At 39.6% G+C, this 141557-nt stretch overlaps 7 protein-coding genes, 1 long non-coding RNA gene and 1 pseudogene across 8 annotated transcripts; 6 read left to right on the forward strand and 3 right to left on the reverse strand.

The window, feature by feature from the left end:
* The first annotated feature begins 17404 nt into the window (after nt 1–17404).
* LOC128472769 (uncharacterized) lies at nt 17405–17641 on the forward strand. The gene is made up of 2 exons (XR_008346211.1): nt 17405–17486; nt 17534–17641. It is a non-coding gene; the product is annotated as an uncharacterized LOC128472769 (long non-coding RNA).
* Nucleotides 17642–42133: 24492 nt separating this feature from the next.
* RSRP1 (arginine and serine rich protein 1) lies at nt 42134–46810 on the reverse strand. Its single transcript, XM_053454713.1, has 5 exons — nt 46682–46810; nt 45867–45928; nt 44846–45460; nt 44450–44553; nt 42134–42247 (listed from the first exon to the last, which is right to left on the reverse strand). The coding sequence occupies exons 1-5, from the start codon at nt 46738–46740 to the stop codon at nt 42152–42154; spliced, it is 936 nt and encodes a 311-aa protein (XP_053310688.1). The 5' UTR covers nt 46741–46810; the 3' UTR covers nt 42134–42151.
* An 8536-nt stretch (nt 46811–55346) lies between these two features.
* On the forward strand, nt 55347–55438 carry LOC128476075 (uncharacterized; annotated as a pseudogene).
* Nucleotides 55439–63750: 8312 nt separating this feature from the next.
* On the forward strand, nt 63751–68156 carry LOC128472768 (microsomal glutathione S-transferase 3-like). The gene is made up of 4 exons (XM_053454716.1): nt 63751–63957; nt 66430–66552; nt 67310–67382; nt 67946–68156. The coding sequence occupies exons 1-4, from the start codon at nt 63826–63828 to the stop codon at nt 68044–68046; spliced, it is 429 nt and encodes a 142-aa protein (XP_053310691.1). The 5' UTR covers nt 63751–63825; the 3' UTR covers nt 68047–68156.
* A 1691-nt stretch (nt 68157–69847) lies between these two features.
* TMEM50A (transmembrane protein 50A) lies at nt 69848–78583 on the forward strand. Its single transcript, XM_053454714.1, has 7 exons — nt 69848–69929; nt 71501–71604; nt 73657–73769; nt 75463–75530; nt 76214–76306; nt 77023–77083; nt 78301–78583. Exons 2-7 carry the CDS (start codon nt 71512–71514, stop codon nt 78344–78346), a joined length of 474 nt encoding a protein of 157 aa, XP_053310689.1. The 5' UTR covers nt 69848–69929; nt 71501–71511; the 3' UTR covers nt 78347–78583.
* A 2019-nt stretch (nt 78584–80602) lies between these two features.
* Nucleotides 80603–82803, reverse strand: TRIM32 (tripartite motif containing 32). The gene has a single exon (XM_053454711.1). It carries the CDS (start codon nt 82770–82772, stop codon nt 80826–80828), a length of 1947 nt encoding a protein of 648 aa, XP_053310686.1. The 5' UTR covers nt 82773–82803; the 3' UTR covers nt 80603–80825.
* Nucleotides 82804–84355: 1552 nt separating this feature from the next.
* LOC128472770 (blood group Rh(D) polypeptide-like) lies at nt 84356–94730 on the reverse strand. Its single transcript, XM_053454717.1, has 10 exons — nt 94546–94730; nt 91064–91250; nt 90321–90471; nt 89228–89381; nt 88488–88654; nt 86658–86795; nt 85971–86101; nt 85431–85510; nt 85109–85182; nt 84356–84864 (listed from the first exon to the last, which is right to left on the reverse strand). The coding sequence occupies exons 1-10, from the start codon at nt 94685–94687 to the stop codon at nt 84838–84840; spliced, it is 1251 nt and encodes a 416-aa protein (XP_053310692.1). The 5' UTR covers nt 94688–94730; the 3' UTR covers nt 84356–84837.
* Nucleotides 94731–97032: 2302 nt separating this feature from the next.
* On the forward strand, nt 97033–110201 carry MACO1 (macoilin 1). Its single transcript, XM_053454718.1, has 11 exons — nt 97033–97325; nt 100359–100500; nt 102012–102138; nt 103089–103212; nt 103556–103734; nt 104708–105194; nt 106880–107038; nt 107360–107542; nt 109055–109175; nt 109444–109618; nt 109983–110201. Exons 1-11 carry the CDS (start codon nt 97246–97248, stop codon nt 110183–110185), a joined length of 1980 nt encoding a protein of 659 aa, XP_053310693.1. The 5' UTR covers nt 97033–97245; the 3' UTR covers nt 110186–110201.
* A 15932-nt stretch (nt 110202–126133) lies between these two features.
* On the forward strand, nt 126134–137390 carry LDLRAP1 (low density lipoprotein receptor adaptor protein 1). Its single transcript, XM_053457223.1, has 9 exons — nt 126134–126343; nt 133954–134096; nt 134291–134403; nt 135197–135311; nt 135432–135504; nt 135852–135944; nt 136334–136458; nt 136721–136755; nt 137074–137390. Exons 1-9 carry the CDS (start codon nt 126259–126261, stop codon nt 137216–137218), a joined length of 927 nt encoding a protein of 308 aa, XP_053313198.1. The 5' UTR covers nt 126134–126258; the 3' UTR covers nt 137219–137390.
* Nucleotides 137391–141557: the final 4167 nt, after the last annotated feature.

Consider the following 141557-nt stretch of genomic DNA (forward strand, 5'->3'; position numbering starts at 1 on the left):
AAGCATAGTAGTATGGACCAAAACATAATCTGGGTTGACCCATCCAAAGTCAATAGAAAAAAATCATAGCACATGCCTCTTTATCAGTTTTTGAATCTTGTAATACTTTGAAAAAATATTATCCCAGCTATACTCACATCCTTAAACTATCACTTGTGGAACATTGACTAGCTAACTCTCCAAACCCAAAATATAAAAAAAAAACCTCTAAATAAAAAAACTTCCATAAATAAAGTAAAATTTAAAGCTAGAAGAGCAACTCGATTATTATTATATTATTATTATACATGATAGGCCATCTATGATCTACTCTCATAGATCTCCTAGAATACTACTACAATGTTCATACTATTAAAATGTATTTTGTTAAATCAGTAGATTATATCAGATGAAAATAGGAGTTTTATGCTGCAGATTTTCTGTTTATGGAAGGATTTATATGCACATTCTGAACAAATCATAACAGGACAACAAGCACAACCTTCCACAACCGTCTGTCAGCAGACCCAATCATTGGTTCCAAATCTGATTACAAGCTGTCAGAATAAAGTGAAATGCCTATGAGTGAGAATGCTTGTAGACAGCCAGATTACAAATCTAGTTGTGGCCCTGAATGCCTCTGGAGTTTGCCGATGGTCAAGCGTGGGGACACGGCAATAGTTACCGGTCCGGTCCAAAATGCTTAAAAAGTGCCAGTTCATGTTACATGACCCTGCTGTAATATCGCTCAACTAGTCATTTAATGAGTGGTTAATTCATAAAAAACAAATTAATATGAAACCACTTGTAATTGTTGTAATTGTTAGTAATTCATAAAAGAGGTTGTTTCAGCTATAAGGAACCGCTCCATGCAAGGTAAGGGTGTGATGTGTGACAGGCTTTTGATGTATGATAGAGTTGTGATGTGTAATGATGTGTGATTGATAGAGTGAGGTGTGATGGAGTGAGTATATTTTAGTGTGTGTATATGTGTGTTTTAGAATGAGTGTCTATATGTTTGTTAGTGTGAGTATGTTTGTACTGTAAATGTTGACAGGAGTATACTTACTACTTTTGTTGTTTTTTTATTGATACAAGGACATATTAAGGGTAAAAGACCAGAATTGCTGTGTCTCCTTGTCCAGAGCATGAAATAACATTTTCTTGGGAACAAAAAAGCTAACTTGCTGGGAAAAAGCTTCCCAGCACACATGCAGCAGTCAGTGATTGCGACAGGTGCCCCACTATAAAAATCCCCTTCCCGTTTTTAAAAAATAATTTAAAAAATAAGAAATAAGAAGGGCTCTAGAATTTTTTGAAGAACAAAAATATTCTGATGAATATTTTGTCAATGACAACTTCTGTTACCCTTAGCCAGAATTTTGGTAAGGATTATGATAACCCAGAAGAAAGTGCAACCCCTTCTCCTGTAAGCCTACCCTGGAAATTGTATGCTGGGTTACTCCCTTCACAGCTGGTACTTGAATGCTTGCACTTACATGATGTGTCCCAATTACAGTGATTGCCCTCATTCCCCCAAGAGACTCCCTTCAAGCACTGACCAATATGACCAGATAGAATAGCATCCACTATATTAAATAATACCTCCCGTCTTATCTTGACATACTATCCTTTCCAAAGCCTCTCTTGCATCTCTTAGCATTACATGGGCACCTAAAATTCCTGAAGTCATACATAAACCTCAAGTTTCCCCTCATTTGATGCCTGCTTAATCTTTATGAATATCACCAAACCCTTGAAGACTGTCCTCTTGGACACCAGTGGCTGCAGGCCTAGCTACCGGTAGTACCAGCTCCCATGTAAGCCTCAATAGTACATGAAGAGCAGCAGCTCCTGCACATTTCCCCTGGGTGCCCTTACCTTTTCTTGGAATTGCTGCACCGGGTCTTTAAAGTCTGCCTGCCCTCAAATGCAAGCTCAATTCTAACTAATATGGAAGTGCCCCTATGATTCTGGAGCCTGTAGCAGACTAGAACTAGCCTCTGGAATACTTTAGAATAATAAAGAGGCCGAAGAAAGAAGTGTTAAAAGTGTTAAAAGCAATGTGAAGTGCAGGTGTTGCAGGTGGAAAAATCCTCAGAGATTAACAAAACCAAGAACATCCGCTCATCCTCGATGATAGGATGAGAGGTCAGCAGGCCACCTGTCAAGTATGGCAATATACTGATTTCAGGCAGCGGTCCACGATGAGGCTGCTGTTTTCCTTAATGGCCTGATGAAAACATTAGATAGAAGTACGTCACCTTGTATTCCCATGCTTTTAATAACTACTATAACATGTAGGCTGAAACCTGCTGGTTTTAGCTATATCATTCTTTAAAGCCCATGAACAATACTGAAACAGAATATATCTTACCAAATATTCTATATTTTGCATCATGTAATAATACTCAGCAGACCTTGGAGTGTTTAAACATATTTTAATTGTTTGCCATCTGAGAAAAAAGAGCTTTGTATTATCTTAAAGTTGTGTTAACTTAAGTGAAATATTAGTGCAATAATGAAGTGCTAATACAGATCCATCGGTGCCTTTTTTTCACTTATCATTTGAGGAAGGAATGATTTTCTTTCCCAAAGGACTACGTTAAAAGGCTATCCTGTCTGTGAGGACGTTCAATTTGCTCTTATGAATGAACTGTTAGCTAATAATCAATATATATGTCAGTCAGGTCAAGCAGGCAAATGTGCATGTTTCTACAAAGTTTACTTACATGATATGGGCAAAAAAGAACAGAAATTTACGAGAAAATACCCAAGAAATTTAATCTGCCGGATTTAAGGGAAAGCCTTATGTTTTCTGGCATGAAATGTGCATGTAATAATATTATGCTATTGGATCTATTATAGATTATTTCTCTGAAATGTTACCAAACTTTTGTTTGATAATGTTATATCTGATTACATTATAGTGCATTTTTGACTGTAGCATGCTATGCAGCTGTCAACATCTGGAAACACTTTTTTCAAATGTCAATATTTTTATGTACAATGATTTCTTTCCATGACATGAAATAAAACACAAAATTACATAGACATTGTATAAATTGTAACATAGAATAAAGAAATTCTTAAAAGAAGATACATGCTTGATATAAAAAAAAGTGAATTGGCCCACATGATCTTTTTTAAACCACAATAATCCCAGTTTCTGCTGCCACGTGTGGGTCTGATCTGAAGCAGGAGCAGAATGCTAAATGCTACAATACTTACAGGTACATTTACAAAACAAAACCACACACATTTGGTAATAAACATACGATTTGTAACGTAATGGTGTCCAGATATCAACAATTTTCAAAATTATTTGTAATTATTAGTTGTATAGTATGCTCTGTGTCCCAACACTGCTTGTTATGCCTCAAGTGTATCTTCACATAAGGATAGGTAAAGGCACAAGACTATGCAGGAATGTTTCAACTATTGACTTTGCTGTAAATTGTGAAGGACAAACCCCAGTGAGTTTCTCCTGTATGAATAATTGTGCTTGCCATGTATAATGTATAGTTAAATCAGTGAGGTTTCTTGAAAGTCTTCTTGACCATTGAATTATACAGTCTCCAGGGCCAGCTCTTTTGCTGTTGAAACTTACTAATGTTGGACTCCATCCATCCAGTCGAATCCAACTCTGCCTGTAGTGAATAAACCCCTTTCTCTGTTTGGCTTTTCTTCAGCTCTCTGAGAGACCATGTACTTTGTCTAGAATCCAAAAGTGTGAGGATATGACATCATAATCTAGCACCCTCGCTCAAAGGTATGTAGACTGAGAGAGAAAGAGAAATATAAGTACCAATGATAGCACAGATCTATGATGCCCTTCTAGATAATCAAGTACAAGGATAACAGAGAGTGCTGCTGTACGAACCTTGTCTCTCTTCCTATACTACTCGATCCATTTTCATTACCTACTCTTAAAATAAACTTGTTTCTTGTTTGCTTTTTTTATCTTTGCAACATATTTTATAGCTTGTGTAAAAAGGGAATATTCTGTGTGTACTCAAGTAATATTATATTCAATAAAATACTGGATTAAATCACATTTTAAAAAATAATGAGAAAAAAATTAACATATACACAGTTATAATGCTCTACAAAATAGTAATTTTCTGCATTAATAAAAATAAATTATCCTTTTCTTGATTTTTCAACACAAAGCAGAATTAATATGGCTACTATGGCTAAAAAAATAATAAATTAGTCACTTTAACAGCTAATGCTTTAAAACGATGACATTTTAACCACTCAAGACTTATTAAAGTATTTTATTTGTAATATACACCAATTAAAATGGATTTTTACAGGAGCCCTTCAACTGTCTGGGTGCCATTGGAAAGCTCCAGGCAGCTAAGTCACAGAGACAAGATTCAACTGTAGGCATGCAGTTGATATCTAATCAATGATGTATAGATGTGCTACTCTTTAACAGTTTGTTGGGAAGCAATGATACTTGTCGTAAACATATATGGTGCAACAGATTTAAAGGAACACTTAATATCTGTCTCATGAAAAGTAGAAGAAAGAGATTCAGAGCTATCTTAGACTCTCCTGTCATCTGGCATTTTGATTTTTTCTTATCTTGTAGGTGAGTCTGGCTCAGCCAACACCACATACAGCTCATCCACTTCAATGGCGTTTATTACTGCACAAAGTCACAAGAAGCAGGACTACCTTGCGCTACTCGACCGGCTAACATTAGGATGCCCCTGTGGCTGCAGGTAGATGCGAACAGTGAAACAATCATTGTTTGCTTCACTTATATCTGGAAGCAACAGAAAAGGCAGTAGTATTTTATTTTTCCAATACATAAAATACTTAAATTGTTACTTTTTGTTACTTTCAATTCAGCTTGCATTTCCATTTTTATAACACAATAGGACAGTGCTGTATGGTTTTCTTTTTTTATTTAAGTTTCTGATTTGTGCTTTAGATGTGTGTGGAAAATGAAAAAATAGGATTTCCCTATTTTAACAACCCTACGTAATTTTACAAATCCACTTCTTTAACCATACGCACTCTCCATGTTGCAGCATATGGATCTGACCACAAGTGCTCAGCTGATATAGCTCTTTGTCCAGACAATGTTTTGGTAGACATCATGAGAAGAGAGACAAGGAGACACTGGTAGACACATCTCATCCAAGTATCTTTTATTATGTATGGTAAAGCAAAATGTTTATCTGGGGTAAACTTGAGAACTGAATTAATGGGTTTTACGAATGCAGGAGCATTGTTCTGAAATATTCCCAACAAGATGGGTTGATAGAATATGCCAGATTGAGCAGTGGTACAGTATATTCAGAGAGCTGATATTAAAGCTAATTCAGAGCCACAGGTGTATGCAGGAAAGTGTAAGGTAGAGATACTTGGTTCCACACCTGGAATTTTGCCCACAGGAACAATAATCTTATAAAATGCAATATAAAATAGTGAAACCCAGGACCATCAGACGGTATTAAATTAAATAAGGTTTTTTTTTATATTAAGTGATGGCTTTTTACATTCAAGATACATTCGATTCATGACAGAAGTATATATGACAAACTAAAGTGAACAGTTAATTTAGGTAAAGAGTTGTTAATGATTAAACTGTGATGAATAAAGCTTTGCTTTGTAAAAATGGTGGAATTTCTCAATTTGGTTGAAGGAAGGTAATTTCTAACCCAATACCCATTGGTTTCAATGTATAATATTTTTTGACATCTAGCATACTGGAAACACTCCCTCTTTTTTAAGTAGACAAGCAGAGAACATATATTTTCCCTTGTCTTTTTGTAGATGCAGCTATTGATTTTTTTCTGGCCAGTTCTTCTCAAATCCATTATTCTACCTGCATGGACTGAGTCAGTCAATTCCTGTTGGCATCTGAAGAATCCTTATTATTGTTTGTTATTTTATATAGTGCCATCATATTCAGCAGTGCTGTACAATGAGTAAACAGGACATTACAAGTAGTATATAATATAATAATTTGACTTACAGAAACAACAGGTGAGGAGGGCCCTGCTAAAACGAGTTAACGATCCTTGGTACATTAGCGTTCTGTGATGGGCAAACACAAACAAAGCTGAAACCCTCAAGATTGTAAGCTTGCGAACAGGGCTCTCTCCACCTAATGTATCGGTTTGTCTTAGTCTGTCAATTCTCTTCTTGTCATACCCTTCGACTATATGTATATTATTAAGCGATGCGTAGATTGCTGGTGCTATATAAATAAAAGATAATAATAAAAACAAAGGCCCATGGAGCCAAAGTACAAAGCAAGCAAAGTCTATGTAGAAGTCTACATAGAGGCCTCACCACACCTGATCAATCAGCAGTACTGTGAAGTCGCTTTTATTTTTACTTTTGATGCTTTCAAAACACTGCCAGTATTCTGTTTTATGACAGGCGCATAGTCGATCCGTGGGCCCTCCAGACAAACCAACCAGAATACCCAACCCCCCCAATAAGACACGAACACCAAAATTGCAGTGGAAAATTATTTATTTAAGTCCACAGCTGAAAAGATCATTTACAAAAGTCATTGCCAATAATTTACTTTGCCAACTCCTTAATAGGGAGACCAGCTCGAAACCTACCAAACATAACAACCAACAACCTTTCGTTACCACAAAAACACTTTTACCACAAAAACCCCCATTCAACTCTCCCAACTTGCCTCTCCACCCCGCCGCTGTGACAAAACGGGAGGGACAAAGCCTCAAATAGGGAGGGAGGGACAACAACAGTTCTGAAAAACTGATTAAAAATGTGTTAACCAAAATGGCTGCCCCATATTTATATAACCCAACCCCTAACCTAACAAACCAATTAGATTAAACCAAAACCCTTACCTAGGCCCACCTCCTAGCACTGTCAGGGGCCCCTCCAAAAAGCTGCGCTTGCTCCAGGGGCTTCATTCTGGGGAATCCGACGTTTACCTGCTTGAAAGTTCCATATTATGACCAAAGCTCTTACACAAATTTAGATTATCTGTATCATTATTTTTGTTGAGATTTGTCCATTTCACATGATTATACTGTACACCTGAAAGCAGGCATGTGAGATTCCTGACAGAAAATATAAAAAATGGAAAATGTTGTTTTTCAAGTATACCTTATTACAGCAATAAGTAAACTAGCCAGATAATAAAAGTATTTCATACCAAAAAAATCCTGATTGAAAACAGTAAATCATGTGACTTTTCTGAGGAATTACATATTCTTGACTTTTGAGGGTATCCGCGCTAAAAATATATTGTAATTCAATTCCTCTACATTAACAATTTAAATGCATGAAATTATTCCCACAGTACTTGTCATATTGTTACTACTTTTCTGTGTATTTTCATCAAGATGTGAAGCTGCCCTTGTGACCTGCCTACTAAATCATTAATGCAGAATTATGTTTCACACTTAAGCTATCCGAATTCTCATAAAACGTTAGGCTGTCAGTTTCAATATGTTTAGAGATACCGGATATTTGTTACGAGAATCTGGGAGAGATTCAGAGAGAGTGAAATTATCTGTTTTCAGTAGCTCTATATATGCTTTAAATCTGTCTATCTCTATCTGTGCATCAGTGTGTGTATGCTTGTGTGCGCATGTCATTTATTTGAGCTTAATTGCTAACTTCAGCCTGTTTCATAGCTCCATAGTGCTGAGACACATACATATTATAAATGTTTATTGTATTTGTATAATTACAAAACTATGCAAAAACTGAAATAATTTATTGCATACACAAACTGCTGAGGATCTACATTCTCCCCTTGGGACTGTTGATGTATTCATCACATAACCATGTTGTCATATTGTCAAGGACAACCAACCTCCATAGGTCCCATAAAGCAAATGCCTGGTGGTCTGCAGGGTTGTTAGAAAATGTGTCTATACAAGGAAACTCATTTCTGTGACAATGCTTGTAAAAGTCATTAGTGCCTGTGGGGACTTTACCAAAAAGTCCATCACAAAGTCTGTTTGTTGCAGCCTGCACCCGATGGTGTCACACACACATGCAGTCAAAATAATCGGCTGTAGACTATGCTGGTCACAGTAATTATATGCCCTCAGTTATATCAAAGAGTGCTCAAACTATGATAAGAATGCAATGTTTGAACGATAAATTACTTAATGTTAGAAATACAATGACCTCCCAACTACTACTGGTATACAACACCTTCTGAAGTCAGTGGAAGATGCAAAACAACAGCTTGTGAACCACAATGTGCACACTCATGCATTTAACCAAATACATTTTTTAAAGACATTATGGTTTCCAGGTCAAACTTAATGCCCAAAATGGCCACATAACTGATGACCATATTGTCTGCCCAACTAATAAATAAAAAATATGTGGTGTTCTGCCATAAGTGACAGGCGGTCACTGTCTTGAACGTTTTGGCTCCATTCTGGGGAACAAAGCTATAGTTAGCCTAATTATAATACGTATAATCTCTATACTACTGTTTCTGCATTCTTCCTTTATAGGAGAACCGGATCTCTTCAGTACTAATGTACTGCAAAGTTCCCTCTTCCTCCACTGAAACACCCAGCATATTAATTCTTAAAATGCATTAAGATTCCTCACATCCCATCCTGAGTATTTTGTGGTTTTTTATGATGTCAAGGGGGAAGAAAACATCATAAATAAGATAGCATGAGAATAAAAGGCTTGAGTTAACTAGCATGCTACTGGAATGTCAGAAAGAAAGTGCTAAGATCATTCTCCTATATGTAAAAAGGAACAATAGAAACATTAAGAAATTCACATACATGTGCAGAGAGAATGATACACATAGTTCAAATGAACATAAATATGAGAGTAAGAGAGTAGTACGGCCTTAGCATACATACACCTACTAGAGAAGATGTCCATTTATATAATGAAAAACACAGAAAACTATACCAGGGTTTCTCTGCTGGCAAATTTACATATAATACATAATGCAGCTTGCACCTGTCCAATTTGCAAACAAATTGATTGAAGGACAAATACATTCCAATGAGTGTGCATGATGTACTGGAGTAGAGGCTGCCAAAATAGATTTTGATGTCAGTTTTTATGTGTGCCTACTCAGTGCCTAGTCACTGCAGACACACTGGGGCTGGAGCAGTGTTCTCATTCTACTTGAGAGTCTGGTCTAAGTAGCACATGAAGACCTGGACATAACCTATTAGCTTGTGGCATGAAATTGTGCCCTCTATAGAAATGCAAACCCAAAAAAGAAATATATAAAGCTAGCTGCTCACAATCGGTTTGGAGATTGTGAGGGTATTTGTAAAGCTGTCTTCAATTATTAAATCCTGTTAAGTCTTACCTAAAACCCAGGCAACATTTCAGTTTAGCTAAAACTTGTAGGAATATTACTTAGAATAAAACTCCCAAGGATAACTTTAGGTGGACGTAATTAACCCAGTGGAGTACACTTATCACAAAACAGCCTTCCTTCTCATTCGTAATTATGTATTTGTTATCATTGCTTATGATGATATGATTCTTATTGTCATAGAACACAGTGCTAAAGATCCTTGGAAGTGATGTTTATTTTGTCTATATATACATATATATATACATGAAGGAAGATAATTGGTAATCCAGTATTAGTTTCATTTGGGTAACCCTCTGACCCACAGATCTATATAAAGATACCAAAGACTATAACAGATCTGACCATGACTACAGAGCGCAGCATTTGTCTAGACTATAAAGCACAATTAGTGTACAATAAATCCATATAATAAATTACCAATCTCCTAGCTATTTATTTGTAAGACTATTTTGATACCATGTCTTCAAAAACTGATTTAGACTCATACTGGGGGGAAGTCTATTTGTAATGTTACACACCTCTTCTTGGTGTGTAGTTTGTCACACGCAGTTGATTTTTTTGGTCATTTAAACTTTTGGTCATCTTTTGGCCCATCATCTTTATTATAAGTTGTGTTAGGGGCAATTGGCCAGGAATGGAGAGGAGGAGAACATAGTGATATTGCGAGAAAGTCTGTACGAAGTGCATAAACCTACGTATCAGGTAGGTCTAGAAGAGGGCAAACGAAGAAACATATGGTTAGAAAAAACATATATTTATTGACAGTAGCTCAAATAGTAAAACCCATCATCAGCATCCAAGACTGCTACTGGACACCATTGGTTGGGAAACTTAAATATGAGAATTTGGTCAATTTGACTAGTTAAAGCATGAGCAAGGAACAGAACCTAATGATCAGATACATAGCATAAATCAGAAATGTAAGGAGCGCTGCAGAATTAGATGTAGTAGTCTGCTCTCTAGGTTTCATAAAACCATAAAAACTAAACACATTCTTGATAACGATATTTGTGCTGCATACAACCTATGATAACCACGAACATAGCTTTGCAATAGAGAGGGAGTACGACACAGGGGGCAGCCTAGCTAAAAGCTCAAAGGGGCAACCACTGTTAGTTTGAGTGACATAAATTCAGATGAGGAAAGAAAATAGAGAATATAAAGAGTGAGAAAAGAAAGAAAGGTAAAAGGAAAGAGGAAGGAAGGAAAAAAAGAAAGGAGACAGAGAAAGAGGAGAAGAATGAAAGAGAGAAGAAAAAAGGGACTATTTGATGGGGGCCGAGAAAAACGGGAGTGAGAAACCAAGAGAGATGAAGAGACAGAAGAAAGATGTAAAAACAGAACTAAAACAGGGGAGAGTAAAAGAAAGGGAAATAAAAGATGGGTGTGAGGTGTGATGGTTAGGTGTGATGGCTGGTAGGGTTGCCATCCTATCTGGCTGGTGCCAACCCTAAAGAAAGAAGATAGAAACCCTAAAAAAGACAGATGAAGAAAAGGCAACAAAAGAAGAATATCTTTGGGAAAGGAGACAGGATGTGGAGTTGTTGGCAGAGAAAGTAGGGCGTGAGAGAACATGAGAGTGTGAGAGAGCGTGAGTAATAGTAAGTGAAATAGCATTAGAGAGATAGAGTGAGAGAGTGAGAACATGAATAAGAGCGGGTGAGAGTGTGAGTAATAGTGAGAGTGGAAAAGCAACAGTATGCAAACAAAGTTATGTGGGAAATGGAAGTTATGCTGTACTACCGTCAATGTCTGGCTCGGTATAAAGTGATGGGAGTTATGTTGTACTTCCATCAATGTCTGGCTCAGTATATAGTGGTTGGAGTTTATAGTGGTGGGAGTTATGCTGTACCACTAGATCACTATATAATGATAAGGGTTATTCTGTACCACCGTCTGTGTCTGGATCACTATATAATGATAGAAAGTATACTGTACCACCTTCAGTGTCTGGATCTCTATATAGTAATAGAAGTCATGCTGCACCACCATCTGTGTCTGGATCACTATATAATGATAGGAGTTATACTGTACCTCTGTTTGTGTCTAGATCACTATATAATGATAGGAGTTATATGTACCACACACAGTGTCTCGATAACTACCACTGTCAGGAAGTACCTGTTGCGAGGAGCCTGAAGTGAAATCTCCTAAGGTCCTGCAACATTAGGTGGCTCCACAGGATAGTAGGCATGGAGGAACATAAGCAAAAAAAAGGGAGAAAACAGAATGCAGGCATGGAGGAATATAAGAGTGTCTTATATTCCTTCATGCCTATCATCTCGTTCACTCTTTTTTGTCCTATATTCCTCTGTTCTTGCTATCTCTTTCAGACCTTTATGTTTTATATCGGCCTCCACCCCCATGATCTCTTTTTCTTGTTATATATTTCCCTCCTCCATCTATTTTTCATATATTATTCACATCATTCTGTTACCTTTTTGTGGCTGCGGATTAGGCCAGTAAGGGCAGCGGATCCTTATTTCTCTCATTAGTGCAGGGATAGGAGGCATGTGACCAGGGGCATAACTAGAAACCATAGAGCCCCAAATTGTCCCAGGACCCCCCAATATCACCAAGTAACATGTTACACAGTGCCACCTTTGCCCCCAAGCAGCTTATCAGCCATTCTAATCCCCCAAAAGCCTGCCTGTGCCATCTTTCCCTCCAACTTGTCAGTGCCCCAAAAAATCTTACTCTGTGCCATCTTTACCCTCAAGCAGCTGCCATGTGCCATAATTGCCCCCAAACAGCTTGTCTGTGCCTTCTTTGCTCCCTCTAACATATACATACACTCTGGTGCACATATGTAAACACACACAAATTTACACATGCTAACACGCACACACATGATTACACTTACTCATACTCGATAGCACACACTTATTGTAACACACATTCTCTCTCTCATACCACGTATACTGTATATACACATTCATGCACACACACATGGACTTACTCACTCATGTTTACACACACTCCATCTCACATCATTTACACATACACTACACTGGGACACCTGACCATTACACAAACAGGGACTGTTATGACATTCCATTCTAAATACACAGACATTAATATGTAGCCTCTGTAAAAATATAGTGGATGGGCATAATTTTCTGTTCTTGCCTCAGGCGAAAAAGGAGCTAGCTACGGTTTTGCCCCCTCACTCATTGGCTTCTTTAATATCAGAACAGCAGATGTCACTAACACATTCGGTAGGACAAAGATGGCACAGACAAACTGTTTGGGCACAATGATGGCACTGACAACCTAGGGACAACAATGGCACTGGTAAGTTTTTGGTTGCAAAGCTGGCACTGTGGGAAGTGAGTGACATGTTACACGGTGAAGTCAGGGGCCCAAAGAGGAGGAGTGGTCGCCATAGAAAATTGGGTGGTTAAAGGGGTAATGTTTGTTAAGAAGAGGACATAGCAATATAGCCACCACCTGGGGACACCCCAAAAAAATTGGTACCCAGGCTCGACCATCAGGAAAGTTTGGTCAAACTGAATAAAATAGATTCAACCTACTAGCCTTAAAAAGTTTATGTATGTATTGTTCACATAGATGCATTGTTTGGGACCCAAGAACAGAGATTTGCCAAGGGTCCCATTAAACTGAAAGATGGAGGTGAGATTGAGCAAAATACCTTTTTTAATGGATAGCTATTTATATATAAATCAGGATACATACCCGTGGAGAGACCCAACAACATAATTTGAAGGGATTCATTTTATCAACCCACATCACTGAACAGTTTACCATGAGGTTGGTATGATGAACAAATGATCTCTATAGACAGATAAATAGATAGCTTTTATGCAGATGCCTAGGTGGGTATATATTATTTTTAAGTTGAATAAAAACTATTTTGCTTTCAATAAATAATATTCCTCACAACAGAAAAATGTACACCTTTAAATTGCATAAATTTCCAGTGTTGTATTCCTGCTTGAGCTCTCAAGCCTAGAGGCTTCCATTAACAGACAGGTTTAAATAAAGCCACCAATAGTACACAGTCGAGGTGTATTTCCTAAAGTACATGATCATCTTACTCATTCCATCAATGAACTCCCAACGCTAAATTATCCAAGCTATCCAATCAAGCTTTTATTTAAAGAAATTATCGTAGGGGCTGGCCATTTATATGAAATTCAAATCCGTTCCTGGAGTAATTTGGCTGTAAGGAGATTGATTTTACAGAGTTTTACTTTCTCATTTTCAATAGAGTGAGGATGTAACCAGGTTAATTTCTGTTAAATACATTATGCAGGTGCATTCTCAGTGCAGTTTAAATGATTTTATGTCTGAACTGAAAGATTGTAATTGGAAGGTAATAGGACAATAACTGTTCTGACCATTGCAAAGAGGTATTAGCTATGGAGAAAACCACTTATTAGATGGAATTTTAGTTCCCCTTCCATTTCTCTGTTAATGCTACAGCTTCTGTCTTACTTAACCATTTTGTTTGTCTAAAACATAGTATAATTGTAACAAAAAAACATAAAAAAAGGTTGGGAAAAGGGCACTAGAAGTGGGTCAAGCTTGTAGAAAACAGTGATGCATTCATTAAGCATCTTGTTAAGGCTTAGTTTATTGAACATTTACTAGGTTTGCTAGAGATGAATGGGTAATTCAAAACTATGTAGCTCATGGTGCCCACAGTAGTATGTTTTAGCCTAGGCCTATCGGGCAGATATGGTATCTCAATTAATCATGTTAAGAGGGTCACACAGGTGACCCCAATATAAAAATTGACCGTGTTTATAGCCTCAAATAACACAGATAAGGTGCCACCAGCTTGATTACTGAACATAAGTGGGAAAATCACCAGGAGAGTATGGTGTGCCAGAAAACCTGAACATGTGACAGGGGAACTGCTACACCTCTGGAACTGCTGCCCTGTATGCCTCATACAGAAACAAAATGGCAGGAGGTAACCAGACCAATGCCATTATATGTCATTTCAGCAATCTGGATGTTAGAGGGATCTGTCTCCATGATGGATTTTAAAATAACTGTACTCATTAATTAACAACCAGGTTGAAAAATGACTGCTGGTTGTATAGAACATATATCCAATATATGCAAAAAAGTATTGGGACACCTGACCATTACACCAACAGGGACTTTATGACATTGCATTCTAAATACATAGACATTAATATGTAGTTGGTCCCCCCTTTGCAGCTCTAACGGCTTCCACTTTTTTGGAAAGGCTTTACACTTTGGGAAGATTTTGGAGTGTTCCTCTGGGATTTTTTGCTTATTCATCTATTAATTTATCATATTTACACATAAAAAATAAGTTCAATAGTATGTGGAGGTCTGATGGATATTGCTCTCAAAACCACCTTCATAACTTTTGTTAGAGACTCTTTTGTGATATGTGTTTGTGTGGGAATTGTTGCCCATTCATCTAGTCAAGCATTTGTAAGGTTAGGCACTGATATTGGATGAGAAGGCCTGGCTCACAATCTCCATTCCAGTTTATCCCAAAGGTGTTTAATGGGTTTGAGATCAGGGCTCTGTGCGTCCTGTCAAGTTCTTCCACACCAAACTCATCAAACCATGTCTTTATGGACCAATGTTCCTTCACTGGAAGGAAGGGGCCTAGCCCAAGATCTGAAAAACAACCAAATTCCATTATACCTCCTCCACCAAACTTTACAGTTGGCACAATGCAGTCAAGCAGGCAACATTCACCTAGAATCTACCAAACCCAGATTCCCCCATCAGACTGGCAGAGAAGCATGTTCTATCACTTGACAGAACATGTTTCCACTGCTCCTGAGTCCAGTGTCTGCATGCTTTACACCACTTATACGACACTTGGCATTGTACTTGGTGATGTGAGGCTTGCATGCAGCTGCTCTGCCATGAAAACCCATTACATGAAGCTGCTGCCGCCTTGTTTTTGTGTTGATATTAATGTGTGGATGTTTGGAACTCTTTATCTATGGAATCAGCAGACCGTTGGCGACTTTTACACACCATGTGCCTCAGCACTCAGTGACCCAGCTCACTTTATGTGGTTTTCTGCTTCATGGCTCAGTACATAGTTGAACTTGTTATTGATTTCAAAAATGATACATTTCTATACAAAATGTTTGGTGTTTTTTTTTTACCTGAAAAAGACCTTGTCTACAAACATGAGATTAATAGCTCTACTTAAAGTTAGAATCTCTGTTGAACCTTGAGCAGAATGACATAGCTGTTTAAACAGCATCGTTATGTATATTTTTCAGTACATGGATCTTGTGAATGGTGTTAGGTACATATGGGAACTATAATAGACAAAGTGCATTTCAATGTGTTGTTAGTTATTGATGTTTCCAATTGAATAGTGCAATCATGCTTATTCCTTCCTCATCTTGGGAATTCACAATACGACATCAGTAGCTATTCCATGGCAATCTGATACACAGGATTCAATTAGCTTTGATTTGTCTGATTGAGGCAGACAACAGCGGAGTTATATAATAAAATGGAGTCTTACTCCATGCCTGACTATAGGGAATCCATTGCTCAGTATAGTAAGACGTAGTTGGTCTCTAAATGAATTAAAGAAATATGAGTCATATTACTAAGTTTGCTAGTCACATTACTAAGTTTACATGTGTTTTACGAGTAATTTTATTTATATAGTGCCAACAGTATACAAAATTATAGAATGGGGAAAGTATCATCTAATAATGCCTAGTAAGGATTATATCCATGAGTAAATACTACATAGGAATGCACATGTAAGAAATTTTGCTATTTCTCATCTAGTTCACCTTTACATTTTATACATATTATGGATTATTTATAAATAATTCATTATTTACTGTTAATAAAACTGCAAAATGCACACAGTTTTAGATGGAACATTTGATGCAGTAATACTTGTCCTTATTTGGAGCATAGAATATTGGGTTGTGTGAATGGGTTAGAGACTAGCAAGTGCTTAACTGTTACCTTACATATAATGAAATGATGCCTGCTACGCTATAGCCCCAAAATCAAACTAGTGAACAGAAGTCATACTAAACTGTACTGTGAAATGCATGTGTAAAATGACATTCTTATTTCTTCATTTACTTAACAGGCTCCATATAGTTAGCAACCATTAGTCACTCTGCAGAACTATACTAAAAGTACAGCCCATCTCACATAGAGTCCAAGGACTGCATGATTGGGGTTTGGGCCCATAGTCTTAGGGATGACCCTTGAGGACAGGAACAGGCTATTTCAGTCTGGGAATGCTGGGACCCTCCTCTTGCCCCTATTGTCATAGGTGGTCCAGTGAGCTGTTCCCACCCTCCTGCCCAGTTTACGGGGAAAGGTGAGAGGGGGCATAGAAGCGGATGGGTTGGTTTGCATCTAGTGCAGGGGCTGGTCTTGGGTCAGCCGGTCCAAGTGCACCAGCAAAAGAGCTAGGTGATGGTTCCAATCGTGAGTGAAGACCCTGGGGTGCCTGGTCGGCACTGTTGTAATGGTGAACGCCAGCATGCTTTGCCAACGCTGACAAGCGGGCAAGTACGTCTAGGGCAGCCACCGCCCTTCCCTTCTTACGGGTGGTTGTGAGTTAAGCCTGTCAATCAAGGCATGGCAAGTCACTGCTCACGTCATGACCAGTTATTTATTGTTATTTTGCTTAAACTGTTGGGATGATTGTCAGAGTGAAATAACAATCTTAGCAATTAACCTTTTCGCTGCAAGTCCACCCATGCTCCAGTACCAGTCTCCCAACACTCCAATGTCAGTCTCCCTGGCTGCCATCTGCCAGTTTCCTCAGTCCATCTGCTGCCAGTTGCCAGGTCTGTTGTCAGTCCTGTTCCTGTAGATGGTGCTAGGTAGAAGCCTTATGCTACAGCAGAGAGCCATCTGCATCCAGGTACATCTAAACCTGCCTGCCTCACACAGGATTCTAAACATGAACCTGTCCCTGAACAGAGACTCCTACCAGACCCAGTATCCTGATGACCACAGGGTCTGAATAGAGTGGAGGGGGCATTGACAGGGTGCTGAGTAGGGCTAGGTCAAGGGGTCAAGTAAAGTTCTGTGCCAAAGCCAGCAGCGGTAGCTTGCCAGGTAGCCAGGGGGGGGGGTGTTATGTGGTTATTGCTACTGGTGTTAAAGTGTCGGTGGGAGGTTCCTGGCTGGGCGTGTTTGCTGGAACCTCGGGTGTGGAGTGGGGCATCACGGGTGCACTCCCATAAGGTGATTCTTACGGTTCAGCCCCGTTTGGTCCTGGCAAGCTTAGGGGTGTTCAGTTGTATTTGGTTTTGGGTCATTGCCGTGTTAACACACCTTTTTTATGTTCACAGGTTGCGTGCCAATGACGTTGTATGCAGTAAGCAAAAAAAGGTGTTTGAGTACCTTTGCTATAATTTAAGTTTTTAATTTTTATTCTTTTTTTGTACTTTCTCTTGGAACTGGATTAATCTTTGTGATGTAATTGTGACATAATTGGAATCTTTATTTTTAAATTTTATTACATACTAATTTATTCTTTTTTTTTATTTGATATTGTATTATTGATAGCAGTGCCTGTGAACAACCTAGAAACACCTTGGAACATCTTTATTTTGTTTCTGACAAGCACCAGGACACCGCCATCTTGTGAAATCAATAATGCAGTGCTCCTGATTTTTTGGGGTGTTGCTGAATTTCAGAAACACCAGCTGAGCGAACTAAGTGATCATTGATTGCTTTCTGTGCTTTCTCCAGCAGCCAGCCGTCATATTCAATATGGCGAAGGTGAGAGTGCCAATGGATATTTTTTGGTGTTGCTGAATGCCTCATGATATTAAGGCATTTCAACAACACTGGCTGCAAGAAAGTGATAGTTTATCTCTATGTAAACTTATTTTACCCTATGGCATACCAGGAATGTCCAGTGGCACTAACTGTTTTTTCCATGGCATGCCGTCGTTGTCGTTAAGGGGATAAAAAAACAGGACTATGTTTGTGTATGTATTTTAAATCTGATACTAGTAATAACAAAAAAGGTGGGAGTTCCCTTTTAGAGTGAAACTGTCTACAGTTTCCATAACTGATTTATATTATACATCTATTTCTTTATCGTTCAGTACTTGCTTTGGGAAAAAGTGTGACTTGAAAGAAAGTTAACTTGTGTTATAAGCTGGCATAACATGTTGAATGCCCCCCAAAACCTTGTCCTGTTCTTCCAAAACAGTCTGATCAAGGACAATCATCAGTGTAACAATAAGAGATAAATAAGTGCATCAAACACAGAGTTGAAGTGACTGATCCCATGGTATATAAGGGGGAGTTAATACATACATCATGCTTAATTGAGTCTGTGATAAATTTAATGTATTCAACTACAACATGCATATTTTGAGAAAGGTTATTCAGTATGAAGTAATTGCTCAGTCAGTTAAACATTGCCCTCTAGTGATCAGTAGATGTAATTTCTCTGTAGTATCCTTATGGTAAATCTCATAACAAAGGAGTCTCTTACAAAAGTGGTGAAGGTGATTTTGAGAGCAATGTTCATCAGGCCTCAACCTACTATTGAAATTGTTTTCTTATGTGTAAATATGATAAATTCATATCCTTCTCATCCAACAACAGTGTCTGGCGTCACAAATGCTCAACTGGATGAATAAGCAAACAGAGAAACACTCCAAAATCTTGTGTAAAGCCTTCCCAAAAAAGTGGAAGCTGCTATAGCTGCAAAGGGTGGATCAACTACATATTAGAAACATAGAAACATAGAAACATAGAAAGTGACGGCAGATAAGAGCCAGAAGGCCCATCCAGTCTGCCCAACCTCTGAGTACTCTCCTTTAGTACTTGCCCTTATCCTATATCTAGCTTGGCATTATGCCTATCCCATGCTTGCTTAAATGACCTCACTGTATTAACATCTACCACTTCCACTGGGAGGCTATTCCATGCGTCCACTACCCTTTCCGTAAAGTAATATTTTCTGATGTTACCATTAAACCTTTGCCCCTCTAGTTTATGCTTGTGTCCTCTTGTTGCGGTTTTATTTCTTCTTTTAAATAAACTTTCTTCCTTTACTTTGTTGATTCCCTTTAAGTATTTAAATGTTTCTATCATATCCCCCCTGTCCCGTCTTTTTTCCAGGCTATATAGGTTAAGATCCTTTAACCTGTCCTGGTAAGGTTTATTTTGTAATCCATAAACCATTTTAGTAGCCCTTCTCTGCACTTTCTCCAACATATCTATATCCTTCTGGAGATATGGTCTCCAGTACTGTACACAATACTCCAAGTGAGGTCTCACCAGTGATCTGTACAGCGGCATGAGCACTTCCCTCTTCCTACTGCTAATACCTCTCGCTATACAACCAAGCATTCTGCTAGCATTACCTGCTGCTCTACTGCATTGTCTACCTACCTTTAAATCCTCAGAAATAATTACCCCTAAATCCCTTTCCTCACACGTTGAGGTTAGGACAGTACCAAATAGTCTATACTCTGCCCTTGGGTTTTTATGCCCCAGGTGCATTACTTTGCATTTATCCACGTTAAATGCCAATTGCCACAGCTCTGACCATTTTTCCAGCTTACCTAGATCGTTTGCCATTTGGCTTCTTCCTCCAGGAACATCAACCCTGTTGCAAATTTTTGTGTCGTCGGCAAATAAACATACCTTTCCATCAACACCATCTGCAATATCACTAATGAAAATATTAAAGAGAATGGGTCCAAGTACAGATCCCTGAGGTATCCCACTGGTAACAAGACCTTGTTCTGAATATACGCCATTGACTACAACCCTCTGTTTTCTGTCACTCAGCCACTCCTTAATCCATTCAACAACATTGGGATCTAAACCCAGAGATTGCAGTTTATTTATAAGTCTCCGATGTGGGACAGAGTCAAAGGCCTTACTGAAATCCAGATACGCAATGTCTACTGCACCACCTTGATCAATTACTTTAGTCACCCAATCAAAAAAATCAATAAGATTTGTTTGGCAAGATCTTCCTGAGGAAAACCCATGTTGTTTTTGATCTTGAAAGCCATGTGACTTCAGATGTTCAACAATCCTTTCCTTTAACATTGTTTCCATTAATTTTCCCACTACAGATGTAAGACTAACTGGCCTGTAGTTGCCCGACTCCTCCCTACTGCCTTTTTTGTGTATAGGCACAACATTCGCTACTTTCCAATCCCCAGGGACAACTCCCGTTACCAATGATTCGTTAAATATATCAGTTAACGGTTTTGCTAGTACACCCCCAAGCTCTTTTAATAACTTGGGGTGTATCCCATCAGGCCCCATCGACTTATTTGTCTTTACCTTAGACAACTGAAGTAAAACCTCCGCCTCGATAAACTCACATATTTCAAATGATTCAGTCTTTTTTCCCAACTGAGGTCCCATTCCATCATTCTCATCTGTAAAAACTGAACAGAAATATTCATTGAGACAGTCAGCTAAACCTTTATCCTCTTCTACATATATGCCTTTTGTTTTTAGTCTAACTAATCCTTGTTTAACTTTCCTTTTCTCATTTATATATCTAAAAAATGTTTTATCTCCATTTTTTACTGATAGGGCAATTCGCTCTTCTGCCTGTGATTTGGCAGTTTTTATAACTTTCTTTGCCTCTTTCTGCCTAATTTTATAGATCTGTCTATCTTCCTCACTTTGGGTATTTTTGTATCTACTAAAGGCTAACTTCTTGTCTTTCACGATTTTGGCCACTTCTGCAGAGTACCACAGCGGTTTCCTTAATTTTTTACTCTTACTGACCAACCTAATACAATTTTCTGTTATCTTCAATAAAACAGCTTTTACAAAATCCCATTTCTCCTGAACACCATTTAAATTGCCCCAGTCTGATAATGACTCCTCTATACATTTTCTCATTTTAGAAAAGTCAGCTTTTCTAAAATCTAAAACTTTTGTTTTTGTGTGGTGTGACTCAGTCACTGTTTGTATATTAAACCACACAGACTGATGATCACTAGATCCCAAACTTTCACCTACAGAAATATCTGTTAACAAATCTCCATTTGTGAACACTAAATCCAATGTGGCCTCCTTACGAGTTGGTTCCTCAACCACCTGTTTTAAAGATAATCCCAATAAGGAGTTTAGAATATCCGCACTCCTGGTACAACCAGCTACTTTCGTTTTCCAGTTCACATCAGGGAGATTAAAGTCACCCATGATTATAACATCCCCCTTCACTGTCATTTTAGCTATTTCCTCCACTAGTAGATTATCGAGTTCTTCTACTTGTCCTGGGGGTCTATAAATCACACCTATGCGAGTTACTTTACTTTTGCCAAATTGTACTGTAACCCAAACCGACTCTAAGTTCTCTTCACCAACTTGTATTAAGTTAGATTTTATGTTATTTTTCACATATAGGGCCACCCCTCCCCCTTTCCTGCCCTTTCTATCTTTTCTATATAAAGAGTACCCCGGTATTGATATGTCCCAGTCATTTTTCTCATTATACCATGTCTCAGTAACAGCCACTATATCAACATTCTCAGTTGCCACAACTGTTACAAGTTCATGGATCTTATTCCCTAAACTGCGAGCATTTGTAGACATGACCTTCAGCTTGTCATTTAACACCGATGCTGCAATCACTTTCTGTCCTTGCTTTGGGGGGCAAAACATATGCTTCTCCCTATTATCTTTATAGACCAAGCCCCCAGATCCACCCACCTGGTTACTAAGTAAATCGCCTTCCCTTTCTATACTGTCTAACCCGGTATTTATTCCCTCCCCCCCATTCCTAGTTTAAAATCTCCTCCAACCGTCTAACCATTCTCTCCCCAAGCACATTGGACCCTCTTGCATTTAGGTGCAATCCATCACGACTATAGAGATTGTACCCCAAAGCAAAATCAGCCCAGTGCTCTAAGAACCCAAAGCCCTCCTTCTTACACCAAGACTTCAGCCATGCATTTAGCTGCCTAATCTCCCGCTGCCTTTCTGGTGTAGCACATGGCACAGGTAGTATCTCTGAGAATACTACCTTGGAGGTCCTTTTCTTAATCTTACTACCCAAGTCCCTAAAATTATCTTTTAGGACACTCCATCTTCCTCTTACTATGTCATTGGTGCCAATGTGCACCAAGACAGCTGGATCCTCACCAGCCCCTCCCAATAATCTATCCACTCTGTCCGCAACATGCCGAACCCGGGCACCCGGGAGACAGCAAACCATTCGGTTGCTGCGATCAGAGCTACAGATTACCCTGTCTGTTTTCCTGATTATTGAATCCCCTACCACCACAACCTGCCTGGGCTTTCCTTCCTTTCGGATCCCCTGCACATTGGATGAGCTGCTCTCCCGGCTGTTAGGGAGAACAGCTTTTTCCGCAAAGCCTACCTCTGAGTCTGCCTCCCCAACATGCTCACTTAAAAGGGCAAATTTGTTGGGAGGGAGAGACTCTGGGCTGGCTTGCCTCTTCCTCTTCCCTTCCCCACTGCAACCACGTCTTACTGTCACCCAGCTATGTGCCTGACTCCCTTCTGACTGATCTCCTCCCTCATTGCTAGGGGCCCCATCTAAACTTTGCTCAGTGAGCAACAGACTCCTCTCAAGGTTGTCAATCTCTCTCAGTGTTTCAATGTGCCTCTTAAGAGCACCAACCTCAGCTTCCAGAGAGACCAATTGATCACACTTACCACAGCAATATGGACCCAGGAACTGCTGTTCCAAGCATGCATACATATGGCATGATGTGCACTGAGTGAAATCTCCAAGCTTGCTCATTCTTTATAAAGGGACGCGAGTATAGAATTTAAACAGTTGCTTTATGTCACTTACCCTCCTTGCTCTTGCACTCTTGTGTTGCACTAACTGCTGTGGTGCACAAACTGGTCACTTACAGAAAGCAAGTCACTTAGAAAATGCAAGCCCCTTACAGTGAGCAACCACTTCCTTATATACAGAGCAACACAGTTAATTGATTATAAACCCCACCCTTAACTAATTACACTATAGAAAATGGGAGAAAAAAAAAAAAACCAAACAGTTAATGCAAAACACACAGTTTTTTTTTTGTTTTTTTTGTTTTTTTACCACAAACCCTTCAACCCTCTTGTTGCTGGTTGAGATACAAACCCACTGTTGGTATACTTATAATACCACTTCTCTGCCGCTGCTGTGGTGCACAAACTGGTCACTTACAGAAAGCAAGTCACTTAGAAAATGCAAGGTATTATATACTTATAATACCACTTCTCTGCCGCTGCTGTGGTGCACAAACTGGTCACTTACAGAAAGCAAGTCACTTAGAAAATGTCTGTATGTAGATTGCAATGTCATAAAAGTCCCTGTGGGTGTAATGGTGTCCCAATACTTTTGTCCATATAGTGTAGGTAACCCTGCAGGGAGATGCATAGAATGCCATAGAAGTACAGAATGCAGAGGAGGTACTAGAGGCTACAAGCTGAAAGAGCACCTCAATGGGTACGATATATACAGCAGCCTGGAAAGCAGGGTGACACTGTTCTGCAAATGTATCTACCGCATACCAAGGATGTATGGTAGTGCTGAAGGGAACTTGTAGACATAAACTACACCATAATCCTAGGAAGAGGCTGAATTATGCTAATTGTGTGGGTTGGGCAGAGTGGGCAGAGCTTTGTGGCAGTGAGTGTGGTACATTTTTAAGTAAGAAATTTATAGCTGTGCTGCAAAGTTTCTGTATTTTTTTTTCAAATGTTGGCAACTTTGTGCTTGCTAAGCCACTCTTGGTGGGTATAGCTATGCAAGAGGAATAACAGCGTGTATTATGGTTTAGTCTGATTACTAACTCTCTCTACCTTCTGCTTACAATATAAAAAAAAGTATACCATCTTTGAATTCTATGGTTTTACATATCAGTGCATAATAAGAACTTCACAAAGTAGAGAAGCAGAAAAAGAGCATTGTGTTAGATAAGCCTATCAGCAGCATTTTGGATAGATTGGAGAAGGGAGAGTCTAGACCCATCAGCAGGGTGTTGCAGTAGTCGAGAGAAGGGAATGGACACTCAAATTTCCACTTGGCTCCAATAATTAATTTAGGAACATATGTTTTTGGAGGTTTATTAAAAACATATTCATCATGTAATACATATAACATGCAAACCCAGTAGCGTATCTAAGGTATGGCACCTATGGCTCGTGCCATAGGCGCCATTTGAAAGGGGGGCACCAGTGAGCGGCTTTTAAACGCCGTCTTTTTTTTATGCGGAGGAGAGAGAGGGGCGCCTACCAATCGCTCGGCGCCCCTCATTCTCCTCCATGACGCCTCTACCTCCGTCCCGGTGCCAGCATTTCATGGTGAGCGGCGGAATATGATGTCATATTTCGGCGCTCAGCAGTGAAGCAGCGGGCACCGCAGCAGAGCAGGAATACAGAAGACTCGTGCTCCCGTCGCTGGACCTAAAGGTGAGAGAACTACAAAGGGGGAGATGGTAGACAGTGAGTAGGGGGAGGGAAAGGTGTAGACAGTGAGTAGGGGGAGGGATAGGGGGTAGAAAGTGATACGGGAGGGAGAGGTGGTAGATAGTGAGAAAGGAGGTGAGGGGTAGATATTGAGGAAGATGGTGGTAGGGAAAGGGGAGGGAGAGGGGTTAGAAAGTGACAAGGGAAGGAGAGGAGTTAGAACGTGATAAGGGAGGGAGAGGGGGTAGAAAGTGATAAGGGAAGGAGAGGGGATAGATAGTGAGAAAGGGGGGAGAGGGGTTAGAAAGTGACAAGGGAGGGAGAGGGGGTAGATAGTGAGGAAGAGGGTAGTAAGAGTATTGAAATAAGTAAAGAGCGTGAATTAATGTGTGGATGCATTGCGTGAATGAGGGAGAGCATGAGTTAATATGTGGATGTATTGTCTGAATGAGGGAGAGCATGAGTTGTCTGAGGGAGAGCATGAGTTAATATGTGGATGAGTTGTCTGAATGAGGGAGAGCATGAGTTAATATGTGGATGAGTTGTCTGAATGAGGGAGAGCATGAGTTAATATGTGGATGGATTGTCTGAATGAGGGAGAGCATGAGTTGTCTGAGGGAGAGCATAAGTTAATATGTGGATGAGTTGTCTGAATGAGGGAGAGCATGAGTTAATATGTGGATGAATTGTCTGAATGAGGGAGAGCATGAGTTAATATGTGGATGAATTGTCTAAATGAGGGAGAGCATGAGTTAATGTGTTGATGAATTGTCTGAATGAAAGTGTGAATTAGTGAGTGACTGTAAAAGTGTATCATAGATGTAGAATTGTGGAAGGGCAAATATGGCACTAGCAGGATTTTTCAGCCTTGGGGACCAAGATGGCACAGCAAGGGTGTATATGGGACAAAGATGGCGCAGGCCGGACTGTTTGGGGACAAAGTTGACTTGTGCTGGGTTATTTGGGGACAAAGATGGCAAATCTTATGTGTGTAATCTGGGTGCTGGTCAGGTTCTATGTGGGCAGTGTGGGTGCCAGGGCTGGCTTTGGGGTGTGCAACCTGCGATCTATGCCTGTAATTTAGGGGGTTTTAAATATACCTTTAATCAGGGCCGGCCCGACAATGGAGCCGAGTGGGGCAACCGCTCCAGGCAGCACTTTTGAAGGGGCGGTACTTTGCCCCAAGCCCTTTTTTTTTTTTTTAAAGCCGAGAAGAGAGGGCCCTCTCTCTCCTCTGCGAGCCCTCTAGCTTGGTCTCGGTGCCGGCTTGTAATGTTGAGCGCCGGAAGATGACGTCATTTCCGGCGCTCAGCATTACAAGCCGGCACCGAGACCGAGCAGGGAGACTTGCCGCAGAACTGCTGAAAGGTAAGTACGGGGAGGGGGGGAGTTAGGGTAGATAATGGGGGGGGGCATTTTGTCTTGGGCCAGCCCTGCCTTTAATGCCGTGTTTTTATGTGAATTCTAGTTGATCTATACCGGCAAAGCTGGGTTTTTGTGTTATTCTGTAGATCCATATCTGCTATGCTATGTTTCCATACATTATTTATGTATACCTGCAAATACAGGGTTTTTATGTCATATTCAGTTGATTTATACCTGTAATGCTGTTTCCATGTATTTATTTGATCTATGCCTGCAATGCTACGTTTCATATATTATTATTGTATACCTTCAAATACAGGATTTGTATGTCTGATTCTGTTTATTTGATATATACCTTCAGTGCTGAGATCACAAGTGAATTTCAATTGATCTATACATGCAAAGCTGGGTTTGTGTGTTAATGTGTTGATCTATACCTGCTATTGGCAGCAGGGTGTAATATATATATATATATATATTTATATATATATGGGCAGCAAGGGCTAATAAATGGGTTTTAGATATTTGGACAGGGGCGCAATTTCAGTGCTTGCCATAGGCGCTATTTTCAGTAGATAACCAGCAAGGGTCACTAATTATTAACACTAATTTTGTAAGTACTAAAACGTATTTGAATACTGTTGATGAAAAGGGTTGCTATTTATAATAAGCAATATTACGTTTTCTTACACATTATGTAGATTCTATAACAATCTATTTAGGATAACTTTAACTTTTTATCAAGATTTAGCAGATGGCGATGTTTATCTACTGTGTGCTCCTAAGGGCACCTTCTTCTGAAAAAAAGGAACAATGCAAGTGCCGTTCTTAGAAATTCCCCACAGAGAAAATAAAAAATAAAAAATTTAATGTATATAATAACAGTGCCAAAACAAAAATGATAACATAAAAGTATACCACCCTTGAGGACCTTTAAATAAGTGTCTACAAATAAATCATTATTATAGATACATAATAACAGACGTAATGTATTTTTTGTTTCTAGATGAAAGTCCATCCACCTGACACTGTGAGACATCCAAACCAACCCCCTTTGACAAGTATCTGGGTTACTGATTCTCCTTGGCTGACAACAGGTATTATTTAATAACTTTTGTCAGATAGTTATATGTGTTTGTATGCAGAAACCTGTATAATTTCTTCTTAGATTACTACCCCAGCTTCAACCACTCCAGTGTCCCATGCCATCCTAATCAGTGTCAAAATTGTGCTCTCATTGTTAGACCCCCTTGTGCAAACCAACACTAAAGCAGGCTAGCAATGAGTATAATGAGCATTTGCTTTAGCGAGCAAGAGATGTGTTCAACAGAAGGAGCTAGGAAGTTGGGGAAAGAGGCAAATGCACATGGAGAGTTGTGGGACCAAAGAAAAAATGTAAAAGTACTACCCTGCTATCATACGCATTAAATTGCATACAATGACTGAAGTGTCATTTTTCTGGTGACACTGTCAGTATAGTTACAAATATAGGAGGGCCTTGTACAAATTAGACTTGTGAATTTGTATTCGGGCGAACATTAAAAACGAACACGAAGGGTGCGTTTTCGTTGTTCAGCCCAAATACCGAACATACAAACATGGCGGCGAAGACAAACAACACGAAGAATCTTCGTGTACTAATCTCCCTGGTCCCTTCCCCATCTAGCCTACCTTATCTATGCAGCATCGCAGGGGTTAACGGGAGTGGAAATCCGTAGGTTCGCCATCAGGAGTTAAAGACCTTTAACTCTTGGAGCGGGGAGACAGGCCAAGTTCCCCGTCAGGAGTTAAAGGGCCGTGCAAGCGACTCTATTGGTCATTCGTACTGACCTTTAACTCCTGAAGCGGGGAGATGGGTGGTCTCCCCCAACCAAGTTACAGCACCAGGGTTTTAAAAGTCTGTACGAGCGACTCTATTGGTTGCCAGCAGGGGGCTCATCTACCATCAACCAATCAAGTGCACTTCATTGGTTGATGGCAGGGGAGGCCCGTGCCGCGACCAATAGAGTTGCTCGTACGGACCTTTTAAATCCTGGAGCCAAAGCTGCTGCGTAGTGTGTACTGCGTTAACCCCGTATTAAGCCCTTCTACAAAAAACGGCAAACAACGAACACGAAGAATGTACATGAATATTCGCCTGAACCGAACACAGGAACGGGCGAATATTCGTGGAATACGCAGATTTTTTCCCGGCGCCCAAATCTAGTACAAATGTGCTTTGTCAGAGAGCTGTGTCTACAACGTAGAATATACATTAGTTCACAAAAATAATTATATGAGAGAGGGAATATAGCAAAAAAGCTGAAAATAGGAAATGAAAGATGTAGTACGCAAGTTCACATAATGGAATTAATGAGCTCAGCTACACACTATCGTAAGATGATCACATGGGAGCTGCAGTGTAGGTCTGTGCAGCAAGAGCACAGATGCCCCCAACTGGTCCATGATCCCTATTACCCACAAAAGCTTTGCAAGTAGTCATTTAAAATGCACGGGATTACTGACAGTGCAGAGTTAAGAGGATCAACCACTTTCAACTAAATTGTAGTCAACTATAACGAAGATTACCACGTGGAAATTATTGTATTTGCTTGATTATAAGACAACCCTAATTATAAGATGACCCCTTAAAATTTGAATATTAATTTAGAAAAAAAAGAAAAAGCCTGATTAAAAAACTACCCTATAAGAAAAAGTGTTATTAGAAAATATTAATTCACATGTAAACTATTTTTTCATATTTAATAAAAACTATGATTGAGAAAACTGCATTGTTTGTTTTTATTGCCTTTTATTTGCCAACCTGACCCCCAGTTATGCACATTGGCCCCACAGCCTACTACTCTGCCCCCCAGATATGCCTTAAACCCCCTATATGCCACTCTGCCTCCCTGATATGCCACTCTGTGCCCCTTATATGCCACTCTGTGCCCCTTATATGCCTTATACCCCCTACATGCCACTCTGCCTCCCTCATATGCTACTTTGCCCACCTATATGCAACTCTGCCCCAATATGCCTTATACCCCTATATTCTACTCTGCCCCCCCAGATATGCCTAATACCCCCAATTTACCACCCTGCCTCCCTGATATGTCTTATACCCCCCATTTGCCATTCTGGCCCCCAGACATGCCTTATAACCCCCTATATGCCCCCCCAATTTACCAATGCATCCCTAGACTTGTCCTCCATGCTCCAGACTCCCTGGTATCAAGCAATGCATGCAGACAATCTCCACTGCTACCCGGGACTTCCACTGGGGCTTCTATGACTGAGGACTGGAAGGTAATGTCAGGCTGGTGCTCCGTCATAGAATTCCCGGCGTAAGAGTCGAGTAGCAGCGGAGGTTGTGCAGATGTTCACCGGCTGCCAGAGAGGAGGATCCAGGTCTTTTGCAGCACTGCAGCCGGTAAACGTCTGCGCTTCTGCTGGCCGGTACTACTGCGGGGGATCTGGATTCTCCATTTGAGGTATGATTATAAAACGACCAATAAATTAAAGAAGACATGCCAAAGTGGGAGACTGTGTGTGACACATTACAAAGCACAAATGTCTTAACATATTCATTAAGATAATTAAATAACAATGGGGAAAAAAATAATAATATGAATTAGTGAACCAAAAAAATATTACACTAATAGATTTAAATACATGCAAATTACAGCCTTAAATCAGTGGAGGATTTCCAAAGTCTCAAATTAATATAAGCTTTAGTCAACTTAATTTAACCAGGCAAAATTGGCCAGAATGCCTCTATACCACCTAAATTAATGCTCAGGGCAACAGACTGAAAAGGGACAGGCAAATTAACTGCCAATTTTCTTACCAGTTTGGTTAACAAAGGTTGAATTTGTCCCAGGGGCCACAAGGCACTTATTGACAGGTTTCTCACCACTCCGGTATTTTACAGACACAGCCGATAATCAATTTGGACCTGGTGCCGGCATAAGTAAAATGTCGGCAGTGCAAAGCCAGTATTAGAGAAATGTGTGGGAGACTGTATACTTGGTGTGCGGAAGGTCCACCCTTATGCCAAAAAGCTTTGGAAGGCCTGGTCAACGGAGCTGATTCCAGGGAGAAGCAGACAAAGAAAAAAGACTGTGGGAGATTGTGTGGTAAGAGTGAGCCAGAGTGAAAAAGAAAACAAAATCCAAACAAAAATGATTATGACTGTGATGATTGGAGATGGGAGTTATGGTGTACCACTTATAGTGTCAAGGTCAGTATATAGTGATGGGAGCTATGCTGTACCACCTTAAATGACTGGCTCAGTATATAGTAATAGGAGACATGATGTACCACCATCGGTGCCTGGCTCATTATATAATGATAGGAGTCAAGATGTATCACCGTTGGTGTCTGGTTCACTATGTATTGACAGGAGTCATGCTATAGCACTGTCTGTGTCTAGATCACTATATAATGCTAGTAGTTATACCTTACCACCCTCAGTGTCTGAATTACTATATATTTCTAGGAGTCATACTCCTGTCACCATCTGTGTCTGGCTCACTATATAAAGATAGAAGTCATGCTGTACCGCCGTCTGTGTCTGGATCACAAAATAGTAATAGGAGTCATTCTGTACCACCGTCTGTTTTTGGATCACTATGTAATGATGGGAGTCCAATTGTACCACCTTCTGTGTCTGGATCACTATATAATGATAGGAGTCATGCTGTACCACAGTCTGTGTATGGCTCACTGTATAATGATGGGAGTTGTGTTGTAGTACTGCTAGGGATAACCTGTACAGAGAAACCTGAAGCTCAATATCGTAGGGTGATGCAACGTTGAGTGACTGCAAAAGCAAAAAGGTGGCAGCCCTACTTACAGAGAGCTAAATTTCTTAATCAAAGCCTACCAAGGCACCTGATTTTAGGCTACCATTCTCTTTGTGCAGTTTATGTCCCTCACTTGATCACTGTCCCACAGTCAACATGGAAATTGTGTCACATAAGCTTTTAGGACCTCATATGTTTCTTCTTCAGGTGAAGTAACACACACACCCAGACATTGACACTAGCACAAACCCACACTTACACATCCAAACACACTAACATACCACAGACACACACAATAACATACCCAGACACATACCCACACTTTAGACTTGTGTATTTGGATTTGTACAACTTGAAAATGTATCGAATTTTGGTAAATTCTGTGATTTGGATAAGGCCCCAGAAATGAGGCCAAACCCCTCATGAAATGATCTAAATTTGTTGGTCTGCACTCTCTCACACACTCTCTCTCATGCTTGGCCAACCACTTCCGCCTCTACTGACCACTTCCTTCTTCATCTTCTCCCTTATCTTCAATCTTATTTCTTTGTCCACATCTTGGTAGACATAACACGTCCATTCCTCCAATCCTGTGTGCATGGGCAGAGTCATATGTTTATGGGCAGGCATTTGAAAGGGTAGTGTATATGTGTTTGTCAATCCGTTATTGTTTCTGGCCTAAAGAGTATAAACTTAGTCACTCTAACACATTTGAACCCAGGAGGACTATTTAGTACTGTTTTAAATACATTTAAAAAAATAATAAACCAGCAACTGTGAAAATTTCCGCCATGAACCATATCCGTGCAAATCCCTGGTAGGGGGTCACATGACCTCTTGGCGCTCAGACTCCTGAGAGCACCAGACTGAGAGGAGATCTGGGACTTTGAGAGGAGTCCACTGTGAGTGCAGTCTGAGTACTGAGTAACTCCTCAATCTGGCCAAATCTTGTAGGTGATCTATACCTATAATTTAAGGTTTCCAGGCTTTATTTTCTTATCTACGCGATAAGAAGATATGTGATTTTTCAGTTGCTCTATACCTGCAAGGCTGGGATTGTGTGTTATTCAGTTGCAATCCTATGTTCCCGTGTGTGATTTATTTACTTTATAACTGCAAATGTAGGTTTTGTATGTCTTATACAGTTGATCTATAACTGCAATGTGTTTCCTTGTGTTGTTTATTTGATCTATACCTGAGCAACATTGGGGAGGGAAAGGGAGGTTTCCAGTGGTGTCATTAGGGGCGTGAGGTGGGTGAAAATCACACTGGGTGGCACCTGAAGCTGCTGTCCTCTACTCTGCTCAGGGCCAGCACAACCTATAGGCAAGGTGGGAGCTAGCCTAGAGCACAGATCTACGTTGGTGCACCACCTCTGTGGCGGACTGGACTGCCCTTCACTGGAGGAGGAAGACTGGCTGGGGAGATCTTGGCTCTAAATAAAGGGAACGCAAGGTCTCTTCAGACCTCTGTCTCCCTGCTCCCTTGTGACGCTGCCAGAGGCTGTGTGTGTAATTTGTAAAGTATTAGTGGGTATGTGTATATGTATCCATGCTTATGGTGTTAGAGTGGCTGTATGTACACTCACTGGCCACTTTATTAGGTGCAACTTGCTAGTACTGGGTTGGCCCCCTTTTGCCTTCAGAACTGCCTTCTTTTTCGTGGCATACTTTTTACAAGGGGCTGAAAACATTCATCCATGATGCTAATCTGTTGGATTAAGATCTGGTGACTGTGGAGGCCATTGGAGTACAGAGAACTCATTGTGATGAGGTTCTACTTTAGTTGTCTAAGGCAAAGACAAGTAAGTTGATGGGGCCTGATGAGATACACCCCAAGTTATTAAAAAAGCTCGGTGGTTTACCAGCAAAACCGTTAACTGATTTATTTAACAAATTATTGGTAACGGGAGTCGTTCCAGAGGATTGGAAATTAGCAAATGTTGTGCCCATTCACAAAAAAGGCAGTAGGGAGGAGTCGCGCAACTACAGGCCAGTTAGTCTTACATCTGTAGTAGGGAAATTAATGGAAACAATGTTAAAGGGCAGGATTGTTGAACATCTGAAGTCACATGGGTTTCAAGATCAAAAACAACATGGGTTTACCTCAGGAAGATCATGCCAAAGGAATCATTGATTTTTTTGATTGGGTGACTAAAGTAATTGATCAAGGTGGTGCAGTAGACATTGCGTATCTGGATTTCAGTAAGGCCTTTGACACCGTGCCAAATAGAAGACTTATCAGTAAACTGCAATCTCTGGGTTTAGATCCCAATGTTGTTGAATGTATTAGGGAGTGGCTGACAGACAACAGAAGGTTGCTGTTGTAGTCAATGGCGCATATTCAGAGCAAGGTCTTGTTACCAGTGGGATACCTCAGGGATCTGTACTTGGACCCACTCTCTTTAATATTTTTATTAGTGATGTTGCAGATGGTCTTGATGGAAAGGTATGTCTATTTGCTGACGACATAAAAATTTGCAACAGGGTTGATGTTCCTGGAGGGAGAAGCAAAATGGCAAATGATTTAGGTAAACTGGAAACATGGTCAGAGCTGTGGCAACTGGCATTTAATGTGGATGAATGCAAAGTAATGTAACCAGGGCATAAAAACCCAAGGGCAGAGTATAGATAATTTGGTACTGTCCTAACCTCAATGTGCGCTGAAAGGGATTTAGGGGTAATTATTTCTGAGGATTTAAAGGTAGGTAGACAATGCAGTAGAGCAGCAGGTAACGCTAGCAGAATGCTTGGTTGTATAGCGAGAGGTATTAGCAGTAGAAAGAGGGAAGTGCTCATGCCGTTGTACAGATCGCTGGTGAGACCTCACTTGGAGTATTGTGTACAATACTGGAGACCATTCAGAGAAGGGCTATGAAAATGGTTCTTGTTTTCCAGGATAACACTTACCAGGACAGGTTAAAGGATCTTAACATATATAGCCTGGAAGAAAGACCTGACAGGGGGATATGATAGAAACATTTATATACTTAAAGGGAATCAACAAGATAAAGGAAGAGAGTTTATTTAAAAGGAGAAATACTACAGCAAGAAATAGACAAAGTCATAAGCTAGAGGGGCAAAGGTTTAATGGTAACATCAGGAAATATTACTTTACGGAAAGGGTAGTGGACGCGTGGTAGATGTTAATACAGTAAAGACATTTAAGCAAGCATGGGATAGGCATAAGGCCAAGCTAGATATAGGATAAGGGCAGGTACTAAGGAAAGTACTCAGAGGTTGGTGCAGACTGGATGGACCTAATGGTTCTTATCTGCCATCACTTTCTATGTTCAAGAAACCAGTTTGAGATGATGTGAGCTTTGTGACATGGTGCAGTATCCTGCTGGAAGTAGCCATCAGAAGATCGGTACACTGTGGTCATAAAGATATGGACATGGTCAGCAACAATATTCAGGTAGGCTGAAGATGCCCCCCACACCATTACACCACCAGCCTGAACTGTTGATACATGGCAGGATGGATCCATGATTTCATGTTGTTTACGCCAAATTCTGACCCTGCCATCTGAATGTCACAGCTGTAGTCGAGACTCATCAGACCAGGCAACGTTCTTCCAGTCTTCCATTGTCCAATTTTGGTGAGCCTGTGCGATTTGTAGCCTGTTTCCTGTTCTTAGCTGACAGGCGTGGCACCCGGGGGGTCTTCTGCTGCTGTAGCCCATCTGCTTCAAGGTTTGAAGTGTTGTGGGTTCAAAGATTGTATTCTGCATACCTTGGTTGTAACTTACGGTTGCCTTTCAACCTCTGCACCTCGGCCGGGGCTTCTATGACTGAGCACCAGAAGGTCATGTGACACTGGCACTCCATCATAGCAGCCCCAGTGGAAGTTCTGGGTAGCAGTGGAGGTTGTCTGCTCTCCTCTCTGGCAGCCGGTGAACACCTCTGCAATGCGTGCAGACAGTCTCCGCAGCTACCCGGAACTTCTGCCGGGCCTCCTATGGTGGAGTACCGGAAGGTCATGTCACGCCGGCGCTCCATCACAGATCAGTCTATAATCTTAATGGTAGGTTTTTGAAAAGTGAGAGAAAGAATAACAAAAAATCCAGAATAACGCATTTCAAATAAGTTATAAATTGATTTGCATTTTACTCAGTGAAATAAGTATTCAACCCCTTTGCAAAACATGACTTAGTACTTGGTGGCAAAACCCTTCTTGGAAATCAGAGGTCAGACGTTTCTTGTAGTTGGCCACCAGGTTTGCACACATCTCAGGAGGGATTTTGTCCCACTCTTCTTTGCAGATACTCTCCAAGTCATTAACCCCTTCGTGACAATGGCTGATTTTATTTTTTGTACCCTTCGTGACAATGGGCGTTTTAATATTTCTGCGCTGCTCGTGTTTAGCTGTAATTTTCTTCTTTCCCGTTTACTGAACCCACACAAGTTATATATTGTTTTTTTCAGGACAAGAAGGACTTTCTTTAGATTACATTGTATCATATTATTTACTATTAAAAAAGTATAAAAATGGTGAAAAATTTAGAAAAAATGACTTTTTATAACCTTTATTTGAAAAATCTTTTACTCATCTATAAAAGGTAATGAAAAAACCTAAGTAGATTATTCTTCCTGAGTTTAGAAATACCCAATGTGTTTATGTTTTTTATTGTTTATTTGGTGATCCACTGCCCATGCCCTATTTGGTACATCTTTGAGCCCGGCCATTTCAGTGTGCCCTATAAAAAGATATATTTTTGAAAACTAGACACCCCAGGGTATTTTAAATGCTGGTATTTTAACTCTTTCCATGCACTAATTCTACCACCACTCTTTGTCAAACTTTGTGGTAGTCATTTTTTTTTTCACACACATTTTACTTCAGGTATGAATTAACAGGTTCTGGTATATGTCTCTATCATGCAACACCCCAACATCTTTAAAACCGGCCAATGCAATTTACCCCATCAAATCATATATTTTTGAAAACAAGACACCCAGGGTATTTCAAATGCTAATATTTTAACTCTTTCCATGCACTAATTCTACCACCAGTCTTCAGGTATGAATTAACAGGTTCTGGTATATGTCACTATCATAACATATCACACCCCAATATGTGTTCAGCAACATCTCCTGAGTACAGCGATACCCCACATTAATGGTTTGGCCTGGCTGTTTGGGGGGGAAAGGGCCACATTTGGGGCATGCACATTTTTCAATATTGAAATTTGGCATTTGGTGACCACTGCCCATGCCCTATTTGGTACATCTTTGAGCGCGGCCATTTCACTGTGCCCTATAAAACCATATATTTTTGAAAACTAGACACCCCAGGGTATTTTAACTCTTTGCATGCACACATTTTACCACCAGCATTTTTTGCAGTAGTATTTTTGTGTGTATTTTTCCCCACACACCTACTTTAGGTATTAATTTACAGCTCCTGGTATATGTCGACACCCCAATATGTGTTCAGCAACATCTCCTGAGTACAATGATACTCAGTATAGCGACACCCTTCGTCTTAGAGTCAGGAGAACTTGCGAGGTATGTCAGAGTAAAATTGTTGTTCGATAATTTAATTTCCCTGGAGGCTTTGTAATGTGTCTCTTGTAGAAACGCTATGTGTGTTTTGTTAGTGTGTAAAAAATGTAACAGGCTAGGCCTTTGTTGAGGTTTATTAAGACCCCGTATGTTTAAAGAGGTAAGCTTAAATTTGTTGAGAAACATTGTGGGACATCTGGAGGGACAACCTATACATCATGCCTACCCAAAGCAAGTGCCGACAGGAAATTAAACATAACCAATTAACCAAAATCAAAAAACAATACGAGAACACAACAGGTATGAACTCTGGATGTGTAAACATCGAATAATGAGCACTATGACCTACACAAAGGTCTATTTCCAGACCTTAACCCCAATAAGGAGGAGAGTCCTGACAGCTCTGGTGAGGGCAGCGGCTCAGAACCTATCGCAGAAATTACTGCAACAGGCAATAGAACCAGGAATCCGAAAGATAAGCCCACAAACACCTCGCCCGAGGTGAATATGTAGAGTGTAATGTAAGGAATGTGGAGACAAAAAGGAGGAAAATGTAGAAAAGGGCAAACAAAAAATAGAAAACACACTTGATATGTAAGAAGGCTGGCATAGTTACCGCGGCCATAACAGTCCCTGCGACATGAGTCCCCAAAATTGGAGAGAAGTCAAGAGTCGTTCTGTGAAGAAGTTCGTCGTGTAATCGGAGTGTGCGTGAAAGGTGGCAGTTGCCGCAACCGGCGATATCTTCTGCGAGGAGCTCCGCAGGTAAGCCGGTAGTCACCCTGACAGGCAGGTGTGGTGGACAGAAAAGCATCTTCTTGACCAGGGTGGGATATGGCGACGTCTGCAGGGGGCCGAGTAAATGAACCAAATGAACGAAAGAAGGAAAACCTTGCCATCTCAGGAGACCGGTGTATAAAAATGCTGATTCCTCTTGCGGCGTTGAGGTCTTGGCGACCAGGCGTCAGTAGTATCCAACAGCTTGCTCGGAGGAGTAAAGGCAGGTTCCCAGTTTTCAACCGCGATCTCAGGGAGACCCAGAGCCTGAGTGAAGGAAGGGATTTCAGAGGCTTGCCTGGAGGTGGTGGAATCCCTCCTCACGATCAGGGCAAATGGAAATGACCATTGATGCGGGATACGGGCGGCGCGGAGAGCATGCGTAAGTGGCTTAAGCACTCTTCTAGCTTGCAAAGTGGCAGGAGATAGGTCCTGGTAGATTGATATAGGGCGTGAGTCCCATTGCACAGGATCCATGTCTCTGTATTTCTGCAAAACGGCTGCTTTCGTGGGATAGTCCTGTAAGCTACAAATAATGTCTCTAGGAGGGAGAGTCCTTAGGTTTCTGTCTCAGAGCCCGATGAGCTCTATCAAACAGAATAGGTGTGGTATCTCCCCACGGACGTTATAGAATCTCGTTGAAGATAGCCTGCAGTGTCGGGATGATACCCACTTGGGCGACTGACTCAGGGATCCCTCGAACGCGTAGATTATTCCGTCTACTGCGGTTGTCCAGATCGTCGACTTTTCGTGTAAGTTGAGTGAGAAGTTCAGCTTGACGAAGCATTTGAGAGGATAGAAAGTCAACAGTGGAGCAGACCTGTGGGTGTCTGTCCTCCAAGTGCACCACGCGGTCCCCAATATGGCGGATATCCGAGCAAAGTTCAGTAAGACTAGTCTGGATGCCGTGCGTCGCTTTTTCAATGATATCGATTAGGTCGTCTTTGGTAGGTAAAGCATTGATCCTGTCTTGCCACAGGGAATCAGCAGAATGGGTACTCGGAGGATCCTGAACATTTTCAACCGACATGGTCGTCACATGGTCCACCAGTGATGAGGCCTGGTCCAGGAAGGAATCACGGGAGTCTTGGTCAGATACGCCATGAAAATAAGAGTGTACCGAGGCAAGTAAAGATTTCTCCTTGGTCACTGGGGTCTTGGAACCGCCAGCGAGTTTGTTGTGCTTGCCCATTTTCAGTGTAAAAAAAAAAAAAAAAAAAGCTTATGGGAGCTCAAGGACTACGCATCCATCTTGGTTGCTAGGTAGCCACGCCTCCTCGAGTACAGTGATACTCCACATGCATGGATTTATCATTTTTGGGGGAACTAAAAGGCCACATTTGGGAAGTGTGCATTTTTCTAATTGGAAATTAGATGTGCGGCCATCCTTCTCCCCTGTGTTAATTGGGACATTGTTGAACCCATGGGCATTTAATATGCCAGTATTTTAACTCTTTCCATGCGAGAATGTTTTAAGCTAATGTGCTTATTTTAGGACTTGCTCACAAAAATATATTTTTTTATATATTTTACTTATATACAATGTTCCATCTAATTTTTCTCAGGTGGCGTGCGCAGAAAATTTCTCTTGTGCAAAATTTTTCCCAGAGCCAAACTTTTGTGCGCACAATATCCGCGCCACATAAAGTATTATATATTTTTTTTTATTGGGAAAAACTGTTGTGCGCACAATTTTTGGACGTGTGCGCTCTCTAAAAATGCTATGTGCGCGCGCACAGCTTAGAGGGAACACTGCTTATATATATATATATATATATTTTATTTTTTTTACATTTTTTTACTTTTTTTTTAAAAACACTTTATTTTTTCATTTATTTTTACTAATCACACTGTGATTAGAAAGCTGGGCTCCATTGACTTGCATGGCTGAATGCATTACCTGTATTGAACCTGCAAGTGGAGCCAGAGTTCTCTAGAGGGTCTGTAGACCATCTAGCAAACTTTATCAACTTTATTGTTTTGTTTTTTTACAGGGCGGTTGGCGAAGTCACTAGCAGTGGCGGTTGGGACCACTCTCCGGAGCGGTCACAGCCCGTTCTGGGGTGAGTGTTTGGTGTTGCTGAATGCCTCGTGATCGAGGCATTTTAACAACACCATTGAAGTTTAGAGGTGATAGTTTATCGCCTCCTAAACACATTTAAAACGGGCGTCCGCCGTCATACAGCATATGGCGGACGTTGACACCCCGGTGAGGGGCCAGACACGGCCCCTAGTGCCAATCGCGGTGTTGCTGAATGCCTCGAGGTCGACGTCCTGGTACATCAGTTGTCGTTAACCCTTTGTTTTCGGGTGATGTGCCCAGACCATCAATTGTCATTAAGGGGTTAAGGTTCCTAAGCTGACATTTGGCAACTTGAACCTTCAGCTCCCTCCATGGGATTAAGGTCCGCTCCAGGACCTTAATGTGCTTATTCTTCATCCACTTTGTTGCCTTGGCCGTGTGTTGTGGGTCACAGTCATGCTGGAATACCCATCCACAACTCACTTGCTAATAAGTTAGCATTTTGTAAATACAAAAAACCCAAAGTGAGGAAAGTAGACAGATCTATAAGAGGAGGCAGAAAGAGACAAAGCAAATTTTAAGAGCTGCCAAAAGCACACACAGAGAAAATTGCCCAGAGTAAAGGAGATAAACATCTTTTAGTGAAAAAAATAAAGTAAAACAATGAGTAGTTAGATTAAAAACAGAAAGGTATGTAGAAGAGGCTAAAGGTCTAGCTGATGGCCTCAATGAATATTTATGTTCAGTTTTTAAAGATGAAAACAAAGGAAAGCAAATACTTTAAACTGGAAAAATGGTCAGAGCTGTGGCAACTAGCATTTACTGTAGACAAATGCAAAGTAATGCACCTAGGGCATAAAAACCCAAGAACAGAGTACACGATATTTGATACTGTCCTAACTTCAACTTGTGAGGAAAAGGATTTAGGGGTGATTACTTCGGAGGATTTAAAAGGTAGGTAGACAATGCAATAGAGCATCAGGAAATGCTAGCAGAATGCTTGGTTGTATAGGGAGTGGTATTAGCAGTAGGAAAAGGGAAGAGCTCATGCAGTTGTACAGAGCACCGGTGAGAACTCTATTGGAGTATTGTGCACAGTACCAGAGACCGTATCTCCAGGATATAGACACGTCGGACAAAATTCAGAGAAAGGCTACTAAAAGGGTTCTTGTTTTACAGGAAAACGCTTACCAGGAAAGGTTAAAGGATCTTAACATATATAGTCTAGAAGATTTGACAGGGGGAATATGATAGAAACATTTAAATACTTAAAAGGGAATCAACAAGATAAACGGAGAGTTTATTTAAAAGGGAAAACACTGCCACAAGGAGAGGACATAGTCATAAGCCGGTAGGGGGTAAAGGTTTATAAGTAACATCAAGAAATATTACTTTACTGAAAGAGCAGTAGATGCATCGAATAATCTTCTAGAAGTTGTAGATGTTAATGCAGTGGAAGCGTTTAAGCAAGCATTGGATAGGCATAAGGCTAAGCTAGATATAAGACCAGTGACTAAGGGAAATATTCATACGTTGAGCAGACTTAGGTGGGCTGAACGGTTCTTATCTGCCACCACTTTCCATTTTATTCAGCATTTAGAAATTGCTGTTGATTGGCTCAAATTTTGTTTGAAAATTTTCAGCCAAAAAGAACCTGCTTCATAAGCAAAGCCACAGTGAGAAGTATCCAAAAACCATAGAATGTAGTACAGCCTGTTTATAAAGGTGCTTACTTCCCATCACCCACGGTGGCAACATTGCGAAAGTATTAATTGGCGTTTCCTACACTTGCAGCATTGCTGGCCTTGTCACTGCAAACAGCACTCATCAAAATTGCAAAGGAACTGGCACCTCAAAGTTATAAATCCAGAACTGGAACTATGCGTTTTCCTTTGATATGCATTTATGTTACTCATTTATATTCCAACATACGCCACATAGCCAGTGCATTGCACATGAGTTCTTTGTGATCCAAGTAATATATTGCAGTAAAATTCCAATTACTAAACTAGTCTGAAATTCTAGCTTTTGTTTCCTCTGTTACCCTTTCAAATCCATGTCCAAAAAAAAAAAATTATAATAATGCCACCCCGAAATGAAATGACAAGAAATTATGTTTCAACCTTTATTGACAAACATAGAAATTTGCTGGTAATAACAGTACACAGGCAGAAATTGTAGAATGCAAAACAAAGAAAACTCAATGATTGAGCATGATGCCCATGATTGGGGAACAAAAGTTTATGCTTAATTTGTTATATACTTGAAATTACCTCACACCTGTAGACAAAAAATATATATAATTATCTGTACAACTATTTACAGAGCATTCCCACCTGCATTCTGGTGTCCCATCAGGTGTATTGCCACATCTGAAAAATAAAACCTATTATTCAATGTCAACGTTTTTTTTTTTGTTTTTTTTACAAAAACATTTACTAAATAACTAAGTTTCATTTGCTTTTACATCATAATGATCTGTTACAAAATACCTGAATGCTATGCTTAAGTCATTAGACGTTTTAGCTTCCTTACAGAGTTTTCACTCTTAAGTTTCCAACCAGTCCATATATAAAAAAACAAAACAGAAAACACATCACCGCACTCTGCTGGTATGTGCACGTTTGGGTGACAAGCTATTAGAGAATGATTTAGCCTCATTTGTCACGGGACGCCACAGCATGTATGGACTTTTATGTTTAACTTCAAGTTTTTGTTCTTTGCCAGTCTCTATGCTCTTTTCAGTTTTGGCCGCATCAACCTGTGTACACAAAAGAAAAAAATTGTAAGTCTTGACAGCGATATATAGGATTCTCATCAGTAAACACCATAATAAGAGTAACATCATAAAATTTAAGAGAACGGGGTGGGGAACCTCACCAGAATAGTTGTTCAATTGAGTTGCACATGGCCAAAGTATTGCTATGAACACTGTCTTAAGTTTAATCATCACAATTTAATGCTGCAAGAGGGGGGGAGCAAGTTAACCATTCTTATGCATTCATAATTTCACAACTTACAGCATGGCTAGAACTGCGACTCTTGGAATGAGACCTGTCACTTTGGCTTCTTTTCACATCCTCAGAATGCTGCAAAACAGAGGAACCGATAAGTTAAAAGCAAGCTTCTTTCTTAAGTGGATTTTTTTTTGAAAAATGAGGAATGAAAAATCACTTTTTTTAATAAAAAAAATGGATGTCTAGTTCTAGGACTGCACTGTTTTAAACATGAAATAAAACGCATATTTACCCTTAAGTAGTTCTTAACTTGGAACAGTTTCACCTCTTCACAGCTGCATTGAACAAGTTACAAACAGCAAATTTATCTCAGTTTTCATTGCTTCACTACAAGATACCTTAAAGAGGAAGTCCCGTGGGGTGGTGGGGGTAGCATAGGCTTGCATTACCCAATTACAACATTTCTTTTATATGCCTTTCCTTTAACTGGAGGCTGCCAACAATGTAATATTGTAGGTTACTTTCAGGAGACTATTAGGTCTCTGGATGATTTGAGACTCAGCGCCATTATATTACTCACAAAATGGGGGGATTTCCCCTTTAAGGAGATTGAACCACTTAAAAATGAACTGCCTATGTACCATTTAATTGAGTTTTATGCAGCAAACAACCATGGTATACATAAAGAATTGATGACAATAAATGAGCAAGGTAGACTTTGCTAATGACTTGTTATAGGTAAGACCAAAGGCACCATTTCAGCAGCATTGTTAACTTATCTGCATGGTTGCAGGCCTCTTCTTCATCACAGTCAAACATCTGGAACATAGTTAAGTTAATAAATCATGATTACCTGTACCGTTTCCAAAACATCTCCAGCTTTATTTGCCTTTTTTTTTTTTATAATAGATATCTATCTACCTATCCGTAAAAATGAAAACCCCACAAGGAGGAAAAAGTGGCTTTAAATTTAGTTCTGGATCATCTAGGTTTACCTCACTACTGTTTCCAGCATGCAACAGATACAAAGTAGCATAAGAACGCACATTTGCTTTGTGCGTTTTGTTTTTAGAGCACGCTCCAAGGAAAAAATACAAAAATAAAAAAAAAAAAGTTAGTAATCCAGACACCATCTACTGTTTACCTGGTGTCTGTTAGTAGGACTACCCAAAACTGGGTGCTTAGTTTATACCAAAAATCAAGAATACCTATACACAATCAAAACATTACCACCTGCTTCTTATCCTCAAAGGCTGGAGTTCACATCCATTTCTATGAAAACAGAAATAAAGCATTTAAACTGCACACTTAGCTGCATTTTCAGTTGTGTGTTAATACGAATTTCATTCCTGCACCACTGCTTTTTAGGTCAGATTTAAAGCACAAGTGAGTTCCGCTAGTATTTACATTTGGATAATTTGAGATCCAGTTGCTTAAACAACCAGGTTAGCTTTAGACAAAAAGCTGGTCCTATTTACATTTAGCAGTTGGTTAGACACCACTAGGAGACTAACTCATCAACAATAGAGGAAGAACACCAGGAGCTCTCTGGCCATTGTTGAATGGCAATTTCAGTGCTATTATGCATGATACACATGATCATTGAGATCATTGATAGCTACACAACATTTTATATATACACCCCAGCACATTTACCTAGCTGTGGATAATCATTTGGTGCTAGATATTGATTGTTTGAAGAATCAATTTTACAATAATCAGGGGCAAAATTACATTTTGTAATGAAGTGTAGGAAAACAAATGCACTTTCAACTGTTGCCAAGGTAATTCCCTTTGATAAAACAGACTTAAAATTTACTAGCAGCCAGCGTTAACATCCCATGCAGGGAGGCAAAGCGGATCCGACTGCTTAAGAACAAGCCAGACGGCTTGCATTTCCCTCAGAAATCTCATGGTGCTGCCACAACCACAAGGGATTCTGGGTAGGCGCATGCAAATAAGGTTAACAATTATCACCTTTGCCTCTATATCCACTTTATACATGGAGTGCTTAATACTTCTACTACCCCTTAAATTTAAGTGGAAAGGTTTCCATCACCTTTACCCACCATAACTTATGTAATGGGGCTCCTTAAGGAACAGTGCAGCACACAATCCTTGCTTAGCAATAAAGTTCTTTCCATCTACAATGTAGGAGGGGAGACCTGCTCTACTAGAGATTCTCCCAACTCAAGCTTTTTATGAAATTGGCTTACACAGCATAACCTGTTATAGAACATGCAAGACTGATACATTAGGAGATTAACAGAGATATAGTAAACCTAGCAACTATTACCTGTTTTGACATCAACAGTCTTAAATTAGTTAACATACCTCTGAATGCTTCTGTAAGTCCTTGAGACTCTCTGGAAGCTCCACCTCTTTTCCTAGCGCCTTGGAAGCATTCATTTTGGCAATTTCCAACAGCTGCAGCTTTTCTGAGGGGGAAAAAAGGAAATTAAACACATCCACTAGGGAGACAAACCTGCAATATGGTAAATGCGATAGGCAAGAACATATGTACATAAATATCTTCACAGAAAGTTGTGGAGTTACACCACAACTACACTGACCTCTCCCTTTGATGAATTTAAATCAAACATTACTAGGAAGGGTAACAACGCAGACTCAAACTAAGGTGGTTGCTTCCACTGTTATAAAGGTGGGGTTTTTTTGTACAAACAGTCCACACTTTGTAAACACCACACATGATTTGGGGAAGTGACATACCCTTTTCACTTAATCTGAGCGGGGTCCTGCTGCGGGATCTGGTTCTTGATCTGCTCCTCCAGCTTCTGAATGTAGGAGAGTAAGGCCGCCTTACAAAGCCATAGTACCTTCTGCCACGAGACCTTGAGCGGCTCCTTGAACGACAGCTTCTGCGATATGACCCCAGTCGAGAATGTGATCTGCTACGTGATCTGTACCGAGGTGGCGAACGGTAGTACCTTCTGTAAGCAGAAGAATATCTTTTTCTCTGACGAGGGCTATAGGACCTGGAGCGGCTTCTAGAGTAAGACCTGGAGCGGCTCCTGGAATAAGACCTGGAGTGGCTTCTTGAATACGATTGTGAACGTCTTGATCTCTTATGTCTATATTTTCTGTCACGAGAACGTGACCTGCTCCAACTCCTTGACCTTGATCGTGAAGAGCTGGAATCTGACTCAGAGCTACGTGAAGAGGATCTGGAGGTTGACTTCTGCTTGCTGGAATGCGTTTTAGATCTTGAGCGAGACTTTCTATCTTTTGGAGAACTTAAGGTGAGATCATCCATAAAATTGGTCATTTCACTGGTTCGACGCTTTGCCTCATTCGCAAAGGCACCACTGCTTTTGTCTTTGTCCACTGAGGAGAGAAAACCAAAACTTTTAATGTTGAATGTTAGGAATTTCAGACAGTACACTAGCAAGCTGAAGAGGACAAGGCAAATAAAAGGATGACAGTAAGAAAATGATCAAAATTAAAAGAAAAACATAAATAGCCATGACTTTCTAATTTGTAGTCTATTTACTCTTAGCATTCTAGGATCCTAAACCTTTCTAACTGGGTCCTTAAAATTAGAGAAACTACTTTAAATTCTGACGCAGAATAGCCACGGCATTTTAAAGAAATACCACAGTCGCTTTAAAATCTCCATTTTGGTGATTAACAGCTTTTAAGAAGTCAAGGGTCTCACAATACAACGTCTGGATTATTAACAACTGCAGCAGTTGCTCCCAAAAAATAAGTGTTGTACATCCCCTGTACTCACCATTTATTTTCTCACTATAGCTTTGTTGGTTCTGCATAATCAACTCTACATCAGCATCGTTTCTACGAGGAAAGAAAAAAAAACATTAGACAATGAAATCAAACTACTTTTCATAAGTAAACTTAATTCTGAATACGTTTGTGTAAGTACTGAATTGATATGCAGACTGCGTCCAGCAGAGAGGTTGAAGCTCTCAGCCGTTTTAATTTAGGATAAGAACTCAGCATATTTACGTTAATATGGAATTAACACGCATTAACTTTAGGAAAAAATATCACCTTTAAGATGGTACTAGATTGTTTCCGTGCTAAACGCAGTTTACCACACAAATCAACTCCTCCTCTCTCAATTGGGGAACATTTGAAGCCAAGCAAAGAAATCGGCCTGACTGTGCACGAAATGGCGGACACTGCTTCCGTCCGCCATTACACAACAGCCAGCTGTCAGCTAACCCCATGCAGACAAGAGGAAAAATGACAGTAGATCAGAGCCGCATTACACAACACACCACCGAAGCTCATGAAGACATTCAACGAAGTTCACGATTAAGTCATTTGACATGTCAAAAATGCCTCACTCCACTTTCCGCTTTTTTTAACCACAGAAAACACCGTATAAAGTATATGCGGGTTTGAGAAACATGAAAACAAGATGACGGGAACGCCTACGTAGGTGCACCCCATACATTATTTTACCTCTTTAGCCATTCCAACCATGATAAAACCGACAGTAAAAGCATTTTACCACTAAAATAAACGTTATTAAAAAAAATGCCTCAGCGAGAAAAAAACAGACTTACGCATCTAAATACATACCCGCGGTTCGAGGGGACAAAACCCGACTCCGAAATATCTAACCCGACGGTCCGAGTCATTTCGGAAATTGCGCGACGAAAACCCAAGAAAACAAATAAGGAAAACAATCTCCTCGGCGATCTACAGTCAACTAACTGGGGCGATGGAATTTTCCCGAACACTTTACTCAAACAGAAGCTCACCAAGGAGGCGGAGCGAGGTGAACGCTCACTGGTAGAAAAGGAGGGCGTAGCCAACTGTAATTGGTTGATATGGTAGTTAATCTCTTAATTGCATCTGAAGGGTGGAGCGTTGGGGGTATGAGAAGAACATTCTGGAATCTGGATCTTAGAAGAAATAGGGCGGGCTTTGTTATTAAAGTTGGTCGTGGTCGTGGTGGTGGTAATAATAATAATAATAATAATAATAATAATATGTATTGAAACCTTGTCAGTGCAGGTTTACCCCTTTTCGGTTTGTGCTTATTGTACACGTAACCTGTGTAAAGCACTGCTTAATTTGCTGTTAGGGTATCCACCGGTTCTCTCTAAAAAAAAAATATATTTTTTTTCTCTGTAACTTTCGTTATTAACCCCTTCAGGACCGGCCATGTTTGTGCTAAATAAATAGCCAGTGCAAATTACCTCCTAAATGCATTTAGGTGTTTGTCCTTATTTTGGTAACACCTCATTTGCCTGGAAATTTAATTTATTTTGGTAAATGCAAGGTAAAATAGGAATGATGTGTATTGCTGTTTCTAAACAAGATCTTTTAAAAAGTTATGCTGGGAGTTGGGCCCGAATAGCAGCTAGAAAAAGGTTTTTTGTATTTTACTAGAGGCATGTGAACACTTGGGTACAGGAATACCCCACATGCATGGGTATATACCGTATTGGCTTTTTTTTAAAGAAAAATTTAGATTTTTAGAAAAAATACACATTAGTGGAACAGTAAAACAGTATTCTAACTCACTGTATTTTAAAAAAAAAATTATGCTGCCACTCTGCTCCCCCAGATATGCTGCCACTCTGCTCCCCCAGATATGCTGCCACTCTGCTCCCCCAGATATGCTGCCACTCTACTCCCCCAGATATGCTGCCACTCCGCTCCCCCAGATATGCTGCCACTCCACTCCCCCAGATATGCTGCCACTCGGCTCCCCCACATATGCTGCCACTCTGCTCCCCCGAGATATGCCGTCACTCTGTTCTCCCGAGATATGCTGCCACTCTGCCCCCCCTCCAGATAAGCTGCCCCCCGAAATATGCTGCCACTCTGCTCCCTAGATATTTGGGCGATATGCGTGGAAAACTTCCGGTGCTGGCACTTCTGCTGTGGAAAGTGCCGGCAAGGAAGATTGTTAACGTACATCGCGCAGACGTTCACCGGCTGCGGTGATGCGAGTATGAACAACCTCTGCTGCTGGCACATCTGCACGATGTGCTTTAAAAATCTCCCTTGCCGGCACTCCCCCCCCGTGGGAAGTCCCGGCGAGGGAGATTGTTAAAGCACATGGAGCAGACATACCAGCGGAGGTTGTTTACGTCTGCTGGCAGGGGAGGCTGTCTCAGCGTATCAGAGAGTAGGATGCAGGTCGTCTGCAGCGCTGCGGGGGATCTGTATCCTAACCCTGCTGCCTGCCTGGCGCCCGGAACTGCATGTCCCGGGCGTCGGGTGATACGAATTGGGCATTCCTGCGCTAAACCCCGAATATAGGCCATACCCCCACTTTAAAGACTTAAAGTGGGAGGAAAAGTGCGGCCTATATTCGGGCAAATACGGTATTTTCAATAACTAGACAGCACAGGGAATTTGATTAGGGGCCTATTCCACACCAACACCGTCTGTAACAAAAAAAAAGCAAATTTGCAGTTGCACCTTGTTTTCTTGAGAGTGTATATTATATTATCTTTTGTTTATTAGATGGTAAGAAATTACACATCTCTGTACAATTTAAATGAGGTAGTTAAAACATGCATAACAAATCTATATTAACACCTTCAATCCCAGGGGTTTTTGGTACCTCAATTTTGCTATTTTTGCGCTATGTCAGTTCAGCGATTATTTTCTTTTCCTGCGAATATGTACCCATGTGAACTATACTGTTTTGAAAAAAAACACCTAATTTTTTTTAAAATCTTCTGAATCCTCATAAAGTGAGGGAAAATCCCCTCTAAGTTTATCAATTCAGGTGTCCTGATTTCAGAAATACCTAATTTATATAGATTTTCCATAGTTTCCCAGCCATTATAGGGAACATACTATAAGGTGTACATTTTTTGTAGCATTGTTATGATTATGGCTTAACGGGTTTAGGGGTTGTGAACGGGGGCAGGAGGGTTATACTCGGTAGATGTGCTAGGGCAATAGGATGTAAGTTTTTTTAAAACATTTTTATTATCTTTTTTATAAATAATTTTTTATTTTTTGTATTTTTTATATATATTGTGACGGTGTAAACCCCAGGGAGATGCTTATTTTGGCATTTGGGTACAGGTGCTATCAACAATGAGTCCCTGGGGTGGAGCAATTGGAGAGCAGGGTGGGCCAATGCTCCATTCACCCATTCTGTGGAAATTCCACACCAGGTTTTCCAGAAGGCAAGAAATCTGCAGGATCCGGTCCAGGATTCCTATGGCGTCGGCATCAGGCACAGGTGCTGGACATTAAAAACCCCTGGAGCCTGATACTCAGAGAGACTGTTGGGGGAAGAGGAAGTTCCCCTGAGCTCCCAGGGCAAGGAGAGGCCCTGCACAAGAGGACCATCCCTGAGCCAAGTGAGGCAATACCTGCCTGGACATTTTGTGTGTTGTCTGGGGGAGGTTTTCCAGAGCCTGGCGTAGCTGGGTCTGGCTGGGAGGTTGAGATAGTGGGTGATTAGGCTGGTCAGTGTGGACCAGCATAGTTCAGTTAGACAGGGCTCCAATTGGGAGCTAGGTTTTCTTTTTATGATTTGGTTTTTGGGGTTTAAGCGGTTAAACTAAAGCGCTGTTTTGTTCAAAGCAGCTGTTCCTGACTCTGATAGCCCTAGAGGACTGTGCTTAGGACCCCTAAAAGTGACATGTATGGCCCTCATGCTATAGGGTTTGTCACAATATATATATTTTTTTAAATAGAGGTCCTCTTAGGGACCTCTTGAACATGTTATTAATGCCAATGATGTCACAATGACATCACTTAGCTCACTTAATTTTTTATTATTTATATTATTTTAATGATTTTTTTAATTATTTTTATTTTAAATGAATAACCCGCGATCCCCCTGCACCGATCACACTGTGATCTCTATGCAGGTCCTCACAGACATGCCTAGAGATTGCAGCGTCTGTGCCTCATCGGAGGACAGGATATCCCCTGTAGGGATGTCAAGACCCCGCTACCCGCCTATTTTCCATTTAAATACCTGACGTCAGTGGGCAGTCCTGGCCGCGTCCTTCAAGGGAAGGCTCCAGATAGCCGAAGTCCAGAAGCTCCCAGGTATGGCCATATGGAAATAGCCTCAGAAGCAATTACAAAATGCTTTAGTCACTCATCGGCATCCAGTGATTGACACCCCAAGCCTTACGATCACTCAGAGTGATCTAGATTTGCCCAGTACATTGCCTTTGACCGGTAAAGATCTGCCTCCCTTCATCACTTGCTTTTAGTGAGGGTGAGAGACAAATCGTGTGGTAAAACAGGTATACTTTTATAAAAATATTATAAAAAAGGTCCCCACAAAGGCTCTTATAAGAACCCCTCTTTTTATTTTAACCCCTTCTTTACTGTTGATCACTGCATAGGCCAGGGGTGTCCAAGTTTTTTCTGCAGTGGGCCACTTCATCAGACTTGTATACGTGTGGGCCGCACTCATTTTTCACTGTGTGAAAATATGGCCTTTAATAAAATATGTAGATTAAAATAAAGTAAATGACACAAAACCTTTACTTTTCCTCTCACTGAATTCTGGGCCTAGAAAGTTTTGTGACTACAAATTCAGGATTTTGGATAAGTAAAAATAAAATAGTTCTATTTATTTTAGGGATACACCGAAATGAAAATTCTGGACCAAAACCGAAAATTCAGGGTTCACTTAGCCAAAACTGAAAATGACCCCCCACATACTTTTAATAAAAGTAAGTTGCACACCAAAATTGTACAAAAAAATGATATATTATGATTGTTAACAGCAATCTCAGGCATACCCAGATTCCAGTATGTACTGGTTGGCTGGGCATTGTACCAGTAATTTTTGTCCAATTTTTGTGTGTAACCACACTTTTATTAAAAGTAACACACCACAATTGGACAAAAAAATCAACAATATGACTTGGCATGATAGGAGTGTTATTGCTAACAGCAGATTGCTGTAAGCAATCACACTCCTATCATGCCAAGTCAGCCAGTACATGCTGGTACAGGGTGGCTGTAAGTGCAGACCCCATACTGCTAGCAGCATCAATACACAAGGGAGGCAGCTAGCCAGGTTTCAGCATGTACTGGCTGACTTGGCATGATAGGAGTGTGATTGCTAATAGCAAACACACTCTTTTTATACCCAGGCAACCAATAAATGCTGGAACCTGATGATGGGACTGTGATTGCTGTTAGCAGATTGCTGTTAGCAATCACACTCCTATCATGCCAAGTCAGCCAGTACATGCTGGTACAGGGTGGCTGTAAGTGCAGACCCCATACTGCTGGCAGCATCAATACACAAGGGAGGCAGCTAGCCAGGTTTCAGCATGTACTGGCTGACTTAGCATGATAGGAATGTGATTGCTAACAGCAATCACAGTCCCATCATGCCTAGGTTCCAGCACTTACACATCCATGCTATCACACACTCATTCATTCATATACTCATTCATTCACACATTCATTCCCTCACAGGCATATTCATTCAAACAACCTCCCCCACCCCCTTACCTACTACAGCTCTCGATGCCGCTCACAGACTTCAGCAGGGGGTGCAGCCTCCCTCGTTCTCCCCACAGAGGAGACAGGACTGGAGCAGAGAATAGACCTTCCCACAAGTAAGCGGCAGAGCTTGTGATCCTGGCTGCCGATCTCACGCGGGCCGCATGTTGGACGCCCCTGGCATAGGCAGTGATATTGCACATCAGCACTTTTTTGCTGTTTGTGCACTTATTTTTAGCCACATTTTTTCAGGGCTTATTTTATATTATTTTTAGCTGCCATTAACCCCTCCTTTGCTGTAAATCATTGCTTAGGGATTGATCCCATAGCAGTAGGATATTTTTTCTTACTCTACTTACACAAGTAGTGGTGGCAGTGCACCCGAGGAGTGGGTAGCACATAATAGGTATAAGCCAACTATTCCTTCCTTTTACTGCAATTCCTGGCATCAATATTGATTTTACATGATTTACTCCATTGTAGTTTGTGCAAATTTTTTGGAGAGAAGATGTCTTGTGAAACATTGTCTCCCAATCCAACCTTTATGCCCAGCAGTACCGTGCTGCTAGCCCTGACTCTTATTTTGCAAAGCAGCCATGGACCACCATTGATGTGCAAGAATTTCTTAAATTCTGGGCATTAAGTATGCTAATGGAAATTATAAAAAAGACCTCCATCCGCTTCTATTGGAGCACCAGCCCCATCCTTAGTACCCCCATTTACACCCAGTCGATGGGTAGAAGGTATGAAATGGTCCTTCATTTCATGCATTTTAGCGATAACAGCCTGTGCCCCCAGTTTGACAGGCTGTATAAAATCCGCCCCTTGATTACCCATCTCGTTCTCAGGTTTGCAGAGGCTTATATACCTGGAAGGAATATCTGCGTGGATGAATCCCTGATGAAGTATAAAGAAATATTGGGATTCAAGCAGTGTATTCCCTCCAAACCCTCCAGGTATGGAGTAAAATTGTATAAGCTCTGCGAGAGCGAGGCTGGGTATACCTTGACCCTCCAGGTTGCCCAGAGCATCTGGGAACCAGTGCCAAGATTGTTTGGGATCTAATATTCTCCCTTATAAACAAAGGCTACCACTTGTATGGTGACAACTTTTATAAAAGCGTCCCATTGTTCAAGCTGCTGTGTTGTTTTGACACGGTAGCTTGCGGTACTATAAGAAAGAACCGCGTGGGTTTCCCACAACAACTGGCATGATCCTGACTACGAAAGGGGGAGACCTCAGCTCTATGTCAAGTGGAGGTCTTGACATTGAAGTTCATGGACAGAAAAGAAGTGTGCATGCTGAGCACCATCCACGATGAGAGAACTGTGGATGTTTCTCTCCGTGGCAGTGCTGGGGTCACTAGAAAGCCAGTGTGCATCAGGGCCTATAACAAGAACATGGGTGGGGTCGATCTGTGAGATCAGCTCCTACAGTCCTACCTCATAATGAGGAAGATAAAGGCCTGGTACAAGAAGGTTGCAATGGAGTCTAACCAAATTGGGGCTACCCATTTTATTTTTAGAATTCCTCCTACAGCAGAATCCCCCAAAAAGATACAGGGTATGCTACAGCAGGGGCAAAGAAAGGACACCACGTTCTACTGTCCAGATTGCACTGGAAAACCTGCACTCTGCATTGGTAACTGCTTCAAGCTGTACCACACAGCTGCCAATTTTTAATTTTTTTGTTCCTGCACCATTTTTATGAGCCTTTATTTGCACTGACCAGTGTCCCCTGTGTCTGTTCTGTGGCTAAGGGTTTGCTTAATGGTGCTAGATCCAGGGGCGTACCTAGAGTATTTGGCACCCGGAGCGGATCCTGTATGTGGCACCCCCCCACACACACACACTTTAAAACTACCTGGCCGAAACTGAATATGACCCCCCCACACACACACCATAAAAAATATAACACTTTTATTTAAATTTAAAGTAAGTAACACACCAAAATAGGACAAAACATTAAATAACAATATATATATATATATATATATATATATATAATTGTTAACAGCAATCACATTCCTATCATGCCCAGGCATACCCAGATTCCAGGAGGCACTCGCAGACTTGGCATGATAGGAGTATGATTGCCCTATCTACCCCTTCTCGCTCCCTTCTGCCCTATCTACCCCTTCTCACTCCCTTCTCCCTATCTACTCCTCCTAACTATCTACCCTCTCCCTCTTTGAAGTTCACTTACCTTTCAGGAGTCCTGCGGTGGGGGTGCAAGGAACTGTGCATGGAACAGTATAGAGTGATGGGAGTTATGATGTACTTTAGAGCATAATTATATAATGAAAAATACATTGGAAATGGTACAGCATAACACCCATCACTCTCACACGCATACCAATCCACACGCATACCAATCCACACGCATACCAATCCACAAACACATACCAATCCACACACATACACCAATCCACAAACACATACCAATCCACACACATATACTAATCCACACACATACCAATCCACACACACATACCAATCCACACACACATACCAATCCACACACACATACCAATCCACACACACATACACCAATCCACACACATACACCAATCCACACACATACACCAATCCACACACATACACCAATCCACACACACACACATACCAATCCACACACATCCACACACACATACACCAATCCACACACACATACCAATCCACACACATCCACACACACATACACCAATCCACACACACATACACCAATCCACACACATCCACACACACATACACCAATCCACACACACATACACCAATCCACACACACATACACCAATCCACACACATACCAATACACACACATACCAATCCACACATATACTAATCCACACATACACCAATCCACACACACATACCAATCCACACACATACACTAATCCACACATACCAATCCACACACATACACTAATCCACACATACCAATCCACACACATACCAATCCACACATATACTAATCCACACATACACTAATCCACACATACACCAATTCACACACATACACCAATCCACACACATACACCAATCCACACACATACACCAATCCACACACATACACCAATCCACACATATACACCAATCCACACATATCCACCAATCCACACACACATACACCAATCCACACACATACACCAATCCACACACATACACCAATCCACACACATACACCAATCCACACACATACACCAATCCACACATATACACCAATCCACACATATACACCAATCCACACACACATACCAATCCACACACACATACCAATCCACACACACATACCAATCCACACACACATACCAATCCACACACATACACCAATCCACTCTCACTGTATGCTTTCCTACCTTTCCTCTTTTCTCCTTACAGCCTCTTTTTCCTGCTCTTCTCTCCTCTTCTTCTTCTTCAATTCTTCTGTCTTCTTCCGGGTCAGAGGGCACGGACAGCGGTGGGCGCGGCTTCAGTGTTGTGCGCCGGGATCTGACAACAAGCCCCGGCGCACAACAGCTGTTGCCGTGCAGATCGCAAGGGAGCGGTATCGGAGGTCTTTAACAGACCTCCGGCTCCCTTGAGTGATTTTAAGCCGGGTTCAAGGGAGATCCTTGAACCGGCTTAAAATCACTCAAGGGAGCCGGTGGTCTGTTAAAGACCTCCGATACCGCTCCCTTGCGAGCCTGCGGCGGACATTACTGTCCGTCTCTGGAGGGGTGCCGGGTGCCGGCAAGTTGGCACCCCCCTGATGAGCGGCACCCGGTGCGCACCGCCCCCCCCGCCCCCCGCTAGGTACGCTACTGGCTAGATCAAATCCCTTTTTGGAGAAAGGCCAAGCTTTCTTGTAGCCTGCCCCTTCTGAAAGTTGGGTACAAAAAAATTTTGACCGGATGTCAAAATTCCAAATTGAAACAGTGAATTACGCATGTCACAAATGTTACCTTTTAGCCCTCACACAACCTCACAAACCTATGCATGTGGAGTATCACTTTACTCAGGATATGTTGCTGAACACATATTGGGGAGTTGTTTGACAGTAGCACATACCAGGACCTGTATGTTTATAACTAAAGTACAATTTGTATACATTACAAAGTTTGACAAAGTGTGGTTGTATAATTAGTGCATGGAAACGGTTAAATTACCAGCATTTGAAATACCTTGGAGTGTCTAGTTTTCAAAAATACATGGTTTGATGGGGATAAATTGGCTTAACTGGCATCAAAGAAGTTCCAAAGAGGAAATGGAGGCAGGAACCAAACTTGGAAATAAAAGGTTTGGAAATTGTAAAACGCTACTATAACTTACAAAAAACAACATTGGGTATTTCTAAATTCAGGACAAATAGTAGAATCTATTTCAGTTTTTTTACTTGTAGATGAGTAAAAGATGAGTAGATGAGTAAAAGATCTTTCAAATAAAATTCATAAAAGGTGTTTTTTATTCACATTTACATCATGTTTTATTTTTCTATAGTAAATTATCTGAAGAAAGCCCATCTTGTCCTGAAAAAAACAACATATAACTTGTGTGGGTACACTAAATGGATGAGGAGAAAATTACAGCTAAACATGAGCACAAGTGTTAAAACTGCCTCAGTGCCAAAGAGTACAAAAAGAAAAATGAAGCCCAGTCCTTAAGGGGTTAACACATACAGAACCCTACCTATGAGCCTGCCACCTAGCCTTATGGTACTTTTACACAAAGTTCCTGGCAGGAACAGTGGGCATTTGAGGGCCTGGCTCATCACCTTACAATCTACGGGATTAGTAAGGGTAACAGAAACAAAAGGAGGATGTATAAGTAAAATGAATAGAGGGAGGGGTAACTGAGTGCTTGGTTTCAGAAGCTGGCTAGCACACAGTTTAGGATGTAACAGAAGAGCTACAAGATAGGAAAGAGACAGGTGAAAAATGGCTTGCAGGATGCCAGAGGGGAAGGGGATCAGGACAAAGGAGCTTACATTTCAACAGGTAAATGCCAGCATTTGGCCAAGAAAGAAACAACCTCCCAAGAAACATATTTGGTACATACAAAGGAACACATGCATAATTGTAAAAAATACGAATTAATAAACTTTCTGGCAAAGTGTGGTTGAATACCTGGTGGGTAGCACACATCTTAGGAAACCAGTCTTCCTGCCGGGAGACTAGTTTCAGAGGGTGGCTAGCACACAGTTTGGGATTTAACAGAAAATGATTTGTGAAAGAGCAAAAAATAATAATCTTGATTTGTATTCACCCCTCCTCTCTAGTACAGCAATACCCCACATGCATGAGTAGGTCATGTTTCTTAAATGTTGTGGGGTCAAAACTGTAAAATGCCATTTCAGTTCTCAAACCTGGAATTTTGTCATGTCTCATTTAAGACACACTAGAGGTCCTACATTTCCATTTAACCCCATCCAAAAACTAGACAGCATTGGGAATCTGATTAGCGACATATTGGCCTGTCCCATGTAGCTGATTGGATACCAATATCTTTCAAAATTGATGAAACAAAAAAGAAAACATTTTTCACATCCCCCAGATGCATGTGTAGGCTAAGTCACGTTTCTCAAATGTTGTGGGGTCAAAATTGGAACATGCACATTGCATTTCTTAAATTTGGCCTTTTCTCAGATTACTTTACTGGGCCTGTATCTCATTTCAATTGAACCATATAAAACTGCTGTCTATTATTTTCAAAAACTAGGCAGCACAGGAAATCTCATTAAGAACATATTGGCCTGTCTCGTGCAGCTAATTCCACACCAGCACCTTCCAATTTAACCTCATAAAACAATATATTCCCTAAAAGCACCTTGAGGATTTTAAAGACATCCTACTTAGCTTTCTAGGTAGCACACAGTAATCTTTGTGGTCTACCTTTTTACATGCCAGGCACGTTTTTGGATATATGTTTTACGTTGGGTTACCCAGAATGAAGTAAGAAAACACAAATTAAAAATTTAACATTTCTCCTGAGCACATAGATACTACATATGTGTGGTATGTCAGCATTCATGATCACAAGAGACCACTAAATCATGAGCAGTGACGTCGGCAGAGGGGGCCATGGCCCCCCTACATCATGCTGTGCCCCCCAGTGTGCCCCCCAATTGAAACACCATCTTTTTTTTTGTAATAGATGCGGAGGAGAGAGAGGCGCCGAGTGGACCCTGAGGAACTACTGTTTGGCGCCTCTCACTCTTCTCCGTGAGGTCTCTGCCTTGGTCGCGCTCATCAGTGAAGCCGCGCGTGCCTCGGCAGAACAGGGAGACAGAGGCCTCATGATCCCATCGCTGGACTTCTACAAGGTAAGTGAACTTCAAAGGGGGGAGAGGGTAGGAAGTGAGGAGGGGTAGATAGGGAGTGAGAAGAAGTAGATAGGGAGGGAGAGGGGGTAGATAGGGCAGAAGGGAGGGAGATATGCCCCTCTGCACCCAGATATGTCACTCTGCTCCAGCAGATATGTCACTCTGCCCCAGCAGATATGTTACTCTGCCCCCCAGATATGCTGCCACTCTGCTCCCTGAGATATGCTGCCACTCTGCTCCCCAAGATATGCTGTCACTCTGCCCCCCCCGAGATATGCTGCCAGTCTGTCCCTCAGATATGCTGTCACTCATCTGCGCGATACGCGTGGGCAACTATCGGTGAAAGCGCATCGCGCAGACGTTCACCGGCTGCGGCGATGCAAGCATAAACAACCTCCACTGCCGGCACGTCTGCATAATGTGCTTTGACAATCTCCCTTGCCGGCACCACCCCCGTGGGAAGTCCTGGCAAGGGATATTGTTAAAGCACATCGAGCAGACGTGCGCTTAGACAATCTCCCGTGCCGGCACTTCCCCCGTGGGAAGTGCTGACAGGGGAGGCTGTTTGAGCATATCGGAGAGTAGGATCCGGGTCCCCTGCAGCACTGCGGGGGATTTGTATCCTTACACTGCCACCTGTCGCCCGGAACTGCATGTCCCGGGCATCGGGCGGTACGAATTGCGCATTCCTGCGCTAAACCCCGAAGACTTAAAGTGGGGGGGAAAGTGCGGCCTATATTAGGGCAAATACGATATATATATATATATATATATATATATATATATATATATATATATATATAGTGTATATGTACCGTTTTATAATTGGCCCCCCTACTTTGGTCCCTGCCCCCCATGTGCCCCCCCTAAATATGAAAGCTGGAGATGCCACTGGGCTTAGCAGATAGCATAAGGGGTGATGCTGGGGTCCTGTTAGTGGATATTAATAGGTATTTCACTTTTTCCCATGATCCAGGTATTCTTGCCAAGTTGTGCAGGGCTATCCATCCCTCTTTACCAATAAGCGACTTTGTAACCTTACCAGTGATAACCAATAAATCCTCGATCATTAATTGAGCTGAGGATGCATATCTGTTTACGAAGAGATTCAAAAAAGGGCCTTTCAACAACAGAATGATGCTATGCCTTTTGATGATGTCGCTTGCTACTCATTTCTTCCTCATTTCTAACTTTCACACTATTTACCATTTTAATACTAAGGGAGTTAAGTAATGTAATAGACAGACCCCTATTTCTAATATTCAAGGACTCTATAGTGACAGGGTCTGTTCCCCAGGACTGGCGCATAGCAAATGTTGTGCCAATATTCAAAAAGGGGACAAAAAGTGACCCGGGGAATTATAGGCCTGTTAGTTTAACTTCTGTTGTATGTAAACTGTTTGAGGGTTTCCTAAAAGATGCTATTTTGGAGTATCTCAATGAAAATAAATGTATGACTCCATATCAGCAAACTAACCTGATCAGCTTTTATGAGGAGGGGAGCTCAAGACTAGATCTGGGTGAATCGCTGGATGTCATATATCTTGATTTTTCCAAAGCATTTGACACGGTGCCACATAAAAGGCTGGTACATAAAATGAGAATGCTTGGCCTGGGGGAGAATGTGTGTATGTGGGTAAGTAACTGGCTCAGTGATAGGAAACAGAGGGTGGTTATTAATGGTACATACTCTGAGTGGGTGACTGTTACTAGTGGGGTTCCACAGGGGTCAGTTTTGGGTCCTATTCTTTTTAATATATTTATCAATGACCTTGTAGAGGGATTGTATAGTAAAGTATCAATCTTTGCAGATGATACTAAGCTCTGTAACGTGGTTAACACAATAGAGGACAGTGCACGATTACAAATGGATCTGCATAGGTTGGAGGCTTGGGCTGGGACGTGGCAGATGAGGTTCAACACAGATAAATGTAAGGTTATGCACATGGGGAAGAAAAATCCAGGCTGGGAATATGTATTAAATGGGAAAACAATGGGGACGACTGACATGGAAAAGGACTTAGGAGTCTTGGTTAACAGTAAATTTACCTGTAGCGACCAGTGTCAGGCAGCTGCTGCTAAGGCAAATAAAATCACGGGGTGCATCAAAAGGGGCATAGATGCCCACGACAAAGAAATAATTCTACCATTGTACAAGTCACTAGTCAGACCTCACATGGAATACTGTGTACAGTACTGGGCACCAGTGTACAAGAAAGATATAGTGGAGCTGGAGAGGGTTCAATGGAATGGAAGGACTACAGTACCCAGAAAGATTATCAGAATTAGGATTATTTAGTTTGGAAAAAAGACGGTTTAGGGGGGACTTAATAACTATGTATAAATATATAAGGGGACAGTACAGAGATCACTCCCAGGACCTATTTATACCCAGGACTGTATCTATAACAAGGGGACATCCTCTACGGCTAGAGGAAAGAAGGTTTCTACACCAGCACAGACGGGGGTTCTTTACAGTAAGAGCGGTGAGACTATGGAACTCTCTGCCAGAGGAAGTGGTAATGGTAAACTCAATAAAAGAGTTTAAAAGGAGCCTGGACGTGTTTCTTGAAAGCAATAATATTACAAGTTATGGATATTAGATTAATAGGGACAGAACGTTGATCCAGGGATTTATTCTTATTGCCATATTTGGAGTCGGGAAGGAATTTTCCCCCTGGTATGGGGCAATTGGCATCTGCTTCATAAGGGTTTTTTTCCTTCCTCTGGATCAACACAGTAGGGACACAATATGTATATAGGTTGAACTTGATGGACTTTGGTCTTTTTTCAACCTTATGAACTATGTTACTATGTTACTAATCCAAATCTTGTTTTAACCTGTGTCCTCAATCCCATTTTCAACTTTTCCTTATTTTCTATGTTATAAAGGTAACCTTTGCTTCCATTGGTCTGTGTAAATACCGGGTTGTTTAACCGTTATCTACTAAGCCTTTGGGACATGCTGCTTAATCATCTTTAAACAACCTTTGAATGTTTTGCAAGCTATATAATTTTTTCTTCACAAAGAAAAAATAATAAGCCATGTCCAAAGAAACCTAAATCTTCTGTTCTTCCTAGAATTATCTGCAGCTTTTTTTTTTAATATAGCGGGTCATATATACTTCTACAATTTAATGTTTTCAGGTGGCTTTATATAGCTGGTGGTGATTAAAGCACGCAAACACATTAAAGAGCTGTTTTGCTAAATGGTGAGTTCTATTCAGAATAGTATCCAACACACCACACTGTAAAACAAATTCTGTTAATTTTTACAGAAAAAACTGGCAGCTGTGGTTGCCAGAATAAATCTGTAGAAAATACATTAAAAATATAAATAACTTTACAGTTTGTAATAGTAAATAGTACAATTTAAAACTGTTGTAATTTACAAAAAATACATTTTAAACTGGTAAATCAAACATATTTTTCCTGTTGTTTTACAGTTTGAAAAGGTAGATTTTAAAGTTTAAAACTGTTGCAAAGTACAAAAAAATACATTTAAACGGGTAAATCCAACACTCGCCTACAGACACCAGACAAGCCAGAAGGCTTGTTTTTCCCTCAGAAATCTCATGGTGCTGCCACAACCACAAAGGACTCTGGGTAGGCACATACAAATAAGGTCAACAATTATCACCTTTTGCCTCTATATCCACTTTATACATGAATCCCTAGAAAGTAATTGCCCACTGTACAAGACAGCCTTTAGACAAAACTCAGTTAAGAGGTGCATTAGCCAGATCACCACTCATGGACAGCTGAGGTTGTGATACTGGCTTAATTATTGAGGCTTGGGGTAGCAGGAGAAATACCATTACATAAGTTATGGTGGGTAAAGGTTGTATGTGGTTCTGGATTTTACAATTGTATTTTTGGTTTTTCAGAATATTCCTGTAAATTTAACACAGTTCTATTGTTTTTCAATTTACACAATTTTGATGTCATTCTACAGTTATTTTCACAAATATTTTTTACAGTGCAAATTTGAAAAATACCGTATTGGCTCGGATATAGGCCGCCCCCGTATATAGGCCGCACCCTAAAAGTTTGGTGCTTTTTTAAAGAAAAAGTTTTTTTTCTTTAAAAAAGCACCAAAAAAAACATGCTGCCACTCTGTCCCCCCCCCCCGAGATATGCTGCCACTGTCCTCCCTCCCCGAGATACGCTGCCGCTGTCCTCCCTCCCCGCGATACGCTGCCGCTGTCCTCCCTCCCCGCGATACGCTGCCGCTGTCCTCCCTCCCCGCGATACGCTGCCGCTGTCCTCCCTTCCCGCGATACGCTGCCGCTGTCCTCCCTCCCCGCGATACGCTGCCGCTGTCCTCCTCTGCCCCCCCCTCCTCGACTTACCGGAGCAGACTCCCGGGTGTCTTGCGGGGCCGGCGAGGGACATCTACGCAATACGCGTATGCAACTTCCGGTACCGGTACCGGAAGTTGCATGCGCGTATTGCGTAAATGTCTCCCGCCGGCCCCGCAAGACAGCCGGGAGTCTGCTCCGGTAAGTCGGGGGTGGGCAGAGGTAAAACGCTTAGATAACCTCCCGTGCCGGCACCCCCCCCCGTGGGAAGTGCTGGCAGGGGAGGCTGTCTGAGTATCAGACAGTAGGATGCAGGTCCCCTGCACCGCTGCGGGGGATCTGTATCTTAACCCCGCTGCCTGCCCGGCGCCCGGGACTGCATGTCCCGGGCGTCGGGCGCTGGAGCCCGAATATAGGCCGCACCCCCACTTTAAAAACTTAAAGTGGGGGAAAAAAGTGCGGCCTATATTCGAGCCAATACGGTATCTGGTTTGGAAACAGTGATACATTAAGGCTAATAATTGCCAAAGTAGATTAAAATCTTGGGCATATGAGGTTTACAATCAGCATATATTGCTTTTGATTTTCTTTTTTCTCGAGTAGCCATATATATTTATTATAGGTGAAACTGTGAAAAAATGTGTTTTATGAACCTTTACTGCAGTTTGATCAGTGTGTAGTATAGCCCAGCCTTATATAAAATGTAATTAAAAGGTCAGATTCTTGATCTACACTTCCTGGGTTTAGCCTGGCCAAGCAAAAATGCTTTTTGTGTGTAAGGTGTTTTTCCATTTATTGTTATGTTTTTATTGATATATATTGATTTTTTTTTTAGGTATTTAGGATTTGTATTTTCTCTACTGCAAAGTTTAATTATATATTATATGGTGTTATTTTATTTCTATATTTCTTTGGTTTTTGTGTGTGTATATATGTGTATATTTATATATATATACATACATAATTGTATCCAAAATTGATCAATCTCCAATTAATTATCTGTCAGCATATAGTGTCAGAGTGAAACACCATACAGAGTTTAAAGTAGAAAGTCTACATTTAAATTTTCATGAAGAGCATCACTTCATGTCATTATTTTATTAATTGAAAAAAAATAACACTACACAACACCGTATTTGGTAGAAGCCCATTATCGTGCTGTATCATTCAAACAAGGAATACATTACTTATGAATGATCATTGCTTGCCCTATATATGCAGTAAACCACTGGCTCCTGTTGTGGGGCATTAAGCCTTCTAATGTCGCTATGCATCTTACAAACATCATAATACTATATTAAATACAAAAATATGTTTCTCAATATATATATATATATATATATATATATATATATATATATATATATATATATACCTAGAGCAAATGCAATACTTAATTGTAATTTGGGGTAAGGAATAGAAAGTAGAAGAGTACTGTTTTCTAAGACGAAGTGTAGTAGTTAAAAGGGGCTGGTTTAGGTTAGATAGCACTTGGACTAGTATGTTATAACTGGTTAGTAACCCTATGCAGCCTGGTTGTCCAATCTCTATCTAACAGATGCTCCTCCTACTCATATAAACATAGACGCCTAGAGCCAGCATTGTAGAGAAGCAGGAGTGATTCGGAGCTCACAGGGTGTGTGGACTCCTACAATTAGTTTAAACATGGCCGGGACCATACAAGAGATCTTGCCACAGAACTTCGCCTATGTGATTTTGACCTTCTTCTACAGCTACGTCATGATAATGTATCTCGGGATAAGCGTGGGAAGGGCAAGGAAGAAGTATGGAATTAAGGTATTGTAACTGCAGGCAGCTCTGTGAACATGAAATGCACAGATGACACGGATTCATTTCATGTTCTTTGCAATCATCCGAATGATTCAAGGCACATGGATGGTCTTCTGGGCTATTTATTTAAAAAATGTATTTATATGGAATAATATTGCAACCTTTTTCAGAACTTGCACAGGGGTTATGCAAAATGGGAGTTGTTGTGTAAGCCTAATGTTCTGCAGACACAATGTAGCTAAGCACCATGTTTTCTAGAGCACAAGTGGTTCTGCTACATAGTGACCAGAATGGATTTTTCAGCTGTCTCCAATAGTCAAGATTCATTTAGTATTATTTATACAGAAATTGGTGTAGTGAGAGCTTTTTTCCCCCCTAGATGATTCAGTGCATCTTCAAATGAATTATTAAATTTCCCCTAAAAAAAAAGTATTTTCTAAATTGAGTGCCTTTTTCTAGAAATGCACAGTAAAGGTGATTAAAAATGCTATTTTTATGCCCACTGCTCTAAATCGCTCTGATGCAAAAAAGCAGATTATGTATTATATATGCTCAATTTAATTTATAAAACAAAATTCCTGCTGCTTCTGTGTTCATTATTGTTCTAAAAAGAGAAATTTAGGGAGCAATTAAATCCTCTTAATAATGCATTTTATGATACCACTGTTATAATGTTCTCAGAATACACACAATCAATCCCCTTTCTTAATTCAAAGATTCAGAGTACATTTTATGCTCTTTAAATGTTGTGTTATTCAGTACAGGGCCATAGTGAATAACAAAAAAAAAATCTGGCATCCTCACACAGGCCCCCAAATGATAAAAAAAAAAAAAAAAATGTTGGGCATCACCTAATCCTATGAAGTATTAGTGTGACATTTTTTCCAGACTTAAAAGGATATTCCAATATCCAAGGCGGCCTCCTGGGGGAAAAAAAGAATGAGTTTGCTAAACCTATATGAAAAACAAAAAATGAATGACTTTTAGTAGAAAGTGCAGCAGCAGAGCTGCAGTGCAACAGCTCCTCCCTGGTAAGGTTTCAGCACAACAGATCTCCTCCTGCAGGCCAGGAAACTTGGTGTTGCGGAAAGGGGCAAGTTCTGTGGGGAATTGTGCGGAATCCCTCCATGCATTTGCTAAGGGACCACGCAATCATTCAAAGGGAGGACTCAGCTAGTATGCCCTATTAAAGCAAAACTAACCATTTAAGTGAACTTCTTCTAGCCAATTTCTAACGGAAACGAATATGTATAAAATATTATATTTAATTCAAGATAGCATATAAGGTTATCCATGTATTCTGTTGGGTGGCCTTATATTCGTGTACCCGCTAACCTCACAAGTTAATAGGCTCACATTTTATAACTATTTGGCACGTCAAATTGTATTCTGTATCATGTGAAATGCACTTATCTGCAGGCTTTTCATTTATTATATCTTTTTATTTGCCTGTGAACCTAATCCCGACTTACTCAGCATTTATGACATTTTTTTTTTTTGAAGAATGCAATAAATCCCATAGAGTGAATGAACACTTATTTTCTCTTGGGGGGTGTTGTTTAGAATACATCATAAGAAACCTGAGTAACCAGATTCCTGTAGCAATGGCCACTCCTGTATTTCCTTAACACATCCATTCACTCCTATATTCTGCCCCTTATTTTCTTGTACAAACTTGCAAGTCATGCTGACTGAACACAAACTGTCACATATATTCACCTTTTACCCAGTCATATATCGTAATGTAACTTACCAAACTCAAAAACTAGGTTAACAAGAACTACGAGTGAACCGGAAAAAACATATGTATATAATCTAAAACTATGCGTGTGTTTGTACTGTACTGAGAAAAAGCTTTAGGCAGGCATGGAAAAAATACTCTAAAGTAAGAATGCTTTTAAAAAAAAATAAAAAAATATTTTTTTAATCATATAACAAAATGCAAAGTGTGTAAACAGAAGATAAAAATAAAGAGAAATCAATATTTCGTGTGACCTTCAATTCTTCTAAGTATTCTTGCACACAGTTTTTTTTAAGGGACTCGGCAGGTACGGTTGTCACAAACGTCTTGGAGAACTAAGCACAGTTCTTCTGTTTATTATTTTGCTTCATGTAATCCCAGACAGACTTGATGACGTTGAGATCAGGGCTCTGTGGGTACATTACCGTCACCCCCAGGACTCCTTGTTCTTAATTAAACATTCTTAGAACAAAAAAGTTTTAATGAACATATTTAAAGAAAATTCTTTGGGTCATTTATGTACCGTACATATCGCCCGCTCTGTTTGAAATTCGGACAACAAACCATACCAGATCTTACACCTTCCAGTGCTTACTGTTTTAAGTACATGCACGTTTTTCCCGGCTGCACCAGGCAAAACTACTACTTTTCCCCAGTGGGTTTTTCCGTAACATGCCTTAAGTTCGCTTGTATATATTTCTTATGAGCTGCATTTTAATTTTTTCTTCTCATTGCAGTATCCACAGATGTACTCGGACAAAGACAACATTTTTAACTGTATCCAGAGGGCACATCAGAATACTCTGGAAGTGTACCCTGTGTGGATACTCTTCCAGCTGATTGCTGGCCTTGCTTTCCCAGTAAGTAAACACCCTGCATTGTGAGTCTCAATATGAGAGCAAGACGGCACAGTATAAATAATTCGCGTGTGTGTTTTCACCCCCTGCTTTTCTGTTTACCTCTATTCAAGTTTCCCTTGATCTTCTTTTTTATTTATTTATTTTTTTTCTTGCATAGTTATAATCAATCTCAAATATAAATTCCAGTGAAATATATCCTAAATACAGCATTCATTATCCTCTAGATCTGTTGAGGAATACTGAAAAGAGAATTATTCTTGAACAGACTAACATACGGGGGGGTTAACCCCCCCCCTTTTTTAATCTTAAATATATAGACACTCCTGTTTTAAAGATGCTTAGAATCAGGCTCAGTTGTCATGCGCTTTATGGAGGACCTTTTTTAGCGAGAGGTAAAGCTAATAGATTAGGGGTAACTGGTATTCTTTGTTATTGAAATAAACATTCCACATATGGCTGGAAGCTATAGCTGAAATACACAAAGGGAGACACTGTTAGCATTTCATTGCTATAGGTGCGCTATGCAAAGACCGCTTATATAACCCATACGTGCATTGTATATGAACTGAATAAAACATGTTCTCTATTTAGCCTGTAATGTCATATAATATGCATCCATCAACTAAGACTCTTACTTGCAAAAATGGTTTAAAACTGGCTTTATATTTTGTTTATATACTGTATGTGTGTATATATACACAATGTGTGTATGTAATGCGACCACAGACGCAGTAACTCCATATTTCATCTCCCTCAGTTATCTGCTTCTGTTCTTGGAGTGATTTGGGTGACAAGCCGCTTTTCCTATGCCTGGGGATATTACACTGGAGGTATGAAAACATGCAGCTGTTATTTGTCCATGGCCATGGCAGATAAATGATAAGCATAATTTGGTATTGATCAAAGTTTACATATTAATTGTCATTTCCAAATAACTCTTAATCCTATGCCCAAATCTAACATGTCTATACAACCCTTATGCTATATTTGCATAAAAGTGCTCTGTTAGTTTGGTGTTTAAATCTATAGTGATCATATTTGTGTAAAAATAAATAAAACATTTAAAAGGCTCTTATCTCCATATTATACTAGCCAAACTTATTAGCTGAACTCATCCTATATCTCTACTTACTGCTTCATCATAAATCAGGGCCACCTGAAGACATAAGTGCGGCCACACATTAAATTTTTATGCTAACATAGTATGCGGTCGGGCATCACCAGTTGCATGCTGCACCAGCCCACCAGGCAAACAAATATAATGTACAAAATGATATTGGTATAAAGCCCTTTCTATTCATAGCACATCATCCGCACTAAATATTTCTACATGTATATTATATTATTATATTCACTATGAAGTATGATTTTAACCTCATTTCTATAATTACAGACCCAGAGAAGAGGCTTAAAGGAGCTTATGGATACATTGGATTGTTTGGCGTCATACTCCAGTCTCTAGCTGTTGCCCTTCAACTTCTGAATATTATCTGATAATATCTGCTATGTTTTAATAACTTTTTATTGTTCCTTGGAAATTATTATTGCTTTATAGTAATGTCCGCGTTGAAACATAGCTTGGGTATGCTTATCTACCCTCACAATTTATAATAAAAAAAAAAATAAAAAAAAGTTGCCACTTGAAGGTTTGGGCATTTTTTTTTTTTTTTACACTTTTTGCTACAGCCCTTATAAACCACTTACAGTTGACCTATAGAGACCTTAACAATTAAACCAACAGACCTCATAAGAAATAGCTTAATAAGTTAAGCTGTTCATAGGTACCTATCTGAGAGCAAATGCTGCAGGACCCCTCGGGGGGGGGGGGAAATCTTTTTTTCCACAGTAATTTGAAAATATATAGAAATTGTAAACAACAAAGTAAATATTTCATACGTTTGTTTGAAAAAAAATAAACTTTTATATAATTTTTCTGTGCCTGTGTGTCTTACTTTTTCATGGGGGGGTCCCATGCTGGCCAGTTGAATATGCATGACTGATGGCTGTGGATCGGCTTAGGAACCAGTTGTCCGTTCCTCTACACAAAAAAGATGTCTGTCTTTTCTAGTCACAAGAAAATGAATATACAGTGTGGTTAGCACTGTGGCTGGCATTGAAAATGTTAAAACATTCTGCATTTATTGTAGTTTTAGCATGTATTTATTATAAGTGACATGGCTGTGAATGTAAACAAATCTTTACCTGTATAAAGTTATATATCAGATGAACAAATAAAAAACATAATTTACCTAGGAAAGGAACCAATGGGTCTCTTGCAGGAATGTACGGGGGGATGAAAGTTGGCCCTTGCCCTAAACTGAGGACTACACAGAAGAATCCCCTTACACTTAATGGAAATCAATGGTTATGAACTTTAAATGGTTTGTAACCTTATAGTGCCATACAATAAATTATTAGTATTATTAAATGCTTGTATTCATAACATAGGATGCACCATAAATACAAATTAAAATAATAAAACAAATCCTGCAAGTACATTTTTATGCATTTGTCAAACTTACAAATAAAAAAAATACTTTAAGGAGAAGCTGCAGCTCCAGAATTGCAGAACGCCAATTGAGGCAGCCAATCAGTGGCAGGAAGGCATTCCCACTGAGCACTTTATGCTCATGTACAGGGGTCTCATAAGTCAGTGCCAGAGGCAGTGTGTTTGCAAGGTGAACAACATCAAAATGTAAAGGGACCTCTCGGCTATAATGCATATTTTGTATAAGAATAAATATGAAAAGAGCATTTTGTGTTCGCTAGAGATGGGGCTTTATGGCCCATTGGTAGATTTCTATGTACGGTAATTCGTAATGCATTTATTAGAAACAATGTGCACTTTATTTACACAATTCACATTTTAAACCAAGTTCTGTTGTTTCTATACATAAAATCGAGTCTTTTGGATCTGTAGAACATCGTGATATGCTCATAACCGGCAAATGTTCTGAGTAGGAGAGAAAAAAGCTAGAGGGATATGGAATGGATCCCAAATAGGGCCTGATTCTCTTAAACGGGGACGCTAGGGAGTTATATTATTCTGTACAGCTCCGTACCCCATAGATATTTGTCTTCTTTCTAACAATAAGTAGAATATTTCATCATCAACCTACTAATCCTGTACTTTACCCTGCATTGGCGTTAGTTCAATTCATACAATGTCTGACAATACAATAACACGCCTTCACTTTCGTTTTTGCGTTCCTTTACCAATATGGCCACTTTCCAGCTTCCGCCATTACCAATATGGCCGCGTCATGACTTCACTTTTTTCTTTCTTTAATACGGTCTGGTCCTATGACAGGAAGTTGCTATACGGAGCATGCGTCTGAAGCAATAACATTTGTTTATTACAAGGCCGGATCAAGAAGGTTTGTTGATGTTTGTTGTCATTATTATTCTATACTATTATAATATTCAGTGTAGCATTTCGGTACTTATTTGATAATTTAAGATGTTTTATGCATTCATTTATAGATTTTATTTGCAGAATTGACATTTAGTTAACTCATCGTATTAAGGTCCCCCCCCCCCCGTATTATAAAACCAAATCCATTTAAGCTTCGGACTGAGAGGTGGAGATTATACTTTTTATTATAGTTATTTCACCTCAGAGACCCTGATGTGATAAAGACAAAGAGTTCTGTCCTTAGCTTCCAATGCATTGTCTATAATAGTAAATATATATATATGTGTGTGTGTTTAATCATAATTATAGCAATTCCTTGGCTTTTTACAAATATATGTGTTTAATATCTTACTGAGTTAATATGTTTGCAATTATTATATCTACTATCTCTCTTTGTTCATAAGAACCGAATTTTATTCTGGACATTTTGCAATATATTAGGAATAGATGACTGCTGTCAAATATTTTGCATTCATAAAATGTAACATTTAAAAAATATAATATGTGGTTTTATTTTAAATATATATTTTAAATTATCCATTATTTATAAAATAAAAATAAAATATTTTGCTGATCTATATTTTTTTATTTGTGCAGTAAGAAAAAAAAGTGTAAAAATAGAACAGTGAAACTACCTTGTGAAAATACTAATTAAACCATAAGAGGGTATTTTTCTGTAAGTCAAATTATTATATTATGTACTACTTATGTCTTGTCTACCCATTGTACAGCTCTATGGATATGATGGTGCTATATATATAAATGATAATCATAATCAGAGCTAGCAGATCCCAACTTGAGATTTATACTCAGATCCCATAAGTTTGGGGTGAATTCACTGGCTCCATGTTGGTTTACTGAGCCAAATCTTTATTTAAATCAAAGTTAACTTGTTTTTCCTTTGTTGGATGTTCATCATTTAAAATAACCGTGCATTCTTTGTAGATTTCATCGTAGATTACACAAATAGAACTGAGAAATATTAAGGAAGAAAGGACAACCCACGTTGTGACATTAGTTCTATTTTTCCCCCAGCCTTGAAAATCATAAGACGTGGCCGTCCATAGTCATGTGAAGGATCTGTAAAACCACATGAATTCTTCAGCTACCATGATTAAATACCTCCTTTGACTGTTGTTCTGTGTATTAAATATGCCAGAGCTACCTTACACCTAAGGATAAATTATTCATTCAATTTTGACCCTATTGACAACAGTGATATGAAGGGCTCCATATATGCGTGATACTTATTGTCACTATTATGATATGACTATGGTTAAGTAGACATTGTTTTTGGAAGTATGGCTTTATTTCTGAACATGGTGCTGTCAGGCATTGATTAAATCAGACCTATTGTTGACAAGCATGTGAATAAAGGGATGCTTAACAGTTAAGGATTAGATTTCATATATACATGCATGCTGCTACTGGTGTCATCAGTAGAGTACGTTTTAATTATACATTTACGTATATATTACACATTTCTTTTAACAAACTGTAGATGTTGCTAACTGCATTTTCTTTGTGTCCCAGCTGTAAAGAAAATGTCTGGATTCTTCGACAACCTGCGTTGCTCAGAGTGTATCGACTGGGGTGAGAAGAGGAACACGGTTGCCTCAATTGCGGCTGGAGTTCTAGTGAGTACTGAAGTTTTGCATTGTGTGTGTATTCATGCACGAGTGTGTGTGTGTGTGTGTGTGTGTGTATATATATAATATATATATATACTGATCAGCCATAACATTATGATCACTGACAAAGTGAAGTGAATAACACTGATAATGTTGTTATCATGCCACCTGTCAGCAGGAGGGTATATCTTATACAGCAAGTGAACATTCCATCCCCAAAGTTGATGAGTTAGAAGCAGGAAAAATGGGCACATGTAAGAATCTGAGCGACTTTGATAAAAGCCAAATTGGGATGGATAGACGACTGGGTCAGATCATGTCCCAACTGCAGTTCTTGTGGAGTGTTCCCTGTCTGCAGTGGTCAGTGCCTATCAAAAATGGTCCAAGAAAGAGCAAGCACTGAACCGGCAACAGGGTCATGGGCCGCCATGGCTCATTGATGCACGTGTCGGGTGGGGGGGCGAAGGCTGGCCCATGTGCTCAAATCCAACAGATGAGCTACTGTAGCTCTAACTGCTTAAAAAAGTTAATGCTGGTTCTGAAAGAAAGCGCACTGCAGTTTGTTGTGTATGGGGCTGCGTAGCCAGAGACCAGTCAGGGTCCCCATGCTGACCCTTGTCCATTGCTGAAAGCACCTACAATGGGCACATGCGCATAAGAACTGGACCACGGAGCAATGGAAGAAGTTGGCATGGTCTGATGAATCCCTTTTTCTTTATGTGGGTGGCTGGGTGCGTGTGTGTCGTTAACCTGGAGAACACATGGCACCAGGATGTATCCATGGAGGCCCCACCTCGCAACTTACAGGACTTAAAGAATCTGCTGCTAACATCTTGGTGCACACCTTCAGAGGTCTAGTGGAGTCCAGGTGGTCATAATGTTATGGCTGATCTGTGTGTGTGTATATACATTATACACATTAACTAATTTATGGGGCTGTCGTTGAAATTATGCGCACAGATATCTTTGCTTTCTTTTGTCTTTTTTTCTTTCTTATTCCCAAGAGTATTTAAAAGCCCTTTATCCCCCCACAGCACCCTGTCAACATGTGAATAATCTGTCACACTGGATGGTGCCAAACAGCAAAAAATGGAGCACATATACATGAGGGGAAAAAACAAAACAAATATAGTGTAATATGTTAAAAATCAACAAAATTATATAATGTGTAAGAACCACTCACAAGTGGGCTGGATTAGGCAAGCTCATCGGAAAATCAATGGTGAAAAAGAAATCTTGAATGCTGTGAATACAAAATAGACCAAGATGGTGCAGTATCTTCAATGATCAGATGTAAAAAAACGAAATGCACTTACAATTGTAGTGGCACAACTCAAAGAGTATTGTGTACGAATAAAGGATCCAAACGAAGATATAGATAAATGGTTTCCGATTTATTGTATCTCGATCTCGATGCACAATACTCTTTGAGTTGTGCCACTACAATTGTAAGTGCATTTCGTTTTTTTACATCTGATCATTGAAGATACTGCACCTATACTGTTTATTTTGTATTCACAGCATTCAAGATTTCTTTTTCACCATTGATTTTCCGATGAGCTTGCCTAATCCAGCCCACTTGTGAGTGGTTCTTACACATTATATAATTTTGTTGATTTTTAACATATTACACTATATTTGTTTTGTTTTTTCCCCTCATGTATATGCGCTCCATTTTTTGCTGTTTGGTTCTATATACACCCTGAGGAAGAGTGTTTGTTTGGAAGCTGCTTACATTGAGGGGAGTATTCACTTGTTTTATTTCACGTGAGATTTTGGGTTCTTTTTTATCTATTTGCACTGGATGGTGCCACAGAGTTATGGTGCGCTTTGCTTTAAGCCCTTGCAAGTGTGATTGACAACTCCCAAGCTGACAAGGCATACACGTGTGTAAATAAACACACAATTTCACCTGTTTTTGTCAGTAGTATGTTAAAATATATTAAGTCTATTTAATGGACGTTTTTTTCTTAGCTCGATGTACTGTGGTCAGTCGTTCACATAAAAATGTGTTCTTGAACTGCATTGTTTGTTCTCTGAATCTAGCCTTTTTCTCAGTTCTTTACAGGCTGGTGGATTATCATTGATGCTGCAGTTAAATACCCCAGCGCAGAGGCTCTGAATCACTCATACCATGCCTGTGGGGTTATAGCCACTGTTGCCTTTTTAATGTAAGTTCCTCAGCCATCTGTGGCTGCCCTATCTAAAGAAAATATTTTAATGCAATATAAAATCACAAATTATTTTCTTTATGATACTTTAAATACAGGGCCGGACCAAGACAAAATGCCGCCTGGGGCGAAGTTTAAAATGCCCCCCCCGTTATCTACCCTTCCTCTCCCTGCCGCCCCCTCATTATCTACCCTTCCCCCCCCCCCCCCCGTATTTACCTTTCAGTAGTTCTGAGGTGAGTCTCCCTGCTCGGTCTTGGTGCCAGCTTGTAATGCTGAGCGGCGGAAATGACGTCATCTTCCGGCGCTCAGCATTACAAGCCGGCACCGAGACCGAGCTAGAGGGTACTGACAACTTGGTAAGATAAAACCACTCGGCGCCCTCTCTCTTCTCGGCTTTAAAAAAAAAAAAGGGCTTGGGGCAACCGCCCTGGAGCGGTTGCCCCACTCGGCTCCATTGTCGGGCCGGCCCTGTTTAAATATCATTGACCACATAAAACAGCAGAACCTATATTCATACTACAAAACATTTAGAGTGCATTAATGAAATATGGAGTTTACGCATAATTTGAATATTCTCTCCCTGACACTGTATATGTATTATGAAGGACCAACCTAACCATCTGTACATTTTTTTTTAACAATTTTCCAAATAAGCAGACAAACCTATTTGAATTATAATATAGAGAAATGAAGAACACAACATCACACCAATGAATTATTAAATACTATGTCGGCCAGTAATCTATAAACTAGGGATCTAACTAGAAACCACATGACCCTGGTGTGAAAATTGCCCCAGGCCCCCAACTTTACCAAGCAACATGTCCTACAGTGCCACCCTTGCTCTAAACAGCTTATGAGTGCCTTTGCCCCTAGCAGCTTATCGGTGCCACCCTGACCCCCTAAGCAGCCTATTTGTGCCATCTCTGCCTCCAAACAACTTGCCCGTGTCTTCTTTGCACCTTGCCCCCCCCAACCTACACTCTGGCACACACATGTAAACAAATTACACACACTTACTCATACTTAACATGTACACGTTCATTTTAACACATACTCCATCTCACCCCACGCAACACATCCATGCTCATGCACACACACAAGTGCTTACTAAATACCTGTGAAAATGTACACTTTATTTTTATTACAGAATCAGCCAGTAGGGGGAGTACAAAAAACATTTTTTCTTAGCATATGCGTGAAAAACTTTTACAAACTGTTAAACAGAAGGAAAGGAAAACGACTGGTGTGCCCCTTCATTAAGACAAAAAAATAATAATTGTGACTCCTGTACTTTATGCCTCTATTAATGGAGAAAAAAAGAATCTGCGTAATCAAATAGCTAACAGACACCATTGAGACAGCTTGTAACTCCAGCAGTGTGTAGGTTGGACAGGACCTCCTACCATGAGAACAAATGCAATCTGGTCACCAACCTATCTACCTGTACTCATGTAGAGGCTTATATTTAATGTCACATGTTAAAGTAACTTTTATAACTAAACTACTTTAGTGCTTTCTTATAACAAGTAACATTGCAGGAACAAATCTGGGATTGATAATGAGACTTTGGGTTCAGCAACAGCTGTAAAGCTTGAGGGTTGCCGCAATTTTGAAAAAAAAATGAAAACTTTCTTTGCATGAGCTCACAGATAAGTCTCAGAATTCCTTCATATTTTCTTATTTAAAGGATAAATGCAGTGTCCAATGGACAGGTGCACGGTGACGGCTACAGCGAGGGCTGTCTGGGGCAAACAGGTAATTATAGAAAGTACTACTTATCTAGTCTGCAGATTTTTTTGTAAAAACCTCAAGCTTGATTTGGTCTTTGTCATATATATATATATATATATATAGAGCCTTAGGCTTATCCCATGCATGTTTTAATTCCCTTGTTTACATTTCTCTTCCTTTGAAATAAAATTTCTGTTGAGTCCCTTTGGGTATTTAAATATGTCTTTAATATCCTCTCTCATTTCCAAGCTATATACATAGAGGGGATGATTAACAATGAGGCAAATGGAGCAGTTGGCAAGGGACCCCCAGTTCCTGCTTCCTTGCAGTGTAATTTATGTATGTGCCTGCACTATACACCATGAATACAGTGCTTATTCTTAATGATGTAGGGCATAGATGGAGACCCACTTGGTGTATAGGGACCCTCTCCATTATTAGCATCAGTGGTGGCAGAGTCAACTTCCTGTCATGTGACAGGATCAGCCAGTAAGAATATTCTTCTGTAGTCAAGTTTTGCAGTCCCTAAAAGTGGAACATAAAATTTTAATTCAAAATGGTCACTACAAAAAAATATGATGCGGTAACGGTCTTTTTAAATCTCCCCCACCTGTGCCACAATATAGGGCTTCTTTGCTGACCCTGAGTTCCTTTCGAATGTGTATATGGTAATAGACATTTATAATCCTGTATGTTTAATCAATCAGGTGCCCGTATTTGGCTGTTTATTGGTTTCATGTTGGCCTTCGGCTCTCTGATTGCATCAATGTGGATTCTCTTCGGCGGTTATGTTGCAAAAGGTAGGTGCGCTGTTCCGCCTGTTTGACCATAGTAGTGTTTGTAAGAAGTTTTGTACACCAGCCAACATTAGTACGTGGCATCTCCTTATTTTATTCAAATAACTGGCTCACCTGGCCAAAGAGCATTTGACAACGGAGCCGCTAAATGTAATTGCTTGTGTACTATGTGACTAAGCTGGAGTGGGGTAGGTTGCGAACCAATATTTCAGTGGAGCCTAGCGTGATGGAATCCCGAACCATGACCACAATGCTTAACTGTATGAGATTTCTAATGTGGAATGCAGTATTTGCTTCTGGCCAGAAATTAAGTTGCTTAAGAAGTTCCACACTTGACTTTGGGTGCTTCTCTACCAACCAATCGCTCATTAACATGCCCAAAAAATGCAAGAAAATATCATACATCAAAATGCAAAAGCTGGCTTTGGAACAAGGTCCATCCATTAAGGTGAGTTTAGTGCTGGTGGGTGCAATTATCTGACAAAATGATTGGTTGTGTCAGACAGACATCTTCTGTATATTACTACAACCCACAGTGATCAGTGTTCATGTGAAAAATATGCGGCAATCCAGGAAATAAGACAGGGCACAACTGTACAGTATTTGTTTGGATATCTGAAACATTATTTCCATTTGCCCTGTATATAATCTGCAGTGTTTTTTTTTTTTAATTAAGTAATGAAACATTATTATAGCTGTTACTTATTCTGTATTCACAGGTGTCACAGAGGTGTATCCTGGAATAGCTGTGTTTTTTCAGAATGCTTTTATTTTTTTTGGGTAAGTAGCTGTTCTACTTGGATAATGTTTAGGCTAAAGATCCCCCTGCTTAATGGGTCACTCCAGTCCGATGATTTTTTTTTTTTTTTATTTATGTATATTGGCATTTGTGTTGCACGTTACTACTTGCGAATAGGTGTATATATTCTTGTTTTATGGGAATTAGCAAAAAGCTTTTAGAACACTGTTTTATTGTTAAGGCACTTTAGTATGTATCACAGGTGCAGGCTTGTATGCCTCCTTTCTTCAATCAGTATGAGCCAGGGAACTAATCAGGCCTAGTGATCACATATTGCCGATGACCCCCGACTGGTTCCTGTGTGTGCACAGGTACACTGAGCACTTTCGTAGAGGGCATTCTTTGTGGTCATTGAGGACCAGTTTTGAGGGCAGTCTACAATGTGCCCGGCAGCAGAGAAGGGTATTGGAAACCAGGGTCATAGGCTTTTATTTAGCCCAAAAACATATCTTCTTTTAGCCAGTTTAAATTTTCATTTTGGACATCATATGAACTTCTAGAGACATTTTCAACCAAACACATCTCCCTCTATGTGATATACTCCCCCCCAGCTGAATAAAGAGGACTGGAGGTGGACTGAAGGCAGGGTCTCTTCAGACCACCAATGTACCTGTGTGAGAAGCAGCCAAACAGTGACAAGAATAGTCACACTATGGAGGAGAGCCTCTTCTGTTTTAAATAATAGCTTTAATTGTATTACTTTTGGAAGAATACATATTAAAGTACTCACAAAGTACTTTAAAATGAAATGAATTCTTCTTTACAGGGTGTGTCCCTTTTTATACTGTCCCTTTAAAATGTACTTGCTAGGAAGGTGCACACATCCTAACCCTAACACAGCCATGAGCTCCCAAGTCTCCTTCCAGTTATAGATGGTTGATGCAGGAGCTCATTAACTTAACATTGTTACACCCAAGCTTTAACCCTGTTAAAAGTAACCCTGTCACAATCCAACAAAGTATTAGTTGAGCAAGACAAGCACTCCTTTCATTAATACCTTACATGAAATTATTCCGAAAATATACCTTTTATTAGTTTATTTGGAACTGACAATGAGAAACTCTTCTGTAGACCACAAAGGTGTTATGTAATAACCTGTCTATCTCATGACCAAACTCTTCTGTTATAAGCCTTCTCCTACCCGATCACCATATAGATGTGACAGGTTTACTGCAACATTGTCTCTTTTTTGTTACAGGGGGCTGGTATTCAAATTTGGCCGGACTGAAGATTTATGGCAGTAAATATGTCCAAAACATTGTAAAGCATATTCGTCCAACTTTTTTAATGCACATTCCCAACAATAACATATTCAACTTTTTTGAGATGCCAAGCTTTTCAGGTATTTCAAAAGTGTATAAATATATGTAATAATAGCTGTAAAATGTAATATGGGCTTTTGCACTTTGTGTTTCAAATCATTTCTTGTTCCTTTACATGTGTGTTTTATGAAAAAATAATAAAGTGGTTATTCCTTGCAAGCGGTTTATTTTTTGAAATCATTATTTACTATTTAAAATTTGTGTTGCTATGTCATGTTACACTACTTAATATTAAGGGATACATCTATATGTCAGAATTATTGTGGAAATCATAGCATAGGCAGCCAAGGATAAAGCTGTAGCCTTGTGTGGACACATTAAAAGTTGATTTTATTTTTTTTTCCAATTTTAGTCTGGCGACCTGAGAAAGCATGTAGTAGGTATGTTTTGTGTATAGGTACTTATTAGCAGAGCAAAAAATAGCACACACTGCAACAAATTAAGCAATAACACATGATTTACCATTAAAAAGTGTGTACACTTATTTTTTCCCCAAACAGTATAATAATTTCAGACATAACAGAAATTAAACTTAAAATTCCATGGAACCTTGCGCATAAAATACAATGCTGTATAATGTAGGTTAGAATTTACAAAAATGTGTGAGGTTCTCTTTTTGTTCTTAAACTTCCGTTAGTGGCAGACCTGGAGCAGTTGTCAGCCATTTGATATTTTGGTCAGTTTTTCTGCTCAAACACCACATTGTGTAGGAAACAGTTTTATTTTATTTTTAATCTGTTAGCAATACAAACATTAGGAGGGAGTTCCCCTTTAAACTAGGGATGGGTTATTTCAGGCGGAATTTACTTTTACGTGGCACATCTTGCATAGACATTTACTAGAGGTAGGAGAGCAGGCCATGGAGCAGTACAAGGTGATTCGGATTCCGAGGCTTGCCTCACATTACACGCAAGTCCATCAGTCCATTACTTGTTTAATAAATATCTATACATATGCAGGGTTCTTCTTTTGGTTTCACCAAGCCATTGCGGTTTAATTACTAAGGGAGTTGTGATTTCAACTTCATTACAAAGGTCAGACCTTCAGTTTGCTTCTGCAGCAGGAAGAGCTTGGCTTGCCCTGATCAATGAATAGTTAAATCAGAGAGATCTTTAATTATACAGGGTCAGTGCCACTATTCTTTCCGAGTAATGACCTGAGGGAGTGGAATCTACAACTCTTCTTCCAACTTCCCCTTTCGTGCGTAAGCTACACCAAGTCTACTCCAGCTGGTCATGCTTTAGTCTCACTCACCTGCTTCTCCTGCTCCACTGCTGGATTATCTGCTGCGCTTTAGACGGTTAACTGGGTTTCCCACCTAATTTAGATGGGTCATAGAACAGGTTGTAGCCACTTGCCTCAAGGGTTACAGGGGCAAATAATAATGGGGTATGTAGGGGAAAAAAGACAGACAATTAGTTGTTATCCACTGTAAAGATCTGAAGTAATCTAACACGTACACATACGATTTCATAAGACACCAGTTTTAGAACAAAGTTTTTTGTAATGTCAACCAACACTTATTTTTCTCATTATAACCCATGTGTTGCATGTTAAGAAAAGGCAAAACCACAATTTCCGGTTATAGGTAAAGAGGCTTTCAGTAGAACTAATCATAACATTTGACCTGTTTTTAAAATGAGACATATTGTTATATTGTGCTCTGCATGAAACGGAGATCCCAACGGGAATAGACCAGATTCATGCACCTGCCTGTGTCTGTTTCAGACATTAGCAGCTATCCTGTGGGCCCTGAATACCTCCTTTCAAAGGAATTGGGAATATATGTCCTATATAAAACATTCACTGGGATTCTGAGCCCTAATTTAGCGCAAAGAAAAATACTCATACTCATGCTAACTCACAATATATGTGTGTGTGCTGAAAAAAGAAAAAAAAACTCATCACCCCTTGGCTTGTTATACAGTAAGTCAAGGAACTGTGTGCCCATTTTCAGTCTCATGTTATATAACATGACAAAGTTTACATTGTATTGGCTTCTTCATACTAAGTTTGCTTTTAACAAAATGCTGCCCAACATCCATTCCCTCCTTTAAATTTTTATAACACTTATTATGGACATGTGCTATAAAATATACATCTCATCTTTTCTTTAAAACCGTACATCAATTGTGTCTACTATCATCACCTTAGCAAAACAGTATCAGAGATGATAGGTTATTTTTTTCCTAGGTAAAAATCAACCCAGTAGTCATGGGTGGGGGCAAGGCACACATAGTTTGGAGGCCCCAGCAGTACCCTAGGAACATTTTAAGGTGCAAATAAACAATTTTTATTTTTTTTGTTCATAATGAAGACATGTCTGCACTTGGAATCTACTTCCTTGGAATGGGTTCAGCCAGTTTCACTGTGCACTGAGACTCAGTGACAATGTTTATTGTTAAGGTGTGGAATACCTGCGTACATTGTAACTATATACTTTAATACAATGATCCCAACAATCAAGCACCAATAACTGTCCTTTTGGAGTGACCGAAACACCTACAGGACATATCAGGCCCTCTTTAATTAAGACACTGTACCCTCCACTTTTGGGAAAATTTAGAATTTCCTTGCGGCCACTATCAGCAACAATCAGGTCTCCTCTGGCCCCAACACACATGCCTGCAATACAACGGAAGTCCTCATTTTCAGAAAAGAAGTGGCTAATCTGCCGTCCCAGCTGACCATCAGACCCCACAGAACCTATAGAAAAGCCTCCTTCCAGATGGTGCTCATACTGCCTGTTCTCCAGGTTCAGACCTAGCCCCTGGGTAAAGAAAACAGTACCTTCCTGGTCACAGGTTACAAATTTTGGACGCACAGCACTACAGAGCCGGCTATATTTGACAACTCCCAGCCTGCGATCTACAGTCAGACACCAAAGTTTGCCCCCTTCCACATCAGTTACTACAAACTGACCAGAGGGCATGGCTGCAATGCCCCAGGGCTTGCTGAGCTGGCTTCTGTGACAAGCAATGCAGCGTCCCTCCATTGTGTACACCTTCACCGAGTTATCGTAATTGTCTGTAACACCAATCAATCCGTGGCAGTTCATGGTGACAGACAATGGGATAAGATTTGGGAGATCGGCTCCCAGGAAGCTGAGCACAAAGGTATCAATTCCAGTGGGGCTTCGCCTGATCTCTTTTTGAAAGCCTTTCCTATTGAAGACCTGGATCCTATGGTTTCCTCTATCAGCCACAAGCACTTCTCCCATTGGAGTAACATGCAGGCTGACCGGTAGATTAAACATGCCTGGCATATTGCCTTTTGATCCCATCTTTCTCAAGAACTGGCACAGCTGCAAGTTGCAAGAGGCCTCAGGTAACTGGTTGATAGGAGGAGAAGGACACTGAGTGACATTGCTCACCTCTTCTGGCATTATCTCCATATCATTACATGGAACCAGCGGGAAAGCAGCAGCTTCGAACATAGAGTCTTGGACATTGACAACGTATGGTTTCTTAGCCACTTCACCAACCTGCAGTGGATCAACGTACCCTACCTTGAAGAACTCCACATCTTGCAAGGTAAGCTCTGTGGGTAAGTCATTTGCAAGTTCAGGCTCTTCTTCCTCTAGAGACTCTTCTAGGAGAGCTGTATCTGACTGCTTTAACTTGAGCAGGAGGTAGTCACACCTAGACACAAGCTGCACCTCAGTGATATTCAGTAAGTATGACTGTTCATCCAGAACCTCACTGTTCATCTTCTCCACCTCAGCCAAGGAAGCTGTGAAAAGCTTGCGGGATTTGCCCAGTTCCTCCTGCACACGGCACTCTTCCTTGGTGTAATCTTGCAGCACTGACTTGTACTTGGATTTTAGCATTGATGAGATGCCTTCTAGGGAGGCCTTCCTTTTCTGGAGGTCTAGTATATGCTGCCTCAGACGTGTAAGACTTTCTTCCAGTGCCCTCCTGCATTCACTGGCAGCCTCCCGCAGTGACAGTACAGTGTGACCAGGTTGCATGTGATCTCCTTCCCCGCAGCCTTCACACAGCAGCAGGGCACAGCTCCTGCAGAAGCACCTCGGCAGCCTTCTGCCGCAGGACTTGCACAGCAGTCCGCTGACGGCCTGGCCGACCTCCGACGTGTTAATAATCTTCAGGACAGTCAGGTTGTCAGCCAGCTGAGTCACACTGGTCGCATGGGTCACTCTGCTGCAGAAGGGACAGCGCACGCCATTAATGGCATTCGCCAAAAGCTTCTCCAGGCACTGCTTGCAAGTAGTATGACCGCAGTGCAGCAGCTTCGGTCTCAGCAGCTCCTCTGTGTAGGTTTCCATACAGATGGGGCATTCCAGTACCTCCCGCAGGGTGTCCACGTTCAAAGACAAGGCTGCAGCCATCACTCCCTCTGTGTTTTGGCTGAGCAGCTATAGTTCCTAGGCTTGGTGGCGTCAGCAGATCATGTGACTCCCCTGATCAGCTGGTACAGTGAGCCGCAGGAAGGGGCGGGGAAGAGAGAGCTTTGGGAATGATGGATGTGTCAGAATGCCCAGGGCTTGGATGTTTACTTTTATGTACAGTAATTACGAGGCTTTTCCATAATTAATTAAATGCACGAGGTTCTACAGCTAACTGTACTCATTTTTCGTTTTTATGTATTAATTATCTACAGATCAAAGATTCATGTGCAGAGTAAGAAAGGAAATATATTTTATCTGTGAATGGAAACTTTACATATAAATATCTTTACATATATATATATGCGCTTCACTGCTGAGCGCCGGCATATGACGTCATATGCCGGCGCTCAGCGTGAAGCGCCGGCACCCGAGACAAACGCCTAACGCTCCCAACACTGCACTCTGGGCAGCGCTGAGGCAGGCAGCGGCGACGGCGGCGACGGCGGCAGCAGCGGCGGGGAGGGGAGGCATCCTGGATTTCTGTCAGTCAGGGGGGCCCAAGAGTTGCCGAGCGGTCGTTTTCAGCAACCGCTCGGCACCCCTTGGGCCCCCCTGACTGGCAGAACTCCAGGGCCCGGTCGCAGTCGCGACCCCTGCGACCCCGGTAGTTCCGCCACTGAATTATTGGTATTGTACCAGTCTGGATATCATTATGGTATGGTCATTTTAGCTACTCACATAGTCACCCATCCATATCCTGTTATATGAATTAGTCATTAAAACATAGGACACTCTAAAAAGATTCAAAATAACAAGCCTATCAGTGATTTAGAGGCAAAGTCTAAAAAGCTGGCTGTTGGAACATTCCCGCTGGACCATTATTTTTTATTCTTTGTTTATAATACTACCTCAACCAAAATGAGTGTGAATTTTTGTGAATCTAATGTTATTCATTTTTCAGAAGGAGGGTACAAACACTAGTAGATAAATTAGGAGGGATCCCAAAAAAGGGAAATACAGGCTCTAAGGAATGTAAAATTACCTATGGCAACATACCAACGATGCCCAAAAGGAGCAAGCCCACTGAAAGCTGCTCACCAAAATTGCTTTTTATATATATAACTCACCACTTGCGATAATTCACAGAGCTCAACTAATCTCAGTAAACTATCTTAATGAGCATTTTAAAAGGGTAAAACTACGTACAGAATGTGTTAATGTTGTAGTCCATATGTGATTTACTGTAATACGTCATAATATTAAAAAACACAATAAAAACTTATCAAATATAGTAAAACATATCCATTTGTTTCCTTTGATTAGCTACACCCACAGGCTTAACACAGTAGATAAAGGCATTCTAACATCATTTTAATATTGATATCAGAATCATGGCAAGATAAAAGTTTCATGCAGTTGGCTCTTGTAAGAAAACAAACAAAAAAAAACTTAAACAGAGTTAATAATGTCTGTTGAAGCACTGCTTCACTAAATCTTAAAACAAGTAAAGAGGACCTTTTAAAGGAACTGACAAATGTGAACAAAGAAAAAACAAAACAAATAGTACAGCACTGAAAAACATCTATAACATATCGTTATTTAATGTTACATATTTTCCATATCTGGTATCACATCTGCATCCATCTAAGACATAACTAGAGCTTTTAATGCACATGATCCCATGATCCATGGCCAAATATTGCATGTGAATCCTTCTGCTATTCAAAGCAGAATATATACATACTTTACTCTTCCTTGAACTGGTCCCATTCATGAATGTTTGCAGTTGCAGAGTTTCTAATAATGTTATTATCACAAGGTACCTTAGGGCAAAGTAGGGATTTAAAATGTGATGAGATAATAGGAAGGCACCTCTTGCATACTATTAGATAAGTAAAAGGTGATTAAAAGCATAATTCATTTGTGTCAGGTCCTCTTTAAAGAAACATAGGTTAGTTTTAGCTTTCTTTATCTTTATGGGTAAATTAAGCCACAAGTTTAATATAATGTGCACTAATTTCCGTTCCGCAAGTTGCTATTTGTAAACTTCAATTCCCATCATTACTTAAAGGTGAGACGTCAGATGTGAAAGCTGTGGATAAAAGAAAGATTATATAAATATTTCTTAAAATAAAGCAAATGAAGCTACATAGAACACATTCTACCGGAACAGTATATGAAGTAGAAGTAGCTAAAACATAGCTGTCACAATGTTGCTCACAAGGTTTTAGTAGGTACCTACGTGATGAAGCCCTTCAATATCATAAGTATTTATATAATGCCCTTCAAATTACCCCAAAAATCTGAAACATTAGCAGGTGACTCATTGTACTCACTTCCCAAAAAGGTTGGTCTTGGAAAAAATGAAATTCTTTGGGTGGCCTCCAAAGCTTACATTTCAACAGAAGACCTGTTTGGGAGAAAATGTAAAACTAAAAATTATACAATGTATTAAGCTGAATTTTGTTTTAAAATAAATTGTCACAAAGATGTATGTTAAATAGTGCTTTATCCAGTTACACACATTATGTAACAACTGTCTAGACTTGGGCATTCAAATTCATACGAATTGCACATTTACATAATCAAAAAAGAGGCCAGACCCACAACGAATCGGACAAAAACAAAGTAAAAAGCTGCAAAAAAGCTGATACCCACCTGTCACAATCCCACTGACCATACTTATAGCCAACGTTAGGAAGATGGAACCAACACCTACAATGGCTTGGTAGCCCAGTCTGCAGAGAGATGTATATTTGGTTATTGCTTCAAGCACAAGGGGAGCTTTAAGAAGATGGTATGTCTAGCCATGAACCAATTAAAGTTACTATGCCTCTATGAAAGGACCAGAAACAATATATTACAATGTTAGCATGTACTACGCCTATGTAGCAATATAAATTCTTGTGAGCCCCTTCTGTACCCCAGATTTGGAGCTGATGTTAACCAATGCATTTTCTGCTGTACAGATTGCCCCATTGTTAATCATCCTAGAACAGGGGTGTCCAACCTGCGGCCCTACAGCTACTGCAGGACTACATGTTCCATACTCCTCAGCCAGCCCCTTAGCCTTAGCATTATGGGAGATGTAGTCCTGCAGCAGCTGGAGGGCCGCAGGTTGGACACCCCTGTCCTAGAAGATTACAGTCTCTTAAATTAAGTCTTGTTACTGCCCCATTCTTTAGAAATAATACCTACATGTCAATGCCGTTGTAATCTGCTGTTATGATAATGATCGAGTAGGAAACTCCTCCTATTAAACCAGGGAACCCAAATGTATACAGAACGCCACAGGTGTCATGCAGAAGTGAAACCTTATCCAGTGTTCTCTGCAAAATGAAGTTAGTGGGTAGTACACGTCCAAGGTTGGAAAAAAACAATATATATATATTATACTAGTGCCTAGTAGTTGAAATATGTTTGTGTTGTATATGGTATACTGGTATATGAAAAGTGAAGAATGGTAAATCAGCCCTGAGTTTTCATTATCATCAATATCCTAATGTGCCTTGCTTAGCATGTACTTATTCACATGTTCTGAAACTTGTTGATTCTGACAGGGCTATATGTAATCTTGCCACCATAGCAATGATTAAATGCTCCTCCTTGATAGGGCCACTTAATTGGCTGCTATAATGATGAGACCACTTTTCAAACTCTACACCAGAACCACATTTTAGAAATAACTTTTTAACATGCATAGTTGACCATTCTGGGTTTCCCAAACCTTGTAAAAGGATCATTCTAATTCCACCCAATTGTTCAGTGTCCATACTTGTATCTTTAGAAAAACTGATTGACCCAAGGAGAGGAGACACAAAAACCGAGACTGTTGGTGGGAGGACCTCATTGAGTTCACTGAAGTTGCACACATATAGCCATTACCTGAAAATACTTGAGACTAAGTGTGGAAATGAGTCCAGCAATTAATCCTATGGTCATTGTGATCCATGGGTACTGCACCATGAAAGCTGTAAATCCTGTAGAAACTCCACCAGCCAACACAGCGTTACGAACATGGACCTACCAAAAAACATATATTCAGGAATACACGTGAATGGGGAAACACAGAACCTGCGTACTTGGAATGGTTTCCTTTGTGGCTGGTTTGCTAAATATCAACATTTGCTAAAAATAAAGAGTTAAAACTTGGCATTCCTAAATTATGTGGGTTTTTTCCTCTCCTTTCAGTGGAGCGGAATAGGTGAGCAAACGGATCCTCCTCTTAACCCGATCCTCCTCTTAAGTACATGATTGTTTGCATGGCCTAACGGTCTACCCAGAGATTCTTCAGTGAACTAGTAAAGGTTCGTTTTCATATCTTCAACAGAAATTTGTCGACTTCAAAAGTTTGTGATATGGGCTGAGCCATATTTGCTATCATGATGAGATTGTGAAAGCTATTACTGCTAGGCAAGAACAGATTTTGGAAACCTATGTATTCTATTACATCATCAATCATCAACCTTCAATTCTATGTTTCTACAGAGAACATATACAACCCTATTGGTTAACCCCTTTTGTGACTGTTTTTGATATTTTGTACCCTATGTGACAATAGTTTTAACATTTCTGCAATGTGTTTAACTTTAATTTTCTACGTTTACCGTGATCAAATCAATTATAGATTGTTTCTTTCAGCACTAGAAAGGGTCTCTTTAGATAGCATTATTTTGATCATATCATATATAATGTATTATTAATAATGTGCTTCATACTCAGAATAAGCAGCATTTGATTTGTATCATTTTAAATCTGTGCTTAATTTAGCCCACACCGTGTTTACTGTAGTGCTATTTTAGTAACTAGGTCTGAGCGTTTAATCACTCTCAAGAAGAAGCTGTTTTAGAGCAGATTCTACTGTTCTCTTTGCTAAAGGCCAGCAACCCCTTTCTGCTGGTGTTATTAATATTGATATATTAGAGTGGAGCATCTTGGCAGCCAGTCACTAAGATTCTAGTTTATCTATAGCATGCTCACCTGGGATTTTTATAATTGAGCTAACTCTGAGATGCTTCTAATAGTAAACCTTTAATAGTCATTGACAAAGATTCTGCCGAATGTTCCTCATTACTTGCCAGGACTTAAAGATATTCTTAAATAATACCTTTAAAGGCTTTTTTGTACCCCAACGACCAGAGTTTTCATTATTATCGTTACTATCATTATCCCCCCCCCCCAGAAACCATTGTTTTAAAAAAAAAACACACAGGTCAGTACAGCAAGTACATTTGGTGTAGTCACTATAGAAAAACAATGGATTTTTTTCTAATAAAACCTCTGAAATGACACTGCTAAAAAATGGCCCAACATGTCTATAAGTTTGGAAAATACATTTACTATAGAATTAAAGCATGAACATTCGGGTGCTCATGCAACTGGCAATACCCTTGATTTGTTTAGAAAATATAAAATAGCAAACAAGTAGTGGAAAATATTCTTTTTTTATTATTATTTTGGTAAGTATTCTATTGTTTTGGATTGCAGACTTTAATTCATTATCAAATAGCTAAGCCTTTGTTGGGATAGGCTGCTAAATCCAGCTGTCGGTGTGATCAACTGAAGGGTTACAACCTTGTTTCTCCCAGTTATATGGTCCCTAGAAAATCTAGAGACAGCTGGCTCCACTTTCACAATAAATGTTTATGTCTTAACCTCTTTATAGCTATTCTTATCACTCTAACAGGTATTGGATACATTTTGAAAGTTGCTTACCATTTCCAGTTTTCCATTCCGATTAAAAAGAGAAGAAAATGAGAACACGGTAACCGTGCTAACAGCTAGTGTGAAATAGGTGTTGCAGATTGCATTTCTTATTTGCACGTAATCTTGAAGTAACGCAGAATTATATGAAGGCCAGAACATCCACATGAAAAGAGTCCCTAAACGTGACATAAACAGATAAAATATTGGTGATCCAATAATGTTCTACAGATACATTAATCAAATGCAATGCCAAAACATGCACGTTTTGAACAAAATGGCTTATAATTATAACAGATAAGGGTCACAGATCATTATCGTTACACTTACATGTCAAAAAGGCAGATCACACCAGAAGTTGTGTATGGTTGCTACTAGAGGCACAGAGGGAGAGGCTAGATGATAACCCTACCATACCCACTATCTATCAACCTACCTAGTGATTGTTTGGTCATATCTACTTATTTGCAACCTATGCCTTGCTTACAAAGCCTTTTTATAATTTTTGACATGGTCTATTTGGGTCTAGGAGCACCTAGAATGCAAATCCAGTCCTGATCTCATTCGAATCTGAGTCTGTACTGCTTACAGTTACTACAGTCCTTAGCCTTGTGTATTATCAGTGATCTACATTCATCAGTTTACATAAGGTGTCAAAAAAACCCAACTGTTTTTATACAAAACCAACTCTACTGCTCCCAGTAGCATTATTTTGTTAACTCTTGTCACAGTCACAGCTATTTTGGGCTTACCCAACATTGAAAATAACTCTGAGGTCTTTTCAGATTTTTCCTTTTCTTTGTTGAATTCGTTATTTACGGATGGTAAAGAGATTGTCCAGGATACCGCCAATCCATAAAATGCGCCAAAGATGTGTGTGTGCATCATGCTAATGTGCTCTCCCATCTGTCAAATAAACACAAAAGTAATGGGTGTGTGTGTGTATATATATATATATATATATATATATATATATATATAATAACATTATTTTTTATAGTTTTATATAGTGCCATCATATTCTGTAGCGCTGTACAATGGGTAGACAGGACATAACAAGTAGTATATAACATAACAATTTGACTTACAGAAACAACAGGCGAGGAGGACCCTCAAACGAGCTTACAATCTAGAGGGAGTTTGGGTGTATTACACAGTATATATGGCATGTTAGATGTGAGCGCACACAATAGATGACCTGTTTGGTGTGATTGTCCTAAAAAAAAAAGAGCTGGTAAGCTAATAAATGTCCGTCATTATATTCTACAGTTTTGGAGATAAAATATTTTCTGTGGTTCTGCTAACTAAATCAAGTCCATAACATAAGAAAATAAAGTAAATTGACACCAGGGTTATCTTTACCACATGGCTAAAAAACAGGCAACTGGTCAGGGCCCAGACATCTTTCGGTGACATCCACAGTTGTTGATTTCTCCACTGTGGGGATTATGTGTCCTGGATTGCCTAGGACAGTACCCAAATAAAAAAAAGCTGTCCAGTGTCCTAGTCAACCTTGTTCTAGGGCCATGTAATGTTTCATAATGAAATACAAGTTGTGCAGACGAGAGGGAAAGCATACACAAGTAACTGACACGGGAACCATATCCACAGACCCCCACCCCCATTACATGTTACCCCCACCCCCATCAGTTTTTCAAACAAAATATAGGCATCATTATTTATGTCAGGCTATTATAGCCATATGTTGAACTACACACTTGTAACCCAGACACTTAAAATACAAGAACTTGACAAAATACCGATATAAGTTCAAATCTGGATCAAATCTGGATACAGTATGGAATTCTGTACTTTTGCATGCATTCTAAAGCGGTGGTCTCTTACCATTAGATACTTTGTCATGATGTATCTGTTTGCAGTAAATGCTGACATTTCAATTGCAGTCATAACTATCAACTGTATTGAATTCATTTTTCCCAGGACAGCTCCCGATGAGATTAACACTGGTACAACGCTCATTAGTCCTCTGCATAAACTGAAAAGGAGACACTGGCGGTTAGCAACCAAGAGACATTCTACTCTATTTTGTAACATTATATTATCAGATTTATTCTTCTAGTAATATTCATCTCTCATGAGAGAAATAAAACTTCTTCCCGTTTCATTCTGTGGGGTTAATAAATAAAGTATAAGTGTGCTAACAGTTTCATGACTATACTCTACCGAATAACATAGGAAGATATGTTTCTTTTGTGTAGACCCAAAAGAGTAATATTGGCCAAGCGGTGGTAAGTAGAAGCCTGAAAAGCTTATTTTTGAGGGTTATACATTCATGTTAATGTAGGTATATCAGAAGATGAGGGTGCAAATACCATTAATAGGATGGACAAATGCTACATTACGCATTATGTAGGGCCAGTTATAGTGAAGTGGATTGAGGGAGTTAAAACCAAAAGTCTCTTACAAACATAGTGTAACATAGTTATCAATTACATCCATAGCAGCTTTCTTGTAATCTTTGAAAACTATTGTTCTGTGTGTACCATATAGTACATACCACTCGGAATTATACAGTATACACAGAAAACTAGAAAGAAAGTTAATTAAATATGTATACGGTATTTTACCTTTTTAAACCAACAACTCGAGCTCCATTTTTTGGACCAAACAGGAAAGCATCCAGTATGACAGACAACTGCAGTCCAAATGCTGCTATTAGAAGGTTGAATCCAACACCGCTAAATCCAAATCTCCGCAAGAACACAAAGAAAAAGCCAAATCCAAAGATGATCAAAACATTTACGTCTTGAAACGCTGTGAATAAGGGAAAGAAATTGAATCGTTGGGATGCAGCTTGGCAAACTTTATCTCTATTCATATATATATATATATATATATATATATATATATATACATCTTGATGAAAGAGTGAAGGTGAGGTTGTTTTTTATTTGTTTGTTTTTTTAAAAAAAAATATGTTTAATAATAAAATAACACCACAATGCTTTCTCCAAAGTCTGGACAGGGCTGTTCTTTTGTGCACACCAATTTGTCACTGTGGTTCTATCCTTGATCTTTATCAGGACGGAGACAAAACCAAAAAAGCTACCATTTTTGTTACTATTTATTGTAACTAATAAATATATGATCAACTACAAAGCATCTAGCCAAGTTAATCAGTTTTTTGGGAGTCAACGCTCATTTTAGTTGTATTCTTAGTTGGCTTTGTGCATTCATCCATTCACGGAGAAAACATGAAAATGGCACAACAGGGTATTAATGCTGTGTACTTCAATAGCAACGTGTATGAGTGCATGTCGATAATAACCCCCTTTAATAACACATTGTGCCCAAAAGAATAATTATATTTATTATTTGTAAGTCTGGACCAACAAACAGTTATTTGTAGAAATACAATTACAGTAATTACCAGGCAACTGCATACTGAATCTAAAGAGGCAAACAAAAAACCTCTGTAAAGATGTAAATGATTTACACATCAACCTCATCATCTGATGTGGCATCCCCAGCTGTATAAATACTTTGTATTGCAGCTATAACAGTGATTTATAATTTTCCTTACAGCTCATTGTATTGTGTCCTTATCATTTCGAATGGTTATGAGGGAGTGTGGAAAAAAACGCAAAAGGTTGGAGTGTGGAGAACAGAAATACAGGTGCAGGGGAGGTGAAACAGATTAGGGTATCTAATATGACAAGATACATATAGTTAAAGACCCTCAATGAATTCTATCGTTTCACATATCAGCGCATAAAAACAATCACCCTTTCCTTAGCAGGTCTAAAATTACATCCTCAGGTGAACAACAACACATGACATATTAAACTGTATCATGGTTTATTTAACAAAAATAAAGCCAAAATGGTGAAGCTATGTGTGAAAAACTAAGCATACCCTTACTGCTTCCATAGGAATTAAGATGTTAATCAATATGGGAAGGCTTATATGGCCAGATGTTTCAGTGAGAGATTATTCAAAACATTCAAGACATTCAAGGACATACACCTGATACCAACTGTCAAGCACAGTGGTGGAGTGGTGATTATTTTGTTCATATTTTGCAGCCGTAGGAGCCTGGGGGCCTTTCAGCCATTGAGTCGACCATGAACTCCTTTGTATATCAAAGTATTCTAGAGTCAAATGTGAGGCCATCTGTCCGACAGCTAAAGCTGCGATCCCAAGTACGCAGTAAATGGAAATCTACAACAGAATGCCTTAAAAAGAAAAGAATCAAGGTGTTGCAATGGGCCAGTCAAAGTCCAGACCTCAACCCGATTGAAATGCTGTGGCGGGACCTCAAAAGAGCTGTGCATAAACGAATGTCTGCGAACCTCAATGAACTGAAGCAGCGTTGTAAAGAAGAGTGGGCCAAAATATCTCCACAACAATGTGAGAGACTGAAAGAGTCATACAGAAAATGGTAACTTCAAGTTATTGCCGCTAAAGGTGGTTCTACAAGCCATTGAATCATAAATTGTACTTAGTTTCTCACACACGGCTTCAACATTTTGGCTTTATTTTTGTTGAATTAATCATGACGCAATGTATTATGTCATGTGTTGTTATTCATCTGAGATTGTATTTACCTAATTTTAGACCTGCTAAGGTACAGATGATTGTTATTATGTCCTGATATGTAAAACCATAAAGAGGGTTTACTTCCTTTTTCACACGACCTCATGGTGCTACCTCCTAATAGCAAAAAATGTTAAGCAGCACACAGTTTGTCTATTTGATATGGCCCCCCTGCTGATTTTGTGGTAGATCAGACTGAAAGTTTGGTTCCATGGAGTAACGCTGGAGTTTTCTTTGAATTTTTCCTATTTAGTATAGATATCTCATATATGAAAATAATGAGAGAGGCTACATTTTTGTTTCACATAATCATTATTAAATATTAAAAACCTCAAATTAGCACAACCAAAATACTACATGACAGTTGATAGCTTACATAGGAAAGAGCACATGATTACTAAGCATTCTTTATCACCTCTGACCATGACTCCACACTAAGCGCCTTTAAAATGTTATCATGCCTATTTTTCCTTTCTCAACTGAAAACATTCCCTGATTAGAAAGTAGCTATGCATTCTGCTTTTTGCTGGATGCTAAAGGACAAAATTCCACAGGCTTGTATACAGTTATATAGTTTTGAATGGTGTATCACTAAAATTGAGATTCCACTTCATTAGAACACATCCTGAAGCCTGACCTTGAAAAAAATAATGGGCTTGACATAGGCTAGTAAAAAAAACTTAAATTCTAGTTTTGATTTAACGGAGGAAAATGTGTCTCAGAAATTATGGCACATTGTATTTTCACCAAACTGTTTATGTGAATGGTTACATTTCCCATGAGCAAACGAGGTACCTGTCTAAGGGTGCAGTGGCCAGTGATGCATCTCTTTGAACCCCATCCTCACTGATTTATATAAACCACGTGGGTCCTGCACAAGTGGTTCATCTCTTTGAAATGTAGTGGTGAGATTTTATAGCAGTCTTTTTAGCAGCCAATGAAATACCAGAATGTCAAAGTGATTTATCCATTGCCAGTCATGTCTCTAAAAAATAAGGATACATGGGTATGGTCTCCACTTCGATATAAGAGATGGGAATCTGCAGAGCCAAGGAGGCTGGGCAATTTGAGCACATGGAGCGGCTAACCCTAACGCCACCCTCCTCACCTGGAGGCATGGGTTCTGAGAATTCATAGGTACCAGAATGAGTGAAAGTGGAAAAACCTCCAGGATAGGAATGGATAATGTCCATTGGTTAGATAAAACCTATTGGGACCCATTTATGCTACAGTGTAGCATTAAGTTAACATTTTGGAAAAAGCCTTGTGGAAATCATGGGTACCTTTTGGGCTCCGTCATAAAGCCGGTAGTAGCCCATTTATGCTCTGATGAAGTCCTTACAATAATACAAAGTCCTTAATAAACAGACCATGATAATTAAAAGAGCAAATAGGCTCACTTGGCTTAATAACACACAGCAAAAAAGAGTTTGGCTAAACTGTATCAGATTATATAACCTATTATACTTCATGGTGTGAAGTGGAAAAGGACAAAACAACAATTGAATCTTACCTGGATACCGCTGAAGGTACTTCTCTTCATAGTTGTAGTTGTGGGAAACTAAAAACAAAAAGATCAATATAAAAAATGTTTGGAAGGAGATAAGCAAAATAGGCAAAGGTCCTCTCAGGCTGGCACTGTACTTCGGTGCCATTTTAAGTGTAACTTTGCTGAAAAATGTTCCTCAGCAATGAAATGGATAAACACTGGTGGGTGTCAACCAAAACTGTGACGGTGCTTATCTCACCCAGGCCTCTACACTATCAGCATGACAGTCTGTAAAAATTCAGATGTTAAAAAAATGGTTGTAAAGGAGTAAGTATTGGATAACAAATGTGGCAAAAAAATAAGATAAAACACCTCTCTGCAAACCAGTGGTTTACTGGCAAATTATACTTTGGAGCACCATGTCCAAATCTGAGTATAACCTAGAATTATGTACTACTTTTAATGCAGGATAGCCTACACCTGGACATTTGATGTTGTCAAGGAGCGACCAGTGAACAAAATAAAACTTTACTTGCTATTTTGAATAGTTTAGAAACTACGTTATATAATAAGAGATAGCTTTTAACTCATCAGCATACTTCTGGTTTAGTAAATGCACCTCACTATCTTTATGTGTACTTGGGAAATTGTGAAATGAGTCTTGAGGCTCTTCAGATATAAACCCTTTTATAGCCCAAATAATTATAATAATGCTTCTAATTAATTTACTTTAGTAGGATATAAAGATACTCTACATTAAGTTACTGCTACACAAGTCGGATTTACCCATGAGAAACAACACCATTTAAATTGTTTAGATGTCAATAACAAAGATTGGGAGCTCCAGATGAGACCCTAAGAGTAGAGTAGACCCTGAAACAAACCTTAAGAGTTTCCAGATTCCATTAAGCCAAGGAGTGGTCTACTATGCCAGAAAATATATGATGTCTCTCAAAAAGTCAAAATCAGCAGTCGCTAAAGGATGGTGAGCAATGTAAACATGGGAAATAGGTATTAACATCTATAGTTGGCTGAGTCTGGGTTGGCTTGAGCCAACTCCTGGCTCAGATCAGGCTCATAAAGAAGTGAGAAGTACTGATACAGTTCCAAGTCTTCTTGTCAGGGTTTTGTGGAAACTTTCCCTTTGTCGTGGGCAAATTTGGCTTAACTCAAGAGCAGTGGCACTCGGCTTGTGTTGCACAACGGCTGGCTAGCTAGCCTAAATCTATTCTGGTGTAGGTAAAACATTTAGTACCCTGGTGCAAGTGTCCCTGATATGGCTTTTGAACTTATACATACAGATACATACAACATACTATTATTCATTATAAGCAAAGATATATACCGAAAATCTCACATTTCCTTCCATGTTAAGTGCTGTGTATATATATATATATATATATATATATATATATTTACACGCAGTATATATACACTATATCTGCCAAGCACTATGCCAGGGACACGCACCAACATGCAGTGTTGGCACTTTGAGGTTAAAAAAAAAAAGTGTATTGTGTACAGGAGCAATATGGCCTTCAAAATGAATTAAATTAATTCAGGTGGAGAATAACTGCAGATAATTTTTCAGCACTGCCACCTATCATGTAGAATAAATGGATCCAATTTGTTAAAAATTATACCTTTATTAGCTAACTGAATTACATTAGGTTACATTTTTTTAAAACAAATTTTGTTTTAGCCCAGATTTTTACATTTGTGGTACAAATTGCATTAAATGTCTAAATATAGTTTCAAAAGTCTGTCCTGAAATTAACAATGTATAAGTTCAATGGCACTTCAGGTATGGAAATTCCTTGGCTTTGAAGCGGTTAAACTGGACATTTATCCATCGTATGTCGCTATTATTTGTAGAGTTAAATGTCTAACTCTAGCTGTGTTACGATAAGCAGACTTTGCGATGTTCTTATGCACTAGTCCTCCCACATGGCGCAGTCTCCCTCCTCTCTCAGATTAAGGACGGCCTATTGTATGCCCCAGACTCGCAGTGGGCGGTCTAACCGGCCCGGCCCTTCATCCTGCGGACGTGGAACCCAAAACAAACCCGCCCAACGCTCTGCCTCGAGGGCCAACAATCACAATCTCCCCACCCCCTCCCTGCTATCATTGGACACTACGCTGTCGCCACTTCGCGTGCGTGTCCCCCTGATTGGCTCCGATCTTTGACACTTCTCACTGCTCCGCGTCCCGCAACCTGGTCTCTTCCCGCGCACCATGTTGCTAACTACACTTACCCCGCCCCTTCAATGTAAGGCTCTGCCTATTGGTTTGCACGGTCGCCACTCAGCGTCACTTCCCAACCCTACATCTCAGATTCTCTTTCTAGGGCTACCAAGCCCCCGAAAGAAACCAGAGCGTCATAATTGGCAGATTGCCCTTGAACGTTATTGGTAGCTTCCGTCATCGCACACCGATGCCCGCCCCTTGATTTGTCCCTTCGACCATCAATCAATGTATGGGCAGAATTACGGTGTTACCGCCCCTGGCTGCGTCGTTGCTGAGGGGAGGAGGAGGAGGGGCCACCATCTTTATTTCTTTGTTTCAAACCCTTCAAACTCGCTATTATTTTCCTTGTTTCATGATCGAAGAACTACCCCTTCGGGCGGGTAGCCCTTGTTGATATACGGGACAGTTGTGTAAAGACCCTTGGCTGGCGGGGAAGGGCTCAGGCGGCGGGAGCGAGAGGAGGCGGCCACCGGGAGAATGAAGCGGCGGAATGCGGACTGCAGTAAACTCCGGCGACCGTTGAAACGGAACCGAATAACGGAGGGCATTTACGGCAGGTGAGCGGCAGCCACCTTCTTCTTTCTTGTGTCCTATTTAGCCGTTTCGGGTTGTTAGGCCGCAACTGAAGCCTCGGCCTCACCTGAACGCGTTCTCCCAGTGAGAAGAGGTCTCTGTCAACAGTGACACTCCGCCCACCTTTTGACAGCTGCCTCCCCCTACTGTTGTCAGTAAAGCAGGCCTGGCAGCCCGTGTGTCTTGTAAGAGTTTGAGTATGTTTCATTGACGGTCTGCCATTTGTAGAGGGTAGTGTCAGTGTCATGTACCTAGCTGTCAGTGTGAGCTCGGTACTCAAATACCTTGGGCAGCCTCCAGCCTGGTGATTTAAAAGCCAAATCCGTTTTCATTTATTTTTGTTGGCTAATTTAAAGAAGGAATTTCGGTGGGACTTTAAAACTTCTTTGTTAACGCTTGAACTTTGTTGTCATCCCGTATGCCGGGCAAGTGTTTGTGTAGGCTTTCAGTGTATTTCTTTTGTGGATGGAGACTTCCATCTGAAGAGTTTATCGCTGTACTAAATAGCAGAGACCTGGTTATCTGTGTTGTCAAATGACATAACTACACCAGATCTCCCCCTTCCTTATTATTCATGGAGTTGTCTATCTAAAGCCATCGTCTGTCACACTTTTGCCTCATTTGTTTCTGTAACACGTTATTGTTTGTTATTTTGTAATGTTTATATTGCGATATAACCACCCTTAAGATATAACCACCCTTTTCTTATGTTTATTTATCGCATGTGACGGATGTATTCATTTTTTGGCCGATTTTCTGGAATTATGTCACGACTATTTTATTTACGTATTTTAGGGTTTATCAGCTGGTGGACCTGATATTTAAGCTTTGTGCTACAACATATGAAGGAGAGACTTAAGTTGTGCCAAACTTTACTTTAATACTGCCTTAGTACCCTTTTCAAGGTACCTTTTAATTGTCAAATAACTAACTTGTTTAGTTTGACACTTTCTGACTGTTTAGTAGTCATCGATTTGTAATTTTTTTTTTTTTTTTTTTTATCCAGTGCCAGAGACTTTGCCACACAGTGAATTAGCACCTTGTGCTATTCCTTTTAAACTTTTCTATACAACAGAGCTTTAGGGTCATAACATGCCAAGGTTTTCTTTTGCTTTACAAGCAATTGTTTTGTTTCATGTCACCATATTTTGTTATCTTGGGAGCTGGGTCCTCTTTTACCGAATGTATCGGTTTGACATAGTATGTCTATTCTAGTTTTGTCATTTTGTATGCACTGTAAGAAGCGCTGTGGTGACTGTGCTATATAAATAAAAGATAATGGTAATGATAGAAGAACTGTTATACATATGCCTGTTAGAGTTATCTGTTCTTAGTTATGGGGCTATAGTTATTGAAATATATATTAAATGGGAGCAATTGTACCTCCCCAATCCTGCTAAATATCTTATTATGAATTCCTACTTTGGAAGGCTCTTTAATGATGAAAACTGAAAATACATTGATATTTACAAAAAAACATCCTGACTAAATATGGTAAGGATTAGCCAAAACATAGTACATGGCACTCCCTCTCTCTTTTTTTTTATTTTTTTATTTTTTTTAGTAAAGTTTAATAACCTATTGTAAAATATTGGGGTACTTGTAGATGTCACAACTCCCTGGCTTCTTACACTTCATCTATCTTGGTTAAGATTATTGGAACAAATTGCTTGATGTTTCAACTTATTGTAGGGAAAGTAGGGTCCAATATTATACTGAATGTGTTGTCTTCATATGAGTCTCTTGCACAAAATATTCATGTTTACACTCGTTATGGCTGTTTTCTCCATAGCTGTTCTGGTTGGGTCATGATTAAGGGTTATTAAACAGAGACATTGACAGGGAGGTGACCAAGTTTAGCCTGCTAATAATTATATCGAAGATCCTGTCTTGCACTCGTTTTACATGTTAAAGGAAACCATACGTATATCTTATGCGTTATCATGGCAGGAGTGTTATACTCTTCATCATGTTCACAAACCAAGATCTGATACAGAATAGATACTTCATGCACTCGTGGAGAGTATTTGAATATTCTTCAGGATTAATATTAAAACAGAGCAGAAGCTTAGTAACACAAATGAAGAGGGTTCACACTTCTGCAAATAGGAAATGATTTGTATATTGGCACTTTTTCTAAGAATGGTACCAAATGTCGGAACTCCTGGGAAGTAAAGAGAAATAAAGCAGCGGTCCTTTGCAAGTCACGGGAGGATTAAATATGTGTGTATGTGACTAATGTTTTGTTTACTTTGTGGACCTTCCACAGTACACAATGCTTAAAATGAATCAGTTGAGACTATATACTAGCTTTTATGTTGTAATGGTAAGAGCATTTTCTAGATTACAGATGTGTGTTCTGTTGAGAAGCTTAGTATCCCAGCATGCACTTGATCTAACGGACTTGCTGCTGCTATCTGTAGCTTTCCTTTTCTTTTTGCATTCCCCCCCCCTTCTTCTGTTAAAGCGACGTTGTTATGATGCAGCTTCACCAATGTAGAATGCATATTAGTGATTTAAAAGTATTTTATTATATATTCTTCACCAGGTGGGAGAAAAAGGTGAGCGGCTTGCCTTTTTTGACGGTGTGGATCTTCTAGAATAGGTTTATCAAACTAGCTTGGCTCGCGTGTTTATTAGCTCTCCTTTCAGGTTGTCCAAGAAGTTGATCGGTTTCATTGTAGTGATCCGGTCTGGCCTACAGGGAATGTTGAACTACAAATATAGCTACTGGAAAGGCTATTTGCTCATTATGATAGCTCAACATTCCCCTCATCTGGGTAAACATCATTATTAGTATTTAATTTTTCTGTTCATACCAAGCAGTGATTGAGACTGGAATATATCGAGTGAGAAAGCGTTGCCCCTATATTTTGACCCTATATAGGATCAACTAGCATCACCAGAAGCCTTGGGCCTTTACACTTTCTTTTCTTTCCCCAAATGGCCGCAAAACAGGCCTTTGTTGTGCCAAAATAAAAAATACAATTCTAACACTTTTTTTCTTTCTTTTATAGCACTTTCTTGTACCTGAAGTTCCTGGTCGTCTGGGCCCTAGTATTACTGGCAGACTTCGTCCTGGAGTTCAGATTTGAATACCTGTGGCCATTTTGGCTATTCATCAGGAGCGTATATGATTCTTTCAGATACCAAGGCTTGGTATGTATCTGCGTGTATATTTTTGAAAAATGTTACAGAGGCCATGTGTAGAAGAGTACAGTACCTTTTGAGATAAACTACGCAAGCCATAAAATAATGTTTTGTTGATGACAAATGAGTGCTGTTGGGTAGTAATGAAATCTACAAATGTGTTTACTCCAGTAAGTTCGTATGTGGTGGCTATAATTGGCCCAGGCTTTATTCCACAAGCTCGGAGTTGTTGAACAGCTGTTTAGGCCAATACATTCTTTGGATATAATTTGAATTTATATGCTATTAGTATTTCTAGTTTGCCACAACAATTTTTTTAAATTACGTGTTTAGAACAATGCATGGTTTGCTGAAGAAACAAAAAAATAAATAAAAAAATAAGGCACATGTAACAGTGATCAAGAGATCATTCTCATTTACCGGTATTTGCTATTAATTTATGCTGAATTATTAATTTTATACTGAATAAGTGACACAATAGTCTTTATCACTGGAATAGTTCAATAATTTCCAGACTTCAACCTCCATAGCCATATAGTCCTTTTTTTCTTTTTCTGTTGTTTTCTAGAGCTGGAAATGTCCATTAACACACCATATTATGGACCTTTAATAATCTGCTTAAAACTTCTATGAAATAGTATTATTTGACAACACCTCTTGTGTGATGCAATTATTGGTATTAAAGGATCGCCGTGTTAAGGTCACTTGTATGTTCTGTTACCAGTAGGATTTATGTTCTCTGTTCTAATGCAGCAGCACGATGGAGGTCTTGGCAGACCTTTCAGGATCCACACAGTGGACCTGAGTCTGCATTTTGATAAGGCACTTTTTCTTGCACATGACTTTGCTTCGGAGCTGTTCTTTATGATAAAAAAAATGCTACATTTTCAGCTGTAGTTTAAATGAGGAGCTGTCAGCTGTAACAACTCGCTGGTTTCCATGGTGATTTCTCAACATTTAACCATTGGATGGTTTTCAACGGATCACAAATGTTTGGGTCTAGATTTTTGTTAGTATTGTGTGCAATAGCAAATATATTGTATTTTATAATTTACGAACCACCAATTGTTTATGATTATCGTGATCAAGCGTGGTCCTTTGCTAAGAGTGTCGCTGTTTATTGATATGGACCATAACTGCAAGCATATAGTAGGGTCCCATTGCATCTCTTCTCTGTTGCTTGTAATCTAGAATATTGCAAATATTCTGCACTTTATCCCTGTCCACCTTCTGAATGCCTTTTTTTTATAAAAGGAATTGCAAATGTAAACTGGTGACTTAATGGTAGTGCCTTTGTCCTAACGACTAGGTTAAGGGTTGCGGACAATTCCAAAGCAAAGTCTTCCCTACAGCTGCTAGAAGAAAATATTGGTATAAATGCAAATCCACTGGTCTGTATAAAGCACTAAGCACCTTCTCATGTCTTTGAGAAAAGTATTGCCATGTTTGCCATGTTATAAAACTGAGCTCTAGTTTTGTGTGAAAACTAATGACCCTCTCCATTCTGTTTTGTGTTGCAGGCCTTCTCAGTATTTTTTGTGTGTGTAGCATTTACATCTGATATAATATGTCTCCTATTTATACCAGTTCAGTGGCTGTTTTTTGCAGCCAGTACCTATGTGTGGGTGCAGTATGTTTGGCACACAGGTAAGTTGTATAATTTTTTTCCTGCCATATCTCTCTTTCAGTGTCTGCGCATGCATACGAGTTATCTAGTTAGACTCCTTGGAAGTCTTACCATTGGCACTACTGGCTGGCAGGGAGTACACCACTTGTCTGCGCTCTTTAAGACAAGAAGCTAAGGCAAATGCATAGAGAGAAAATAGTTGATTTACACGTGGCACTGAGCTGTCATATGAATTAAGGTGCATACGGTGGCTGGAGTGTCCCTTTTTTTTTTAAAGGCAAAAATATTAATTGCACCCTCTAATACGTTAACACATTAGCAGAGTTGTCATTGTTTTATTCTTTCCTCTAAATATTTACATTCCTGAAATATATATAAAAAGCTTTTAGACTTAGTTCTGTGAAAGAGCTAGGAATAATATCTCTAATACTGTATTTAGTTACAAACCTGTTCAATCCAGCATGGTTGTGGACTGCCATCTTTATGGTGTCCGGTTTCTATTTTTCATATTTGCAATAAAATATTATTCCTTGGTTGATTGCTCAATAATTTTTCAAAGGTCTGCTTCATATTTGACTGTTGCTATGGCCCATTTCTCAGGATGTTGCTGCTAAGCCATGTATTTGTATACATGGAAATTAATCTAAATCAAGTTCACTCACCTGATGTGATTTTGACCACTCGCGCTTGGTTAGTATGATACAGTAGTCGAGAAACCAGAGAATGACATTTTAATGAAGGACGTATGTACCGTACGTGCCAGTCGTTCAGAGCAGGGTTGGGCGGTGGGGTTTGCAGTTGTTGAGGTTCAATGTCAGTGATCCTAAGCCGGCCACAAACATTAAAAACTTCAAAAGCTTTTGGCTGCCCAAGGATCAAATGGCTCTAAGGATCAAATAAACAAGCATGCTTAGTCCACATCAGCAATGCTCTTCATCCTTTGAATTAATTATTTTTCTTTTATTTTCAGAAAGAGGAGTATGTTTACCAACAGTTTCGTTGTGGATACTCTTTGTTTATATTGAAGCAGCAATTAGATTTAAAGATCTGAAGAACTTTCATGTAGATCTCTGTCGACCGTTTGCTGCACACTGGTAGGAATATATAGATATATATATATAAATACTCCTAGTTTTTGTTTCAGCAGTCTTACTATAAAGCCATTTAGTACCTGCTCCCACAGTGCTCTCTGCAGAATACATTAAGTATACCCGGGTATATAGAATAATGAACATAGCCGGAACATAGCTTTTGCATGATTAGTTTGCTTGAATGAAAATGTATGCTTTTGTGCAGTCTGTCCATCGTAGCAGTTGGGGGAAACTTGTCTTTAAGAGAAATATCTTGGAATGTACATTATTTTGTTTTGACAATTTTGTATTTACATCTATCTAGTGTCTACGACCTATATTACATACTTTTCTTCTCTCCCTCTAGTATTGGTTATCCTGTGGTCACGCTGGGCTTTGGGTTTAAAAGCTACGTCAGTTATAAAATGCGGCTAAGAAAGCAAAAGGAGGTTCAGAAAGAGAATGAGTTTTATATGCAGCTCCTGCAGCAAGCACTTCCTCCAGAGCAGCAGATGTTACAGAGACAAGAAAGAGAAGCAGAGGAAGGTTGGTACTCTCCACCTGTTAGTCATAGGGAAAACACTACACTTTTGGTATACCTACCAAACTTCTTGGAAGTTATTCCAGATGCAGTTCTGATATTGCACGGGAATCCACACAAGTAGGTAAATCTGACAGATCTACAAAATCGCCCAATAAATATACAGTCTGATTACAATAGAAAATAAGTATGAACATTTCAGAGGTTGTTGCTATTGGTAAAACCTACTTTTTTAAAAGATAAATATTGGAACCGCAGTATGCCCAACCACTTAAGAACCATTGGCTATTTTCACCTGCCAGACCAGAGTATTCTTTGTGTTGCGATGTCTGCCTTCAGAAGTTATTTCCCTCTTTCTCATAATAAAAAAAATAAAAAATAAAATAAATAAAAAAAAAAGCCGGTATATAAATTATACACAGCTAGAATAAACAGAGGGACAAATACCAAGTATATATTTAACTTGCTCTAATTCAGGTGTTACAGGCCTCCAGCTGTCATATTAGTCATATCAATTATAGTACGTATTGAGTGAAGTATACTATTAGATTTTATTATGTTATCTATATAATGCCCAACAAATATAGGTGCCCCTTTACCACTCTAAGCCTAAGCATAACTAAAAACTTTCCAGAGCATCAAGATAAATAAGGCAAGACACAGGACTGCAAATCTTTGTTGATCAATATCAAAATATCTGTGTATTATGAAATAGATTTTGTAAATTATACAAAACCAATCTGTATTTACAATATGAAGATATCTGTTTATTGTGAAATAGACATTCTCTGTTCTATTTCTTGCCTTATTTAACTTGTTGATCAGGCTATTTTCATATCCGATGGAGTGCCAGTGTTTTTTTTTCGGCCTGTGTTACCTATTCAAAGCTAGAATGTGTGATGCTTTGCATTACTTATCACTTCAGTTTGGAGACTTGCATAGTGTGTATGTATTTACTTATTTATCTTTATACTGCAGCAGCCAAGGGTTTATCAGAAATGGATTCTTCAATACTGTTACAACACAACGGAGGACTTTCTTCAAATAAAAAAATCCCCAGCACGTTACCAGAACTGGAGTACAAAGAAAAGGGCAAAGACAAAGATGTTAAAAGACATAATTTGGGTATTAATAACAACATACTGCAGCCCACAGACTCTAAAGTACAAGAGATTGAATATATGGAAAACCATATCAACAGCAAGCGACTGAATAATGATTTAGGCAGCACAGAGAACCTCTTAAAGGAGGACCCGTGCTCCACTTCCTCCAAGAACTACAAGAACACAACTGGGACAGCAAATTCATCTCCTCGCAGTCACAGTGCAAGCAATGGGAGCATTCCCTCATCATCAAACAAAAATGACAAGAAGAAATGCACTAGTAAAAGCCCAACCACGCACAAAGATCCCACAGAGAATTGCATCCCAAATAACCAGCTCAGCAAACCAGATACATTATTAAGGTGAGTTCTGAGATGTGTGTGTATATATAAATATTACATCACACTTGTCAATATCCAGTAAATTATCTACTCACAGGGGCACCCTAGTAAATATGGCCGATGACAGTCTTTCCACTTAACCATGTTCCTTCGAATCTCTTTATCAAGGCTGCTGTTAGGAAGGTAAACCTTATCACATCTTGGACACTAAGGTTCCAAAATCCATAGAATAGCTGCGGTGGAGAAATTGATGTAGAAATTGGGAGTGATCTTGAAATGATTGTCTTCACCTTGAACCTTAGGTTGTGATAAGTACTTTGCAGGTTCCGTGGTGCACTTTTCTTTTCCTGGTTTGCCAGGTACTGTTGGATCTTCTAGCTCCTAGAAATTAAGCGATTTTTATCTTCAGCAGAGAATAAGTGGATGTTTGGGGCTAATCGTGTATGATGACTAACAATTGTTTGGTAGTTGAATAATCTAAATTTAGATTTTTAGGTTAACTGATTGGATCACGGGTGAAATTTTTCTTACCGAAGAATAACGAACTGAACGATTCTGACCTGTGTCGTGGTCTGGCTTAACTTTTTTTTTTTTTGTTTTTTTTTTTTTAGAAAATGCCTAACTTTTATAATTGTAGAATATATAGCAAAGTGTAAAATTTTTAGAATTTGCAGGCCTTATTTCTAAACAGAATAGCCGTTACATTAAATGCTGAAGTTTTTACAGACTCTTACAGGTGAGGTACGTGTCATACACAATATAAGCAAATTTGCTTAAGCAGAACACTATTTTTACATTTTGTGTAACTTAAGACCTGTTAAAGCCTGAATGTGTATAGGTGTTCTGGAAATCCTAGTTTTCTTTGTGTGGCAGCTGTAGCTTTCAAATCATGATTTAAATGTTTTTCCTAATGGGTTAACGCTTCACTGTTGTGCAGTCCCTTAAGAGTTGTAAGAGTGTCTGGATGGTGTGTACAGACTCTGCTGGGGTCTCTGATGCTGCCCCCTCCCCCACTGATCACACCTCACTCATAAGGGGGGCGTACTAAAAACAAAAAAAATGTTCTGTGTGTTCAGTAGACCTACGGTTAAACATACACAGCAAATGTACTGAAATGTTGTACTCTGAAATTGTAAAAACCTTTAACATACCTTTTTCTTTAATAATGCATTAATAATAAGGTTAATAATGCATTTTTCTGTGCTCACCAAACTCTACCCATAGTAGGAGCTCACTGTGGTCTGTCTTCAAAATGTATTGTGCACTCCATGATCTGAAACTACATATCTCCTGAAAACTCCACCTTTAGTGAATAAACCTAGGACCATTTATGAGCAAGGTGATGGATCAGGGTTTTTTTCTTTGCTCCACAAGTTATTCTATCAACAGAGGAACAAACCCAACACAGCCATCCTTTTTAGGGAGTAGAGGAAGATAGGATATGGTACCGTGGTGCTTTGATTTTTCATTTAACTGAATGCTTGCTAGTAACTAGTAAGCTGCTGGGGAAAAATCTGTGTAATTTTGTGATTCTAATTTTCTTGTGTGTATTTTGACTGATATGGACTCCTGGTAACTTTGGACCTAAATGCAGTTGCTTTGTTGACTGTGTGAATCAAGTGACTTTTCAGCCCTGCTCCCCTTCTGAAATGTATGTCCTTGAGTTGACTGTTTTACATGGCAATTCACCCCCATTCTTTTTCCAGGTTGGAGCAAGATGTTAAAAAATTAAAAGCAGATCTGCAGGGAAGCAGGCAGATTGAACAGGATCTGCGGAGCCAGATCGGAGTATTAACAAACACAGAGAGGGGTATTAGGAATGAAATGGGACAGCTCAGGCAGGAGAATGAGCTGCTACAGAATAAGTAAGTATTTGCAGTTCCTGGTATAAGAAAGTTCATTAACTCTCTGGGATGGCAGATAAAAATATCAAACAAGCAATGGCTCAGGTCATGCTTTGTTGCATTCTATTCTGGAAAAAAAGCTTCATCTATCTGATGTCTGGTCATCTCTACTATTTACAGGCAGTAACATCTTACCATTATCTGATTATGGCACTTGTTGCTGCCTATGATTTTACCCATAGCTATCCCCTATTCCTATTTCACCTTGATTGGACGCATGCAATAAAGTGCAAAGTTCCTTAGTCTTTTAATGTATCGTATACCTTTTCTTGTCCCTACCAGGTTACACAATGCAGTACAAATGAAGCAAAAGGACAAGCAGACAATTAGTCAGCTGGAGAAGAAGCTGAAAGCAGAGCAGGAGGCACGGGCATTTGTAGAAAAACAGCTTATGGAAGAAAAAAAAAGGAAGAAATTAGAAGAAGCCACTGCAGCCAGAGCTGTGGCGTTTGCTGCAGCAAGCAGGTATTTGTATGGCTTGTACATGGGAACTACCTGTATACGTAACTTTTATAGATGCTTTGTTATAGCACCCAGAGTAGAGCCTTTTTAATCAGAAGTGATTTGTCTTAAACTATGACAATAATTTAATTTATGGCTCTGTTCATGTATAACCCAGTAAAATAGCGTAATTTGTTGAGCCAGTTGACCCTGTCATGTTAAGGGGAGAACTTGCAGTACTTTCCTGTTATCCGCAGCCAATAATAATAATAAAAAAAAAAAAAAAATCAATGCAACAACTCTATTATAACTGAGATTTCAGAGGCCACAAAACTTTCATTGCTTTCAACAGTGACTCAAATATGTCCTTGTGTCCCTCGTGCTGCCTTCCAATGAATTCGGTACCAAATATGACTCCAAATGATGGCGTGCTGTTACTCTGTGTTTGTTGCGCCATTTAGGGGATCCCCACATTCGCTCGACACTCAGTGTGTGGATCAATGAAGCTGTAGTGATTGGCTTTAAAATGCTCAATTCCTCGGTCTTGTAGGCGCACCAGCTATCTGAGTAAACGATAGAGCTTATTTCGATACTTTTCAAAATTGCCATCAATAGGTTTGCTGCACAGCTATCTATAGCTTCGACCAAGAAGCACTTGTGGGTCTCTCGACAAATGCCTCCTAATACCCACCGCTGAGGAAACACTCGGCCGGCATTGTTCTTATGCTTAGTGATTTGTCGAAATAGACGAATCATGCTTATGACAATCCTTCACCTCCAATCTTCTGTTTTGGTAGTTCGATGGGGTAGTTAGCGCAGACTTAACACATTTAGTTGTTGCAGTCGATGGTTGTGTTCTTATTCATGCCCAATTCATCCTTGCACTGCTTGATGGACGTCAATTCCTTGGCCCAGCAATAGTAAGGAACGGCTGTCGCAAAGTGTAGACGACTATCTGTGAACCGATTTCCGGTACTGATGTTGACCACCTTCTGACAAGTAGACGTTCTACCATCCCAGACAATACACAAACCAAAGTAGAGCTTCATTTTGTGAGTAGCCCAGCTATCGGTACACTGCTTCTTTTGCAGTAGGAGGTAGAGTAAAGATGTTAAATTTCATTCTATTAAAAAAAAAAAAAAAACGTATTGGCTCTGCATAACAAGAAAGTACAGAATTTACTGTGCCTTACACCCCCCACCAAAGAATAATTAATATTAAAGTACTCTGGGAGTACTGTAAACTTGCTTGAGGAAGAGGTTACAACCCTGCAGCTGTTATTCTCCCCCATGGTATAATAATTCAACTTGAATCAGCCAATTGGTGTCAGGAAAAGCACTCTTTCAAGGAGCACCATTATGGAAACCCCTACCCGCCTCATTCACTGGGCCAGCTCTGGAGCTGACTGACTGTTGTGGAAAGGGACAAACGCGTATGGGTTAGGTGGAATCTGTACAATCGCCTCATACATTTGCATGGGGTATGTTTGACATATGAACTGTGCCCCACATTCTTATGCTTCTATTTGCTTTACAGAGGTGAATGTACAGAAACCTTACGGAGTAGAATTCGAGATCTGGAGAGTGAATGTAAAAAATTATCAATAGATATGAAACTAAAGGAAGACCAGATAAGGGAACTGGAGATAAAAGTTCAGGTACTGTACTTGTTTTCACAAACGTCTGGAGTATTTGCAACGGTTACCTCGTTGTATACTTTTTTTCTCGTTGCAACCTATTATGTATTTGCATTTATCCATGAAAGCATAACCTCTTGACCACTTCACCACCTTAGGAGAGAGACATCCTGTATCTACCAAGATTGTCTCTTGCATTGCTGTAATCCAGGTGCCGGCAGCTTGTGACGCTACAGCTGCCTGTGCCATAGTTAATTGATCCTTTTTTTTTTTTAATTTTACTCTTCAGGATTTGCGAAAGTACAAGGAAAACGAAAAGGATACAGAGGTATTAATGTCAGCACTTTCAGCAATGCAAGATAAAACACAGCACTTGGAAAACAGCCTCAGTGCAGAGACAAGAATCAAGCTGGATTTGTTTTCTGCATTAGGAGATGCAAAAAGACAGCTAGAGATTGCCCAAGGTAACTGCTCTTTTTTTTCCTATATATATTATGTTGCACTATTTAAACAATTTTGTTGCAACATTTTCGTTCACTTTCCTCTGTTTTTGTGATTATGATGAGGATGATTTTAAGGCTCGGAGGAGTGAGTGGAAAGTGATCTAATGAAAATAGCTCAAATGGAAAAAAAAAATATGGCCCTAAACACAAAATGAACACTCAGTGTGGGCAGTGAACAATCCAATGTATTCATATTTGTGTAATCTAGTGACGTTTGGCTGATAGAAACAAGTTGCGTGCGCATATCTTTGTCAACTGGCAACAGATCTCAAATATTTAGGAATTATTTTTGTTCCTGAGCTGTTTTTTTTGCTTTTTTTTCCAGGACAAATCATTCAGAAGGATCAAGAAATCAAAGACCTCAAACAGAAGATTGCAGAAGTAATGGCTGTAATGCCCAGCATTGCATACACTGCAGGGACAAGCACCCTAAGCCCCGTCTCCCCACACTATTCTTCCAAGTTTGTGGAGACTAGCTCATCTGGGCTGGACCCCAATGCATCAGTTTACCAGCCACTCAAGAAATAAACTCCATGAGCCTAAACCTGTTTCCCATCAATTTTGTCCAATTCAAGTCAACATGCAAAAGTCTGTTGCATTTAAAGGGGGTTTTAAGTGGTTAATATAACTTGTTTACATATATATATTTTATTTAGCTCCCTTCTTGACTTTCACCCCACCTGTCAAAAAATCTCCAGGACATTTGAGTTTATTATTCTCCTAGTGCAATTCAGTGGGCTGCCTTAGGGACTCCATGACACAATAATAGTCTGAATATTTAATTTGGCTTTGATATGAATGCTAAAAAAGCAAGTTATTTTAACCATTTGAGTTTCTTTTGAGGATGACATTGTATTGTACAAGAACTGTATTTGTAGTAACTTAATATGAGGAATATGATGACATTGTGTAATGCAATGAGCGTCGTGGGTACTTTCAGGTTTTTGGGGGCAAATTGAACTAACCTCACAGATTTTAGTGACTTTTCTTGGCCAATACATGAATCACTTAAGCATAACCTACTTACCGCCAATTTGCCATGCATCTGTAATTACAGTTCCCCCAGGAATCGAGTGGTTTGCAAAATCAAAACACTTTCTCAGATGAGAATGTTCAGTTGGATATTGGGGGAATTATTTTTTTGTAAAGATTACTTAGTCATCAGTATGACAGCTGTAATGTTTCACATTCAAATTTTAGGTATAGTTTTATCAAGTAGTAAAAAAAAAACTGCATGTAATTCTTTGTAGCCTGTTGACAAGTACAAAAACAAGGCTTCAAAGAACCGCATTAGTTTGACATTTGCAACAGGTTCCCAGAATTCAGTAAATCACTCCAAAATGTAAAATCTGTTTTCTATGACCATCAAAAATCATCTATACAAATGCATTGGGGTCAAATTACTAAAAACAGAGTTGCATGAAGGAGATGGCTTGTGAACACCAATTTAATATTCTAAGCTATTTTTGGTAAGAAAATATGGAGCTTTGTGGTTCACGAATAGCTGGGAATGTGTTCCATATCCCATACTGAAAATGGCTAACCTTTTTTGTGCATTCATTGGTTGCAACTCACCACCATGATGTCAGTACACCTCTGGGTTTACGGAAGTAGATTAGTGACCCGGAGTGACTTATGATTTCTGTAATAACAGATGCTAAAATATGGCGGGTATGGTATACCTGTTTTCATTTATTTTCTTGGTACTTGTGCATGTTTCCAATTGACAAACAAAACTGCTTGATTTTACTCCTTGTTTTAATTTGTGGCAAAATGGTTCATCTCTGATCCAAAATGTGTCTTTGTTTTCATGATTGGGGGCTGAAGAGAAAAAGGTGGAGCAATTTTTTTTTTTCATGTGAGTAAAAAAAAAAAAGTAAACACTTGTGACAGGAATAATTTCTTTACTTCGAACCAGGACCAAATTACTAATTTTCATTGTCCACATTGTACAGGTGAAGGAGAGAGTGGTAATGTAATGGTTGTTGATAGAACTGTGAAGTACGTATTCCAGTTGGTATTAGTAGAACTTAGAATGGGTCTTGTTCAGTGCCTTGGGGATAGACTGTTAATGTTGGGGATTTTCTCTTCTTCCTTCGTTTGGATCATCAGATGTCATTTAATAGGCCCTGAAGCCACCAGAACAGCACTGCTTGGCAGATTTTTCTTTTCTTTTTTCTTTTTTGGTACCAAGATATCCAACCCCTTGCTTCACTCTTTATTTTGAACTTGAGCTGAGCATGGACATCCTTACCAAATGTGTTTTTTGGTTTCACTTTCCATCTTACTTTTTGAGTATCTATCTTTCAGTGTCAACTACAGCATATATTTTTGAGACCTCTGCCTTTTGGAGACGCCTAATACCACACCAAAGGGTTCATGCAAGGAAACATTTTAAAGGATAAGTCTGTATGCTTTAAAGCATAGTGTCACAGATTACAAATCAGAAATTGTGCCAAGAAGCTTTTGACATTGTGGACAGGTTAAAACACATTTGAAATGTATGTTCTACCAGAAGTTCACCATTTCTGGTGAATAAACTATGCTATTGGAATCATTAAAATCTGAACTAAAGAAAAAATGCTATAGCAATTATTCAAGGACAATGGTGGAACTTCTAGGTTGGCATGCAATCCACATTAAAATAAACAATTTAGGGCAAGAAAATCCATCAGGTATTAATAATTTTTTTTTGGGGGGGGGTGAAACTTAGTTTTAGCAAGATGTGTATGTTGCTATCATTTTCCATTTTTAAACCATCATGTATAGCGGTCACCATGAAAGTGTTACTCAAATACATCTCATAGTTTTTCAGCTTTGTGCAGGACATTAAAATACATTCACGGAATTTGTGTTAAAAGTTCTCCTCCGTTTGCTGCCTGGAAGGCAATTTTTGTTACTCTGTCTTGGCTGCAGTTTTTTTTCTGTGGGGTTTACAATGAATAAACATTTTCTTGCAGATAAAGTGCTTTTCTAGGTTTTTTTTAATAAAAATAACTGCTGCTTTAAGGGGAACGGTAAAAATGTATAAATGTATGTCAAACGCCTTACAATGAGCCCAACTCCCTTTATTAACTAGAAACTTGGAAAAACACAATTGATATGTGATATCGAGCAAAGGTACTTTAGCGCTGTAGCGGAAGTATACATCCTTGACGTATACATTCCAATTACTGAGACGCTGTTGAGGAAGAAGAGAATGTATACTTAGCTGTATACTGTATAGTTTTATGAATGCAAATGCATCCTCACTGTGGCAGACAACTTTTGAGTTAAATGGTAGGGCAGGTAAAGTTTTTTTTTTTTTTTTTTTTTTTTTTTTTGACCATGAGTTAGTCTAGTTTTAACTGATTTGACGTGTTTGTGTGGATTCCGATTGGGCACAAACACTTTACTATAAGTACCCTGGTGTTGAGTGATTAGACAGACTGTTAGATAACATTTAATATTTCAGAGCCTCATTAAAGTGCTACCTTGCAGGATGCATTGTGTCCACATTAAACTATCATTAAATACTATCTGGCTGCCATGCTCTGGTCTTGACACATACATAGCCAAAGACTATAATACCGTTGTGCTCAAAAGTTTGCATACCCTAGCAGAAATTGTAAAATATCATTGATTTTGAAAATGACTGATCATGCAAAAAAGCATATTTTATTTAAGGCTGGTAATCATATGAAGCCCTTTATTATCACATAGTTGTTTTGGCTCCTTTATAGATCATAATGTAAACGGGTATCACCCAAATGGCCCTGATCAAAAGTTTACATACCCTTGAATGTTTGGCCATGTTACAGACACCCAAAGTGACACACACAGGTTAAAATGGCAATTAAAAGTTAATTTCCCACACCCCTAGCTTTTTAAACTCCTTTTCAAATTAGTGTATTTGTACAAATAGTCCAATGAGTTAGCTCTCACGTGGATGCACTGAGCAGGCTACATACTGGGCCATGGGAAGCAAAAAAGAAATGTCAAAAGACCTATGTAACAAGATAATGGAACTTTATAAAGATGCCATTCAGTGCTGATCAATAGCTTATCAAGAAGTAGAACATTGGGGGATCTCGATACCAAGCCAAGGTCAGGTAGACCAAGAAATTTTTCAGCTACAACTGCCAGCAGAATTGTTCGGGATACAAAGGAAAAACTTACAGGTAATCACAGAAATACAGGATGCTCTGGAAAAAGATGATGTGGTTGTTCCAAGGAGCACAATACGATGATTCAAAAAATGTTTATTTTTTAGTTTTATTCTTGTAAACCGTATATTCGTTCAGTGAAGACTGCCTTTGGGAGTTCAAAGCCATATTGAGTAAAAATTAACCATAAAGGTTAAGGTAATCTTTATTAAAGATTGAAGTTCTACTTAAACTCTACAGCAGTTTAAACAGGTACCACTGCAGAAGAATGCTTTTTAATGAATGATACCACCATAATACCATTTAGATTGGTGTTTTTACCCCACCACTTAGCTACAAGGTGTGCAGGAGATGTATTCGCCTAACACATCTCAATGCATGTGATATACTTGCCTCCAGTGAACTCCGGCACTGTCTCAACGATCATGGCAAGCATGGGTCAGTTTAGAGGCATCTGCACGGAAAGCAGTTTGAGTAGCAAGAATAGTCCAGGATAAGGAGGGTGGCTGCAGCTTTTATTTTTTGTTTCCCCTTCACCCAAGTGGCAGCATACATTAGGGTTTTCTTCCTTGCTCCTTCGGGCAGGACAGTAAACTGAAAAAAAATGGAAGTAAACTTCCCCCCTACTCCGTCTCCTTCCTACCATATATGTCACTGTCAAACACGCCAACATATTGGGGTATTGTTTGACAGTGACATATACCAGAAGCTGTAACTGCTTAATAACCACACAAAAATTACTACCACAGAATCTTCCCTTAATCATAAATAGCTTAATGCCTATCCTATATCCTATCGCTCACTGTATTGGCCTCAACAATTTAAGCTGGGACACTGTTTCATTTATGTACCAACCTCTCAGTAAAGTAAAATGTCCTTACCTTACATCTAAACCTCTGACCCTCTAGTTTCAGATTATGACCTATTGTTTTAATATTGCTCCTCTTCACAGTTGTAAGTAGACTCTAGTATGTCCAGCACAAAGGGAAAGTTCCAAGGGAAATTAGTCCTAGCAAGGCGTCTGGGCATGCTTAAAACCAAGCTATATTCCGGATACTATTGAGAATATTACAATATTTATTTCAACAGCCCTTCCACTTCATTATCTTAATATGTTTGGAAAATACTACTAGGTTTATCAAACAAAATTAAGAGTGTCTGATATGCTACCCACAATGCACGACACATGCATATATTAAGTGTAACACATTTTGGCCAAACCACAAGTTAATTCCTTGAGAAACAGAAAAAGGCGCCTTTATTACATGTAGGGAAATACAGATGCCCATTTATAAGAACATGCAATATATATCTTATCCACAGGGAGGCATAAGATGAACACTAATGTTTCGATATGCAGCGCTCAGATGAGAATCTACCCTGAGTTTAAGACAACTAAACAAGAAGAGGAAAGTATCAGTTACGTATAATAATCATGATAATTTATATATTATAATATAAGATATAAGATTTTTATTTATTTTAAATTGTTCAGTCTATAAACTTCTACAGAACATTACAGAAGTTCTACACAGACATTGTCATTAAGCCTGGGTTCTGTGGCAGAAGCAGGAACATGAGCACGTCCGAGAAATACAGACAGGAGTTCATAGAAGTAATTACATGGTTTCTGCGGTCATACCATAGAAGTAACGTCACACCAAAATGACTTTGTTACCCAAAACCTGCAATTTAAAGACAATCCTTACTAGGTTATTTTATATTATTATTATTTTTTTTTTATTAAGTACCACATTTCACAAAAGCCTGTCTTGTTTGAGCCATTTCCGGATATGTATTTATGTACTGTGCTGTTCTAGGCCTTGTCCAAATCACTTCCAGTACTGATCTCTCTTTCTTGTATAGCTTGCTTAGCACAGAATGCTGGGATACAATGTCAAATGATGGGCATTTTTGACAGAAGAAGCTTAGGCCTATCACAACATATTCAAGTAGGCAGCAGTCCAGTATCAAATCTACTGGCCCCTTGAAAATGCTGCCCTGGGCCTAAATACATCCCTGCCGATTTCCCCTGTGACACTAATCCAAACCGACAACAAACACAGATATGAATTCTTCATTACATCCAGTCTGTCAATTTTTCTAAAAGCCCAAAGCTTACTTTCTTATGTTAAACTACCTTGCCAATTCCATTCATGTTTTCAGAAGCTAATAATTATAATCAGAGAGAGAGTTATATATGTTATATAATGCTTGGGTGTTTTGAAGTGTTATTCCTCTTTTCTGTTATTTTGCTGGACCTAATCTCCCAAGACCCACAATGGTCGACATACCTAAAATAAACTTATTTTGTGAGAACCTGTGTTTATATGTGTCTTTGAGGATAAAACACCCTTCCTTCCTCCCAAACCATGTGAAAATGAATTTCCTTCCTTGATGTCTAAAGTTAAAATTGTGTATTTGTCTACGCATTACTTTGTTATGGTTCATTTGATATATTTCTTGAGAGGAACACACACAAATGTATTGCATAATAGAACTGGCACAAGCCCATATACTTTAACAGGGTGTTTTTTTCTTGCTATCTGTGGTGACGCTTGGGACAGAGAAAATACATTGTCCTGGGGTAATGCAGGGACAAAACAAAAAACACGAAACAAAGCAAGATTTCAGCGCATATCCAGTGAATAGCATTCAAAACCCACCTATCTAAGGCATAAATATTGGAGACTCCATACCTTTTTTAAAAAAAATCTCGCGGACCTCACCGATACAAGCAATTGCACTTTACAATGTCACGCCTGCATCGCCACTTACAACACGCTTTGTTTTTGTCAACACAGTCACGCATATTAAAAATAACCAACACATTGAATTGAATTCCCATGAGGCTCAACCAGACATACTACTTCCATGATGCTGACTGAGCATCATTGGAAGTGCAGCAACAGTAAAGTTGCTAGCTGATTCTCAGCCAGCCAGGTGTCCACCATAATGCTGGCTGGGTATCATTGGAAGAGTAGTCCACAGCAGCAGAATGTTTTTTTTAAATTAAAAAAGGCTAATGTTAGCCTCCCTCCCAGGACCCTTACACGCTGCCTTTACACAAACCTGCCCATAAACACACATATACACATATAGACATACACTGCCCTTATACACACACACACACATACATGTACACTGCCCTTACACACACACACATACACCTACACTGCCCTTACACCGGCCCATTCACATACACTGCCCTCACACCCCTTTCTTCCACCATCCTTCTTCCTTCTGCCTACATCCTGTATCCTGCATCCTGTGGTGGAAGTGTGAGGTATGTAACTTCAGACAGCGGGACAGAGACCCAAAATCGGGACTGTCCCACCTAAATCAGGAAAGTTGGGGGGCATGGGATTCTATCCCCCAATACCCTTCTACCACAATGGTTCATTGTGTGTTTAACTTGCAATTACACATACAGCCGCCAGGGTGTTTAGAGTAACAGGGGCTTTAGGTAGATTTTACAAATTGACTAATTTCTGTGTTCCCTTCATGTGTTTTTATGCATTTCCCTGTTTAGATCAGACAGAATAGTACACATTGGGCATATTGTTTTCCAAATGAGCTTTGAGCTGCTTAATTACTGGGGGGCCACCTGGTTGGGGATGCTCAGAGCTAAATGACGCCAGCACCTCCCTGACAACAAGTCTGTATGTCTGTTCTCTGGTGGATATACTGAGGAACATATTCACCTTGTAGATGTTACTTTGGGAAGTAATTAAGATAGATGCAAGCAGGCGAGGCATGAGAGCTCGTTATAATCTTTTTGGCTCAGAATACAGTGACAGAATTCCAGCTCTCAGATTTTCATCTGGAAATAGGGGAAGCTCAGCACATAGAGTGAGCTACAGGTCATTTCCACCCAAGAGCCCTTTTCACACAGATTTTAGAATAGGTTAGTTTTCATCTAGTCAGAAGTTATGCGAAAAGTGGCATTCTCTTTGTTGCCCACATTTTGTCAAGAACCTAAGCCCTTCATACATTAGACCCATAGATAAATATTTTAACCTATTTTGACAGAACAAACATTCAGAGCATGGGTGCCTACAGAAATTTGTCCGGGGGGGGGCAAAATAGTACAAAATATCTGATCATAGCCCAGTTGAAGAGATTAATGGAGGACTGTGTTGTTGCAGCCCCATTGGCGACGCTCTACAGTTGATCACTTTGAAGGGACTTTCCAATCAAATGCAAGTTGACCATACCTCAGGCCCTGCACACATCAGGCACCTGTCAAGCACCTCAACACAGGTGTTCCAATTTGTACACCTGAAATGCTGGGGTATGCAGCGCCTTCTACCAAAGACTATCAACAAAGATGTGTGCCATGGAACACAATTTATCTGCACTTTATTTACCAGTGGTCCCAAGCCCAGGTAGATTGGTTTAAACTGTCTACAACACACACACACATTTTAATCAGCTATAATTAGATAATTCAAATAACAACCAAAATAAAAAAATGAACTTTTCAAGAAAAAACAATATAATACTATATACCTTGTCAGCAGCAGAATTGGTGTTATTTTCGGTACTTGGAACTCAACACCGCGGTTGATCCACATTGGTGTCAGTTTTCAAGTTACTGATTACACTGTGTACCCTTTGGAAGAGGCAATGGGATCCTCTACCCCACTGAATTATTTTGTCCATGGACAACTGAAGGGGTGGGAAACAATCAGGTATAATTGTATGGATTAAGGGCATGGAGAAATTAAATAACTACAAGAAATTGGACATGTGGGAAGTGGAGTGAAGGCTGAGCAAAACAGAATTGATATATCTGAAACGGATTTGTTTTTGATTGCCTCTACCACAATGGTCATTTTATAGTTTATCAAAATGTGGCATCTATTAGTTCTGGACTGGAAATTAAAATCCATCCTGGAGCTTTAAGGCCAGCATCCAGTAAATGAACTATGTGCGCCTGCCTGCTTGGTACCCACAAACATACGCTACATTCTTATATTTTTTTTTACAGAGGACGGTTTCTGTATGCCCTGTTTGTCAGATGGCTAGCCTGGGACTTGCATTCACAGACTTAACTCTGTACCCTAGTTGTGGCTGATAAACACAAGGGTGGTCTTAGAAAATAAACTTTCTTTCCACAAAATTATTCTATACATATGATATAAAAATATATAAAGCTGAAAGCCAGCTTTATCTTTTTTTCCAGTCCTGCCGGCACAGGTAACCTTGGTGACAATGGCAGAACGTGGGTGGAATACAATTCAGAGCCAATGTATGCTGTACAGCTATATCTATAACTAAACTCTAGATCAGCTTCACCCAAGGAGACAGGATTCCATCTTTGAGGCTAATTATTTGTGCATAGTTGTAGCCATACAGACTATTCCACTGGATCTAACTAGACCAATTAAAAATGTTGTTAAACACAAATTGTCAGCTGCCTATCTGACATGGATGACTGAATTGGGTTAGCATACATTTTACGCTGAAACAACTACAGGTTTATAGACTAGTATTGAGCTGATTTTATCACAGATACGGTAGCGTGATGTATATACAGCAATTCTCATAAATCTTACATTGTTTTAAATTCTACTCACTAACTTACCTATATATAATGTTGCTTGCAGATTATCATAAGCAATATAAAATGATTAGACACCCACTTTTGCATATACAATGGAAGCAGTCTTCCTAACGGCCTGTTCTCAGGATCTGCATGATTATTCCTCCCCATTAAGATAGCTTTCCTAATGTTAAATGAATGATGTTCCAATGGTACCGGTTGCAGTAACTGTTCTTAATATGCTTGGAAAAACCCTGGCATGAATTAACAAGTTATGCCAACATTACAAGACTGTTCTTATTTGCCCGAACAGGACTGAACAGGATTGAATACGTGACATAGGTACAGTCAAATACATCCCCCATGCCCCCCAAAAATACACACACATTTTCTTTTCTCAAATAAATATACTTTATTCAGCTGGATGATTTTAGCCTTAAAATAACATAATAACAAATAATGCAAATGGAACACACATACAACTTTTGCAATAATCAAATAAATTGAAAATCAAATACCGTATTTGCCCGATTATAAGATGAGGTTTTTTCCAGAGCAAATGCTCTGAAAAATACCCCTGGTCTTATAATCGATGTCGTCTTATAATCAGACCTCAAATAGGTCTGACTATGAGACTAAGATCCAGATCCCCCGCACCGATGCAGGGGACCTGGATCTTCTGCCTGTGTTATGCCCCCCCCCAACTTACCCGTGCTTCTGAGTCCCCGGTGCTTAGTCCGGGCAGCGTGTAGAGCTCTACGCTAATCGCATAAGGCATTTCTGGAGGCAGAGTGCTCTGTGAAATGCCTTTTAACCCCCTTAATGCCACTCTGCCTCCAGAAATGCCTTTTAACCCTCTATGCGCCACTCTGCCTCCTGAAATGCCTCATACCTCCCTATATGCCACTCTGCCCCATAATATGCCTTTTAGCCCCCTAAATGCCAGAGTGGCATATAGGGGTATAAGGCAATTCTGGAGGCAGAGTGGCACATAGGGGGGGTCAAAAGGCATATCATGGGGCACAGTGGCATATCATGGGGCACAGTGGCATTTAGAGGGTTAAAAGGCATATCATGGGGCACAGTGGCATATAGGGGGTATAAGGCATTTCTGGGGAAGAGTGGCAAGCCTGGGGCAGATGTGCATAATTGGGGGGGGCAGGTTGAAAAAAAGGAAATAATAACAAAAACATTTTTCTCAATCATAGCTTTTATTAAAAAACAATTGTTCACATAGTTTACATGAATTAACATTTACTGGTAAAACTTTTTTCCAATATGGTCGTCTTATATTCAGGCTTTTTCTTTTTTTTATTAATTAATATTCAGATTTTGGGGGGTCGTCTTATAATCAGGGTTGTCTTATAATCGAGCAAATAAATAAATAAAATGGGCCTAAATTTCTCTCTTTTACCTTTAAAAGCGCAGTCAAACTATCCGCATCACCTGGGCGTATACCCAAGTTGTGTTTTCAACTTGCACCCATTAGGCTTGTGCACAAGTGCAACCATTCCCCAGACGGTTGCCTCCTGCATCGTACCAGCCACAAAACATTGTCAATAAAGATAACCTTTTTTTGTCCAACCGCCAACATCTGTAACATGCGATCCGTTCCATTGTTATTGACTCTCCAAAATCTCTAGCATCCTCCCAATGCCGGATTGGATTGCCAATATCCAAATATCCAACCTTACATCAAACAAATGGACACCATCACGCCTGAATAAACCTGGCGATTCGACCTCTACATCCCTGTGCCGAACAAACAAACCCCATGAAACGCTATAAAACGGAAAATGGTTCTTCTGACCTGCTTCATGCTCTATCTATAACGTTATAAATATTAACCCCCCTCTCCAAACCCATCACACTGCTCTGTCTGACCAAAGCCCAAATCTGACTTTATTTTGCTAAGCAAAACCATCAAAGTAATGTGACACAAATCATTTCCACCAACATGCAGGAGTACTACCTGTGGGACCTTACGTTACACTACATTGTAACAGATACCAACCGCCCTGCCCAAAGATCGAACTTTTAACTGCCCAATACATGTAGGAATGTCCTAAAATCCAGACAACCTTTTTAGATGACCCTAACTGAAACGAAAACACCAAAATTAACAATGTATGCCTACCTTTAGGTAGAAAATAAACTAAATTGGACCTAACATATGACCTGAAGCTAGCGGAAGCCCTATTTAATTACCTTAGCACCCAAACCCCACTTGACCGCCTCAGTAGCAGCCCCAATCCGGAATAAATGTGTACTAAAAGAAACATGTTCAATGCCTAAAACAACCAAGCAATGCCAGAAATTGGGCAGAAATTGATCACGGGATAGCAAAAACACATCATCATGTACCATGCAGCCCACCAGACAAACCACACTACCCCTGCACACCATAAGTGTCACATATGACTCTTTAACCATGTGGGTTTGTCTTGAACCATCAAATCTGTATGCTGGCCACATCCTCCCTTTGTATTCCCCTTTTAACAACTTTTGATGTACTCACTAATTCCCCAATTCGAAATGCCCGAAAACAGGCCAAAGAAAAGGCACATTAAAATAAAGCTACTTCAAACTAAGAAAAACATAACTGCAGTTTCCCCACAAAATCTACCAACAACCCATGGCACGGGGTACTTCTAGTTCGGCATCCTCGGCTTTTAACCCCTACAGGCATGTTTTACCATGAAATCCTTGGGGACATACGGCAATCGAGACCAGACGCAGACACACCATATAAATGCCTAGTAAACCAACAATACTGCTACAGTTTCATCCTCTTCTGCTGATACCGTGGCTTCCTGCACAAAAGATTCCCACTTGGACCACATTTTGCAATAAAATGACCTGGTAGAAGTTATCAATGCCCGCGGCACCAAGTGCTCAGCCGTCAACATTTAAATTGTGGGAAAGACAGCTTAACATGTCATTGAGCAGGCCATTGTCCAACACACCATCCCCCTTAAAAAAAACAAACAATTGCCTCCAATGCATCTGTCCATAATTCAAGGTCAACACTGAATACTTGAGCATTCATCCATAAAGAATTCCCATTGTAATGGAAAAAACTCTGCCCATATGATCCTGCAAATGAAATTCAGCTTGTACACTGTGACAAAATGACCTCTCATACAGGGCCCCAAGGTACTCAGAGATGGCTCCAGTCTGGCTGTCAAACATAGATAGCACAGGTAGGAACTCCATTGTTTAATTAATCGCATCAATAGGATTCCTGTCCTAGGGGATTAAAGGTTGGGTTGTCCACATGTACCTGTTTATCAATGTTAATTTATGTTAATGAGGTTCTATGGATATATGAGTCTATGTTTTACAAGAATAAACTGTTCATTCCTGCTGTACTCAATTCAAGGTAGTTCTGTCTACTTATTGGGTACACATAGCAGGGTTCCAAGGTGCGCATGCTGGCTGGTGCTGGAAGTGATTCCGAGGACAACAGGAGGATACATCTGGGTGATCTCTGGGAGTTACTACAACTCTCTTGGTGAACCCGTTACATACACCAAGGACTGTAATTCCAGAAGCATCACCTTCTCTAACCTGTGTATTTAAAAAATGCATACCCTGAACCTTCTCTTAACAGTGATGTGGATCCCATTGCTTCACCGATCTGGCACTGCATGTCTTAGTCCAGATGGCTCTGGACTAAAGGGCACTAGGGGGGACCATGCTGGTCTGCGTCCACACTTCGAAAGCTTGGAAGCTTCACCGGGTCTCAGAGCACTCAGCAGCAATGGACCATTCTTTTCCTAAAGCTGGTCTTCTCCCTCGCTGCTCTGGACCTAAGTTCCTGCAATAACTTCTCCATACCACAGGCAAGGCAATATTTTGAAGTACTGGTAATCAATTTCACTCCAGTCTCTTCTCAAAGCCAACAAATGAGCCCCTACCCAGAATGCCCTGACAACAGGATCATAATTTCACCCTATACTAATAGGGCCCTTATCAATTACTAGGGGCTAAATCTGCCTAGTGCCAGCTGTTACTAAGGCATAGGGATCCTTTCTCCTTACCTCTGTCATGCAGCCTCTCCACCCCTATCTCACTTGTTCCTGTACTATACTATCATCATAATAATTCCATCACATTCACTATACTTACATAAACCTTATTCGAGAAAGCATTGGCTTTATACTGGCAATTCCTCTACATACACAGCTAAAAAGAAGTTAATATATCTCGCCAGATTTGATTTAACAATAAATATGACAAAGTATAATGCTTAAGCGCATACAGCAGGAGGGATAAAGGCAAGGGCAAACGCTTATCTGCCTTCACATTCTGTGCACAGAGCTTGCTGTCTCAGCAGTCCTCAACCCAGTGCACAGATATTGAGTTCAACAAGCAACTGCAGACGCAGGGCTTAACCCTTTGGGCTCTAGGAGGGTTAATAAAAAAACAGGTTTTTAACACTCATAAACACTTTATAGGGTAGATATATAAAAGTTTACGGGAATAATAAACATCTGCACAAATTTGTAAATTAACGGATCAAACTAGTAAAGCGATCAAATGATTATTTTGGAATTCCAGACAATGTATAAAAAAGGGGAACATTTGTTGATCAAGTTTGCACCTTATTGGGCTATTTTAATTTATAGTGACAGTTATGTACCAAGAAGACGCTTTCATATTTGGGGGTGTGGTTATGGGTGTGGCTAAGGGGCGGGGCCTAAGACGTTTTAAGTGAACTTGCGCCCTGTTGAGTGCAGTTGAATAAGGCATTAAAGAGATGAAGAATGATATTTTGTTTACATAAGTTAATATGGGAACATATTTTCTGCTGTTTATATACACATTAATGTCACTTTTATGGCTGTAGAACCACTGATACACTCATACTCAGCAAACACTGTGAAATCCTATGAAAAGAGGACTCATGGTGAGATCGTACGACACTGTGGTCCTACCTAGAGCCGTGGAAACAGAATTTATAAAAGCAGGGCCGGACTGGTGATGATAGATGCATGGCCACATGCTACATTTCTATACTCATGTAGTATGTGGCCGGGGCATATCTAGTCGCATTTCCCGGGTATGCCAGATGGCTAGTCCGAGTCTGCATGCAAGTCTCTCCCCAATAAATGAATGTATGTTTACACACTGTGTCTAGTAATTTGCAGGCTACATACATGAACTGATCCATTAAGAAGTATAAGTACTTCTATGCCTCTGTGACACAGATCACTCCTGTCAATCTGTAAGTGATGATGGTGAGATATGATGTAAAAGCCTGGGGCCATCATCATAGACAGAGCAAAAGGACTGATAACCAGAAGAAGCTAGAGATGCCACGGAGATGAAGATCTTCACTTTCGCGCTAAACGTGAGGGGTAAGAAGCTCAAAGCATGGGCAACCAGGCCACACTTGAGTAAGGTTGCAGCTTGGTCTCTGTAGCTGAGCCTTTGGAGACATTTGTGGATTATTTCTATAAAGCAATTGTCGTGAAAGCTGGTGAAATGAACAGGAACATCCACATTGACCACTTTGCACTACACTTCTCTGTGAATAAAAAGAATGAAAAAGAGAGAGAATATGATATTGTTTAAGAGACAATTATGCAGCACATAATATGATATAAAATCCTACTACGGTAACAAAATATCACATCTGCAAATTTGTTTAAAACTGACTCTTTTTTTAGAAAACTAAACCACTGTCATTTTTCTAGCTGCCGCTCTTGTATAATAGTTATTATTATTCTGGGTATGTAACACAGCATGTTGTAATTATGCTGATTTTAAAAGAATAACGCTTTTGTACATCTGCCCACCACTGCCCTTTGCGTTTTTAGAATGTAAACTTGTAGAATCTTTCGGTTTGTCTCAGTCTGTCTATTCCAGTTTTCTAATAGCGTTTGAATTTTTAAGAAGCGCCGTATAAATGATTGGTGCTGTATAAATAAATCTATAATAATCATAATAATAATTATATATTTATTTATATAATAATCATAATTATATATTTATATAATAATATTCATAATTATATATTTATTTATACAGTAATAATATGAATAATTATATATTTATACAGTAATAATATTAATAATCCTAATGATCATATATATTATTTATGTATACATTAAATAATAATTATTATATATCTATAAAATAATAATAATCATAATAACAATAATACTCATAATTATATATTTATTTATAAAGTAATAATAATAATAATACTCAGGATGATATATTTATTTATACAGTAATGATCATAATTATATATTTACTTATACAGAAACACTAATAATACTCATAATTATATATTTATTTATAAAGTAATAATAATAATACTCAGGATGATATATTTATTTATACAGTAATGATCATAATTATATATTTACTTATACAGAAACACTAATAATACTCATAATTATGTATTTATTTTATGTATTTATTTATAGAGTAATACTACTAATAATCATAATTATTATATATTTATTTATACAGTAATGATAATGATAATAATAATATTAGTATTATTTGTTCTACTACTTCCAAAGGCTTCTTGTAATTGTAATAGTAAGGTGATGGAAATGTATTGGACATGTTACAGATGTGGAAAAGTCAGGGGAAATAAGAAAGAAAGAGTGTCTAAGCCATGGCTCAGTAGCTCGGCCAGCAGAAGTCAGTCTGTGGCCCGTCTGTCTCTATGATCGGGACTACAGGATCTGACACGGGGTGGGTGGGGGTGCGGCCATACTGGCCACATTTACATAAATATCGCCTCCCTCGTTATAGACGTGATCATTCATCGACATCCCTGCCAGGGAGGGGGTGGGAAAAGCGAGAGAAGAGAAAAGTTTGTAGAAGTCGGAAAGTTAGCGGCAAGTTGTCTGATTGCCTGGCGGTGGGTTCTGTCCGGCAGTAGGATGGATGCGCTAAAGTCTGCCGGGAGGGCGATAATCCGCAGCCCTAGTCTCGCCAAGCAGACCTGGGGAGGAGGAAAACACAAGAGTGAGTAACGGGGTGCGGGGCTGTACTCGGGGGTCGGTGCGGCCGGGTGGGTGCATGATGCACGTACCTTACTTTCTTCGTTACTTCTGTGTACGTGTCTAGCGTTAAAAGACCACCTCTGCGTCTGGGTATGGCCTTGAAAGTGACGTATTTAACCATTTCACAGCCACTGTGATTTGTGCTGCAGCGGCGAGCCGATAGGGTTAAGGCTTCAGCACACCTGTAACGCGCTATGCACTATCGATCGTTAAGTCTGTGGATAGATCTGAGCTGAACAGGCGTGAAAAGTGCGAGAACATTCGCCCCTCCCCCACTGCTATCCTGGGATGACATCTAGTAAATTCCTCTGTGTTTAAAGTTAACATGTTGTTGTCGTTTACATGGGTTAATAGGAGTATGATTTATTGTGTTGCCAGTGAAGCTGACAGTTAACGCAATTTGCTTGCTGAGTGTAGTGAGACAGAAAGCTTCACATGTATCCACCCAGGTGCCTAAAGTAACAAGGGTGGAATTTACACCCTTGCTGGATCCTTTGTGTGCCTGTGGGCCTTCTAATATTTCCCTACCTTTTTGTGTTTCTTCTGGATGATGTACTTGGGACATATTCGCAGAGCTGCCCTTAGATTTCTGCTTTTGTATTCTGTATGCCTTATGAAAGCCTTAGTGAGTATCTTCTGGAAGAAAGTTGTGGATGGCCCTGTATAATGCATGGTTAATTTTTTAAATGATTAAAAATGACTCTTGGGTTTTTTTTTTTGTTTTTTTTTTATATAGTATTTTGGCGAGTTAATCCATAATATTATACACTGTAAATTTGCGTATTGGAAGTGTTATGTAATGACAAATAGAAGTTCTGATCACCAGCTATCTTTATGCTTACATTTAGTGTTTGTTTTTCCATAAACAATAGAATGTATCTCTGTTAAAGGGAGACTCCAGACATCATGTGCTTTAATGCTGTCAAATTAATTTAACCCTTTCCCCACCTAAAGGTTAGGTTTTTATTTTTCTTATTTATTTTGTTTGAAGAATACGTGTGAAAGTACTCTGATTCCTCTAATGGGCATTTGTTCATAGCGGGGATGTCAGGGACTCTGACTAATGAAAGTCTATGGACGGATGGACTTCATTAGCATTGCTATGAAGAATCGACTCGGTGTGGTGACTGAGCAGGGAAAGTTACCCAAAATAACCTGTAACTGACTATAGTGGCAGCCGCTACGTATGCTGGTGGAGCCGGTTTATTGAACTTAACAATAAAATAAAACATTTTTGTTACATTATAATATACAGGATTATATGTTGTGTTCTTCCATAAGCCTTCCCCCTTTTTAGCTTATCTCCTGTAAATGACTTTGGTAAAAGCTTTTGTTTTTTTATCTATAATGTCGCTGGAGACAATGCTTAGAAACAATAATACAGAATGCTCTAAAACCCTTAAGGAACGGGAGAATATTTGAGATTAAGGTCATATGACTTTGTAAATGGTCTTGTATGAACTGTATAGGATACTCAGTTTCCTCATGAACCTTATGGCTGCAGCATTTAATTACAGTGAGTTTATGGCTTACTTCAAACATTACTTTTTAAACCCTTGTTTGGATCAGGGACGGCCAACAGGCTCACAATTCCAGTTCAACTCCCATGATATTTGGCTGGAGATGACTGCGACGCACTAAAGACAGCTCCCGCTTTGCTTTGGATTACGAGATGGCAAACCCCGTCTTGGACTTTAGGTTGCAGGCCTTGGTCACCGGTTCTCCCGCCAGTCAATAGCAGATAATAAAAAAAAAAAAAAAAAAAAAAAAAAAAATAATAATAAAAACTAAACAGGATAAATAAAACGCTGGGCAACTAGAAGCTTCTGCAAAAAGTTCATTTATATTCAGCAATTACAGGTGCCCTTGTCCTGTGGAAGAAAACATGCCTTGCATGTTTCATGCCCTCAGGTGCTTAATTCTAGCTGGTTGCCCAGCGTGTTTATTTTTTATTTTATTGCTGGCGTGGAGTTCTGACTGCAAAGTACCTCCTAGGTTCAGACAGGCTGAGGTGTGAGGTTTTAGTAGCACACACTTAGTATAACTGTGTTCAAATACAACAAACGTTGGCTGCAAACTGTGTGGTGACACATGGGGGGAAATCGACCTTGTGCAACACTGGATATTCTTGTGTAAACTTGTCCTTGATGAGGAAATTGCCTTCCCTCTGGTAATGCAGACATGTACTGTATGCGAGAGCTCGAACTAGAATGTAATTGAATTACTCAAATGAACCCAAAGCTAGGTTCCTGAAATAACTTTCATGGGAAAAGGGTTTTTGTGCATTTTACTTATTGTGGTAAGCTGTTGGATGTGTGTCATCTTCTCAGGACTCGCCTGTGTTATCAAGCTGTGGTTAAGTGTTACTGCGGCTTGCGCAGAGTCGTTAAACTTAATTAGTTGGTAGAATGTGGAGTCTTCTGCCACGTTTCGGATGCAATAATACATCCTAAGGTTCTTAAGGAGCTTAACCCTGCAAGGGCACGTCTTTCCCTATGGGTGGCTAGGCCAAGTTTTTAAAATGTTCCTATAGTTATAGGAAAATGGCTTACCTAGGGGAAGCATAAAAGTAAGGTAGCCTGTTTGAAGAAGAGTTGGCGGTCCCTGACAGACCATCTAAAGTATCTTAATAAGCATGCAATCTTCGTAAACCAGGGTTGGGGCACTTTCCTCAGCTAAAAGCTCCCTTCCTTCTCCAGTTCTTGCCAACAGGAAAGCACCCCGGTTAAAACGAATGGGAGAGCTTTCCATGGATGCACGCAGGGGTCTGAGCATCGAGGGAAGGGGTTGTGAAAGAAGCAAATGTGTATGAAGGCGTTTCGCGAATGCGTGGCAGGGATTCTGCAAAAGTGCCACAATGGAAATTTAGGGAGCTCTCACCTATTGTAGATATGGCTGGAGTGTCCCTTTCAGCTTATACAGAAAAGCACCACCAAAAAGAATAACAAATTATTTTCTTTAAAAGCCTCCAACTCCCTTAATAACATTATCCAGTAGATGTAGTTGTCGCATGACGGTGACTAATGTATTACAAGTTAAACACCCAAGGGTATCACTTCTATAATTGTGCAAAAGGAATACACATCTAAGAACCCAAGCTCTTCTGCATCTTTGAGGGCTATAACAGCGTTTCACCCTCATCTGGATAATAGCCAAGGGTGTTGTACTGCACGCATGCTCATTAGTTTTTGTTCTGGTAGGGTGATATAGATATACATCTACACGCACGTGCACTTGTCACAAAAGATCCGTTGGCAGCATGTTGTCTCCTGTGATCCCTGACCATGAGAGAGCCCCCCCAATTGTCTCAGGAACAAACCTATAAAAAAGGGCCCCTGCCAGCTGCCCCCTCAGGGTTTTTGTTCATGCTGCCTCTACTTTTAAGGATCATGGAGCCTTTTCTCTGCATTCCTTGGTTCTGTTAGGCTGCTTAAACACTCTCCCTCTATCTTGTTCTTGAGCTTTGTCTTCTGAATGTAGGAGTGGGGTATGTAACTTGGCATAACAGTGTTTTGTCCAGTAGCGTAGCTATAAAAACAAAGGTTCCTGCAATATAAAACTCCTAAAACTAGAATAAAATCCTTTAAATGTGATAGAAACCCTATGTACATTTTTAATCCAGTGTCCTTAGTGTTGAAGTAATCTTTTATTACAAATGTTTTATCTGCTTTGTGTTTTTTTTTTTTTTTGGTTTTTTTTTTCTCCTGGTATACTTTGTGGTCCTCAAGAGAGTGGTCCCCTTAGGTAAAGTGGTGGCCATGTCAGTGTTTTATGAAGGTTCATCCTCGGGTTCAGTTTCTGGCTTTGAAATTATGACCCTGTTAACTTTGTTTAGGAAAATTGAATGACAGGTAAACGCACACAAGTGTATATCTATCTATCTAAACAATCTCATAGATAAAAGATACAATGACATTACTGAAGTGTTCAACTACAATGGAACAAAAGACCAACAGACGCCTTTAAATTAATGCTCAGCAAAAATAACCACAAAAGCACGTGTGGGGTAATATAATATTTCTAATAAAATTGCACACCAGCTGCAAATATGGTTACCACCCCTGGTCAGGTCTGTATGTAGTAGGCCTTTCTTTCCAAGTAGATTCTCCTTAGCGTCTCGCCTAGAAAAGAACACTCCGTGTTCATTTTGGGTGAGGTTTTTTTTATACGTATCTTTCTCTAATGCGTGGAAGGGATCAGACCGCACTACATCTGCCCTACGTAGTTTCCCCACATACTCAAGTATGTCAGGAAGCAATTCACCCGTCCTTTGAATATGCATGAGCTCTTATTCCAGGATGTAGACCAGAGGTGAGAAGACCCACCCATGTTCCTTCTCATCAGTTAGGTGTTAAGACAATAAAGCCATCCATTACCTGGAACTGTTACTTTACAGGAATGACATGGTGACTAGAAGTGAATCTTCCTGGTGTTCCCCGAATAAAATTGTATTAACCGCAGCATACAGACCATTCTAATTTCTCAGTTGGTTTCTCCAATGTAACGTCCTGTTTTACACATATTAAACTGGATCACATACACCTGCATGTTTACAGCAAGATGTTTTGTTTTTCTTTAAGCTATCTTCTATGGATGCGTTTTTGTTTTAGGTTGAGTGGTTGTCTGTATTTCTGTTGGGATATTTCTTGTAGCACTGAATTCTGTGCCAGTAGTGGTTGTAAGTCCCTAATAACACTGCAGATACCCTCTAGTGTAGCAATGTAACAGAGAATGGATAGTGCAAATCAGATTAGGTTAGAAATATAAGAATACTCACCCTTTAAATCTTCAGATGTGTATCTGTCAAACAAAACTGTGAAACAACTTATAGCTTAGTACATCCAAAAATAAGAGCGGTTAATATGTTATCCAGAGTAGACATGGCTCTGGTGTATGGTAGAAGGGGTCTTCTGATCCATTCGACTCAGAGTAAATAAGGTGAGTGGTATATGTATCTCTGCGTAGCAGACGAAGCAGTAAGTGAAACGCGTAGTATGTGTTTACATCATCAGGAGAGGATCCAAATCTGGAAGTCCAGTTTGTGAACTGTGAATCGTGAATGGCAGTATCGCTGCTGCCACTCCGAATTGTTGTGGGCTTTACATCTCGCCAACTCAAGACTTGGAACACTTATGTAAGATTGGGTATTATATATTTAACCCCTTAAGGACCGGGCTCATTTTTCGTTTTGTACCCTGTGGGACCGCAGCTGTTTTGACACTTTTGTGGTGCTTGTGTTCAGCTGTAATTTTCTCCTCACCCATTTAGTGTACCCACATAAGTTATATATTGTTTTTTTCAGGACAAGGTGGGCTTTCTTCGGATACCATTATTTTGATCGTATCATCTTATTTACTATAAAAAAATAAAAAAAACATGGTGAAAAATTGAAAAAAAACACATTTTATGACTTTTATTTGAAAAATCTTTTACTCACCTAAAAAAGCAAGTAAAAAAACTAGCTAAATAGATTCTACTACTTGTCCTGAGTTTAGAAATACCCAATGTTTTTATGTTTTTTGTAAGTTATAGGGCAATAAGTACAAGCAGCGTTTTATGATTTCCAAATCTTTTTTAACAAATCTGGTCAGTCTGCCTCCATCTCCTCTTTGGAAGATCTTTGAAGCCAGTTAACTCAATTTAACCCCCTCAAACCATATATTTTTGAAAACTAGACACCCCAGGGTATTCCAAATGCTGTTATTTTAACCCTTTCCATGCACCAATTATAGAACTACACTTTGTCAAACTTTGTAATAGTAATTTTTTTTATTTTTTTTTTCACACAAATTGTACTTTAGTTATAGATATACAGGTTCTGGTATATGTCACTGTAAAACAACCCCCCAATATGTGTTCAGGAACATCTCCTGAGTGCAGTGATACCCGACATGCATGGGTTTGTCGGGTTGTTTGAGATTTAAAATGCCACATTTGGGAAGTGCGCTTTTTTTCTCCATTTTGGTCAGTCTGTACCTATGCCCTATCTTTGAGCTCGGCCACTCCAATTTACCCCATCAGCCATTTTTTTTTTATATATTAGACACCCCTTGGGTATTTGAAGTGCTTTTATTTTAACTCTTTGTTGAGATTTTTGAGAAATTTTAGCACTTGCTCAAAATAATAAACTTTATTTTTTAATTTTATTTTATTTTTTTAATACTTTTTTATATTTTTTTTTTACACATTTTGCTGGTACTGGATGGTTCATCTAGTGACATCACTGCATAATTATTTTTAAATGTTAGCACATTTTTTTTTATTTTTTCTTTCCATTTTTTATTTTTTTTTTGAATATTTTACTAATCACATAGTGATTAGAAAGCTGGGCTCCATTGACTTGCATGGTTGAATGCAGTACCTGTATTCAACCAGCAAGTGGAGCCAGTTCTCTAGAGGGTCTGGAGACCATCTAGCGAACTTTTCACCTTTATGGTTTTATTTCCCGGGCCGCCGCCATCTTGCTTGATGGCGAAGATCACCGGCAGCGGCGGCTGTGACCGCTCTCCGGAGCGGTCACAGCCCATCCAAAGGTAAGTGTTTGGTGTCGCTGGATGCCTCCTGATCGAGGCATTCCAGCGACACCATTTAAGTTTAGGAGGCGATCGTCGATCGCCTCCTAAACGCTTTTAAAACGGGCGTCCGCCGCCATACAATGTATGGCGGCTGTTGACGCCCCGGGGAGGGGCCAGACATGGCCCCCGATGCCGTTCTCGGCGTTACTGAATGCCTCGACATCGAGGCATTACAGTAACGCCGTTTAAGCGAAGAAAGTGATCGTTGATCACTTTCTAAGCTTATTTAATTTTATGACGGTTCAGGACCGTCAAAGGTCATTTAGCGACCTTCATGTCATGACGGTCCTGAACCGGCAAAGGTCGCGAAGGGGTTAAGATTTATATTTTATCCTCGTTTCTGCCTTTTTCACCATACCCATTATGGAGATACCTACCAGTTGCCTTATTTGCTCTCAATTGGATGGATCAGAAGAACCCTCCTGCCGTACCCTAGAGGGATGTCCCATGCCGGCATATCCGAACAGTGTCCTCCCTGGATAATTAATCTCTTATTGCGATTTGTGTTACTACGGTTTTTGCTGTCTTGTGTTTTTGTTTTTTTGTTTTTTTTTCTCTTGTGAGCTACATGGCTGATTAAGAGGTATTTTTTTACCTTAAGTTGATGTGCTATCCATTTACATTTCAACCCTGAGACAACTGTGGAGTTAGTCTCCTTTGGTCTGTAAGTGTGTTTTATTTAGCTATCCCACCTAAGTGTCTGTGTGTGTATACAATCTATAGTGCATGCAAAGAGGGGCAGACTGCACCAACAATGAAAGCTCCCCACTGCATGAGCAGGATTCCACCAAATCCCCAAACAAATTTAAGATGCTCAGCAATGAGACAAATGGGTGCAGTTTGGAATAGCTAAGATCCCATATGGGTTCTACATTCTTCATGCCATTAAACTTCTCATACATCATTAAAAAAACAAAAAAACACAAATGTGGGTGTCAATGGCCTCACCAAACACGAGCACAAGGTCTGTTTTGTTTACATTTTGTCTTATTTTTAGAACTACCAGAAAATTGGACAGATACCAGGGAAACATTATTGGAAGGAATGCTGTTTCATCTCAAATACTTGGGCATGACCTTGGTGGAGCAGCCAAAAGGAGAAGAGTTATCTGCAGCTGCAGTGAAAAGAATAGTAGCAACAGTAAGGTTTTTTATTATTATTTTTTGCTCTCTTCCCGGCAAAGTCCAGCAAAAATGTATCAAATATATTCAATGTTTTATTTCTCCAAATTGCTGCTTAATGTGTACTAATTTCTTTAAGCATTGTAATAGGCCAGCACTTTTACGTATGCATGTGTAAAATGAACATATATATTTATTTTTTCTTGTGTAAAGGCCAAAGCAAGTGGCAAGAAACTGCAGAAAGTCATTCTGAAAGTGTCCCCTAGAGGAATTATTCTTTATGACAGCGGAAGTAACCAGTTGATTGAAAATGTGTCAATATATAGGTGAGTAGATTTGGTAATAGAAACTGGTATGTATGCATTGTTATACAATGCATGAGAACTATTTTTACCCTGGGTTACATTGCATACTTATTATTTTATGCATAATTTAATGCATATTGCCAAGTAACTCTCTTGCACTACAGCTCTTTGTGTATCACTTGTGCATGGTTTATGATGCTTGGTACTTTGTACCAGCAAACAAAGCATAGTGGCCTCGGCTTGTTTGTATAGAATAGGTAGCGACTGCGTGCTGTACATTGCACTGCTGGGAATATTCCTTAGAATAGGAAATCGTGCACTTGTGATATACACATTTATATATGGTGGGTGTGTATATAATTACACCTATTACTCTTCTGCATTTGAGGGTTAAAGTATGCACAGCTGTTGTGTGCTGATGGCTGGGAGCTCCTCCAGTAAAGGCTGTGCGAACTGGGATCGAACGGGCGGCTCAGCCGGTCTTTCTTCTATAGCACGTGTGCTGCAGCAGTGCAATAGAACAGGCTGCCTGTTCATAGCTCTTTCTTGGCATGGGCAGGAGGCTTCATGGCATGTGAACCCCATAGTGCAAAAGCTATGCAAAATGTTTTTTTTTCTTTTTTTCCTTTTTGTGCTTGGGGGTTAACATGACGTGAAGTCTCCTGATGAAGCCTGCCTGTGCTATGAACAGACTTGGGGGTTAACGGGCGCATGTGCTCCTATGGAGAAGTCTCCACTGGCTATGATGTCGCTTAAGGAAACTACCTTTCTGGGATGTTATGCTGTAAGCTATATACACATTATTTTCCTACAGGATATCATACTGTGCCGCTGATAAACTTCATGATAAGGTGTTTGCCTACATTGCTCAGAGTCAACAGAATGAAACTCTGGAATGTCATGCGTTTCTTTGTACAAAGCGGAAAATGGTAATTTTTTTTATTTTTTTTGGCGCATTTGTTGAAAGGGAGATGGGGTTGTGTGCGTCTTGGTATCGTTGTTCTGAGTCTGTTTTGCTTTAGTAAATTGTGTTTTGGTTTTTGTCTTAGGCCCAAGCTGTCACTCTAACAGTGGCGCAAGCCTTCAAAGTTGCGTTTGAGTTTTGGCAAGTATCTAGAGACAGTAAGTACATTCCTATTAATGTGTATGTATTTTGGATGTAAACGGACCCACTGGTGAGTGGTGATCAGAATGTCTGTCTGTTCTTGTACATAACACAAGTATAGGATATTCCTTTCTGGCACCTAGAGGAACAAATGCATGGCAAATGGGAGCTGTGACGCAATCTTGTGGAAGCAGATACTTCTGTTCAATTCACTATTGGTCAACCCCAATTTCAACAATACATTTGCGCAGTGGACATATGAGACTGTGTGTAATTTGTCTGGCATGGGGTAAATTGCAGCGTGTAAGCCACATTACTTGGACAATTTCTTCTTTAAAACATGGTCAAACTTTTCTCTTCTAAGGTAAAGAGAAGAGGGAAAAGTCTGGTTCGGATGGTGAGGGGACAAGCAGTTCACAGTCTGAAAGCTCATCTAGCGTCACAAGTCTAAAAGGGGGTAAGTTCGGATAAGAGGTGTGAGAAATGGGGAGATCTCTATTTACTAATGTGTGTAATCTAGTTGGCGACATTGTTATAATACTGTATGATTTGGTCTAATGCAAAGGTGTTGGTGCAGCAACCGTGTCCTATATGGCAGTAGCAATATGTTGTGCGTTTTTCTACCGCTTTCTTGTGTTTGCTTGTTATTGCTACAAGGCTGTATCGCACCAGCACAATTCTTATGAGATATATGTTCTGGGCAATTGATAAATGCTTGCATGTTTAGGGATGCTGGTTAACTTTCCTGTGTGCGCCCAGTCTAGGCCAGGGAGAAACACCACTGTGTGTACGGCTGTCAGGGTGTTACATTGGAATTGTGTATAGTTAATGAGTGTTCTCTTTCAGCTACGAGTAATCTGCTAGAGTTAGATGAGAGCGCCAAAACGTTGGATATGTTAAATGCCAGCGACAATCATTTTGAAGAACTGTTCAGACAAAATGCTGCCACAGAAAACAACAACATTGTATGGGTGAGAATTCTTCTGTGAGACTTTTTACAAACCACACTCTTTAAAGTGTGTAAGTCTCATATTAGGCCAATGAACACATTTTAATCACAATTCAGTGTGATGTAATGTTTGTGCTACAATATCTGACTGCTGTACATTTTTTTTTTTTTGTGTTTATTTTATATTTTTGTTACATTCTGCATAAAAGATGGCTAGAGCTTTAAAAATAAATTAAATAAATAAAAAAAAGTGGTGACTTTACATATTGATTTTCTTCCCCCAGGAACTGGATGATGGCTTGGATGAAGCATTTTCAAGGTAATTGTGAAGACACATACACATACACATACACATACACACACCTTGTAAGCAACTTGTGCTGATAAACATCTAAATGCAAGTTGGTTTGTTCCCCCACCCTCATTATTAAAGTAGGATCCTTAATCTGTTGAACAGTTTTATGTGGGATCTTGTCATGTTGGGCACACTCAATGTTAGCTCCCTAGGGTGAAGATAACTTTAAAATTGTTTACCCAAATGTTTTATGACATTTCTTTTGGCAGCAACTGCATTGTTGACAATTAGCATGTCATTTGTATAGATATATAATAATTCAACTGTTAATCAACTTCCTAGGCTTGCAGAATCCAGAACTAATCCTCAAGTTCTAGACATTGGACTGACTGCAAATGACCTTCACGGTGAAGAATGCCTGTCTCCTTCCAACTGGGACAAAATGGAATTGAGTCCTGCAGATGGAGATGAACTTTTTATGTTCTGACTTTGAACCTCACTGCCAGTTTTCTGTGCAATAGTCCAACAAAAGGATTTCTTTGTTTTTTTCACAAACAAATCAAACCACTGAAATAGACTGTATAACCAAAGCTTTATCTTGCATCTACTTTTCCACAGCTTCATGAAAATGACCAATGAAAACTATCTAAATCTAGTAATTAATGTACCAGCGTTTTTATTTTTTTTTATTTTCCTCCCACTCTTTAGTTTTAATGTGCAAATGGATCTAAAACTTGCTTTTGAATGTTACTTTTCAGAATTTTTTTTTTTGTATCTCTTTAGATAGTTGTGTGTTCTCGTATGGGGGCGTTAGTGGGAATGGTGGATGAAGTTAAGAAAACCCTCCGCAAGAGGGTTGCTCTGGTTTTTGCAACTTGTAATCGACCCATCAATTATTGCCCTAAGTGGGCTGTACTTGATAACTCTGAGCAGACCAAGACTCCATTGCCCCCCCCTTTCTGACTAAGGAGGTGTTGTACCTTCTGTACCTGGAACTCTTAATGTTTGGTTCTCTAATAAGTCTATAAGTTCTTGCTTACATCAGCCCTGTTTACTAAGGGGAATATGTGTTCCACAAAGCATACTGGATGATCTGTATGAACAGCCAAGATGTAGGTGTCTGCGAGAGGCTCACCTGACCAGACTCACCCCGCCAGTTACTGTTTAACTAAAATGTGCGGTAGGTGGCAGATATTTTGGGAAAACACTAAAGTAACATGCATTAACTTTATAGCATTACATTTTGTTTTAAAAAAAAAACCTGTTTTCATGGGTGCACAATATTTGCGCTAGACCTGTAAGGCTTAATTTACATTGGTATTTTACAGCACTAACCACTTGGCTACCAGTTCTGAGTTTTGCTCACCCCCAGAAAAGAATGGATGCTTTGTTGCGAGTATTGCTTGTATATATTTATGGAGAAGAGTACACTCTGGACCTGCATCAAGCTTAAAGTATTGTGTGTTGTGTGTGGTATTTTTATTTTTTCATTTTTTTATTTTTTTTTATTTTTCTTGTATTATATATAAATATCCCAACTGTTTAAACCACATCAACATTTTTTTCTCTCTATAGATTTTACATGGTGAGGGTTCTTTTTAAACATATTCTTAATTTTGTTTGTTTGGCACTTCTGTTTTTCCTTTTTGTGAACGCTTCACAGCTGGAGACAATCATTTAACTAATATAAATCTACCTATTGCTGAGTTGCAACACTTTACTTTTTAAACGGTGAAGACACGGATAAAAGATAGATGGGGTTTCTTTACTTCTTTACAGTGTTATATGACCAACTGGATATATGTGCTGCCTGAGTGCTACCCTGCTGCATATGAAGGGCCCAGCTATAGAGGGACATATGGTCACCAGTGTCTGCTAAGCAGTCTGTTGGCACTTTATAATGCACCTATATACCTGGGCTACAGCAGGCATGTACAGGCCAAATGCTTTGTATGTTTATTGCAAGATAGGATAACTTGGTAGGGCACTTACCCTTTTATATCTAACTTTTTTTTTTTATTAACTTTTTCGGGGGGGCGAGGGCTTTATGGCAAAGAATTTTCGATGTTTACAGTATTATTGAAAGAGTAACTTGATATAAGTGGTATCTCCTACATTAACAAACCTTTTTTTTGCTCCCCCCCCCCCTTGTAGTCACATTTTTAGCAGGGGTTTCTACAATGGTTAAAAAAAAAAATCAGTATGGTCTCAATGGCTGATGGCCTATGAATGCTGATATATGAATCTATGTAAGATTTAATTGTTTTCACTATATACTAACTTTTTTTCCAACTTTAATTAAAAATGTTTTCAAAGCATTTTACAACTCATGTATTCATAGACTACTTCATTTGCAAATGGTTTAGAGGGTTTTGAGCCAGGTGGAAGAACTGTATCTGAGTTGGTCAGCATCTTCTGTGTTTGGGTTCTTTCATAGGGCAGTTGGCACTGAAGACCTGAATCTTGTCTTGCTCTTCCTCTGATGCGCTGTGGCAACAAATGACCTTCATGGTTAGCTGCTGAGAACTATGGCTGATTCATATCTACAAAAAGAGCAAGCTGTGGGGCATGGAAACTTCAGATCCCAAAATATATAACAATACAATTTTTTTTTGTTTTTATTCGTTCTTCAAGCTCTGGTTTTGTGCCATGCCAATTGAACTTACCGTAATGGGGGTACTTTATGCATATGCATTAGGTCCCCTGCAATCTAGACTGCATTAGAGGTGACACCACAGCCAAATGGCTAAGAGCAGAGAGGACAGGTAAGGCAAATGCATATGCGATTCAGCAGGATCCCTCCTTGTATTTGAAAGGAAAATTAAGTTGAGTCTGCATAAACCAGCTAAATAAATGAGATTACCCACACCATACATCTAATCACCCCCCTTGTTGTGTTTTGTTTGTTTTTTACTGGGCTGCTACTACCCTCAGATCACTAGTGGTTCCCTTGATAGACTACCTCATGTATTTCAGTCTCGACAATACTTCATGGACTGGTACAAATACAGGGTTTTTTTTTTTTGTTTTTTTTTAATCTTTTTTATGCAAGCGATACCACCGTATATATATATGCATGGCAAACATGGTGCTGTAAATATTGTTTACTACCAGCCCTAGTAGACCAAACACATTGCAAGGAGGACCCCAATGATCTGCTGGGTGCTCTAAAAAAGGGGGGGGGACATTACACAATGTGTTTTGTAATGATTTTATTTTGCTGTCCCCTGAAACAGATATCTGTTTCTTCTACTGATTAATTGTATTATTCCCCAGGTTAAGTATGGTAATACATCCTTTTAAGCTTGCTTACCAATTTGGCTTTAGGCAATGAACAGATTATGAATACACACTTAAGTGTGGTCTTTCAATTTTTCTTTCCACTTTGTCTTGTACAAGGTGTACAATTCTCCCATGGTTATGATGCTCTTTATTACAATTGCAACAGGAATTCTATGGTGCAGGGGTTTATGGCATTCACATAGGAGTCTGGTATCTTTGTATTCATTGTGGAACATGAAAACAATTTTCACCTGGCATTCATTGTTGGTAAGGTGAGAGTTTGAGTGCTTTTTGGATAGATCAACTTCATTTTACTAAAACTGTTGAAACTCCATCATAATTCTCCTATTATACGCCCACTTCCATTTCACATAGGCTTTGCCGGTAGCTTAGCAATTAAAGCAATTTCCAATGGCAAGAATATTTCACGTTAGACATTTACAATGGGCTTTTATTTTGACAGTAGATTAAAGGAAATGCATAGAACAAATTGATCTTTATAGTACTATGCTTGGGTTAAGTAACTGAATATATGCAAAACTCTTATCTGGATTAACCTCTGCCATGCTGGCATTTAGAATGGTGTGAAATTTAGATTTGACACAAGTAGGGAATATGCATTTTTCCCCATATTTAATGTAAATGTTTTCAACAGCCACAAAAAAAAAAACACAAACCCCTAAAACCTTGTGCTTCTGTTGGTGTGTGGCTTGAATCTATAGAAGGTGTGGTCTTGCACGCTTAAGGGCAGAGATTTTGCGGGATTACTTTACCCCTTATGTACCTGACACAAAATTTAATTTATAAAAGGGATATTCTGGGGCCTATGTAGACCAATCAGTAGAGGTGGGTGTTCAAAAAAGAGGGCTAGTGCACAGAGCTGCACCAGAATTGCTCAGTATGTAAGGAAAGTATACACACAAAGTCTGAAGGACCAAGCAAGAGGAGACGTTTGACCTTGTTCTAGCTTCCACATAGTTGCCACGTTTTGCTGCACTATTTTTTTTAGACAATTGTTGAAGGGTTGCTCCCAGGGGTGGGACAAGGGCACATCTAGGTTATGGCCAGGTGTGGGTTCTTATTTAAAACGGGAATTAATTTGCAAGTGGAAAGAACCAAAGGAGCTGGTCGGTGTTAGTTAAGCGAAGGAAAGAAAAGAGGGAAAAAAGGAAAGGCACAAATTAACACGCTTGCCCTGCATGAAGCCTCAGCTTGTCTTCAATGCAGCTTGCACACAGTGATAAAGAAAACATTTACTTTACTTTACACGGTTATGGCAGATAAGATGTGTTTCCAAGTGAATTCAGACAGTCCTTTAATACTTGGACCATGAGGGTGTGGGCTATGTCACAAAAAAAAAAAAAAAAAAAAGTCCTTGAAACCCAATGACATAGTCCCCTTCATCATGGCCTTTTTACACCAGAAGGGTTAAATCCCTACGGGCGAGCAGCCTGCTTTCCCCTCTGACAGCTGGGGCCCTGAGTTGCGGAGTTTGATGTAAAGGCACTCTGAGCACTAATACGTATATACAAAGGGGATCTGAA

This window comes from Spea bombifrons, chromosome 2, assembly GCF_027358695.1.
Source record: "Spea bombifrons isolate aSpeBom1 chromosome 2, aSpeBom1.2.pri, whole genome shotgun sequence".
In the NCBI taxonomy this organism is placed as follows: domain Eukaryota; kingdom Metazoa; phylum Chordata; class Amphibia; order Anura; family Pelobatidae; genus Spea; species Spea bombifrons.

Coding starts and splice junctions, on each gene's coding strand:
- RSRP1 (XM_053454713.1), bottom strand. CDS start 46,740: ATGACTCGGACCGTCGGGTTAGATATTTCGGAGTCGGGTTTTGTCCCC. Junction 45,929..46,681: donor TTTGTCCCCTCGAACCGCGG/GTATGTATTTAG, acceptor CTTTCCTCGTAG/AAACGATGCTGATGTAGAGT. Junction 44,554..44,845: donor GCTCAGATTAAGTGAAAAGG/GTATGTCACTTC, acceptor TTTCCCCCTCAG/AAAAGCTGCAGCTGTTGGAA.
- LOC128472768 (XM_053454716.1), top strand. CDS start 63,826: ATGGCCGGGACCATACAAGAGATCTTGCCACAGAACTTCGCCTATGTG. Junction 63,958..66,429: donor GGAAGAAGTATGGAATTAAG/GTATTGTAACTG, acceptor TTCTCATTGCAG/TATCCACAGATGTACTCGGA. Junction 66,553..67,309: donor TTGCTGGCCTTGCTTTCCCA/GTAAGTAAACAC, acceptor CATCTCCCTCAG/TTATCTGCTTCTGTTCTTGG.
- TMEM50A (XM_053454714.1), top strand. CDS start 71,512: ATGTCTGGATTCTTCGACAACCTGCGTTGCTCAGAGTGTATCGACTGG. Junction 75,531..76,213: donor GGGCTGTCTGGGGCAAACAG/GTAATTATAGAA, acceptor TTAATCAATCAG/GTGCCCGTATTTGGCTGTTT. Junction 76,307..77,022: donor CGGCGGTTATGTTGCAAAAG/GTAGGTGCGCTG, acceptor CTGTATTCACAG/GTGTCACAGAGGTGTATCCT.
- TRIM32 (XM_053454711.1), bottom strand. CDS start 82,772: ATGGCTGCAGCCTTGTCTTTGAACGTGGACACCCTGCGGGAGGTACTG.
- LOC128472770 (XM_053454717.1), bottom strand. CDS start 94,687: ATGGCACCGAAGTACAGTGCCAGCCTGAGAGGACCTTTGCCTATTTTG. Junction 91,251..94,545: donor GTACCTTCAGCGGTATCCAG/GTAAGATTCAAT, acceptor CCTTATTCACAG/CGTTTCAAGACGTAAATGTT. Junction 90,472..91,063: donor CGAGTTGTTGGTTTAAAAAG/GTAAAATACCGT, acceptor TCTCCTTTTCAG/TTTATGCAGAGGACTAATGA.
- MACO1 (XM_053454718.1), top strand. CDS start 97,246: ATGAAGCGGCGGAATGCGGACTGCAGTAAACTCCGGCGACCGTTGAAA. Junction 100,501..102,011: donor CTTTCAGATACCAAGGCTTG/GTATGTATCTGC, acceptor TTTGTGTTGCAG/GCCTTCTCAGTATTTTTTGT. Junction 103,735..104,707: donor AGAAAGAGAAGCAGAGGAAG/GTTGGTACTCTC, acceptor TTTATACTGCAG/CAGCCAAGGGTTTATCAGAA.
- LDLRAP1 (XM_053457223.1), top strand. CDS start 126,259: ATGGATGCGCTAAAGTCTGCCGGGAGGGCGATAATCCGCAGCCCTAGT. Junction 134,097..134,290: donor TGAAAAGAATAGTAGCAACA/GTAAGGTTTTTT, acceptor TCTTGTGTAAAG/GCCAAAGCAAGTGGCAAGAA. Junction 135,312..135,431: donor TTTGTACAAAGCGGAAAATG/GTAATTTTTTTT, acceptor TTTTTGTCTTAG/GCCCAAGCTGTCACTCTAAC.